Source organism: Rhamphochromis sp. 'chilingali', assembly GCF_963969265.1.
Source record: "Rhamphochromis sp. 'chilingali' genome assembly, chromosome: 7".
Lineage (NCBI taxonomy): Eukaryota > Metazoa > Chordata > Actinopteri > Cichliformes > Cichlidae > Rhamphochromis > Rhamphochromis sp. 'chilingali'.
In genome coordinates this window covers 21,164,154-21,307,206 of record NC_137934.1, presented here as the reverse complement: position 1 = coordinate 21,307,206, position 143,053 = coordinate 21,164,154, and the positions used below count along the sequence as shown (strand labels likewise).

General features: G+C 40.8%; 10 protein-coding genes and 1 pseudogene across 12 annotated transcripts; 6 read left to right on the top strand and 5 right to left on the bottom strand.

Annotated features, from left to right (window-relative positions):
* Window positions 1-751: 751 nt before the first annotated feature.
* Window positions 752-27,585, bottom strand: dyrk2 (dual-specificity tyrosine-(Y)-phosphorylation regulated kinase 2; the record flags this gene model as incomplete). Its single annotated transcript, XM_080888037.1, is given in 8 exon segments — window positions 752-3,932; window positions 4,536-4,626; window positions 4,711-5,100; window positions 5,685-5,848; window positions 5,962-6,304; window positions 11,398-11,501; window positions 27,490-27,555; window positions 27,558-27,585. Coding segments are annotated over 8 exon segments (1,821 nt in total). The 3' UTR covers window positions 752-3,297.
* A 7,743-nt stretch (window positions 27,586-35,328) lies between these two features.
* On the top strand, window positions 35,329-45,263 carry LOC308399657 (F-box only protein 15-like). Of its 2 annotated transcripts, none has more exons than XM_080887018.1 (10): window positions 35,329-35,727; window positions 35,818-35,880; window positions 38,300-38,404; window positions 38,819-39,040; window positions 39,239-39,415; window positions 41,770-41,893; window positions 42,950-43,032; window positions 43,212-43,357; window positions 43,821-43,939; window positions 44,782-45,263. In XM_080887018.1, exons 1-10 carry the CDS (start codon window positions 35,525-35,527, stop codon window positions 45,052-45,054), a joined length of 1,515 nt encoding a protein of 504 aa, XP_080743144.1. In that variant the 5' UTR covers window positions 35,329-35,524; the 3' UTR covers window positions 45,055-45,263. The 2 variants fall into 2 exon arrangements, with proteins under 2 accessions (XP_080743144.1, XP_080743143.1); XM_080887017.1 differs by having other exon boundaries at window positions 35,815-35,880.
* A 4,476-nt stretch (window positions 45,264-49,739) lies between these two features.
* On the bottom strand, window positions 49,740-56,835 carry LOC308400082 (putative E3 ubiquitin-protein ligase TRIML1). Its single transcript, XM_080887584.1, has 4 exons — window positions 56,700-56,835; window positions 53,947-54,199; window positions 53,059-53,341; window positions 49,740-52,930 (listed from the first exon to the last, which is right to left on the bottom strand). Exons 3-4 carry the CDS (start codon window positions 53,330-53,332, stop codon window positions 51,867-51,869), a joined length of 1,338 nt encoding a protein of 445 aa, XP_080743710.1. The 5' UTR covers window positions 53,333-53,341; window positions 53,947-54,199; window positions 56,700-56,835; the 3' UTR covers window positions 49,740-51,866.
* Window positions 56,836-59,331: 2,496 nt separating this feature from the next.
* tspan9b (tetraspanin 9b) lies at window positions 59,332-73,532 on the top strand. Its single transcript, XM_080887847.1, has 8 exons — window positions 59,332-59,489; window positions 69,067-69,129; window positions 69,661-69,780; window positions 70,132-70,206; window positions 70,284-70,379; window positions 72,003-72,140; window positions 72,300-72,383; window positions 72,784-73,532. Exons 1-8 carry the CDS (start codon window positions 59,433-59,435, stop codon window positions 72,856-72,858), a joined length of 708 nt encoding a protein of 235 aa, XP_080743973.1. The 5' UTR covers window positions 59,332-59,432; the 3' UTR covers window positions 72,859-73,532.
* A 9,138-nt stretch (window positions 73,533-82,670) lies between these two features.
* On the top strand, window positions 82,671-91,351 carry LOC308399881 (uncharacterized protein). Its single transcript, XM_080887289.1, has 9 exons — window positions 82,671-82,760; window positions 85,919-85,981; window positions 87,528-87,653; window positions 88,682-88,756; window positions 88,981-89,076; window positions 89,276-89,376; window positions 89,788-89,863; window positions 90,289-90,372; window positions 91,095-91,351. The coding sequence occupies exons 1-9, from the start codon at window positions 82,701-82,703 to the stop codon at window positions 91,215-91,217; spliced, it is 804 nt and encodes a 267-aa protein (XP_080743415.1). The 5' UTR covers window positions 82,671-82,700; the 3' UTR covers window positions 91,218-91,351.
* Window positions 91,352-99,324: 7,973 nt separating this feature from the next.
* On the bottom strand, window positions 99,325-117,104 carry LOC308399858 (NACHT, LRR and PYD domains-containing protein 12-like; annotated as a pseudogene). Its single transcript, XR_013974808.1, has 11 exons — window positions 117,100-117,104; window positions 116,569-116,740; window positions 115,918-116,037; window positions 108,792-110,633; window positions 105,236-105,409; window positions 103,326-103,502; window positions 102,860-103,033; window positions 102,568-102,741; window positions 102,181-102,354; window positions 100,328-100,511; window positions 99,325-99,372 (listed from the first exon to the last, which is right to left on the bottom strand). The product of XR_013974808.1 is annotated as an NACHT, LRR and PYD domains-containing protein 12-like (transcript).
* A 3,217-nt stretch (window positions 117,105-120,321) lies between these two features.
* On the bottom strand, window positions 120,322-125,546 carry LOC308399265 (tetraspanin-8-like). The gene is made up of 10 exons (XM_080886421.1): window positions 125,212-125,546; window positions 124,839-124,907; window positions 124,638-124,754; window positions 123,044-123,118; window positions 122,726-122,821; window positions 122,224-122,334; window positions 122,107-122,142; window positions 121,933-122,016; window positions 121,443-121,570; window positions 120,322-120,708 (listed from the first exon to the last, which is right to left on the bottom strand). Exons 1-9 carry the CDS (start codon window positions 125,269-125,271, stop codon window positions 121,448-121,450), a joined length of 771 nt encoding a protein of 256 aa, XP_080742547.1. The 5' UTR covers window positions 125,272-125,546; the 3' UTR covers window positions 120,322-120,708; window positions 121,443-121,447.
* A 5,957-nt stretch (window positions 125,547-131,503) lies between these two features.
* On the top strand, window positions 131,504-132,086 carry LOC308399092 (histone H2B 1/2). The gene has a single exon (XM_080886074.1). The coding sequence runs from the start codon at window positions 131,540-131,542 to the stop codon at window positions 131,912-131,914; it is 375 nt and encodes a 124-aa protein (XP_080742200.1). The 5' UTR covers window positions 131,504-131,539; the 3' UTR covers window positions 131,915-132,086.
* Window positions 132,087-132,720: 634 nt separating this feature from the next.
* Window positions 132,721-133,203, top strand: LOC308400126 (histone H4). Its single transcript, XM_080887626.1, has one exon. The coding sequence runs from the start codon at window positions 132,811-132,813 to the stop codon at window positions 133,120-133,122; it is 312 nt and encodes a 103-aa protein (XP_080743752.1). The 5' UTR covers window positions 132,721-132,810; the 3' UTR covers window positions 133,123-133,203.
* Window positions 133,204-140,498: 7,295 nt separating this feature from the next.
* LOC308400017 (histone H3.2) lies at window positions 140,499-140,979 on the bottom strand. Its single transcript, XM_080887480.1, has one exon. The coding sequence runs from the start codon at window positions 140,950-140,952 to the stop codon at window positions 140,542-140,544; it is 411 nt and encodes a 136-aa protein (XP_080743606.1). The 5' UTR covers window positions 140,953-140,979; the 3' UTR covers window positions 140,499-140,541.
* A 269-nt stretch (window positions 140,980-141,248) lies between these two features.
* Window positions 141,249-141,941, top strand: LOC308399605 (histone H2A-like). Its single transcript, XM_080886971.1, has one exon. It carries the CDS (start codon window positions 141,296-141,298, stop codon window positions 141,680-141,682), a length of 387 nt encoding a protein of 128 aa, XP_080743097.1. The 5' UTR covers window positions 141,249-141,295; the 3' UTR covers window positions 141,683-141,941.
* Window positions 141,942-143,053: the final 1,112 nt, after the last annotated feature.

Genomic DNA, 143,053 nt, shown 5'->3' with positions numbered 1-143,053 from the left:
ACACCTGTGGATGTCGGTACAGGTTAGCTTAAAGCTACTTTGGCTGGTAAGTTGGCATGTTCTGTAATGCAGCAGATAGCAATAACAGGGAAACCATTCACAGGTGGATACAGGTACTGAAATATGGTGGCACTAATTTAGTATTACTACATCGTTTTTTGATTCATTCACAACTCCGGGCCCCATATGGTCTTACCTATGGCAGGAAGTTTGCCATTTATAGTGGGTCAGGACTCAGAGTGACTATACAGAAAGCTATAAATCTGACTTGCTTACAGTCAAAAGTATTAAGAATCAAGAGTAAAACCTCTAAAATGTATCCAGGGCTTGGGATTTGAGCAAAACAGCGGTTTCCTAGATCAAAATGAAAGCCGGACTGATTTTTCACAAGAACACCTCCACAGGGTCAAATGTGGGCGTTTTGGTGTTTGTGTCCACTGTTTGAGCTTTCTGCTGCACTATTGTTTGCTCTGTAAACTGTGCTAAACATGTGTTTGAGTCTCCACTGACCACAAAACCATTGTATCAGATCAGTGAAGACAAGCTGGGGTTTAGAGGTCAAAGGTCACACGGGTTCACAAGGTATCTTTGGGCTTTACTGAAACAAACCAGGAACTGATCAGCATCCAGACTCTAAGCCATTAAATCTCACCATGCTGGTGTGAGTGGCACCAAAGGATACTGACGGACTTCCTGGGAGGTTTTGTTGTTCATTTTTGTTATTGATGCTATGACATCACCTCTTTAAGAATGTGTGTGTGTGTGTGTGTGTGTGTGAGTGAGAGAGAGAGAGAGAGAGAGAGAGAGAGAGACATGGCAATGAGATACTGAAGGCACACAGTTATGACTCTCTGCACTTCATCTCACTGAATTAAAAAAATAAAATAAAACTCAACCAATCAAGTCCTCAGAAAAAAAAACAAACCAACATCAGAGAGGATCCCCCCCTTTATCCTCCTCTTCCTCCTCCAGAAGGGGGACAAAGCTTCCCCTGAGATGGGTGGAGCAGGTAGTGTCTGTTTTTTTTTTTGTTTGTTTGTTTGTTTTTAAACAAGAGTTCCTTCTGAGCATCATCGTCCACTTCCTGCGTGCTACATTACATCACCAGGCTGATGGTGCACACAGCCAACTGTGGGCCAGCTTTTCTCCTAGTCGTCATCTTCCTAAGTTTTAGAGTGCGTTCAGATACAGCTCTGTGTGTGTGTGTGTGTGTGTGTGTGTGTGTGTGTGTGTGTGTGTGTGTGTGTGTGTGTGTGTGTGTGTGTAAAAGTATGCAGGGTTGAGGGAACAAGCTTTAGAAAAAACCCAAACAAACAAAAAGACCCTTTATACTGCGCACGCGCATACACGCACAAGTACATACATCCAGCTCACACACATTCAAGTATACAGTATAAACTGCACGTAATACATAGATTAGATTAATAAATATTAACGTGTCGCAAATAAATAAAAATCATCTCCCGTCCCATTATAAATTTTTCAATAATTAACTCTGATCCGTGTATCAGCAAATGTACTTCTTTTTGGATCTATATAATCAATAATCATTAAATTAATCTGTAATTTTACTGCGTCATTCAGGGCCAGATGCAGTGGCTCACTATGCTTAGGTCCCATTGGTATTCACCTTTAATCGCTCACTGACTGCCGCAAGTTTAAAAAAAAAAAAAAAAAGAAAAGAAAAAAAAGAAAAGGCTGAACTTTAGATGTTATTGCTCGATCCATTCTGACGTAGATGCTCCTTAACTATTCTTTGTTACTTTTTTAAAAGGGTATTCACTACATATCATGCTCCAAATGGCTCTAAAGGCTGTGGTTTAAAACAACCTCGCCATACTTTGAGAAAAACCAAATGGAGGAGCTTAGTAAACCTATGGTACTTTGAAAATCAAAGTTGCTTACACTCATTTTGTTGCACATGAGGATTTGTGTACAAGTTAATTTTAGATAAACTTTTTTTTCTGGGCTCAGGTGATACGTCTACCGCGTAACGGTCAACAATCATCTTTTATTTTCTCTATACAATGACAAATTATTATTAAATACTATTTAAAATGGCTATTTAAGAAAATTCTTCACTGTCCCCTTTGGTTTACAACATTAAATGTATTTTTTTTTAATCCATGCTCTTTGCTGTGAGGTTTATAATGTTACTATTAAACCAGCTCCTCTCCCTCAAACCCCATTTCGTGCCCTCAGTGCTCAGTTTTGATTCATTACAAAAGGAAAAAACTGGTACTTGTTTACTTCAAACATTCTTCTTTTCAGGCATTATTTTATCCCCATCAAAAAACAAAGTGTAGATATTAAAAATCTTTTTCATTCTGTCTGTGCTTCGTAAGGCTGGGCAGTGAAGAGCTAACGAGCTATGGCTAAAAACCGGCTAAGGCTAGCCGCCAGACTGCCAAAAAAGGCAAACGTGGAGCCAGCTATAGCTAGCTGACAGATTTAAAATTTGTTAAGCTAACTGCTAGCCAGTCAAAAGGTAAATAGCTAGCAAAGGGACAGCTAAGAAACATGTAGCTGTCCAACAACAAACAGTGCCAGCTAGCAGTTAGCCAGCTGACAGGCACTATGCTAGCACGGTAAAAAAAAGGCTAGCTACACTGTAAAACAAAAGCTAACTAACAAAGTTAGCTACCTAGCAGAGAGTGGGTTCTGCTGGGCTTTTAACAAACACCACCAATCTACCCCTAACTAAAACCCAACAAACTTTTTTTTCCACTCTGACATAAAACAAAGACTAGAAAGCTAATCACTGCACAACTATACCTTTAGAATTAAAAGGATATATCAAACTTAACTGTCAGTTAACCTCATAAACCTCCTTCATAAGGCCCTACACTGTGTTTGGATATAACCTTGTAAGACTGAAGCTGTTAAATTGATTAATCAAACCAGCTAAAAAGATTCTGTACTAAAAACGCTTTAAAAACAGCCTTGTTCCCCCGTCAGCACCATGTTGTTGATGTGTTTGTGAGTTTGGAGCTACAGAGCGGTATAGTGAGTTCTGATTGTCTGAGTGGCGCTGCAGTCGGGTCCAAACAATGTGCGGTTACTTCGTGTCTCACTGCTCAAAATGTAAAACTGAGGATTTGAGGCATTCCTGAACGCAAGCAAGTTCATCTAACTGGGTTTTGTGCGGCGGAGTAGCCAATCCGCACATTTCCATGCCGTGTTTATTCTGAATGCACCCCAACAACGCTGAAAAACCAAACGTTTGTCAAACTGGACGAAACCATTTTATTCGGCTGGTTTGCCATCCTCCCTGCAGCGAGTGGGGTGCATTCACTCTCAGCTGACCAGTTTGGGCAGCACTGTCCTCGGCTGGATGTTTCCGTTGGCGTCCGTGATAGCTGCTAAGTTAGTCCTGGTTTTTGAGGAGGATGACGTGGTGGGGAGCTTTGAGATGGAGGTGATGGCGCCATCAGTAGTGGTTGTGCCACGTTTGGACGATGAGGTCTTTTCTCCAGCCGTGGTTCCTGACGGAGGCTTTGGAAGCCGCCTCCTCAGCCACGGGTGCCGAAGCGCATGACTGGGCGTGATCCTGAGTGCCGGGTCCCACTCTAGACACTGTTTGAGGAAGTCGATGAAGTGCACGTCATCGCAGCCCTTCAGCGCCGTGCTCCAGTCCTTACTGCCCGGGGGGCCGCGCATTTTTCCCCGCCGCGAGCGCCCGCTGTTCAGCACTGTGGTGCCATCGGGTAGCGTGGTCACGGTGCAGTACCGTGGGTAGCCTTTTGATGACACAAAGTTTTTCGCTCTCTTGGAGCCGTCAAGGAGCTTCTGAGTGGGCATTCCCAGGAGTTCGATGATGCAGGCAAGCTGGTCAGCTTCATCTTCGCCCGGCAGCAGGGGGTAACCAGTGAGCAGTTCGGCAAGGATACAGCCCAGAGACCACATGTCGATGGGCATCCCATACCTGGAGCCTGGAAGAGAAGAAAGAGGGTCACCATCAAATCCAGCCTGTGTCATTATTGGCTAGTCGGTCAAACAAAAAGTAAAGCAGTCACATTCAGGAAGTCCAAAGACCGTTTCCTGCGATGAACTGCTTTCAAGAGTTTCCTGAAACATCAGAATGCAAGTAATAATAACTATATCTATTATTAAATTGCAAAGATAACTTGATGCACATTAATTTTAAAGGGAAACGTTCGTTGTTGGTTTTTTTTGTTTTTTTAAGTCGCTGGTTGGTTCTCATTTAAAGTCAGAATAACAAGCTTTTATTCTGTACATTATCTTAAAAGTGAAAAAAAAAAAAACCTCTGCTGTCAGAGCTCAAAAGCGATGACTAGTTTGGTTAAAAACCTTTTTTTAAAAATTTAATACGTAATTTTATATATATTTTATTACTATTTATTTAAAATGTTTAAATCAGTTTCCCTAAATTCAGTCTTCTTCTATATTTTTAATATTATTTTTTATTTAATGGCTTTTATTCCTTTATTGAGTAACTTATAACGTGCCAGTTTATTTTGTCTTCCATATGCGAAAGGAAACGCTGCTCTCAGTTTTCTCAGTGTTTTTCTTACCCAGAATAACCTCCGGTGCTCTGTAGAACCTGGACTGGATGTAGGTGTAAACCCTCTGATGTTCATAACAGCTGGAACCAAAGTCTATGACCTGAGGAGAGAAAGAGAAGCAGTTTGAAAGGGTCTGTGAAGTGAAGAAAGGGGATTTTCCTCTGATTTGTTTACAGCAGCTGACCTTGATGCCGCTGCGTCCCTGCTGCTTCAGTAAAATGTTCTCGGGCTTGAGATCGCAGTGGATGATGCGATTCTTGTGCAGTGCATCCAGACACTGTAGGATGGAGTGGGCAAACTTCCTGACCAGCGGGAGGCTGAAGCCCTGAAACTTGTTCTTCTTGATGAGCTCGTACAGGTTCATGCTGAGGAGCTCGAAGGTCATGCAGATGTGGTTTCGGAAGGTGAAGTTCTCCAGCATGTGAATGACGTTCATGCTCGAATCCTTGTCCTGCTTCTTCAGGTGCTCCAGGATGCGGATCTCCTCCGCTGCCTGCCGGTGGAAGCGCTTCTCGTTGCGGACCATTTTCAGAGCCACATGTGTCTGAGTCTTGTGGTCAAAGGCCTTCACCACCTGCAGGAGGAAAAGGAAGAGCATGACGCCGTCATTAATCTTAGATTAGATATTCTTGATGTCAAAAAACAAAAAAACAAACAAAAAAAAACCCAAAAAAACCCCCCAAAAAAACCCCACCAACTAAAGTCTCGGAATAGAGGAGTATGCAAAGATATTTTTAATATTCATAGTTTTCCTGGTTCTATTCTACAACTGTTATTTCTCTATTAAAAAATTCATCTTAAAATTAAACATGAAGACTCATAACCTGATAACTAAAAGCTCCTTTTGTTGTGGCATTCCTTTATAAAGCAAACAAAGCTCAGCTGCTAAGCTGTGTAATAACCATCTCTACTGTCTTTGCTACAAACTACAACATCATCTGGAATCTTCTGCAGGCATTAAGGTTAAAAATTATTACCACAAAGACGCTAAAACTTGTCATCACTCTTAAAAAGTCAGGAACTAAACATAACCGCAAACAAAATTTAATAAAAAGTCAACAAAAATAATCTTAAAGAAAAAAAAAAAAAAGAAAAAAAAATTCAGAGACTAAAAAAAAACAAACAGGAAATTAGGGGGGGGGGGGTCAGCAGTCATACCTGTCCAAAGCTGCCCTTGCCGATGACCTTCAAGACTTCATAGCGATATGCGATGTGGTCATGTGGTACATGGATGTAAGACCCCTGATCATCGTCATAGCCCCCGTTGTTGGCTCCACCGAGGACCCCCTGCCTCTTCTTGGCATTCTGGCCAACAAAATACACTGAGGAGGAAGCAGATGATTGATCAGTTATTGGTGGTTCTCTCCTGTCAATACACCCGACCTCTAATCAATCAGAACGACCATCTGCAGGCGGAGTGGTTAGGGACACTCACCCTCGGGATAGCTGAACATCTCGTGTTGCTCGAATGACGAAATTTTGGACATGAACTGCTTCATGGCCTGCTCCGGGGTCATGGGGTTGACCTTCGGCTTGCTGTCCGTCGACTTGTTGGAGGCTGCGCTGCTCTGGCGGTGGTGGTGGGCAGGCTCTGACGTCGAGGTCTGCCGGTCTGGCAGCGGCAAGCCAGGTCGGGACGAGCTGATTGGAGCCAGCCCATTGGGCTGGGAGGTCAGCACCGGGCGTTTGTTGGTGTTCTCCTCATAGAGCTGAGTGACATGGCCCTGCGACTGCGATGACAGCTGGACGGCGTCCGACATCGCAACTTTAGAGCCTCCCTGACCGAAAACAGAGGGAAATATTGGCTAAAAATAAGAGAGAGTCCTCTGCAAGTTGAGCCGAGGAAACCGAGGTTTATTTAAAAACAGTAACTAGCAGGTGGCCACTTTATGACCACTTATGTCGTCTTTGGTTTAAGTTTAGATTCTGGGACTTTATTTTTCTCCTTTTAATTATTCATTTTCTGATGCGTGTCATCCAAATATGGACCTGGACGTGCGCTCTCAGAGAAACGTGGATAATTAACACCCAGAAATGAGTGAATTAGACAAAAACTATTCCCGGAAAGATGAACTTAAAAATTATCCCCCTCTGATTAACAGGCGCCTCCGTCTCCGTCTCATTGTCTCCCTTTGTCTCCTGCTCACTGAGTCACTCCCCGTTGCTGTGGTGACCAGCACACCTGGGTCCTTTCAGATAACAGAGGTGCTTTCTCACACTCACACACACACACACACACACGGCAGAGCGGCTTGGTTCAAAGACCTGGTCCTTAACACAAAAACACAGTAAGTGTGTGTTCTCGTGACCCGGCAGCTGAGGACACGGTGGCACAAACATGAGGATGAAAATCAGGAGATGAAACACTCACACAAACAGGTTTGTGTGTGTGTCTCAGCAGCTACAGTGACATATAAGATGACATGTGGCTCTGCTGACTCCTCCCTTACCTGACTACACCTCGACTCAGTCAGCCAAATGTTGCTTCTTTCCTTCAAGGATTTCCATTATTCATTAATCTGCAGATTATTTATTTTTATTATTAAACATACATAAAAAAGCTAGGTGTAATATTTCCATGTTTTTAAATGGTTTTATATAAGAGGGCTGGGAAATGAGTTCTTTCAGGTGAAAGGTTAGCCACTGGACACCCATCTTGAATTGTGTCCAGGTACATATTCAGGCAGTTATTTTGAAGAATAATCAACATTTCTGTTCATTTCAATCGTTACTGAGAAATAAAAACTGCCGGTACAGAATTATCAGTCAACTGTGATTAAAGAATTTGCCCCAATATAAGATTTTATTTCTTCCAGGGTTCACTTGTCGTTAGGTTGCCCTCATTAATATAATGCAATAAAATTCTTAATGTTTTTATATGCTGAGCTCTAATTTTATTTATTTTTTCTTTTGTGTACCATATTTTTCAGACCATAAGGCACACTGTATTTAAGGCACACTAATGCAGGTAAATTACTTGAGGCTGGAAGATCAGTTTCTGACAATTAATATTTGCTCCTTGATTAAACATGTGACTTTTTCCAAGTGATAAGAAGCCTCCGATTTGCCGTCCTGGACATCAATGTTAATGTCTGGTAAGAGATTCCACTGACGTGCCACAGGAAACGTCATTATCGTGTACAAAAGTGGCGATAAAATAAACAGAGCAAATAAATGATGCATTATTTCTTTTATAGCATTAGTCTTGTGTGTGCGTGTGTCTGCTCTTCACACCAGCCTATAAACCATTTAGCTGTTTAAAGCATCCTGGCACAGGAGGCTATTATTAGCCATGTGGCTGCAGCAGGCTGGTGCACAGAAGTGCTGCTTCTTGGCGCTAACAGTATGCTAACACGCCAACACCGACAGATGACTTCACCAGCTTATTTCTCCCAACGATGAGCCAAGATGAACGGGACAAAACCCTGAGCTGCAGAATCTGAATCAAACTCAAAAAATCACGACCTGCACGAAGCTGCTGACCACAAAGGTCTGAGCAGAACATCTGCCGCTAATCTGTTCATCACTTTTTCTGTTATTCACCTGCTGATGACTATCAGAATAAAACCATGTACCTGAGGCACACTAGCAGACTTAATGTTTATAATTAAACTGGATCAGATTCACATTCTTCTTGGTAACAGCTTCACAGTTACGGTATTTATTTTAAAGTAGGCATTGGTGTAGGGCTGGGCGATATGGCCTAAAATTCATATTGCGATATAATTTGAAGCACGTGCGGTAACGATATATATCACGATATATTATTTTCTTCTGTATAACATATTTTCCACACTATAAGGCACACTTAAAATCCTTTAATTTCCTCAAAAATCGAGAGTGTGCCTTATGTATGAATGTTGGTTGTGCTTACTGATCTCGAACTGATTTTGGCGTGCAGAAATCTGTTAAAAAATGTTTTAGTACAACTTTGGTAAGCCGCACTGCTTGATGGATTGTCAGAGCATTACGGCTGCCGTAGTGAGGAGCTTCGCAGAGCAATCTGGGTCCAAAACTCCGTCCACTTCAGGTCCCAAAGCCAAACGAACACTAAGAGTTAAAAACGGTCTAAATTCTTTCATCTTTAATTAAATCATCAACGTTGCTGCTTTATCGGGTGTAACAATTAAGTTTTACATCCATGAAAACAGAATTTATTAAATTTAACGGAGTTAGAAGTTAACAGGAAGTTAGCTCGCTAGTTTCCACCTAAACATCTCATACCATGTTCTGACTGAGAGATTTTTGAAACTAATTAAAACGTACAGCTCTGCTACCACTTCCGACATAAATGAAGACAGAAAACTAAACAGCAGTGGCGTTTGCAGGGTTACTGAAGTTGGACTACCTGGTATATAATGTTGTGCTACGTGATTGCTAGCGACACAGCTATGTTAGCATAACATTAGCACAGTGAAGCTGGAGGATGAACGCTAACTTTTTTCCCCCACTCAATAAAAGTTAACGTGACAGATTCTGGTGGTCAGGGACAAATGCAATCGCATAGCAGAATGCTATACACGGGCCAAACTTCAGTCAGGAGAACAACTGAGATTATTCATCCACAATACGAGGTTAGTTATTAATATACTGCAACAACGCGGGAATAGAACAGCTGCCAGAGAATTCAACATTAATGAATCAATGTTACGGAAGTGGAGGAAGCGCAGTTTTTGGCTTTCCCCATATTTCAAAAGTGCTTCATCTCTTTACTATGACTGTCGCCCGCCATAATTTGCAGATGATAATGGTTTTAGCCGCGGTGTCACTACCCGATCCGTACCGGAAACCCGATCGGTACCCCGCATGCGCAAATCTTACGTCACTTCCTCTCTTTGCCAACATTGCGACATTCAATATATTTGAATGATACTGTTATCGCCCAGTTAGTTCCTAGCATTTCTCAACAGCTCTGCCTCCTTTTCGACTGCCCGGGACATTTAAACAATGGATAATCCGTATACAAAGAAATTCATGCTTTTCTCCTCAACAGAGAGCGTTCCCCGATTGAGCAACAGCGCCGTAAAATAAGAAGAATGGCGCCTAATTACAGAGTTAATAATGCAGACTTTGTAATATCTCACGTGTAGATTCATCAGCCAGATGAAGTGTTTACTGACAATTGACAGTGATAGCGGAAATCATCATCACTATTCCAACAATCCTCTCCTCACAGACAAGCATAAACACACTCGACTATCACTAAATCAGATTTAACACACGTTTGTAATGACGATAATTCAGTTTATAATAGGGTTTATTCGCTCGGTCAGCAGGTGGCGGTATCCTCGTACACTGGGGAGTAAACTGCCATTAAACGAACAGAAGAAGAAGAAAACATCTGCACATGCGCGGTACGGATCGGGTAGACCCGATTTGTACGGTCAGACTTTACACATGCGCAGTAAGGATCGGAGAGTCCTGATCCGTAACTTTCTTTTTATTTTTCGTTTTTGTCTACATTGTACTGAAATGCTTCATTATTGCAAACATTTTAAGATATACTTGTTATTCTTAACATCTTAACAGATACTCTGACTCATAACTATCGTAAAACGCTACGACCGGAAGTAGAAACCTTTCGCGCATGCGGGGTACCGATCGGGTTTCTGGTACGGATTGGGTGGTGACACGCTGCGATGCTTTCGACCAAAACAGGCACAGCTTGATGACATCATCAACATGCGCGATAGAGATTTTGACTATAACGCTCTATCGTTAGCCAAATTTATATCGTTTCTATCGTATATCGTTTATGTCGCCCACCCCTACATTGGTGTAGTTCATCCACTTCCTTTAATCTCCTGATTGGCAGCCTCCCACAAACAGAAGATCTGAACAGCAGGAGGAGAGTGGAGCTTCTATTCAGCTCAGCAGACTGCTCAATTTTAATTTTCATGTGTATTGTAAGGTAAAGAACCCCAATGGTCAGGTGACTGCCTGTGAGCAAGCACTCTGTGATTGTGGAAAGGAAGAACTCCCTATTAACAGGAAGACACTGTTGGAGGGGAAGCCATCAACCCCGATTTGTTGAGAGCGGAAAGAGAATAGGGAAGAAAAAAAAAAAAGAAAAAAAAAAAAAGGAGAACCACACAGTAAAAGAGGATATAAACTAGTCTGAGGTACTCAAATGACCTTATTAGTGACATTCCCTATTCGTGACATCACACAGAGCCAAGAGCAGATAAACAAATATAAAATAATTGCCCTTTAGGGATAAATAATGACTTTCTGATTCTGATAGAGCGATCTGAATGACTTCTGCATGCTACCATCGTTGTTCAAAACCTTGTTAGGCAGCTTTTTTTCAACTTTTTCTATCATCATTATTATCCTGCCCTTGCTCTGTGGTTCATCCTCTGTGCTGATAGACTACCGAGTCTCACCTGCGTTCACATAAAGCCAATTAGGGCGGCGCATGGCTTGCTCTCTCCCCTCGCTCCCTGACAGCCTGCTGCGTGCAGGGTTCATAGTCTTTTTCTTCTTCCGTTTGTTTTACCAGGCGGCTCTTTGAAAGCTTTTGTATAATAAGGGCTTCCTAGAACTGCAGCAACACTGTCACCTCAAACATTAAAAGTAGGTAAAGCATAATTGGCCTAGTTGGAAGAAAAATTTTGTATTTTGGTAAAAGAAAACACAGTTTGAGTACTAATTTCATCAAAGCACATTTACACAGTTTGTGAATTTTGGTTAAACCTAAATGAGCAAACTACTCACAGTTCATCTAAGTTTTAAAGATTCTGAGATCAAGAGGAAGAAGTCCAGATACTTAGGCATGATATCCGCTTTATGCTCTTCACATGTGTTATTTTGAACACAACAATGACAAAGAAGTGAAAATAATAAATGATAAAGCAGTGTGCAGCCATACCGTCAAATGATGGTGGTTACTGTTGCGAAGTGGGGGCAGGGCGGCAGGCGACGTGGCCTGAGAGCCGTTGTGACCGGGAGAGTAGACCGGCTCGCCCGTTTTGCCTGAAAGAGTGAGAAAAGATGATTATATGACAGCTTTGTTATTGTCATGTGTGTTTTAATGCCTTTTACATCATAAAGACCAATGCCTGTGTTTCAACTAGTCCTGCTTGGACAACAAACAAACAAACAAAAAAAAAAAAAAAAAAAAGAAAAGAAAAGAAAAAGAAAAGAAAATGCTGAAAAAAAAAAGTTTCTTAATTTGAGTGTTTTAGCCTCAGGAGGAAGCCAAGATGGATTTTTTTTAAGTCATAGATGGGAAACCTGACGAGTTACACAACCTTTATTGGGCAGTATCACGAAAATGAAGACTAAAACTGTGGTTTTAAGAGGTTTTAGACCAACTCAGCACTGTGCTGTCTACGAAGATAAAATGAGCTGAATTCACACCATGGTGGAGGAATGGGAAGAATGGAAAAACCTCCAGTTATTCCAGCAGCACAGGAGCTACAGTTATTAACTAAATATCTTGAAACAATATCTGTGAACATTCTACAGACGCAGCTTCACATATGTGAAGATCTGCTGATTTTTATGCAGTTTTTGCAAGAAAAGTTAATCTGTAACTTTTCTTGCAAAAAACTGTCATAAAAATATCACCATTTACTTACTTATTTTTAAATCTGAATTAGCTTAGTATATCATTTTCAATTTTTACCTACTTAGACATGCTGATAAAACTGATAAAACTCAAACAGCTTAATGCCCCAGTTCTCAATTTTAAAGAAAGTTATCTGCATTTGATAAGAGCTGTACGAATAAACTTAACTCTTAATCTTCTTTTTTATTTCCTGGAACAAGAGAAATCTGACTCCACAGCTTTTTTCTGTGATGCTGTAGTCTTTGACCTTGTGTACATTTCCTGTTTGTATTGTACCATCTAATCACTGCACCAAAAACCCTTTTCACGCTGCCACAAGGTAACAAAGATGATGTTCTTCTGGTTTTTGCAGTTGAATTGCTGCGAGTAAACTGCTTCTAACATTTATTTTTATTTAATTGTTATCCAATTAGCTAATCACACAGCAGCACCCCAAAGCACTCAGACATGGTCAAGATGACCTGCTGAACTTCAATCAGGAAAGCAGTATTTACTCAAATAACCACTCGTTACAACCAAGGTATACAGAAGAGCATCTCTGAATGCAAAACACGTTGAAACTCGCAGCAGATGAGCTGCGGCAGCAGACCAGCAGATCTTTCGCATCCATTTCTTTAGATCCTGGGATGATTTGTTGCTTTTTGAGATCTTTTAGGTTACTTCACTTTATCATACAGGTTCTATTTAAGCAATTTAATAATTCAACAGATCTGGCAGAAATCAGACAATAAAAGTTAATTTATGACTTAGAGGGGGTAATTACTTTTTCACATGAGATGAGTTAGCTTTGGATATGTTTTTTTTTCTTAATGAATGAAATAATCATTTAAAAACTGCATTTTGTATAGCGATCGAAAATGTGGCGTCATTTCCAGGGTAAAACCGCAAAGGATTGTGGGTACAAGTGGCTAATTTTGCTGCCACTCGTACTTACAATGCAACGTGCGAAAGTCACGTGGTCTGTCGATCTCTATTTACCCGGGTTATTTTTGTCCAAGATTAATTTGGTACCTGAAACATGTAAAGGTGACGAATGTGTAAAAACTTTGTGTTGACACATACACAAACATACACATGTGCCAAAAATAAACCTGTGGGAAACACTGCAGTCTGTACAGTACCATGTAAATACAGCATAAGAAAGCTTGAAGTGGCTGAAAGCTTAGCTACCAGTCCGCATGTAAACAGCTCATTGACCGTCCTGCTAAATGCCTTCAAATAGCTCTGGACTGGACTGACCCAAAGCAATCCTGTTCATTCTGGAGTCAGTCCTATAGAGTCTAAGGAGGATGAAGGTTTTAATTTAGCCTCGTAATCTCCAACACAGTGCCTACCTCTCTGCCTCTCCCTCTGCAGCTTCACCTTCTTTAATAGCAACATGACGACAGCAACACGATGCACGGGTCAGAGGTCACAGTGTCTTCTTAACTGAAGAGCCAAAAGTTTAAACAGCCGCTGGGTGATAAAGCATGTTGGACTTTAAACAAGACACTTATCAGCTTTTGCCGCTGTCAATGGTTCACGGCCCGACTCAGAGTGACGACGTGAAAAAGGAGAAGCAGGAAATCAAAACTCAGCAACCAGCAGAGTCTGTTAACTTAAGAACTGCCTCTGAGGGAGCAAAGCAGTCACTTTCACATCACTTTTAAAGGGGAACCAGTGATATAAACAAGAGCAGGCCAAACATTACCACATACTGATTGCACAGGGTTAATACGCAGATTTCAAACAGCTCTGACCTGAACCCCCGAAAACGGTGACAGGACTCCAAGGAGTTTAAAGGGAAAAGGTGTCTGACAACAGTCAAAGTTTTCATGTCTTCTCTGCCACTTTGGGTCGTTCACGGGAAACGTAACTAACAAATGAAAACATAAAGCAACAAAGAGAAGTTCAGTGGCTGACTCTTCTCGCCTCCACACAGCCAATCAGGACTTTACGCTGTGAGCTTCAGATTGTGTTTCAGGAGGTTATAGACACAAATGCCTGCAGCACAGATGGACGTGGTACAGGATACTTCCATGTGCTACCTGGGAAATATCACATGTAGAGGCTCAACTTTCTCAGGATAAAATATTTTTAAAGCCTCATTCTGAAGTAAAATCAGCATTTATCAAATTTCACAAGTAAAGTTGGTTTCAACAAAAACAGCCCAAACTCTGTTTTAGATGGCTGATCAGTAAGCTAACCCACCCATTATGTTGAGTCGTGCCTGTGAGCTTATTTCTGTAATAATTCAATCATCGGTGAATCAGAAAGCTCCAGATCATTAAAATATTTTCCGAACAGCTGGAAATGAAAATCAGAATCTTCCGCTGGCTCGTCATGGAAACAATAAATGGATAAACAAAGAGGACCCTTGCAGGCCACCGTCCGGTGACTTTCTGTGTCGGTGCAAGTTGAAGCAGGCAGATGGACCGTACTGCTGCTCTCCGCCTCTAATCCAAACTTAATCCCGCTAATGAGGATGACATGGAGGGTGAGGCAAAACCACATCGGCAAGCCCACAAGGCATGACGCAGGACGCCGAACAACTGCATGATGAAGTCGGAGACTGTGGACTAATTTTTGTTAGTCCAAAACTAAAACTTTTATGTCACACTGGGATTTTAAAAAGCCGCCATTTTTGCCTATTTGATTACATTTTATTGGAAAAAACTTTTAATCAGTTAGCCAGAAACACTGTAGTCAGATCAGGGCTCTAGACTAACTTTTTGCCACAGTTGCACTTTTTGCCAACTTTTTTTTTTTTTTCCCCCCCCTTTCTTAGGTGCACCAGCACAAAAGTTAGGTGCAAACAAATTTTTCATCCGCATCGCTTAACACCGCAGCTTTACACATTCCTTTTTTTTTTTTTTTTTTTTTTAAATTGCTGTCCATACAGAGAATATTGATTTCTAAATGATTAATAATCTTGTCAACTAGGGCTGCCACAAATTATTATTTTGATAGTTGATTAGTCACCAATTATTTTTGCACTTAGTCGACTAATCAGATCATGCATCCATTGGACATAAAACGTACAGCTTATTGCACCAGCATGCATCTGCTCTTATATAACTATCATTAGTTTACAGCTTTAAGTGTTTAAGGTATGTGCTAACTAAAAATAAAGACAAGATGATGGTTTATTAAATTTTAATGACAACTGCAGATTGTTTCGGTGGAGTTTAATAAACTCAGCCGTCTGCTCCTTGCTATCTAAAATATAACTGGACAATGGGAAAGAGCTGGATGAAGAAATCACTGAGAAGGTGTGGTATGAAACATGGAAAGAACATAAGAATACAACTCAATCATTAAAGTGGAGAGAATTCATCTGGAAAAATCAAATTTGCTACTTTATTACACCTAAGATTAAAAATAAACAAACCAATACACAACAAATGGCCTGTATTTATATAGCGCTTTACTAGTCCCTAAGGACCCCAAAGCGCTTTACATATCCAGTCATCCACCCATTCACAAACACATTCACACACTGGTGATGGCAAGCTACATTGTAGCCACAGCCACCCTGGGGCGTACTGACAGAGGCGAGGCTGCCGGACACTGGCGCCACCGGGCCCTCTGACCACCACCAGTAGGCAACGGGTCAAGTGTCTTGCCCAAGGACACAACGACCGAGACTGTCCAAGCCGGGGCTCGAACCGGCAACCTTCCGATTACAAGGCGAACTCCCAACTCTTGAGCCACGATCGCCCCCAACAACAGTGTTGGAGGCTGTGTGGATGGGATGAACCAGACCATACACACATTTTCTGGAAATGCAGAAACATTCACACTTCCTGGGTCAAAATTCACTCAGCTCTCTGTGATATATTAGTTACATAATTCCCAGAACTTGCCTTGTTTTGTATCTAGGATACTTGGAAGGTACTGTAGATGTAAAGGATCGTTACTTGGCTAAGATTCTCCTTTCAACAGCAAAGAAGGCCATCACCAAAAACTGGCTTAAGACAGAGACACCAGGAAAGAAGCAGTGGAGGACATTATGGAGATGGAGAACTTTACATATAAACTGAAACTGACGGAAGAACGCTTTTTGAAGGACTGGGGGAAATGGCTAACGTACAACAACAACAACAAAAAAAAAAAAAGCTGAATGAAGATGGACATACAAAAAAGAGAATTTGAAATGAATGATTGAAATGTTTGACACCGCAGGTAGGGTTGCACGATTTTGCATAAAATGAGAATCACGATTTTTTGGCTTAGAATTGAGATCAGGATTCTCTCACGATTTTCTTTTCCAGTATAAATATTTATTGCACTTATTAACTGCACATCAACTTCATAACAGTTGAGACTGAACATAAAAACAATAAATAAACATTAAAAACAACAAATGTCTCACGTTTTTCTGTTGCTGCAAAATGTTGTACTGCTTGAAATCCCGTCTCCACCGTTGCTCGACACTGCGTGTATAGAGCAGGTAGTGCAACAAAATAATAGAAAAATAGTTGCTGGACGGCACTGTGTAGCGTTTGTCTAGGGTGTTGATCATTTTCCTAAATCCCTCGTTTTGCACAGTGTTGATGGGAGCCATATCTTTGGTCAGGTGATAAGTGATAGCCTCCGTAATTTCTTTGTGCCTGTGAAAGTTCGACCTGTATAGGGAAGCGCTGTATAAGGTTCCTGTTATTGATGTTTTGGTGGTTGACCGGGACGGATTTTCTCCTGTCACTTTCTCGTCATCCCTGACGTGCTCTCCGTTGTTTTTTCCCTGCTAATTTTAGCATCACACCACAGCTTCTGTATCACGTGGTATAAGGCTCCGCCCTTGTCATTTGTTGAGCAGGAAGAGTGAGCGCTTGTTTTCATGCAGATTACGTCCCGGATCAAAATGCGGTACAATCGTCGTCGTCTTTTTTTTTTCTTTTTTTTTCTTTTTAAATCGTCGTAATTTGGAAATGAGATCGCACATAAGTATGAATCGAGATCGCGATTTTCTAACAATTAATCATGCAGCCCTAACCGCAGGCATGTTTCCTTTTTTTTTCCAATTATCATTTTTGATAAGATAGTTTGTTCCTTCCCCCCCCCCTCAAGTCTGTTGTCTGCTTGACGTTTATTCTGCTGTGTAAAAACTATAACTTTAATCTCAGCCAAACCGATTTACTCAGGAACAAATAAAATACTGAAAAAAGCCAAACAATAACATTTTTAAGTTATCTAAGTGACTTGTATATCATGTTTAACCTGAGTAGCGAAAGACGGCGGTGGGTTTGAAAACGATTTGCTGGGAGTCTGGTGTTCTCACCAGAGTGAGCCTTGAACCCCGGCTAGCCATCGAGCTGGTGGGTAACAGACGTTTTGAAAATATGCGGTGTCTTGATAAACTGAGCAGATATTTCAAGTTTACACAGCTACATCCTTGCCTCAAAATATGTTACACATTTATTTTGTGACCCAGAGAGAATAATAACAGTAATATTAAAACTAACTAGCAGCCGCCATAGTTGAAAATTGAGCAGGGCCGCACTATGAATTCTGGGATAGGCTGGGCCACGAAGTATACACCCGACCCATCCTTCAAATCTGGGGAAATCAAGGGCACATTTGTGGGCCGCATTTGTCAGTCTTCGAATTTGGACCGTCTTCGTCGTGTCGCTGTAACGTAATCGGCCTACAAATGTGGGCACAGAAGGATGCGGTTCCTGAATTTGGACACAGCTACGATACCGGACACTGCTTCTTCTTCTGGGTTTAACGGCAGCTGGCATCCTTGTACATGCAGTGCTGCCATCTTCTGTTTCAGTCCGTTACTATACTCTTAAATCCTACTACTTATTCCTGTGTCTTTTGGGATCTTACAAAGCTTCAAACGACGCGTCGACTATTAGTATTCTATGATTTTGATAGTCGACGTAATCGTGACTAGTCGACTAATCGAGGCAGCCCTATTGTCAACACAAAGTTCTCCTGACTACAGTAGCTGTAATGCTCCAACAATCCATCAAGCGGTGCGGCTTCGTAGCTTACCAAAGTCATACTAAAACATTTTGACAGATTTTTGAGCGCCATGTACTATATAAAATCAGTTTGTGGTCAGTAAGCACAACCAAAATTCATACATAAAGCGCACTTTTGAGGAAATAAAAATATTTTAAGTGCGCCTTATAGTCCGAAAAATACAGTGCTGAAAAAGTTATTGTGCTTAAAGTGCTTCAGTGAGCTGAAATTTAAACTTCAAATATCTCAAGATATATAAAATAAACAGATAGTCCAAGTAAGATATTCAGTTCGAAGCTTTTGAGGCACTTTTAATTTTGACTATCTCTGATTGGTTTAGACCACGATATGGGCATAATGTGTGTCTGTTGTTGGCCACACAGAGACTTGCTGAGACTTTTCAATGATCAGAACATAGCATAAGCATAGCAAACAAAAGATCTCCGGTTCGATTATTGGTTACCCGTCATGAGTAAAACCCAATTAGCTTGCAGAAGTGTCCACAGTCTGAAAAAGTTCCAGTAAATGAACGAAGCTGCTGTTTGAAGCCAAAGATGCTAATAAACATGACATCCTCTCTGTTTGAGTCACAACAGCATTTGAGTAATGGCAAACATGCATGACGGTAGGTAACGTTACACTAAAAATACTTGAGGAATGCACCTTACTGTGGAGACAGAGGCGTCTGTCCCCGAAGCATCTCAAACTTTAACAACCTGTTCTGACTGACAGACCAGGCCCTATGGCAGACACAGCCAACCTGAAGAAATACATGCCAGGGCTACCCACGGCCTCCTGCTACAAGCAATTTGAACAAGCTCAAGGCATAATCACAAAATGTCATTTTCGGGAGCATTTCAAGTTGATATACATCAATACAACCATTATAGCCCAAATTTTAATAATATGTCTGCATTAAGTCCATAGTAATTACATAAATTGCAAAAAAGTGCAATAAACTCCAAAAAAAAAAAAATTTAAAATCTTTTTTTTTTTTTTTTTTTAAACATACATTTCTAGTTAGAGAAATTTAAGGGGCTTATCCCTCAAAACTGTAAATAGGGCTGCTCAATTAATCGAATTTTAATCACGATTACGATCTGGACTTTCAACGATCATTAAAAATGACTGAGCCGATTATTAGCCCCTCCCTCATTTATCCGTGACACCTTAAAGGCCAGTCCGTGAAAATATTGTCGGGCATAAACCGGTCCTTGGCGCAAAAAAGGTTGGAGACCGCTGATTAAGAGGAGCCGAGGAAGATCTGAAAGCTAAGCAGAAACTATTTGGAGAGGAGAGTGACTGCCGTTGGTTGAAAAGAGAGGTAAAAAAAACTTCAGTGGTGTTGCACACTATTTTATATTATTTTTTAAAGTCATTGTTAACCCTTTAAAGCCGGTCAGAGCAGCACGCTCCGTTTTGTGTAACTATTTTTAAATCCCTGTAGAACCTGAACCGTGTAAGCTAACGCAATAATTTGTTTTGCATATGAAACCGGAGGAGTTGTACTTACATCTTATGCCATCAGCTTGTCCTCGGTCACGGTTTCGTTCCACATATAGCTTTGCAAAAATTGCATAAAAAGCGCTTGCAGGAACAAAAACATAATATTCCAGAAACACGCTTTGCCGATCCGATCAGCTGTTCGTAACACTTCCCACAGTGAAACAGACGTCAGTGTGAACTATTGCATGTCCGCCATTTCCTGGCCGAAACCGGAAGTGACGTCATTTTCACGGAAATGTAGTTTTTACTTGTAGGCCTTAAAAGCCTATACTGGTCATGTTTGACTTTTCTGAATAGTTTCTGGGATGCTTAGAACTCGAATTGCACTGCTGGAAATAGTTTATTTTGATGCACCTGCTGTTTTCTTTGCAAATTTGCATCATAGGATTGTTTTTTCGTTTTTCCTGCAGTATATAAAAATTGGTGTATCTCCAAAATAAAACTATGAAGACACTCAAAATAAATTTCCTGTTGTAAACTATTTTTTGCAACTTTTTTGTATTTAAAGTTTTGAGGGATAAACCTCTTAAATTTCTCCAAGTAGAAATATATGTAAAACAACCAAAAACTATTTTCAATTTTTTTGTAGTTTATTGCACTTTTTTGCAATTAATGTAGTTACTATGGACTTAATGCATACATATTATTAAAATATGGGCTATAACAGTGGCATAGCAAATTGAAATGCTCCCAAAAATGGCACTACAACATGTAAAAAAAACAATATAAGCTCTGGCGGACTTGGTTCTATAGTAGGTCTTAAAGGGTTAAATAAATATCGTCAAATAACCGCGATCTCAATTTCAGTGAAAATAATCGTGATTATCATTTTTGCCATAATCGAGCAGCCTTAACTGTAAATACAAAAAAGTTGCACAAAATAGTTTCCCACCACAGGAAATTTATTTTAAGTGTCTTCATAGTTTTATTTTTGAAATACACCAATTTTTATATACTGCAGGAAAAATGAAAATAAATATTACAATGCAAATTTGCAAAAAAACAGCATATGCATCAAAATAAACTATTTCCAGCAGTGCAATTTGAGCTCTAAGCATCCCAGAAATGACAAAGAAAGTCATAAAGTCAAACATAACTTTTAAAAACACCAGTATAGGCTTATGAGGCCCTGATGGTAAAATAAAAATACATTTCCGCGAAAGTGACATCACTTTCGGTTTCGGGCCAGGTAATGGCGGATAGGCGATAGTTCGGGCTGACGTCTGTTCCAACGTAGGAAGTGTTACGAACAGCTGATCGGATTGGCAAAGCGTGTTTCTGGAATATTATGATTTTGTTGTTGCAAGCGCTTTTTATGCAGTTTTTGCAAAGCTATGTGTGGAAGGGAACCGTGACCAAGGACAAGCTGATGGCATAAGGTGTAAGTACAACTCCTCCGGTTTCATATGCAAAAAAAATTATTGCGTTAGCTTACGTGGTTGCAGTTCTACAGGGATTTAAAAATAGTTACACAAAACGGAGCGTGCCCGCTCCGACCGGTTTTAAAGGGTTAAAGTCCTTGCTTCAGTCAGAAAAATAAAATTATCAGCCAATAAAAGCATTAAAAGCAGAGGTTAAATCTCCAGAGCAGCTCAGGCTCTAACTCAGACCATCCAGTGTCCTGCTGGGCTCTCAGCCCTTCATCAACTCTGCAGGGGCTCCTGCAACACGTACTGATAGTGTAACAGGGATCTGTACTGAAGGCGCACACAGCCTGCCTCGCTGCGAGCCCGACAAATGCATGCTACCGGAGTGGAAAAGCAGCGCTCTGAATGCAAACTCAACACCGAGCTGGAAATGCCAGAGAGCCGGCAGGCATGCTCGGCATGCTGCTCAACCGGTCGAGTGGGAAAGTCAGCGCTGTGACGCTCAGCAATGTCACAAGCCAGCAGAGGTGCTGGAGATATAAAAGATGTGGGTAAAAAAAAAAACTACGAAGCTCCCAAAGTCACAGCATGCTGTCCCTCACAGGGTCCTGTAGATGACTCACTGACATTTAGTTGAACTTCTACACTATTCCCTACTTCTAACACTGTAAAAATAGTGAGTGAAGTATCATAAAAAAAAAATTTTTTAAAACAGACGCCCATGGCTGGGTGTTAATGACACCCAAATTTAGCAGCACATACAGCTGTGGAGTCAAAGTCCCTCAGTTTTGAAGCTGCCGATTGGCTGTTAGGACTCTGGTTGGGCAATCCACTAATGTAGAGGTGTCAAACATGCAGCCCGGGGACCAAAAGTGCTCAGCCAAATGGTCCAACAGAACCTGGGTGGCTTTACAAAGTGTAAAAATTGCAGTAAAGCCATTAATTACTTGTATGTTTTTATCAACACATGCTGCTGTTCCTTTGGTGGTGTGCTAACATTACTATGCAGGAGGGTAAACAAACTGTTTCAGTCATGAAGATGTAAACTGACTTGTACTGCTGCTGTTCAGTCACACATGTGAAGACTTTTCAAACTGTAATTCATCCAAACTCTACTTTTAAAGAGCAGCGGTTAAACCAAGAGCTGGACTAAAGCATCAACCTATCGCCTCAGGAGGCAGATATGTGCTGGGTATTCATGTTTCTGTTTAATTATGGAAATCGGATGCCGTCATCATACTTATTCAGGATGCCTCGCCTTTTTAACTTTTCACTTCCCTTTCAGCAGCATCTTTTTATTTTAAAGCCACAAATTCTGCCACATTTTCACTGTTTGGACTTTGAAACCTGATTTCTGGGTAAAATCACCAAGAAAATTAATATCAGAAAATTCACAATTTCACCTATTTTTGCCCTTTAGAAGTCAAAACTAGTCACTTTATGGCACAGACACTCAGATACATGAAGATAAAGACAGGGAAACTGGGAAAACTCGTGTTAAGAAACAAGAATTAAGCAGTAGTGCATTCAAATGGAAAACAAGAACAAATCAGCCCGATGACATCCAAACCTTTCCATTTCAGAATCACTGTTAATTAGCAGCAGCTGGTAAAAACCCACATTAACGAGGTTTGTCGATCTATCTGCGAGAGTGATGATCAGCACTACTTGTAAACAAGCAGCTGTGATGTTTTCAAAGACAGAAACTCTCTGAATGTGGGTATTCTGATAACCAGGCACCATCTGCTTTGACACAGATAACCGAGACAGTTGCAAACTCCGCCCTCCTCTCAAAAGCACCTTTTAAAACCCCGTGTGCTGCTGCAGCAGAGCCAGTTTAACAGCCATTTGTCAGCACGCAGCGTCAACATTACGACATCCACCCCATGTTTGTTGGTGTACAGTGAGAAACTGGGACACAGATCTGGAAACAGTGCATGAACTGGCACAAACTGCCAGCACACAGCAGGAAACAGACTCTGATTCAAGCAGCTAATGAACTGATTATAAAGCAGGTGGTTAGACGAGGATGAGGGATGAGCAGGGAAAGCTTGCTACAAGTCTGACAGTTTAAATGACAAAAACAGGACTGATCACAGAGTAATTATACTCTGTATCAGTCACTGTTTAAACTTCATTACTGACAGCACATCGCTGGCTTTGAGCAAATGACAGCAATAATATCAGAGCTATGTTACATCTGGCTGCCTGCCTCTGTTTACATCACTGTAACTGAATACAGCAATGTGCAATCAAACTCAACTGCAATGTCTTAGTTCCTAAAGATAGCATAATACATTGCAAAGCATATACTTCATGCTACTACACATAACACCCTTACATTATCCACAAGACAAGCTTCAAATAAATTTGGCACAACTGCCTGACATACACCTTGCTGTATATATAAGGCCTAAAAAGGTTAAATTACCTGTTATTTATTTCATGAAGCATGTGATATTTCTTTTAAATATGTTTATTGTAGAATTAGAGTGAAGATGAGTTAACACTAGGGCTGGGCCATATTATACCGTTCACGGTAATACCGGTATAATGTTAGGCAACGATAGGAAAATGAAATATCGCGATAGAATGGGAGTAAAACGCGCATGCGCAGTGCCTTTGTTTTCATACGCACATGGCCGATTGTTGAGTGAAACAGATGAACCAGAATTGGTTTGTAAAAATGGTGCAACTTCAGTGATGTGGAACTGGTTTGGTGTTTGTCCGTCAGATACACAACAAAGCGCATTTTTTTGCAGAACATGCAAGCAGCCGTCGTTATTGTCGTATTTGTCGGACTAAGATGCTCTTAAATCTGGGAGTAATCTGGGTCCTAAACTCCGTATGCTTCAGGTCAAACAACACTGCAGCATCACTTAGAGTTAAAAACTGTCTAAATTCTTTCATCTTTAATAAAACGATCAGCATTGCTGCTTTACCAGGTGTAACTATAAAGTTTAACTTCCAGGCATCCATGAAAACAAAAGTTATTACATTTAACGGAGTTAGAAGTTAGCAGGAAGCTAGCGGAAGTTAGCTCGCTAGTTTCGCTAGTTACCTAAGCATGATATAGCATGTTCTGACTGAGAGATTTCTGAAAAAAATCAAACGTACAGCTCTGCTATCACTTCCAACATAAATGAAGACAGGAAACTAAACAGCAGTGACGTTTGTAGGGTTACTGAAGTTGGGCTAGCTGGTATATAATGATGTGCTACGTGATCGCTAGCGACACAGCTATGTTAGCATAACATAAAGAGTGAAGCTGGAGGACGAACACTAACACTTTTCCACTTATAAAAGTTAACGTGAAGGTTCTTCATGGTTAGAGACAAATGCAATCGCATGGCAGGATGCTGTAAACGGACCAAACTTCAGTCAGGAGAACAACTGAGATAATCCATCCACAATACGAGGTTAGTCATTAATATACTGCAACAACATGGGAATAGAGCAGCTGCCAGAGAATTCAACATTAATGAATCAATGGTACAGAAGTGGAGGAAGCAAGAAGAATGAGTTTAATAAAGTTTGATTTATCTGACTGCTTTGTTTCGCTTAATGTGCCTTATAATCCCGTGCACCTTATGGTCCGAAAAATGCGTACTGCACACTGCAGTTTAATGTTGCAAAGCACCTCTTTTTAACTTCAGTGGATATTATACATGGTTCTGCTCAGGATATGTCAGCCCATTTCTACTGGAAATGCCTTTTGGTTAAACTTTCAGCAAGGAATTTGCATTTGCACTGTTACATTTTTATAAAGCTTTAATGTACATAAAAACCAGCTTCTTGTTTAAGTGAAAATAAATGGAAGGTTGTCTTTTTGCGCTAGTAATGTTGTGGAGTTGTATTTTGTCTCGCATCAATTATATCGTCGGTTATATCGTTATCGCAAATTTTCAAATATATATCGTGATAAATATTTTTGGCCATATCGCCCTGCTCTAGTTAACACAGTTTGAAATAAACTTGTGAAAAACAACTTAACAGTAACAATAGTTGGGTTGTTACTGTGTATATATAGCCTGTTTCAGTTTAAGCGTTGTTTTCAATAAATTGCATCCTGAAAAAAATGTTTTGTCTCACTCCCATTTCTTCTTGTTGAAGCTCTACTTGAAACCTTGTTAAGATCCAACAATGCAAAATACAAATCCCACCCAAGTGATCTTAAACTTTTGTCTGGGACTGTAGTTTGTGTATGTGATTCTACTCTTAAACAAGGGTTGTTTGAGACTGGTGTGACTGTTACTAATGCTCAAAAAATCCCACAAGGATTTTTTTGTTTTGTGCTACCAGTACGATAAAGAGTAAAAATAGTATGGTCCACAGTACACGACAGTAAACAACACAGTCAAAATAAAATTGCCACAGGTGACCGGTAAGGGCCTTATACTATGAGAGACTGCAGAAATTGTTCGATTTACAACACTGACAAAAAAAAAAAAAAAACACGAAAAGTAAAAATGAAGTTAAAGGTGTAATTTTTACTTTAAAGGTAAACCTCCATTTACATTTTGTGTCGCACTTTTCAGCGTTTTAGCAGCTGGATGAAATTTGTACACAAGTCAATTCATTTCCACTGAAACTGTGACTGCAGCAATCACAAGTTTTTTGCACACTAGTCGGGGTCTTTTACCCTAGCAACAGGTGAGTTGCCAGGGGACCTACGTGACTGACTTTAGCGATCACTTTTCCAACGATTGCCATAAAAATCCACAAATTGCTCACAAAAATGATATTCATTTTCCACCTCACAACTGGGGTGATCGGGGACTTACTTGATCCCTTCCCTTAGTTATCACACATCTAGAATGGTGGATAAGTTAAGTCACATGGTTAGTGGTCAAGAGTCTCCAAAACCTCAATAAGCAAAACATAAAGCCTGTTTTCCAAAACCCAGTAACCCTGGTTATCACCTTGTCAACCAAGCTAGTTGCTGAATAGTTCCCTAGGTAACCCCTCCTGTGGCTACCATTAGCTTTTACATCCATGTGTGTATATTTAAGGCCCATTTTCACTAGCCAAGATTAGACTACCATTTTATATCACAGTGTGAATTGGTACCTCGCTAACCAGGCTAGCTAACAACTTCCTAGCTCAAATATAAACACATTTTCCATGAGCAAAAGTTAGAACTCCATTTAATATCATGATGCTAGCAAGCGCTAACATCAGCTAACAACTCATTAATATTTTTAAATGCCTTTTCAGCACCCTATTTAACAAGAAAGTAAATTGTACATATTATACATTTGCTCCAAAATAGGGTCACGTCCTTAAACAAACAAACAAACAAAAAAACAAACAAACAAAAAAACAGCAACAAAGGTTTAAAGTAGTAGAGTATTAAAGTAGCTAACCAAGCTAACAATTTCCCAAGTCTGCCCCACATCCGGTTTCAAGAAAACATCTAAATGGGCCAAAGCTGTGGCTTCAAAACAGCAGACCAAAAACCAGCGGCTGTCTATATCCAACATGTCCAAAAGTCTATGAATACACCAGCCAAAAATAGCATCAGTGTAAATAAAGGAGTTTATGGCTAATAAAGCTTCAAAATAACCACTATGGCCAACCTTCAGGCTTCAAAACAACAGTCCACGCAGAAATGGATGGCTACGCCCTTTAATCTGTTTATACCATAAGTAATTTCTGCTGTGACTTCCTCACACTAACAGCATTAATGCAATGCTAATATACCAATCAGGCTCATCACGCAAAATGAAACTGCCTCCAACCATCAAAGTATTTATTGACATTAAGTGTATGATAAAAAAAAAATAAAAATAAAACCAAGCACAATCGTCAAACCTCTGGAGAGCGAATTAATCTCGTATTAATGGTTCAAACACAGACGCCAGGAGTGTATGAAGAGCTTCCATGCTAGCACAAAGCCACTGAATCCTTATATGAATATAAAGGCAGAATATCAGCTGTAACGCTCAGCGTGAGGCTGTCAAGCTCCTTAAGATTTTAGGAAGTGATAGGAGGGGGAAACCATACCTTTAATGTGGAGCAAACCAACTGACCTCTGACCGAAGATTTATTTCTGTCCGTGGAGCCGGAGGCCAAGAATTACCCGGCAACGGAAAACACGCAAAACACACAGAAACCAGCAAAGCTAACATCACACACAGGGCACCAGGAGAGCCAGGACACCGAGGAGTAGCACGGTGACAAAGGCAGCTTGACGGAGAGCAGAAGGAATAACCGAGCAAGGAGAGACTGTGGGAAAAGCTACTGCTGCTGTCACTTCTCATCTGTTTGCTAAAAATTAACCTGACGGACAGAGCTGATTTTCCTTCCTTCACTTCTCCCGCTGTCAGCCCAGCTAGCTCCCAGCTTTTATGCTTAATTTAAAGAGCAGAGACCGAAAAAGGCGAGCCTGGAGGGCTGCTCGTACTGGAGCCACTTAGCTAGCACAGCCCCCAGCCCTCCCCGCTCTGCTCCTCCGTGTCTCACTCACTACCTGCCGTTAAAGACAGCCAGAGAAACACTGGGGCATCTCCTCAACCGTGGCCCGGCTCAGGTGCCTTCTGTCGGATACAAAGGGTATGCTCACCCGTCGGAAGGACCGAGGTTACGGGCTTCTTGGTTAACATGGCGGCCGCTCCTCTCCTCTGGACTCAACTGTGCAGAACACCTCCTCTTCCTCCATTAGCCACCCCTCCTCTTCCTCCATTAGCCACCCCTCCTCTTCCTCCATTAGCCACCCCTCCTCTTCCTCTACCTACTCCTCCCACTTCTCCTCCTCTCGCTCCTTCAGACCCCGAGACAATTAGAGACGCATTAGTGCTTCCATCGCCTCATTTAAATATAAACAAACAAAAACAAATAATAAATTAATTTTGTTATTTATAATAGTTTACTGTTAAATCACCGATATATGTTACAGTAGTAGTAGCAATAAATGATGATGATGATAATAATAATAATAATAATAATAATAATAATAATAATAATAATAATAATAGTAATAATAACGGATTATATTAGATTTTCAAATGATAAATAGTACATTGGTGATGATGAATATTAAACACAGTAATTAATCATGTAAAAAACAAATAAAAATGTAAAAAGATAATGTAAAGAATAAAGAAATATATAAGAAATATAAAATGTGAAATAATATGAGATAATATTGAATATTTCTTCATTATATTCATTTTAAAACATTAATCTAATCTAATCTAATCTATTTTAATTTAATTTAACCTCCTAAACCACCCGAACTCTTCCACGGCATGCATTTTTAATTTACCTAATTTAGCTAATTTTTGTTTCTAAGAAAAATGAGAGCCACATATTAGGATATTCATTTAAAATTTCGATAGAACAGTAGTAGTATAATGTCCTCGTAAGCAATGTTCCCTCTAAGCTGCGTGGGTGAGCAATTGCGCACTGCTGACATGGTCTCTGCACAGAAAATCTGCGTTGGGCGCAAAAAATTAAAATTAATACTTTAACAATTCTGTTTTGCAGTGTTAGTCAGTAAGTGACTGGCTGCTCCCGTATGGGATTAGAACGATGCCACCTTATCCCATAGTCCAGCCAATTCACATTCATATATAGGCAGCTAATCAACGTCGTTGACAGGCTATGACAGCGTCCTTATGTGCCGACACTGTTTTAGCTAGCAAAGCAGCATGGCTGATGTGGAGTGAAGCCACGTGGCTTCTGATGATGACAAGCCTAATGACAATGTGTACAACCAATGGAGATGTGAGCAGGACAGACCGAACAATTGACGGAAAAGTGTGGACTTTATACCAGTTTTTAAATTGTGTTGATAGGCCACATAAAACCAGAGTTATGATAAAAATATTTGCAATGTTTGGTTTTCTTCCTGAATACTATCGTTGTTTATATTTACTGCAGGAGAAACAAACGGCCTTTTATAAGTAAAACGCTCGAAAGCACTCTTCGCCTGTGAGCAAAAACAACGCCCAAAACCCCCACCCTTTCCTATTGGTCGAAAAATGTACCATGTTGACCAATCAAAAAATGATATGGCAACATGGCATTTAGATGTTTAGGAAGGGGGGATGTTTTAGGAGTGACAGCGGTGTTTTGAGATGTGAGACATTTGCGACGTTTAGCGCAAATCCTGTGTAGTTAGTGTGTAGTGTAGCCACTGTTTTGTTGTGTGTGTCAGAACAATGAGGCGGCTGCTGAATGTTACAGGTGTTACAGGAGTGATACATCTCCTGTTGTCAGGCCTGCAGGTATCAGACTGTTCTCCTTCATCTCATAGTGGAGAGAAATTATTTTTGGGAGTTGCACAAATAATTTGTGTGGCATCAAATTTGATGCAGAACAGCTGATTGTTCTGTAAATAGTTTGAAATGTTTGTTTAAAAAAACGCCTTGGCTGCATTTTTAGGTAAACAGCTGCAAAAAACTTTGTTGTTTGCATAACTCAGTTACTTTTTTTGAAGAAGTAACTATATAATTAATTGCCCAACATTGGTCATTGTTTACTGTATTTTGCAGACAGAGAGTTACAGGACTCTCTCCCAGACCACAGACTCATACTCATAATACGAGGCAGAGCTTTTTTACTTCCAATAGTGTTAACATACTGCACAGGTCATGAACAACATTTATTTTAAATTTTCATTGTAAGTGGGCTAAAGCAGTTAATTAAAAGTAGTCTAACATAAATGTAAATGCTGTAATTTGATTATTCTAATAAACCATGTAACTTGGATGGATTTGATGCTGGCGTGACCACAGTGCACACATCTGCTGTTGCTCACAGTGGTCCACGGGATCGTTCAGGGAGTTTGTGTGTTCGCTCAGACACATGAAAAATTAGAGGGAACATTGCTCATAAGTGGATATCAGGCCCTTGTAGAGCAAAGTTGAGTATTTTGGTCTAAGTAACCCAAAATGTGATGTCCACATATGCAGTGTAGGGACTAACGCGTTACAGTAACTACGTTATTACTGTGGTAACGAGCACGGTAACTAGTTATTATGCCAAAATCAGGAACGCGTTAATCATTACTGGGATTTATATAGGGTCGTTATTCGTTACTTCTTGCGGTGGCTATCGCAGAGATTCCACAGAGGCCAGCAGGTGGATGAGGGAAAGGGGAGGTAGGAGGAGCAGAGACCCGAGGTGGCCGCAGGTCCGAGTGTCAGGTGAACTGAACTTCAGGTAAGAAGTTATGACCTGCAGTCTATCTGGGTCAGATATGAACCAAGTTGAGGTGGAGTTTATTTTCGTTATGCTGACTTTTTCGTACTAGCTAGCATGATGGAGTTTCTATACAGCTGGGTGGGTGCTATGATGTTACTGATGTTGAACTGCTGGTCATGATAGCGGTTTGGATATGTGGTGAGAGGGAAACATGAAGATGAAACCAGGAGATGTCCTTACTGAATCATCAGAGCTGAACAGGTGATGGAGAAACAGGTTTACCTTTTAGGTAACATGAATGAGTTGAAGGGAAGTTATGAACTGTTTCTGAGAGACAAATAACCCCAGGATCATTTTTTAGGTAGCTGACAGCTGGTAACTGTGCAGGTGCGGATCTAGCAAAGTTTTGCCAGGGGGGCATGTAGGGCATTAACAGGGAGAGGGGGGCACAAAGAAGTACTTTTCTTTCTTATTCTCATTTAAAATGTCTAGCTTTTAAAAAATAATTATCTGAATCTTACAACAAATGATTCATAGATTGATGCATATATACCATCAAAACAGTGTACATCACTGTCACAACAGTGTTTGTTTTCATTCAAAGGCTTTACGATTATTCCTGTAATGGTGGGCCGGTCTCTAGTCAAAACGCCCGGGACGATTTTTTGTCCCAGTCCAGCCATGTATGCAGCTCATCTGCAGTCTGGTGTTACCTACATCTTCCTATTCGGAGGGCAGAATTTCCGAGTTCTGAGTACAATCGAAAGCACCACGACTACAGTTTTCGTGTTGGATGTAAAAAGCGTACATGACGCTGTGACGTAGGCTAGAATCATGGCGGCGGTCAACGACGGTCTAGGCGTGGGATTTCTCTCATGGAAATATGGACATTATTTTTTCCTTTCTATTGGTAGGTGGCACAGTGCACTTGTGGCAAGTAAGCAAGCTAGAAGACTGGCAATCTTGCTGGGTATCCAATTACGGAAGCAACACATTAACAAGAGAATTCTGAGTAAAACCAAAGTTACTTTCCCTAGTAACTAGTTACTTTGAAAGTAGCGAGTAACTTGAAGTAACTGAGTTACTTTTGACAGAAGTAACTAGTAATGTAATTAAGTTACTAATTTAAAGTAACTTACCCAACACTGCACATATTTGGACGCCAGGTCCTAGGAGGTTAGCATAATACAAAATATGCACTGTTATGACTGTTATTTCGTCTTCTCATCATCATTATTATCATTAAAAAAAATATATAAACATTTATACTTTATGTATTATTTATATTTTAAAAAAGAAACAACTTGTGTCCATAACTATGTTTTGTTTGTTTGTTCATGTTTTTAATTGGTGTTTTTAGTATTATTTTTCATAAACACAATAAAAAAAATCTAAAGTCCTGGGAGTTTGAGGGTTTGGTGCAGTATCTTAGCTGTTACGAGGCCTGTGCTCTTCTGGACAGAGACCTCTGATCCTATTTGGACTTTACCTTCCACATCTGCTCCAGTTGTTCCTTCTGCCCCTGGTACTTTCTCTCTCTCTCTCCGTGGCAACAATTTTTTTTCAGTGTATTATGAATACACGGAAGTGTATATGTATAAGTGTAATGTTCTCCTATTTGAAGTTGTGTATAATCCATATTATTGGTAGGTATAGCATATGAGATATATTGTTTATCATGGTATGCTACTTTCACTTTAAATGAGTGATCACTGTCTATGTTACACCTGCACAGTGAGCAGCAGTCTGCTACAGGTCTGTCATAAAAGACAGTGACAGAAATGCGCAATGTTACTCATGTAAACAGAACATTAGAAACAAATCTAAAAATAATCTTGGTCAGATTATGAGATAGTGGGCACAACCTTGTGCACAGCCACCATGTCTTTTACACAGAAGAAGAGAGACAGCCAGACTGAAAGATACTCTTTGTGGTCATCTTTTTTTTTTTTCATTTGGTTGTGCCTTTTTGGAGTCATTGTGTAGCTTGAGTCTATGCAACCAGTTTGTATCTATTCATGTACATTGATGTGCAGCTTTAATCAGAGGTTAAAAATAGATCAGTGAAAAAGAACAAGAACATCCTCGAAAGAGTGTCCTTTATCCTTAAGATGCAGATGGACTGCTGAGTCTTGTCCTGTGGACCCATAGTCAGTAGCATAAACTCAGCCACTTATAACATTGCTAAACACCTTGCTACCATCCTTGCTCCTCTCGTGGGGAAAACCCCACACCACATCAAGAACTCCACCGACTTCACCGACAAGGTCCAGAAACTTACCCTGGATCCAGATGAAACCATGGTGTCCTTTGATGTAGTCTCTCTCTTCACTTGCATACCCACCACGGAGGCTGTGGAGACTGTCAGAAAACGACTACAAGAAGACAGCTCCTTGGAGGACAGGACCAACTTCACACCCGATCAGATTTGCACACTGTTAGACCTCTGCCTCACCACTACATATTTCAAGTACAACGAAGGCTTTTACAGACAAAAACATGGCTGTGCCATGGGCTCCCCCGTGTCACCTATTGTAGCCAACCTTTACATGGAAGAAGTGGAAAGGAAGGCTCTTGGCTCTTTCAAAGGAAGAGTACCCAGCCACTGGTACAGATATGTAGACGACACCTGGGTCCTTCACTGCGCACATTAACTCTGTGGATAAAAACATCAAGTTCACCAGGGAAGACACAAAGGACGACTGTTTGCCTTTCCTGGACTGCGCTGTGCACATTGAAGAGAATGGCAACCTCAACATCGAAGTTTACCGGAAGCCCACACACACGGACCAGTACCTCCTCTTTGACTCCCATCACCCTCTGGAACACAAACTTGGAGTAATTAGGACCCTACACCACCGGGCAGAACATGTTCCCTCTAAGCCTGAAGGAAAAAAGAAGGAACACACACATGTAAAGGAAGCACTCAAAACGTGCGGCTATCCTAAATGGGCGTTCTTAAAGTCAGCAAAGAGGCACAGAAAAGAAGATCAGACACCAGCGAGGGAGGATAAGAAAGACAGACGCAACAACATTGTCATCCCCTATGTAGCCGGTGTATCAGAGAAACTCAGGAGAGTTTTCTCCAAGCACGACATTTCAGACCCAGCAACACACAGACAAAAACTGGTTCACCCGAAAGACAAAACGCCAAAACACAAACTTAACAATGTGGTGTATGCTGTACAGTGCAGTGAGGAATGCCCAGACCTCTACATTGGAGAGACCAAACAGCCACTTCACAAGCGCATGGCACAACACAGAAGAGCCACCTCCACAGGACAAGACTCAGCAGTCCATCTGCATCTAAAGGATAAAGGACACTCTTTCGAGGATGCCAATGTTCACATTTTGGACAGAGAGGACAGATGGTTTGAAAGAGGAGTGAAAGAAGCCATCTATGTCCACTGTGAGCGACCATCTTTGAACAGAGGCGGGGGTTTACGACACCAACTCTCTGCCATCTATAATCCAGTTTTGAGATCCCTTCCCAGATGCCTTAACGCCCACTCACATCCTGGGCCATCTGATCTCAGGAATTCGCATGATAAGGTGGGGCCAGGTTTCACAATGAACTCACCCGAAACTCTGGCTGATTGGGACCCACACCCAGTTTCACACCTTGGCTCAGGCGATTAGAGGATCATCAGGGGGTCCTTTTGTCCCTCTGTGGGGGGTTACTCCCACTAGGTTTATATCTGGGACTCTCCATCATTTGACCTTAGAACTGAAGAAGCTTCTCGGATGAGAGGTGAAACGTCTTCAAGCAACTTAAAGAAGTCCAGACGCTTTTCTTTGCAAGCTCCTTTGACAACAAGAACAGTGAACATTAATAAATGTGATGCCCATGTACTCACCAAGTAATTCTGACCAACTTGTTTTTCTTTGCTGTAAGTCCCAGAAAGCTGTCAGTGATGCTGAGGAGAGCGACGCTCTTCATCAGCCGCAGTCTTCCATATGAGGACATCATCACTTTACAGGCTGTGTGTGTTTATGAAGCTGCTTGGAGACCAAAAACATGTTTATGTGACCGACAAAGAGAGGTTTGTTGCTGCTGCTCCTGGGCAGTGTTGTGTAGATAATAAAGTTTGTTCAGTCACTACGTGAGTGTGTGTGTGCATGTGTGATCTCAGGTTTCATGGCTTTTACTTAAATTACACAGTGTAGCATGCTTGTGTAACACACAGACACACACACAATAGGTCAATTCAGCAGACTGGGACCACACCCAGAATATTCTCAACACCGACTTTACTAATTTTAACCAAGTCTTGCTAATCAGGTCATGATCCCAGACTACAGCTCATTCACCAAAAACAGCCTCCTACAGCAGAGCAGTATCAGTTACCATCAATGAACTGAGCAAAGATGTATCAGAGTGAACTTCCAGAAGAATCGTTTTAAAACACGTTTTTGAAGGAAAGTCAACACTGCTCAACATTAAAAATGGAATTGAATTTGGATCATTCAAAAATAACTGTCCAAATAAGTGCCCGTATTTGTTTCAAGATGGCTGTTGATTCATTGCGTCCAGGTGAAGTGGTTTGATCAGATTGAAATGGATCTCCTGATTATCTGCTATACACTTCTAAAATAAATTAAATATGAATCCCTGAGTAATTTGACAAGATTTGCAATAACACAATAGAACTTGTACGGCTTTCTTGAGAATAGAGAATAGAGGTACTTGATTTATTTATTTTGTTTCACACGTGGTACAGCAGTAAAGAGAAATAAGAGAAAGAGTATTAAAAAGCATATCAGGGTGTCAAACTCCAGTCCTCGAGTGCCAGCGTCCTGAAACCTTTCCATCTGTCCCTGTTGCGACACACCTGAATAAAATTAGTAGGTCATTAGGAAGACTACAGAACTTGACTGCATGTTGAGGTGACATGCACTCCCTAATCCTACTCAAGTAAATTTAAATAAATGTAAGTGTTTGCAACAATGTACTTACAAATTACTTTTATTACTCCATGTTCATTCACTGATGAGCTGCTGTAACATGAATCAAATGGCTGAATTGTCACCTCAGCATGCAGTCAAGTTCAAAAGTCTTGCTAATGATTTACTAAATTTATTCAGGTGTGTTGCAGCAGGACCACATGTAAAGGTTTCAGGACACCGGCCCTTGGAGACTGGAGTTTGACACCGGTGGCATAGATATACAGGGACCCAAGTGAAGGATGCCATTGTTAGGGGTAGAACAAACTATTCTTATGGCTGTTAGAGCCACCTCTGTTGGGATAAAACATGTGCACAGGTAATGGTAAATGATTAAAAACGGTAGAATAATGCTAAATATTTAAGAAATGCTGCATGAATCTGTGGAGCTGCTTAGCCAACGCGTGGCTGCCATCTAGTGGTAAGGCTCTTATTGTGAAGGTGAGAGCTGTCCGGAAGCCACGGCCTCATTGTGAACGCGGCCAACAGCTTCAAACGGATCCATCATGGCGGAGAAAGAGAGTGAAATTTCCCGCAGCTTTCCCCAGACTCAGAACAAGTGGAACCAGCCAGTTCTGGAGAGACTGCAGCAGGGTCGCGGAAGAGGACGGCCAGGTCCCAGGCGACCGAGCAGAAGACAGACCGGCGGCCGTAGGTGGCCGACTTCAGAGTCCCCAAACCAGAGGCAGTGTGGCGGGAACGAGCCCCGGTAAATACCCCCCCGTTAAGTTAATGTATTACTGAATTAAAATTTTGATTAAAAATGATTATGATTATTTTTCTCGTCATTTTTAAGTAGATGTCGAGAAGCACCGACAGACAACAAAAAAGCAGAATTTCCCAAAGTGAACTTGGTGGAAAGGTAAGCTAACCAGTGTTGGACAAGTTATTTTGAAAAAGTAGTTATATTTACTTTCATTTCACCTTTAGAAACTATTTATCTTGTCTTGTTTGGTATCGTTCTTTTCAGGACAAACGCACATATCTGAATTTACAGTTAGTTTTTCATTTTGACATACTGTATTAACACAATTTGGTCCAGTCAGACTAACACACAAAATCAGAATAGAGAAAATTTATTTTTACTGTAACAACCACAAACATGTTTTAAGAGTCAATAAGATGCCACAGAAATTATTTGAGTCACTCCAAAAAATAATTTCTGTCCACTATAAGATAGAGGAGCACTTGACAGCAGGTGGTGTATCATTCGTACTGTTTCCCACCTTGAGCCAGCGTTTACACCAGGGGTGGGCGATAAACAAACAAGAGAGACAGGACTTGCGTCAGAAAAGCCGATCAGCTGATCATTGATCAGTTTCATGATTGAAGTAGAAACAGGAGAGGGAGGGGAGAGAATGAGAGAAGACGAAGCAGCATAAAGACACAGAATAACTCCAGCTTTGTCTTTTTTCATTCTAGCTGAAGTCCGGGACAAACTGTATTCCTTTACTCAATATGAAACGCGTAATATTTTCTCTGAATACGAGACAATTCCATTTTTTACGGGACAGTTGGAAACTCTACTAACTAACCTTATGAATAAAATAAAGTTCGCACAACGAAAATAAACTCCACCTAAACTTGTTTTATATCTGACCCAGATAGTCTGCAGTCATAACTTCTTACCTGAAATTCAGTTCACCTGACACTGGGACCGGCGGGCGCCTCGGGTCTCTCCTCCTCCTGCCTCCCCTTTCCCTCATCCACCTGCTGGCCTCTGTGGAAGCTCCGCCATAGCCACCACCAAACAACTGAGTTATTTTTACACATCGACCAGCATCTGGCCAATCCACCACCTTTCAGTGTTTATACTGTTACAAAAAAAATAAAAAATCATCGGCCCATAAAAACGAAAAATCACCATCGGCCTGATGGCCAGTCCAGCTATGGTCGTGTCATCAGTTAACCCTTCGCGTGCCAGCTGTGGCACGTGTGCCTAGGGTTGCCGACCCCTGGTTTACACTGTAATCTGTCTTGGTGGCTTTTTGGCAGCAACAGTGACGTTCAACAGTCACCTCATTGTTCTGACACACAAAACAAAATGATTGTCTTCACAACCCACTAACTACACACTCCGAAGATGCTAAGTGTCACAAATCTCTCACATCTCAAAACACACTCTCTCGCTTTCTTTGTCTTTTCCTTTTTTTTTTTTTTTTTTTTGGTTGCAAGATTTCTTGCAAGCGCTTTTTTTAGAAAACAGTTTTTCCCTTTTCTTCAGTAGACATAACCATAATATTCAGGAAAAAACATCACAAATATTTTATTTTAATCATAACTCTTTTTTTTTTTTTTTTTTTTTCCCAACACAATTTAAAAACTGGAATGTTGTTTAAAGTCCCCACTTTTAACACAAAAAGACACTCAGGGTTGTCTTGGGTTGACATAGCATCTTGTTGCTATGTCATCTTAAACTGGTCATGTGATTGGTTTGCCATGACTACTTTATTCCTCCTCAGCCAATCAGCAGCACTTGTGTGCTGCCAGGAAGCTGTCTTCAGCTCCTAGTTAGCTGAAGACAGCTTCAATAGTCTGTGTGTTGAAAAATAGTAACTCGTCTGCATCACATTTTCTTGTTAGTAACAGTAACTTCATTATAAGTTACTGTGGCGACCGTGGCTCAGGGGGTTGGGAAGCGTATCTGTAACCGGAAGGTCGCCGGTTCGATCCCTGGGCTCTCTGTCCTGGTCGTTGTGTCCTTGGGCAAGACACTTTACCCTACCGCCTACTGGTGTTGGCCAGAGGGGCCGATGGCGCGAAATGGCAGCCTCGCTTCTGTCAGTCTGCCCCAGGGCAGCTGTGGCTACAACCGTAGCTGCCTCCACCAGTGTATGAATGCGAGAGTGAATGAATAGTGGCATTGTAAAGCGCTTTGGGTGCCTTGAAAAGCGCTATATCAATCCAATCCATTATTATTATTATTATTATTATTGTTATTATTATAACAATAGAAATAGTAATTAGTTAAATTACTAGTTTCTGAAAAAAGTAACGCTGTTAGTAACGCCGCTACTGTTAATGCCGTTATTCCTATCACTGAAGTTAACATTGACTCTAATGGCAATAATGGAATCAATACTGTAGATATTTGGATCAATCTGCCCACTCCCAGGCCGCACAAAGCCCAGGATAACATAACTGAGGATATTTGGACTGTGAATCATGCAAAATCATGCACAGTAGGGCTCCTTTAAAAGGTACAGGTAAATTTTTGCGACCGGCACAAAAATCCTAAATTTCTGTGGCCTCACCGTGTTTTCTGCTCATCTTTTCTCCAGGATGCCGTCTGAGATTCTGCACAAGATTCTGTCGTACCTGGACGTGTCCTCGCTGTTCTGCATCAGCCACGTCAGCAAGCTCTTCTACCAGCTCACCAATGACGAGTAAGACGAGGCACACCTGCACAGCCTTGCATCAGATGGGCTCAGCAGTATATCCTGAATTTTACGCGCCCGGATTTCCAGCAGTGCCTGCATCTCAGTTTAGTTTTCATTAAATGTGGACTGTGTTAAATATGCAGGGCTCTATGAAGCAGCTGAAAGTGCTTAATACTTTTTAAAAATGTAAATGCAACAAACAGACCTGTGATTGTTTTCTGTCCTAAAAAATTGGGAGGACGTTTTAAATTCACAACATCAAAACCTGCCGAGCTGCAACATGAACACAGCCTAGAAACACTTGGAGTAATACACCCTTGCAGCCAGCAGGTGGAAGGATTCATCTACCCACCAGGTGGTGAGATTAGAAGCTCCTGCACAAACAGCAGAAACATGCAAAAGAAACATTTTTCTCTCCAGCGTCTTGTGGTACAGGATCTACATGTCAGAGTTTGGGTGGAAGCCAAAAGCGGCGGGCAACGTGGCGGTGAAGATGGAGCCAGCGGAGGATCGATCGACGAGCTGCTGGAAGTGGATGTACTTCAGGATGATAACTGGGCGAGAGATGAACAAGTGGAGAGGAGAGCTGAGAGACATCGGCCCATTCACCGGCCTGCCCCAGCAGACTGAGTGGGTGCTCAGGTACAAGCCGCTACCTCTTCAGGTTATTCCAAAAGTGTTTGTTTCTTTATTTCAGGCTCGATTAGTCGGTTTCATGAGTTTGTGACCCATAACTGGATAAATGGTTGTTTAAGTCACTAAAATGGTTCCTGGTTGAACTCCGGGGCGGCCCGTGTTTCCTGTATGTGTAATAAAGATTTATTCACTGGATTTTTGCAGGAACCTGAATGTGAGCTGGGAGCTGATGCTGCACACTCACTGGGGTCAGGTGGTCGTGCTGGAGCAGACCCGAGGGCACTACTTCGAGTCCTCCATGATTGTCCACTGGAGCGGAGGCCGCCTTCCATCCTACCAAGACATCAACAGCATCCAGCTCTACGGAGTCAGGAAGGAGAAGTAAGACGGCCACAGAGCTGTATCTCTGTGTTATTCTCTATATTTAAGAATAATAATAAGACAAAACTGGAACCCAGGGCCGCTTTATACAAAAAGTCAAAGGTGTCAGTGAGCAGGCAGCATTCAAGAGCACTGAAGGCTGTCTCTGAAAGACTGCAGTCTGAGGGTTGAATAGTAAGTTTTTATCTGTGGAAGGTAGAATCTGAGATGGGATGTAAGAGAAGATCAGATAAATCCTGGGAGGCAAGAGCATGGAGGGATTTATAGGTGAGGAGAAGGATTTTAACCCTTTAAGACCTACCATAGAACCAAGTCCGCCAGAGCTTATATTATATTTTTACATGCTGTGGAGCCATTTCTGGGAGCATTTCAAGTTGCTATACATCAATACAACCATTATAGCCCAATTTTTAATAATATGTATGCATTAAGTCCATAGTAACTACATAAATTGCAAAAAAAGTGCAATAAACTACAAAAAATGTGAAAATTGTTGTTTTGTTTTTTTTAAACACATTTTCTACTCTAAATTTAAGAGGTTTATCCCTCAAAATTTTAAATACAAAAAAGTTGCAAAAAATAGTTTACAACAGGAAACTTATTTTGAGTGCTTTCATAGTTTTATTTTTGAGATACACCAATTTTTATATACTGCAGAAAAAACAAAAACCAATCCTATAATGCAAATTTGCAGAGAAAACAGCATGTGCATAAAAATAAAATATTTAAAGCAGTGCAATTCGAGTTCTAAGCATCCTAGAAACTATTCAGAAAAGCATAAAGTCAAACATGACTTTTAAAAACACCAGTAAAGGCTTATAAGGCCTACAAGTAAAAAACTACATTTTCCACGAAAATGACGTCACTTCCGGTTTCGGGGAGGTAATGGCGGACATGCGATAGTTCGCACTGACGTCTATTTCAATGGAGGAAGTGTTCTGAACAGCTAATCGGATCAGCAAAGCCCGTTTCTGGAATATTATGTTTTTGTTCCTGCAAGCGCTTTTTATGCAATTTTTGCAAAGCTTTATGTGGAAGGAAACCATGGCCTAGCACAAGCTGATGGCATAAGATGTAAGTACAACTCATCTGGTTTCATATGCAAAAAAAATTATTGCGCTAGCTTACACGGTTCCGGTTCTACCGGGATTTAAAAATTGTTACGCAAAACGGAGCGTGCCTGCTCTGACCGGCTTTAAAGGGTTAAAGGAAATTTGGGAGTTTAATGACAGTAGGGCTGCCACAAACGATTATTGTGATAGTCAACTAATCAGATCATGCATCCATTGGACTTAAAACGTACAGCTCATTGCACCAGCATGCATCTGCTGTTATAACTATCATTAGCTTACAGCTTTAGGTGTTTAAGGTATGTGCTAACTTTAAAAAAAAGACAATATGATCGTTTATTAAACTTTTAATGAATTTTGCAGATTGTCTCGGTAGAGTTTTAAAGTCAGCCGTCTGCTTCTTGCCCCCTCAAATATAACAGGACACCGGAGTAAATTCGCTACCATCTCACACTTCTGTTTAATCTGTGTTCTGTTTGATTCAGCTATGTGAAAACTATAACTTTATTCTCACCAGACCAATTTACTCAGGAACAAATAAAACACTGAAAAAAAAGCCATACAATAACATTTTTGTGACTTGTATATCATGTTTAACCTGAGTAGTGAAAGACCGCGGGGGGTTTGAAAACGATGTGCCGGGAGTCCACTGTTCTCGTCAGCGAAGGCATGTAAGACCTCAAAGCAAAGTCCTGAGCTAAGTGCAGCATGTGGAGGGCTTTGATAGGCAGAGCACTCCAGGCTGGAGGTGATGAAGGTGTGATTGAGGGTTTCGTGCCTGAGAGGACGAGCAGAGTCTGGAGATGCTCTGTAGTTGCTAGCAGGAAGTTCTAGACATGAATTTAATGAGGTTCAGACAAACAGGGTTGTGGACCTCTGGTGATGGTTAGATGGAGTATCCACCCATATTAAGGAGCAGATCGACCATGTTCCAGAGTAACGACGCACCATCATTGACCTTTAAAACTGCAACAGTGAGCTGACGTCGTCAACTGATCACAAAAAGTGAAAACTGATACTAAACACCTTCATGGAAAGAATGCTCTGTTAATGTTAAATGCTTTTACTTTTATTTAACTGACTTCATTTTATTTTTATTGTGTGTGTGTGTGTGTGTGTGTGTGTGTGTGTGTGTGTGTGTGTGTGTGTGTAAAAATATCTGGTAGTATGAAGCCCTCACTCTGGGCCTTTAATACTTTTATGTCATTTATCAAATTCATTCATCCTTTTGAATTCTGTCAGTAATTAAATTTGATGGTCAGGTGTGCTCTCCTCCTCCTCCAGGCTGGCCTGGCGCTCTCTGATTTTAAACCTGGATATGAGGACCCATCCGTATGAGCTCACTGGCAAAGACGGACAGATCAGGCTTGCGTGTCTGTCGCCGGGAGTCGTCATCGGCTTCTGGAGGGTAAATATTTAACAAAACTCTTTAAAGGAACCAAAACGTTTCTGTGGCTCTGGAGTTTTAAATGCAGGTGTTGTAAGTTTAGATGCACATTTTATAATCTGTTTAACATCTCATGTTTATCTGCTGATTATTAAATTACTTTTAAATCAAGGTGGGAATTTAACGTGTCAATTGCAATTAATTTGAAGAAAGGCGTTTTCCAGTTAGGTCCTTTCGAGACGTCAGTCTTTATTCAGTGGCTGATGAGCTGCAACACATCTCAGCTGTGGCTTATGAGGCAGACCTGAAACACAGGAGAAAAAGCTCTCACATGGGGAGAGCCTCTAGAGGTCAGCGACCCTAACAGTCACATAGTAACAAATAGGAGAACTGCACTGAGCTCTGCGAATGTGAACAGTCTAGTTTGTCTAAGTTGACAGTAATTGGCTGAGAGAAGGACCGTAAATGAGAATGGAGGTATTGTGAGTCCAATGGGGTTTTGTTGGTTGTTTGTTTTTGGTTTTTTTTCCACTGAAATGGTCGATGATCACACCGTTTTAACCTAATGTACAAAATAAAGTTGGCTAAGGTTACTCGGAGTTCAAAGGTGAAGCTGGTCAAATACCCTTTTGTTTCTGCGTTTTTTCTTTTTCTTTTTTTTCTTTTTTTTTTTTTTTTTATTAAGAAGAAAAACTGCACTTTATGTTGAAATTTTTATTATTTAAAGACAATACCATTTTGAAAATGTACTTAAAGTATTTAAAATAAGTCTGCTTAATTTTGGCTAGGGATGTTATATTTTTTTCTGTTTTGCATTGAAATGCAGTTTTTCTTATGTGATGAAATGTGATTGTTCAAGATTAATTACTTAATTATAAAGAGTCCCACCCCTAGTTTTAATTCCTGAGTGAATTTCTGTGCGTTTTTAAATGCAGTTTTTCCTGTTAGTGTTCCTAAAATAACAGAACATCTTTAAGTAGTTCTTCTGCAGTGAAGCCTCTAATTCTGTAACGTTAACTTGTATGTTTTTATTAGAATAAAATGAATTATAAAAGTAAAAGAAGATTCTGTGTGTAGGGTCGGGGCAACATAGCCTTCATCATGATCAACCTGCACTTCCACAAGCTGGTGGAGAAGATTCTGCTGGGATCTCCAGTCTGGTAAATTTAAGGAAGTGGTCCTGCTTTAAAACAGAGGCCAGCATCAGTAGCCTGGCTTTCCTGTGATGCCAAATAATATTAACAATAAATGGGCCGGATTTGTACGTCTGTCATCAGTTTAAGAGAAACTTTGTTTAATATTCAGTTTTGTGTTAATGCTCATTTGTCCCTTCCTGCAGCCCATATTCCGAACCTTTGGACCCGCCCCCCGTGGACGACCGTGACCCTAAATTTGGTCTCCACGGCTACACTCTGCACTTCGTCCTGCACAATACCAGGACCCAGATCATGTCGGGACACTTTTGCCAGCTCTCCTGCAGCACAAGTAATCACGGAGTAATGAGATTACATTCCCTGTTAAGCAGGGAGTCTTTCACAAAAGAGCAGATGTAACTTTTTGTTTGTTTGTTTGTTTTTTTTAATTTAAAACGAGCCAAGAAACTGCACTTTAGACTCTGATCTTAGGATTTACACTCATTTCTGTTTCCTTACATTTGTGCTGCGTTGAGTTATACATTGACTTGTTCTTATAATGTCAGGTAAAGACTAGGGGTGGGCGCCATGTTGTCTGTCGAGGGTTGTTGTTGTTGTTTTTTTTTTTTTTTTTTTTTTTTTTTTTTAAACAGCTGTTTTTCCACCGTATGTAACGACATCGGTAACTTCCATCCTGTCACATGGAGCGCGGATGGTCACACTTGGTGGATTCACATTATGGAAACTCTACAATCAACAAACTGAGGAGTAAGTGAAAAATTTTAAATCACCAACACTCTCTGGCCTGTGGGCAGTTCAACAGGGACTTGCTGAAATGAAGGTCATCAGCAGGACTAATGTGTCCCAGCACCGATCACTGTCTGGAAGCATCCGTGTGCCCTGGAAGTGGGAGAAGCTGGAAGGCTCGGTAGAGGTACAGCCGTCTGACACACATGATTCAGAGATTTATAGTGCTGTGCAGAGGTCTCAAGCTACCTCTCAACAAGGTGACATAGGATTTTGAAATGCCAGTGTGTATTTTTTATTTATTTATTTTTTAAGGCTTTATCTTCCATTTGTCCAGTTTGCTCTTTATTTTATTTATTTATTTATTTTTTTAGAGACTCACTGCAAATCATGCTGAAAGACATTTTTTTGGCTAACAGCTCTCTGGGAATCACCTTGGTGCAAAAATACAGTTTTATGTCAGTTTGTGTTGTGTGTTTGGCTAAAATGGTTTCCTTGCTGAGTTGGATGTAGACACAATACAGCTTCATCCTGTGAGCTTGAATGATTCACAGGTCGGTGTGAATTGCCCTAACAACGGAAAAACCTTATAACGCCAAATTACAAAGAAATGAGGGTTGGCTCAAGACTTCTGCACAGTACAGACAAAGAAACCAAATGTTTGAACTCGTGCAGACGTGTTTTACACATGTGATGTCTGAGTTTAAGCTGCAGTTAAAGTGTGGTGTTGCGTGTGTTAACGTCGTTGTGTAAGATAAGATAAGAACCTTTATTAGTCCCACACGTGGGAAATTTGTTTTGTCACAGCAGGAAGTGGACAGTGCAAAAGTTATGAGGCAAAAATTAGAATACAATAAGAATAAATACAGTACACAGCTGTACAGAATAGAATAAAATAAAATACTATATACAGTAGAATAAAATAAAATAAATATACAATAAGATAAAAATAGAATACAAATACAAATGTGTGATGTTAGTGTGAATAACTTGGCGCGCCGTGACGTCTCGCTCTGACTCTGTCTTCAGAACTGCTGCGTCATGACGTTGACCCTGCTGGACGAGTTCCAGAAACCCTTCTGGTGCGTCAGCACCCCGGTTACCATCTCCGTGGTGAAGAAGTCGCAGTCGTTGGGCTACAGCGGCACCAACTTCCTGATGGTGTACCGCAGCTCTGAGGGGCAGGTGAAGATGAAACTGGTCCGGCTGAAAGAGCAGCAGCAGTTCTTCCTCGTCGGCCTCACGCTCTACGTCTCCATCCTCAAAGTCAACGCTCACTTCAGCACCAAGTACAAAAGCTGAACTGGTCCAGTTTCACATGTTTGTCTGTTTTGAATTAAAAGATAAAAGTTTTTTATTTTAATTTCAGAGAAGAGATTCTGGTGTTAATTTTATTCATTGAGACTGTGTGAGTGCTTTTGTTCTGGCCTATGGTTTGACGCACAGTCATGTGACAGGATCTCATGTGTAGAATAAACTGCACATTTATTTCATTGGAATTGTGTTTTTGAGAAGCACTTTGCAGATTAAATATAATTTACATTAAAACCTTCTGTTGTTTGTCCCTTTATTTTATCCTAAATGACTGAAACTGGGAATTATGGATCCCAGTCAGTGGGAGAAAAGCATGGGGGGGGGGGGGGAACTCTGGACTGAGGACAGGTCGAGTTCAGCCAGATAATCCAGAGGTCATGTCTGAATCAGTCCAGCTCATCTTCCTTTTGCTTCAGACTTCTTTAAGAGCAATAGACTCAAAGGTTTAGCCAGTAAAGCCAGTCAGATGGATGTATGAGTGTAAATGTGTGAAGAACTCGCTAAAGATCCATACAAAAAGCTGGAGCTTCAGATGTGACATGCTCTCTGACCTCCACATCTTCATCATTGACTGATTCTCATTGAAGGCTTCTCTCATCTTTGGGGAAGCGCAGTCAATCTGATCTTTATTTCCTCCCTCAGAGGTCAAAGGGTTGGTGTCAGCTGCATTTAAAGAACTACAAAAGGCTCTTTCTGGTTTCACGGTCAGGCATGAGGCTTTCTATGCTTTAGCGTCAGCAGGTGCTCCTATCACATCTTCCTGCTTCCTCAGTTTAATGATCTTAGGAGGCAGAATGGAGTGTGCAGACAAACCCTCAGACTGAGGTCTGCAGTTCAAATAATTTGATGAAGCATGGCGTCTGTACGCCTCAGCAGCCCATCTGTGCAGCAGAGTTAACAACAGAAGGCTGACGAATTATTAATATTTTTAGTTTGATTCGCTCTTCAGTTCCTGATCTTACATGAGAGAAGAAAACTGAAGGAATAAGAGCGTACAACACAACTGCAGCAACTTAAAAGTCAAAATTGACTTTAAAAGAAAATTCAACAAAATAAGAAAAGGGGTTTCCAGTTACATGTTTGGATAAATTTCCTGCAGACGTCTGAATTGAACTTTAGTCACACAACTCGCACATGCTGTTACTGGACAAAAGGTGGCGCTGTTCTTAAACCACAGCTCAGCTGGGTTTTTAAACTGTCACACAATCCATGTAGATGTGTAAGAATAGAAAACTGGCTGTGTCAATTTAACAAGTTCAGAGTGTGAAACTTACAGTTTTCTATTTTCTCATTTTTAATGTAAATGCTTTTATTTTCGCAAAACTCAAGTTTTTATTTAATTAAAATATTTTTTTGCATCTCGTTTTGGTTAATGATAACTAGCCTGGTGTTAAACAACAAGCTGGGCTTAAACAATGAATACAGGACAGGAAGTGACTCATATGCATCATTAAATTATTTTTTGGTGAGCAACACTCGATGGTGTTAAATGGAGACCGCTTCGTTTTTGTTGGCAGACGTGAACTTAAAACATCGAAGCAGAAGTTGTAAAAACTCTTTGTGGACAGAGAGAGATGGAGGAGCTGTGAGACTTCACTTATAAACAAACGCTGCTCCAGAGCCCGTTTGTGTACACGAGAGAAAATAATGTACTAAAGCCGAGCTCTGTTTCACTGGCTGCTCAAAATACAGTTTCAGAGACAAGGTTTACCCGCCAAATAAACAAAAATCTCCCTGCATCACTCGATGCTCGTGCTGCAGTCTGCAGCTTGTTTTTCAGAGAGAAACAAAGCTGGAAGAGGCTAAAAAGTAAAAATGTTTCTGAGCTATCACGTGTAATTTAGAGAGTAGCTCTTTATGCAGGGGAAAGTTTAGAAGAATGATTTGTCACATCCACACAGACTCTGTGCAGGTCCAGCGAACTGCAGCACTCTTCATGGCTGTTTTCTCTCACAGGTGATGTGTTTGTTCAAGATGATGAGATATAGATACAACTCATCCAGAAAGTGTTTACAGAGCTTCAGTTTTTCTACATTTTGTTGTATTTAAACCGTATTTTTTATGTTTTATTTTTAATAAAAAGGACGCTCACGCAGACTTTTTTCCGTGTTGTCATTTTGGAGTATTGTCTGGAAAATATTGAGGTGAAATACGGCAAAATGTGGAACAACTGAAGCGCTGTGAGTAGTAGTGAAGGGAAACAGCCATGAAGAGTGCTGCAGTTTGTTAGACCTGATTTCTGTCCCATCACTGAAGTCTGCAGAGTTTTCAGACCTAACACAGAGCAGAGCACACACATGGTCAGTCTTAACGTTCAGCTGTTGTTTTAATGCAACATGAAGTCATTAAAAACATTCAGTGTTTGTTCATTTATGTTTACAACCTCTACTTTTTCAACCTTTTGTAAATACTTGAATCAGGACAAGTGAACTCTGTGTGTTTTCTGGGACTGAGTAGATTTTTAAAGTGACCTTTGAGTGACTCAAAAGTATCTGTAGGATTATTTTGTGTCTGTGTTACAGCCCTAGCAAGGCCTCCTCCTGAAGGTGCCTGTGTGGGCGTGTCCTACAATCTCTTCTGCCTGAGGTGCCACCTTTCTCTTTTACACAGCTGACTCACATCAGTAATTAAAGGTATTTAAGCCCAGGGAAAGGTGAGCTCTGGGCCAGAGTGCCATGTTAGTGGTTGCAGCTGGTGAGCTGTGTTTTTGCTGTTTACTGCTAGTGAGCTGCGTTTGGTGATTGTTTAGTCCTGCCAGTGTTTGGTGACTAAACTCTTTTTTTTTTTGACTTACTCTTCAGTTTATTGACCAATGCCTGAGTTTTGTTTTGTTTCTTTAAATGGTGATAGCGGCTTGACCGTCTCTTTTAGTTAGTATTTGATAGAAACTTTAATAAAACTCTTTAACCAGTTTGCCTCTGTCTCCTTTTTCTGACCCGGCCACTTTTTGTTACTTCCCCTTCATCGCCTGGACCCTTTTAGGGGAACGTAACATCTGCACTAAATCATTGTGTGTGTTTATTAATAAGCTTAAAAAGTTTGGTGTTGTCTTCTATCTAAGGGCTGCGTGATTCCTTCTTGACAAACAGAAATGTGAAAAACCTTCAGCTTTTATAGGCTCGAATAAAAACTTTAGATTTAAAATCAGCTTTAAAATCATCTCAGCTCTTTTTGAGAAATTTTCATCGGTGTCGTCCTGCTTCAGAACTACTAGAACGTCTTCAGCTCATCACGTGTCATTTCCTTCAGAGTGTTTGAAAGAAATAGTTTGTAATTTAATTTTCACATTAGTTAAAGTTTACAAGAAAATCCCAAAAGGTTGATTCTGTCCATATGGATGTAGCACAAGTCCATTAATCAAAGACTACTGATCAATGGCTATGAGTACCATTCACACAGTTGGGGAATGGCTGCAATCGCTTCATTGTAAGGTGGCGAAAGATGTACCAGAAGTCATGGCAGAGCCTCCGCCATGTTTAACACATGGCTGCAGACACTCACTGTTGGACCTCCCTCCTGGCCTCCTCCATACATACTGACAATAATGTGAGTCAAAAATTTCAAATATGTTTTCATGACTCCATCAGACCTACTGCCACTGATTTTCAGTCCAGTTCATATATAATTCAGCGAACCTCAGGTCAGAGTGAAGCGGCTTAAACAAACAAAAAATTCTTCTAAAATGGTCCAGTGTAAGGACTGGAAAGGCAGCTAATGTCTGACAAAAGAAGCTTTGAAAGACCTTCAAAAAGCTGAAGAACTACTGCTCGAAACCACTTTAAGGAATCAGTAGAAAGTCTGGCTCCTCGGACACAAATTATCAAGAGATGAGGGGTGGCTCAAGACTTTTGCACAGCACTGAATACCAAAAATGTGAGTCATCTGCTCAACAGTTGAAGCTTGACTCAAACTGGGTCATGCAGCAGGTGAACAACCCCAAGCACAGCAGCTGATCTCCAACAGAATGACTGAAATGCTGCAGGACCCTCGAGCAATGCTGTGAACAAGAGGTCCAAAATTCCTTCACAGTGATGTGAGACGAGTCACAAAGGGAAACAATTTCTGCAGGTAGTTACTGCTACAGCTACTGAATCATTGACTGTGGACTCAGTTTTCCACAGCACTGCAGAGTCCTGTAAGAACAGATTTAATCAAAAATGCAAACGCAGCCCTGCTGAATGACTAAAAGGATTGAAGTCTGCAGTTTGAAACACAAACCAGAGACTTGAATGTCAGTTTGGAGATAAAGTCTCAGATAATTGTGTTAAACTTTCTAATGAGCTTCACTTCAGCTCACACAGGGCTGGTGGGCCAGTAATGGCCGACGTCAAGGACTGCAGGGTGTTTTCATGAAAACGTGTCAGTAAGTCATGGCGGTTAACTGCAATACACAAGACCCAACAGTACTGCTCCGGCATCTAATGATGAAACCACGCTGTATCCTCTGGTTGGTGTTTTCTGATTTTAGTGCTACTCAGTTTACTGAAACATTACATCAGGAAGTGCAGCACAGAGGCTCGTTAGCACAGCTGGTTCCTGTTGATTGAATCATCTATTGCTCCAGCTCAAAGCAGGTAGTTTTTGTTATTACTGTACAGTTTTATGTGTCCTGGTGATTAAGTTATTTTGTAATCAGCTGCCCATCGTGTCTTTATTACTTTAGGAAGTTTGCATACAGGTAACATATCAACGCAGTCACTGAAATGAAAATGAAATACAAAGGGACTCAAATACGAAGGGAAACTGCAGCAAATTTTTTTTTTTTTTTGGGGGGGGGGGGGTGCTGCTAATGTGGGACATAAAAAAAGACTGATGACATTATCCATCTTTATTAAAGTAAAATTCAGTGTGGATCTTTTCTAGTAAACAGTAAAGATGGCTTTCTTGAAGAAGAAGAAAAAAAAATGTTTGAAAACAAATCATTTACACCAGGTGTGTCAAAAATAAGGCCCGGGGGCCAGATTAAACTTTTACTGGTCACAGCTTTTCCTACTGATAAAGACCTCACCCACTGCCATTTGTACTCCAAATGAAATGACAGAACACTGCTGTTGTTGATTTTTTTTTAGCATTTATCAGAGAAAAATCTGTATTTAAAAAATTAAAAATCAGAATTTTAACAAAATCTTCACTTTTGAAATTATAGGAGAGTCTGGACAATGAGCTGCCAGATCTTCTGTAAATTTACAAATTTATTTATTCCATCTTAAATCAGCAAACTTTTTAAAATTTTATGTTTGACCATCTCTGATTTGAACAAAAAAATATTATCATCCAAAGTTTTACCGTATATAATGACCACAGAGAAACTTCAGAAACCTTTTTGTCATCCATCAACCCACTTTCATGTGATTTCAGAATGATTTTGTTAAAAATGTGTGTCTTTTTTTAGACCACTGTCGTTCAGATTTTAGGATTTTTTTCTGTTGCTCCTGTCGAGCAGAAGATGGAATGACCCAACAGCAATATTTCTTTATCATGCAGAAAAACTGAGGTGTACAGTTAAAACGGCACTTCTTTGCCTTATATTAAGATGTGTTGGTGTAACTGTGTAGTTACACTGACAGAAAGGTCAGTTTCACTGGTCTGATTCACTTAACATCAAAGTAGCTTATGACAAAAGGAGTCTGACATCCCTGCTCAAACACAGAAAGAAAAATGAAAGTAAGCACTAAGTGAGTGGTGGCATTGCACAGTGGACTAGGAAAAATGTCTCTATGAAACACCATCAGAATAAGCATGAGGAACAAGAAGGTGACACTGAAGAAAAATGTTATGGATGAACTGGACAGTCATGATATTTCCTGTAATAATGTATTTAAACTAGTGTAGTGCCATTTTAAAGGTTTCTATATTCTTTGATACTATCAGTGGGAAAATTGAAACCATGTCTACTCCATTTTGCAAAAAGAGGGCATTAGAAAGTATGAGATCGCGGATGGTGAAAGACGCGCATTTGTGAGACCACAGAGTCTAAATGTAGAAAAACCACAACTGCATTTAAATGAGTTTTTCTCCTGCTAGCTGCATGCAAAGTTAGAATGGTTGCCGTCGCAGTTTGGATCCCCCCACTCGACATGCAAGTAAAACATGATCTGCTGGAGGGAGGAGATGTTTGAAAAATGACTGTCTGTGTGTTAAATAAGACCCTGAAGGCTGAAAACCAGTCTCTCTCTGATTGTGCGGGAAGGTTTTTCTTCTCTAGAGTTTAGACCAAACCCTGAACTTTTAGAGTGAAATATGACACCGAACCTCATGTGCAGTGGTCACCGGCATGGTCTTAAATAAGCTCAGGCCAAAGTTACCTGTTCAACCATGTAACTGAATGCCGAGAATAAATCTGTCAGGGAACACTGTACTGAGCGTAAAACTGTGGCCCTTCTGTGACACCTTCCACAAGATCACAACTAACAACACACAAATCTAAGTTTGAAGGCTGTAAAACTGATGATAAAATAAACAATTCAAACAGCCCCATATGACACCATCTGTTTAACGACTGGAGACCCAATCCTGATGCTGCTGTGTGACATGGGGTCGGTGAAGGGTTGATTACATTTTTGTGCTATTCAGAGGGCCACACTGGACCCTCTGAATACTACAAACTATATTAACCCCTGAACACTCCCATCGGGTTAACAGTGAACCACTCAAATGTTGGCTGAGGGTTTGGTGTGATAAGTCTGTCACAGTCATCTGGACCTTTTGTTTTCAGATGTCCACTTAGGGGTGATAAATAAATAAAGGTGGAGAAGCTGACGACTCTATGACGAGTCTCACGCAGTTGTAAGGATGATTGATCAGATCTGACAGTTGCCGTAGACAGGACAGATGATGAGCGGAGTGGAGTTTTGGCCACCATGAAGAGTCCCGGGGCTGAAGAAAGGGCGGAGTTTCTCTTTGAAGGAGCAGTCAGTGTAGCAATGAATGAGTTGTGCGGATTCAGCATTATAAAAAGAGACCGAATGATTCTCATAATCCACAAACACTCCCACTTTCTTTGGCTGAGAGTCCACACTGAGATGGACACGTGAGGCTTTGTACTCTCCTGCCCTTAAACATATTATCCAGAAGCCGTTCTTGGGGCTCACATACATTGATCCCTTCCTATTTATTGACTCTTTAACGACACCTAAATCCCAGGAGGTTTTCTCCTTAACCTGAACTTCATAGTAAAAGCTTTCTGAAGAGAAGCTCTGATTTCCCACAACATTAATAGCACGGTCAAATCTTTCTGGGTTGTTTGGGAGAGTTTGTGTTATGTCACCACAGCGAACTTGTTTCCCGTCCTCAGACAGGATGAGGTTGGGATGTGCTGTGTCTGGATCCAGTGTCACATCCACTGCAAACTGCCGGAGCCTGTTCAGCTCAGTCACAGCGAGAAACATCTCCATGTCTTTGCTGAGTTTTTCCTTCAGCTGAGTCACAGTTTCTTTGTAAGATGGCTGGGGGAACCTGGCTTCTGTCAGCATCTCATTTGTGAACGAGAAGCTTGGCAGGAAGTCACGTTGGTCTTTGGTAAGCTGCTCCACCTCTGCGCTCCTCTTGGTCAGCTCAGAGATTTCCTGCTCTAGCTGCTGGATTAATCCTTCAGCCTGTTTCTGTGTCATTTTCTGCTTTTCATCGATCTCTCCAATGATTTTATCCAGACTGCTCTGGACAGAGGCCACCAGCGCTTCAAACGCCCTCCTGCTGTCTGAGGTCTGTCGCTCTGCAGACTTCCTGCTGAGCTCTGCTGTGCGTCTGACTTCACAGATCTTCATCTGCTTCTCCTTGATCCTCAGATCAATTTGGGCTTTCATCTCCCTCAGTTTGGCCCTCCTTGTCTCATCATCACGTGGGAGCGCTGCAGAGATCTTGTGGTCTAAAACAAGCCAAAACAGGAAAAGCTGTAAACAACTTTTTTATTGAGGATTTTTCTCGAGCTGTATTAAATGCAATCATTCATGCAACTAATGTGAACCTTTATTTTTCAGCTCTTCATATTTTTACCTTCATTTGACTGGTTTGACAAATCCTGAACCAGATCATTTCTGTTTATCTTCCTTAAGATCTTCATGGTTTTTTGCACAGCTCCTGGACAGCGGTATTTTTGCACCATCAGATCGATCGTATCCAACCTGTCCGCTCCTTCCAGTCGGGCCTCTGGGATGGCTGGAAAACCGTTTTCCATATCCCCCTCCTTCAGGAACCACTTAAAGTTCTTGAACTGTTCAGCTGTCAGATGCTCAAGAGTGCGCCAAAGAGCTTCTTTAGTAGACGTCATTGTGGCTTCCTGATAAACCAAAAAGCAGAAATAGATGGGATGTTTGTGTTATTCTTGTATGAATATGAGCATTACGCTGCTGTGATAAAAGCTTCTTCTTGTGAATTTGTCTGCTCGCATACTTTAAATAAATATTAGAGCAATATTAAAGTGCAGTTAAGACCTAAAATGATTCAGTTTGCTTTGATTATGTCCTAAGTTTAGCTTTTGCAGTGTTGATAGCCTTCTGGATTCTTAACAAACGCAGCAGTGACACCAGATCACCGGATGCAAACTCAGTGTTTTTAGTCCTTTTCTCGTTTTAGGGGCAGTCACTGTGCTGCTGTGTGTGTTTTTGTTCACTCCACACGAGTGAACATTTACATCCATGCATGGACTAATTTGATTGAAATTTCCACTAAATGTAGGAAAAATTGCTGTATAAATCAGGTAAATGAGCAAAAGTTTGGGTGTTTTCTTCTAAAGAAAAGAAGACAATCATCTGTGTCGGGCTCTGTGAGACGAGTCCTGACATGCTGAGTCTCAGAGAATCCAGATTATGTTACAGTTCCTTACATTTTTCTTTAATGCTCCACTGAAATGAATCATTACATTAAATATTTAAGTCTTCTTACCACTTCCAACGTGCCCAGAGAAAGTCACCACAGCTTGCTTTCCTTCCCTGCTTCTTACACGTCACATTCACAGCCTGAAAAATGTCAGTATGACATCACTCCGGACCGTCCTATGAGCTGCGCTTCATTTAAACGGTAACTCAGGTTGTTACACCCCACGTGTAAGATGTGTACGGGCAGACCAGACTGCACTATAAGAGTGCAGGAACAGGAAGGACAGCATGTGAGCACATGGGGAACCAGCAGATATTTCCTAAAAATAAGAAAACACTCAGTGAGAAGACAAAGAATGAAACATTTAATATTTCATTAAAGAATAAAGCTTAAAATGACCCCCAGTTCTTTTGACAACGTATATAATCTCCAGCCAAACTTTGAAGAATAGTTAGACGGACCTTCAGCAAAAGGGAGAAGGTCAGGGTGGATAGAGGGTTCAGAAGACCATTGCTGAATAAATGATGGGAAAAACAAAACTGGCAGAGAAAAACCAGCAACGACTCAGAGACTCGAGAAGGCAAAGAAGTGGAGAGCTGATCCAGAGCGGTTCAAGGATTTTTCAAACACCCCAGTTTTATTTTAAATGCTCACATTATTTTCTTTACACACAGAAACACATCGCACATGTCCCGTGAATCTCTCCAGTTCCTTCAGATTCAATGGCCTTCTGGTACGGACCTTGGTCTTCAGTTCACCTCACACATTTTCAGTGGGAGTGAGGGCTTTGTGGAGGTCAGCCAGTAACGTTCACAGTATTCCCACCAGCGTGGTTCAATGTTGGGACGCTCTACTTCGGGTTGTACTTCTCTCGCTTTTCTCTTTAAAAACAACATAAGCTGCGTCTCTGTGACCATAGAGCTCCAGTTTGAGCTCATCTGAGTAACGTACTCACTTCTAGCATGAATAATCTGTCTCCAGGTTGTCCTTAGCACACTTTAGTCTCTTCTGCAAAAGTGGAGTTTTTCTTGGTCTGCGACCTCACAGTTAATTCCTGTGCAGAGTCTGAGTGATTGTTTTCATTAGCTAACTCCTTCACGAGTGTCTGGGCAGTTACTCTGAAGTCTTTAGATGTCTCTCACTTGTTTTCTTTCCAGGGTCTTTAAATTTTTTTTGCATCCTACATCTGCCAGGCTTGTTCTGTACTGTGTGGCTCTCTTTGAATGACACTTCTCACTCCAGTTCCTGACACTTGGATATCAATCTCCTCCTGTATGAGCATCTATTCTTTTAATTCAAGTCTAAACTGACGTCTTTTGTTTTAGCATTGATGCCTTCTTAGTAACAGCTCAAACCCTCGTGTAATTTTTTTTATTTTAAAAGAATCCTCAGCAGGGGTGGATCTAGAGAAATTTTCTTAGGGTGGCAAAATCAAAGCCTTTTTTTCCCCAAACACATATGTAGGTGTTTACTTATAGTTAAAATGATTCAAATGCAGTAAGTATACACGTTTTTTCTAAAAATATAGTCTAATTCAATTATTTTCTGTAGCCCACATAATTAAACACTTTAGTTACATAAAAAATGTGAGTTTTGATTTTATGTACTGTGTAGCCTGTATGATAAATAAATATGTAGACCAATAAGTATAAAATCCAGAAAGCTACACAACATGGGGCGGTTCATTTACAAACACAAGTTCAACTTCAGTTTCACTGTTTTTTGTTAGAAAAAAAATCAAATTGTTACATACTTAAATTACACAAAATGTCAGAAATCTGCACTGTCACGAACAAAAATTTACACTTAATTTTTCATGATTTGTTGGATTAACCCACTGAGGTCCAAAATATAACTGGCCATTGTTGAGGCGACTTGATTTTACATTTGTATTTCACCCTCAAATTGTTTTCATTTTATTTTTTCCCCTTGCCTTATTTGGTTTCATTCTTTGCAGCTCAACCTCACGACTTATCACACCAAATTTAGTTGTTTTTTCATTGAAATACTTAGTATTACTGATCTGAAATCACACAGGAAATTTAAAATCCTGGTAGTATTTTTCTACTGTAAAAAAAAAAAAACCCAGACATGTTGAGTCAGTTATTATTTTTATAACTTGAAATGCAAATATAAATTGTACATTTTGAAAACTTATGCACACATTTTGTAAAAATATACAACTATTTATCTAAAAATGTGTGCTTTTGTGACATTCCCTCAGGGGACATTCGTTAGTCCCCTCACTGACACACAAAACAAAACAACGACTACACGACAGACTAACTATACTAACTTCACACTAAACGTCACAAATCTCCCACATCTAAAAACTGTCTCTCTCTCACTCGCTCACTCTGGCTCTCTCCTTTACTGTCACTCCCAAAACTCTCCCCTCCCTCTTCCGAAACAACCAAATCCTACATGACTTTAAAAAAAATTTGGTCGACATGGTACATTTTTCCACCGATAGGAAAGAAGTGCCTTTTTTTTCTTTTCTTTACCGTTTTCGAGCCGTCTTTAGAAAACGCTTTAAATAAACACACACACACACACACACACACACACACACACAAAACCGTGTTTAGAAAAAAAGCATGGCTTATATATATTTAACATAACTTCATAACTCCATAACTTTAATTACTGGCCTGTAATTAAAATTTAAAAACCGGTGTATACTTTGAAGTCCGAACTTTCACTATGAGCTGAAAAACCGAGTCAACGTGGCTGCAGCTTGTTGCTGCGTCAGCTTACATCAGTCATGTGATTTGGAGGTGCAGCGTGTCCGTGGACCACAGAGGGTTAATAACACTCACCTTCATTCCATTTCCAGAGTGTAACATCCAACCACCTGTGCGAACTCTGAAATCCCCATGGTGTTGTTCAGAATGTGCTCTGGCACAATCATAAGCATTGCTTACTACTGGAAAAAAAGAAGAAGAAAAAAAAACGGTCTGCGCGATGGGCTGAACCATTTGTTAATGGTGGAGGGGGGTTACACTATGCAATATATTCAGTTTTAGCATTTATATTCACTGTTAACTGTAACTACGCTCAAAGTGTTAATGCTATCTTATTTTAATAAACAACACTGTTATATGCAAAACTAGGGTGGCACTTGGGATGGTAAGAGATCATTTTGGGGTGGCACTTACCCCATGCCACCCTTCTAGATCAGCCCCTGATACTCAGAACCTTCAGAAACAATGACCAGACACAGGTGTGAGGGTATCTGTGAGCTCACAGACAGTGAAGGGGAAGCTGGAGTTACACAGGTGTGCACTCACTCTGCTGTATTTTCATACAGCTGCCGTTAGATGGCGACTTAAAAGCACATTTTACTGACAGAACTTCTCAACAACTATGTTTAGTTTTTATTTAATTCATTCATACTCTATAAGATTAAAATAGGCTAATGATTCACTACACATTGAATGCCCTTCTTCTAAAGGAATCAGCTGGTTTGATAAAAACTTTAAATATGTTTCGACTGTTGGTGTTTTCATTCTAACACCAACAGTATATACAAATATATGCAAAGTATCTGTTTGCATATATTGAGGAAATTCTTTATTTTTGTGGGGGTTTTTTTCAGTATGTATAGTTATAGTAGTTTATATTATAGTAATATAAAGTGAAAGTGATTGTAGTTAGTTAATTTTTACACTGTCTGCTGGAAATTAATACTAGTCTGAGAGGCCATTAGTTTATCGTTTTCTTCCATTTTCCACTGCTTCCTTTAGGGGATGATCCGCGGGTCACTACCGCGGATCATCTGCCTCCATCTCACCCTGTTGCCAGAATCTTACCCTCTGCATGAACCTCTTCTGGGGTCTTCCTTTTTTCCTCCTGCCTGACAGCTTCATCCTCATCATCCTTTGCCAAGTATATCTACTATCCCTCTTCAACACATGTTCAAACCATGTCAGCCTCACCTCTCTAACTGCTGAAACAGTGACCATGAGGCGGTTTTATCCCAAGTCTCCATTTTTTTGTTTTCATTCTACTTTTAACTTAACCTGATGTTTGGTAAAAGCCCAAACAGGTGCTGAAAATTAAAGGTGAGCTGGGAATGATTTGGACTTTTTAAATTACACTAAAAGGTTAAAATAGTTGTGATGATAATATGTGTAATAATCTACTGACACATAAGGTGGCTGATTCTGAGATGAGTGAGAAAATAAGTTGTACCTCTGTGTGTGGGTGTTAGGTCAAAACCAGAGGGAAAGACTCACTAGGGTAGAACAGAAAATCCAACAGTGACTGGAGAAATCCTGGAGGGGTAATCGGGTACAAGGAGGCAGGTGCACTGATTGGGAAACTGGGAACAGGTGAGGAGTGAAAGCCTGGGGAATAGAGTGTACCTGGGAGAGGCCTGAGTGAGTGAGTGAATAAATGACAGAACGGAAACAGAAGGTAATGTGAATGATTAATCTGCCATCTGCTGGTTTACACTGAGGTGTAATTTGCAGCTCGCTGCTTTGTTCTCATTTATTGTCAGATGTGTGATAGAGGAACCAGGAGGAACACTATGCACAAATTCGGGCACACAAACAAATGAAACAAGAACCTGAAATAAGTTTACTTTTCAGTGTGGTGGCCTGGTGTCTTCAACTATGTATAAAAGAACCGGGGTCTAAATTGTGGTTTGGTGATCTGATTTTACCCTGAAACCAGGCTCCGCTGATGGGGAAATGACTTTGTGAGGGTTCAGGAGTTTATGTTTGAGTGAAAATGTACCAAGCAGCCTCTAAGCTTGGTAAAATGTGGAAACTCCAGAGAAGCTAGGTTGTCGCTTTCCTTACCCACCCACCTAAAAAGAAAAAAAAAGTCCTGCAGCTGGAATCAGAAACACCCACTGTATTATCCCTGCAACTGAAAGCCACCTAATCAGGATTTTCTGGCTTTTGTTACAGGTTATTTAAGACTAAAGAACCTTCTCATGCTTAAACTAATCCCATTAATCTTGCTGGAATTTTGGCTTAGTGGCTTCTTCTTGGGTAAAGTCAGATTTATATTGCTGGTTTTGCTGATGTCGGGCAGAAGATCATTCAGATCATCGGATGCTGCTTTACAAGTATAAAACTGATACAGATGGATGTGAATGTTTGAACACATCTATCCATACAACAGCAGTTGACTTATCAGAAGTCAGAACTTACAGATGAAGTGAAACAGTTTGTTTATCCTCCTTTATCCTAGTTGTTGAAGTATCATTCAGATTCTCGTCTCAGCCGAGCAGTGAGTTTAAACATGAGCTCTTTCCATATGTTGATCTTAATTTTATCTGATTATAGTAAACTGGTGGGGGAAAAAACGAGGGAATCCTGCAGGGAAAATGAAAATATAAAAAAAAAAAAAAAAAAAAGAGGAAAAGAGAGAGGAGATGTGGAAGCAGGAGGAGGAGGGTGCAGTGAGGGACACACCCTGAATGGGTGGAAACAGTAGAGCAGGCTCGTGTGTTTACTGATCTGACAGACTGTGTGTTCACTGTGCAGGAAGCTCGAGTCCTCTGAAGCAGGCGGTCGACGTGAATCGAGGGAAAAACCATGGCTGTTAACAAGTGTATCAAATACCTTCTCTTCTTCTTCAACCTTCTGTTTTGGGTGAGTATTTAAGACAACTTGAGTTCTTACAGTTTATTCACAGGTGATGGATTGGGCAGGTGTTTGCAGGTGGCGTCTGAGTTTTTGAGGCTGTTCAACAGATTTCAACTGAGTCTGATTTAAAAGTTTGCAAACCTGCCGGTTTTATTTGATTTGTGTTTGAAGCATTCAGTTTGTTTAATTTGGGCCTCGTCCCTAAATCAGTTTGACAACTGGCACAGTAGGTGTGGCATGCTGGTTTAGGAAGCTGTGATGCAACTTTCAATACTAAAGTTATTATTTATCTATTTATTTATTTCCAATATATTTCTACTTTTTCTAACTTGATTAAGATTTTTCTTAAATTTGGTCTCTTTAACCCCCAGTCTTTCCCTTTTCTGCATTCTTTGTGTGTCCTGACCTCCCTCTGTCTTTCCATCAATTGAGTAAAACTGGTTGTATCAGATTTTTCTGGCTTCACAAACAGGTATTTGTTCAGTTTCTGGGCATGGCTGTCCCCTCCGCCCCTGAGTTGAGCAATTCAGCATGATGGCGCTCCCTGGATGTTTTTGTTTTTTTGTTTGTTTTTAAACATCGCTGTTTGTAGGTCTTTGGAGGTTCACTGAAGTCTTTCTAAAAAGCACTGTTTGCATATTTTCTAAGCAATGTTTGCTCCATCCCACAGATTCTGTGCTGCTAGGAGCCCAACATGTAGCTTGACTGAGTAATTTTTGTTGTTGCTCAACACCAACCTGGTGGTGGCAGGAAACATACATTATCTCTTTTTTTTGTAGGCGGAACAATGGAAGGCCTTTATCAGCTTTGGAGCTGAAGTATTTGAGTTGCCGCTCCCACTAAAAACTTTAAAGACTTTAAGAGCACGTATTTGTGCAAGGCAAGAGTTTGTTTTCCCCGTCAGAGCCAAAACTACAAACGCTGGTGTGCTGGAAACGTAAATCTTAGTCTGACTTCACATGTAATTGTGAAGTTTTTCCCCAACAAGCGAATTGTGCTGTTAGTCAATGAGAACAGCACAAATAACCATAATTTTTCAACCATGACGTGATCAAGATTTACAAAACAGACTTTTTCTTCAGCATCACCATGCAGATAAACCCAGCAGTAAACTGTTCACAGAAGTCTGGTCAAAAACTCAGGTTTCCTATAAACGTTTTCAGGCCTCGAAGTCTTTTTGAAACCACAGCTGTCACCACCTGGTGGCCTTCAGAGAGAATCCAGATCTAAAAAACTTCTTCAGTGACTTCAATGGCTAAGCCATGTTTTTATTTTTTAAACTGGTCTTTGTTTGACAATGAAAGCCAAGGCTGTTGACAATTTAATTTTATCGTCAGTTTGAAGATCAGGCAGATTAAACTGTGTGAAATAAATGACTGCAAGTCTTATTGTCTTCTGAGTCACTTCAGGTGTGTCAGCAGACCGTAGTTTCAGTGAAATCTGTGGGTTTTTAGATTATGGTGTAAGATGATGAACACTGCTCATAAAGCTGGCTTCATATGCTGTACATGATCTGCACTTGTATCCGTCTGGCCAGCCCGTTCTCACTCCCGGGGCGTACCATACCGAGGTTTTGTTGCGTCCCGCGGTGTTCCTGAGGAACGCAAAGGTTATCTTCCGCGTTCTTATGGTACGCGTCGGGTTGTGGGTGAAATCCAGTGGAAGGACAGTCCCGTGGTAATACACGTTCCAGCCCTATTCTTAACCTTAACCAGCACAGAAATGACATAAAATTGTGTTTTCCAAAGCGTTTTTAAGAAAATGAACGAACATGTGTAGATTGAGTCCAAGCGGTTCTTGTGTTTTCTCATTTTTACAATCTCTTCATTTAGGAACGTGTTGGGTATCCGAAAGCGTAAAATGTTGGCGATTTGTCACCTAGCGTAAAATATTACGCGTAAGGAGTAAGAACGTGTTGGTCTGGCCGAGTGGCCCAGTTATGAAGTCATTTCTGTCGTTACAGCCTGACGAGTCGGATACGTCATTGTCTTTGGAGCACAGCCAGTCAGAACAAGCAGAAGCATGTTATCATGTTCATCTCGTGTGTGTGTGTGTGTGTGTTTGCTCGCAGGTTTAAACGTTATTCGGTCATAAACTCATGCATGTAGCTTCTGGCATTTTGTAATCCTCATCAAGCAGTGCGTCCTGTTTGAAAGGTTTCCTCCTGCAGCCTGCTGTGGTTATTTTCAGGTCTTCTCTCAGATTCCCAGAACTGAAGTCAAATCGATCCCAACTTAATTACAGCCACTCAGCGGACGTGATGTGTTTACCTAATGATGGTGGCGAGGGTTGAGCGGGCCTCTTATTTTCTGTGGAGCTCGTTTAATGCTGGTTTTCATATTGTGCTCTGCTGAGAAACATCAAAGAAAGATCCTCTTTCACCACCTATCTGCTCAAACACGACTCCGCCTTGTCCTTCAAGGAACTTTTAAGGTCTTTCTGTACAGCACTCAGCCACAGAAACCACTGCAGACCAGCCCTCAGGAAGCATTACTGCAGCACTCAGCACCGACCAGAGGCACAGAGCCGAGTGGCATTAGTGTTGAGCTTTATCAATGTTTTATGTATTTTTCATAACAAAGAGGACGCTTGTATACATTATTATTAAAGCAGCTGTCAGTAAACCTGCTGCTAGAACTGAATATTTCAAAGGAAATCTAATAAGCCAGCCGTGGATAATGGTGAAGTGAGGCACAGATATGGTACCACAAAATGGGTGACCACTCTCCTTTGGGTTTTTTTTTTTTTCCATCTTATAGATTGAATAAGGTAAAAAAAATGATTAGATGATGATGAGATTTAGAACATCCTGAATGACCACAGAGACGAACTAGAGGAAGATCCAAATGCAAAACGGCCACACAGCTGGCTCTCCCCTGGGTTCTGTGTTTGTGAGGCCTGTTTTGTGTCCTTCCTCTATTATCCTTGCCACCAATCCAGCTGATTCTCTGTGAGCACTTTCTGAATTTAATTTAATTGAGTTCAGAGACAACATTTGTACAAATCAGTCCAAGTGTCACCTTTTGTTGGGATGTTTGAACAAGTAAAAAAGAGGAACTGTACTGTGTCATTTTAAAATGTTGCTTCCTTGTTTATGTGAAGAGCTTCATTATTTCCTGAATAATAATAATAATAATAAAAAAACTTAAATAACTGGAAGTTTGGGTGGGTTACCATCGGATATGACTTGACAGTCCACTTAAAGCAGTGTCTCGGAGACCTCACTGAGGGAGGCGTTTACAGTTTCGGTGGTCACATGGCATTGCAAAGCTCTGTGGTTACTAGTAGCCACACTGCAGTGTGTGTGTGTGTGTGTGTGTGTGTGTTGTGAAATGACGATGAGTCTCCAACTGTGAATCAGTGCTAAGGAATTAACCACCCTCATTCCTTGCTTTTGGGAACATGCCCAATCATGACGTACTCACTGGTTTTACTCCTGATTTAACCTTCTAAATTCTTTTAGTCGGAGTCGATTAAATACCAAACGATTACTGTAGACTAAATCTAAAGTGTAGAAGTCTGTAATGTTTTTACTGATGAGTTGCTCCACATGGTTTATTCTTCTTGTCTTTGACATTGAGAAATGTGTTCACATGTCTCTCTTCTCTTCCTCCCACGCGTTGACATTTTGTCATGCTTTTATGAGAAACAACTTCTGATTTGCGGACTTCCAAATTCCTCTCACCTTTCTGCGTAACATAATTACTCTAGGTGGATCTTGTTTGTCTAGAATATGTTTGACTCGTTTTTCTTCAGTGACAAAAATGTCAGTACATAGATCCAGCACGTATCAATTTGATATGATACCGACGTTTGTATTTGTTTTTTCTATAATATTCAGCACTAATAGTCTGAGGTCAAGATTAACCTGTGTGCATGCGCCCTGTCACTGGGATCTCTAATCTTAATCTTTGTTGGGTTTTTCCCGTTGTGGTGGAGTAATGGTAAATAATTAACAGGCAACGTTACCCTTGAAAGGCACTTAAAGGTTAAGTTGTGCATGTCGTGAAATTACTCATAAAAAGGACAAAACTGTGTGACGACAACAACACGTGAACAGACTTCAGTGGTTTCCCATTACATTAACAGAGCTAAGAGGGCCCCACGTGTCTGCCTCTGTGGGTTGTGGTTAAAAAGGTTTTAAATCAGAATCTGAGTACTTTATTAATCCCTGAGGAAATCGTGTGGTAAATGTGAGAAAGAATAAGTTGGGATGAATTCCTGACGTAGTTTATAGTTCATATAGGCTTCGGCCTTTATTTCCGCTGCTCCCTGGGGCGGGTTCGTCTCTGATAGCATGTTGCTCTGCAGGTTTTCTCCTAACAGAAAGTCTCTCTGCGTGTATGTGCTGTGATGATCCCCTGCAACCGTCGCCAACGCCTCCCAAAGAAAACAATGACTTTGTTTGGGTGTGTTGTTCCACTGATAAAGCAGGTGAAACACTCCTGTGCTGCACGCCCACTCACCTGACAAAGGACGGTTCCCAGTTATCGGTACTGATTTGCACACACTCTCCTGGAAGTTGTGAGACCCAGAACCAAATGTCTGACTCTGCAGGTGGGACACGTCTGTGTTTTTGGCCTCTATTCGTTCTTTACTACATGAGGGCAGATGTCTCAACAGCAAATGTAGAGTCCAAAAACTGAGTTTTGTTATGTTTCACCTCGGGCAGTATCGCCATCAGCAGGGTTTTGTTTGTTGTTAAACCAGACTGAACGTCACTTTGCTGTCATCTGCCCAAAAGATGTCTACGACTTGTTTGTGTGTGATATCGAGGACGATTGAAAGCACGGGAAATGACACAGAGCGTGTTTTTTTTTTTTTTTTTTTTTTTTTTTTTTTTTTTTTTTTTTTGGGGGGGGGGGGGGGGGGGGTTTGAGGAGCTCCGACTTGTTTTAATTCTGCATATGTTATGAGTTTGTCATTTTTGTTAATCTCATAATGATCTGTACAGCTTTCCTCTGTGCACTTGGTCAAGACTTCTCCCGTCACAGATTTTCAAACAAAATGATTTTAAAAGGGGAAAGCAGCAGCCCAAATATGACAAAACTGTAAACCTTCTCAAGCTTTCACTGCTTCTAATCACCAGTTTTACTTTTTAAGTGAATTAAATGACTTTGTGTGTCAATATGTAGGGGTTACAGCTAAAATGCTTTATGAGTGGGAATATGAGAATATTTTAAATGCTCAAACACTTTTCAGTATAGAAAATGTTTGTGCAGAAAAGGTTTCCCCATAAAGAACTTGAAGTGTGTGTCCTTCCTGCCGTTATGACCTTTTAATGACTTTGTTCTTAGAAATGAGCACGTCCCTCCGACTTCATCTGAAAGTCCATCTTTTGTCTTTTAAATCTAATTGTAGCCACAAGGAGAAAACAACCTCAATGTGTTTTTCAGTGTACAAAATGTACTATAGGAAACAGACGATCTAGGAAGTCAATGCTATGCTGCTGCTTAACATTCCTGTGATTGACTAGGAACCTGACCCTGCTGTATATCTGTGACCTTTTTAATCACGGAAATCTACTTTCCCCCAGCTGGGCATGTTTTCTTTTTTTTTTCTTTTTTTTCTTTTTTTTTTTTTTTCTTAAATGACATCAGAAACAGCAGTATGCGACATTACGTGATGGCAGAGCTTCAGTTCATCCTTTGTCATTTTTTTTTTTTTTTTTTAATAAATAGGACAGGGGGAATGAATGAGAGAGAGAGAGGGGGAGAGAAAGAAAGAAAACCAAAGAGGGGAAGAGACGGTGAGAAGGGGGGGGAAGAGAGAGGAAAAAAAAAAGAACTCCTGGGTCACCTGTATGGAGAAAAAAAAAAAAACAAACAAAAAAAACAAACAGAGGAGACAGCAAACAACAAAGAGCAACATAATAATAGAGAAAACAAAGCACCATCACAATAAACTAGCTAGTCATAGATATCAATATTTACTAAATAATAAACGATATTGTGCAGCACGTAAGATAGACAGCGCACAGTGTGCTTTGAGGCAGCAGCCAAGAAAGCTTTAGTCCGTGTCTGTGAATACCCATGTGTGCATACCTGTGTGGATCAGCATGCTTGCATTCCAAAGGTTTCTCCATGTAATGATCTGCTAGGGAGTGTGGGGGGGCCACAGCCCCGTCCTCCAGGGTGTGAAGCGGGTATGGAGGAGATCAAAACTCCAGACATCCAGAGGCCCCCAGAACACAAGAGACCAAGGAAGACCAACAGAGGGGCAGCCGCGCCACTGTCCCAGTAAGAGCTGAGGAGAGTCCCAGATGAGGGCTCGCCCAGCAGCCGCGGAGCAGAAGTCAGGGGGAGTTGCAGTGACGCGCCCGTGAGCTCCGCCGGCCCCCAGCTGCGCCTGAGTGACCGAGCCCTAGGCCGAGAGGCCGGGGGCACCCCACCTCCAAAGGGGCCCGAGCGAGCCCCAGGCCCCAGGCCCCGACAAGCGGCCGCCAAGGAGTGAGCCGGTGTGTACCCGGACGCCCACCCCCAGACACAAAGAACCACCAACACACCGACACCTGAGGGAGTCCGCCACCGGCAGGGGAAGTGGTGGTGGGTGGAGATAGGCCTCCAAACCTTGGAGGGCCTGAGGTGTCCCCAGAGAGGTGGCGTCTGATACCCAACCTGACATATAGACACAGACATACAGGCACACACAGACACAAACATCCATTCCCACCCTCATGCTCTCATATGCACTCACTCCACACTCAACCAACGTGGAGACAGACATAAAGAGACGCTGTACACACAATCACACTCCCCAAGCGTACTCTACAAACCGGGTCTAGGTACCCTTGCCCCTGGAGGGGGGAATTGCACCCAGACCCAGGTGGTGTTACCCTTTTCCCTGCGGTGGGGAGAGGCAGACCACCCCGACTCCGCAGCAGCAGGGAGGCCCCACACCCCAGACCGCAGTCGGACGGCCAACTCCTCCTACTAGCCCTCCCGCTCCAGCAGACCGCAGAGAATGGGGGTGGGAGAAGACTCCAAACCTCCCTCCACCCGCTCATTGTAGTGTTGATGCATATGTGTTCTAAGGTGCAATTAAAACCCAGGAGGGCATGGAGCTACCTGCCAAGGAGCAGCAGGTAAGCGCATAGTCCCTCCTGCTAACCCTCAATGACTAAGTGTATTTAAAATTGAGAGGTGGGCAACGACGTCAGGGGTGAGGTATACACCCTGATGGTGATTTGGACTCCGTGATTGTGCCCACCCCCAAGATCCTATATGTATGTGTAATGAGAGTGTGAATAATGTGAATGTCTAAGTTGTGGGATAAAATTGAGGCAGAGGCAGCCAGAAGGGGACAGGGGGGGGGGGGGGGGTAGCCTCCTCTGCACCCTGGTGACATACCCCCACTCCAAGGCCCTGCATGTGTGGGTGGTTGTGGAGGAGCGGGAAGAGGGAGGCAGCTGGAGATGGGGAGGGAAGGAAGGGAGGGGCAGGTAACCCCTCCCTGGGGCCAGCTCCCCCGCTGACCCCAGTAGGCACTCCCACCCTCCGCGACCCGCCAGGGAAGGGGGGCCCAGGCCCATCAGACCGGGGCCCAGTGCAGTAGCGCCCCCCGGCTCCACAGAGCCCTGGACAGTCCACCCAACCCCACCACAGAGAAAACTGCACCCACCCCACCAACCACACATCTTCCAGACTACATAAGACGGTAAACGCCCAGGCTGAGATCTTCCTCCACCTCTCCTGTATCTCCCCCTCCTGCAGAGAGTTCCTGAAGAGAAGAAAGCTCCTGCAAGATGTGACCATCCCCCCCACCAGTTGAAGAGCCCCCCAGGCGGCTCGACGCACCGGCGGCACCCTGCTCCAGGGCCGGGCCCCCATGCACCCACCCGCCCACAACCCCGGCAACACACCAACCAGGACCCAAGCCCCCGAGGCCCGGCCCGGGCCCCAGCCCAGAGACGGAGCGCCCCCAGAACCTCACGCCCATCCCGGACCCACCCAGGGGCAGCCAGGTTGCCAGGTCAGTAACCCACGTCCGTCAGCACAGACCCTCCCCTAGCCCCGCTGCACGCAGCCGCGAGGAAACAGTCACCTGAGAGCCAACAGAGCCCTCAACCGGACGTGACCGCTACCCCGGGTTGAGCCCCCCAAGGAAGATGCCTCCGGGGAACCCCCCGACGCCCTAAGCCTGTCCCTACCCCCTCACCAATCACAACAGTGAAGGCGGGACCAAACTATGACCCCCCACCCCCACTAGGTGATGGAGCTGATAAAAGGGGCCCAGAGCAATTGATCTAATGTGGTGGCAGAGGCTGTGTCAAGACTAATGTAATCTGGGCATGTTTTCGAAGAACTGACCCAGAACACGTGCACAGGGAAAGAGCTGACTGTAACTTTAAATCACTAATTGTGACCTTTTTAAAGTTAACCAGGGTTTTACTTTTAGAGATATTTGAGTAATGTTTGTTCCAGCCGCCTAAATCCTAGACACAGTCCACACAGATCAGTACCAGGGAGATAACACTACTAGCTGTTATCTCAGGTGCAGTTTGAGGTGTTGCATCCTGAAAAAAAAAAATACACACACACACACACACACACACACACACACACACACACACACACACACACACACACACACACACCTTTTGTTGGAGTGTAAAAGGGTTTTTTCATTCCTTTTTGCTCAGTCCCATCTCCCTGTTCTTCAGTTAGAAATATGTGGTTGGCGGCGAACGTTATCAAACTAACCAGACAGATGTGGCTTAATTTGGTTCACAGCTGTGACAATCTCTGCTTACTTATGCACATGTGATCAGGACCTCACATAAAAAACTCTGGAAACATGAGAAGTGTCAGATTTATTTATTTATTTGGGGGGGCGGCAGCTCAAAGTAAGCTGGATGTGACAAAGGAGCTTATGGTAACTGGTAGATGTTTTGGTAACCCTAGTCAAACCATTTATTGATTTTTATTTATTTGGACTCTGTCCCTCTATTCCTTCTGTAAGTGTTCTCTTATGATTTTTATCAAATGTATTTTAAATGTATTAATCTTATTCTAATCAGTATGATTGATGAAAATAAAGGACAATGTTGTAATTTTTACTTTAACATGATTAGGCAGTGCTGTGTCATGTCTAAATGTGATGCTGCTGCATAGCTTTGACTCTCATTACTGGAGGACATTGATAATGGCAGAATCAGAAAATCAAAATTAAAACATTAAAAGGTAGATATAAAAAAAAAAATAATTTTTTTTTCGTCATTTGCACCAAAATAAGCAATTTCAGCAACACTACACAAACAATCTTGTATTTACAAGAAAGTCACCTTTGAGTAGATGTGTCCATTTTATTCCTGCTGGTAATTGTCTGCCCCATGTTAAATATTATCATGTGTATATACCTGGAAATATTGCCATGCATTACAAATTCTGAAAACTTTTCTTTCCCCTGACTTGGATGTTAAAGGTAAGCTTTAGAGCTTTTTCCTCCAGGGAGGATTGAAGTGCTTGTTAAATGTCACAATATCTATTTTGTTATTGCGCTGCTGCAGAGTTTCACCACCAGATGTCGCCAGATTCTGTAAAATTGGCTCATTCGGTTAATCTCCATCTTCTTCTCCCTCCAGCTGAGCGGTTGCCTCATCCTAGCCGTCTCCATCTACCTGAGAGTCAGCAAGGGTGGAAACCAGGTGAGCCAGTGATGGACTTTAAAGAGACTGCAGTATTGCATAGATGAGCACAGAAGTGCATGTTCTAAGGCTTTGTGCAGGCGATGGTGTAGTATAGTGGTGTGACAGTGGGTCTCTTCAATGGATTCCAGATGATGTGTGGACCTCTCATACAAGAATAAGTCTTTACTGTGTTTATATCATCTGTGGTAACACTCAAAAGGTGACTTTGTTTCATTCTTCAGGGAGAATATGTGGTAAATAAAACTTACTGTGATTCCAGCTTTGCCTTCAGAGCTTTATGTATCGCATCAGAGCTACTCTCATGGTCAGCAACCAGGACCAGTCATCTGAAACGTGCACTCACTTCACATTGCCTTTATCCTTGTGTATTTTTCCATCTGTCACTCAGACATTCATCACATTTTCTCTGATCACACGTAAACTATTCCATAAAGACAAACTTCAACATCCTCTCTAACACATAGGTGCTTTTAAAACTTTAGATCAACCTTTGACTTTGCCTTTGACTTCCACCTCATCTGTCCACAGATCACCGATCAGTACTTCCCTGCAGTCAACCTGATGATTGCCATCGGCACGATCATCATGGTTCTCGGCTTCCTGGGCTGCTGTGGAGCCTACAGAGAGAGCCGCTGCATGTTGCTGCTGGTGAGCATCACATTTTGATTATTTTGGGAATGTTTTTGGAGGGAGGCGAAGCAAAACACATTACTTAGTTAATGAAACCTACACTGAGGGATTGTACCGACACACATACCTGATGTTCAGTAACTGAAACTTTTGCCAACTGCTGGTGGGTTTCTATCTATGTTGAAGTTATTTCAGCTAAGTTGTAAGATTAAAAAACTGAAATATGTTGGTTTGTTACTATGACACAAATGTTTTTGTCGATTAAAAAGATGTGTGAACTTTAGGTGGACAGAACACACATTTTGCTTAACTTTTCGCCTCAGCAAGTCTTACAAAAATTGTTGATCTATATCATGTGTGTTCCCTCAGTTCTTCATCTTCCTTCTCATCATCTTCATCCTCCTGGTGGCAGCAGGCATCGCAGGAGCTGTGAGCCAGAATAAGGTAAAAATAGCGACTATGTGACTACTTAATTTTATTTTTGATGAGGCTCAAACGTCAAGTTGCGTTTCTGTTTGCAGATGGAAGACTGGGTGAACAAGCAGTTGAAAGATATGTTGCCACTTGCAAAACAACCTGACACGGTGAAAAGTGACCTGAAGAATCTGCAGAAAGATGTAACTAACACACACAGTTTTTCTTCAGTAATACAGAAAGACTTTCCTAGACGCAGTCAATCAGATACACGAGTTAACCTAAATCTTGAAACACACTTGTGGTATTTGAATGTGCTGGTATTATACAGGGTATCTCATTGTATTTACATTTCCTGAAGCCCAACATGTAACTCAAAAATGAATAACCAGTTGCCTGCTGCTCACACATGACCAGGGGGAATAAACTAAAATGCTGGGACATCAAATTTAAGATGAACTGCGCCTGAATACAGATCTACACGTCATGAGATTGACTGTGCATACTGCACACATCCACCAGAGGGCACTGTGCATTCAACTGCCTGCAAGTCTGTCAGTGGTATGATGCAATGTAAATACATGGTGACAAATGTCAGTTTCCCAACCCTGAGGCATCTCTATGAGGTCTTGAATATCCCACGGAGCACTATTCAAGTGATCATTCAGAAATGGAAGGAGTATGGCACAACTGTAAACCTACCAAGACAAGGCCGTCCACCTAAACTCACAGGCCGAACAAGGAGAGCGCTGATCAGAAATGCAGCCAAGAGGCCCATGGTGACTCTGGATGAGCTGCAGAGATCTACAGCTCAGATGGGGGAATCTGTCCATAGGACAACTATTAGTCGTGCACTGCACAAAGTTGGCCTTTATGGAAGAGTGGCAAGAAGAAAGCCATTGTTAACAGAAAACCATAAGAAGTCCTGTTTGCAGTTTACCACAAGCCATGTGGGGACACGGCAAACATGTGGAAGAAGGTGCTCTGGTCAGATGAGACCAAAATGGAACTTTGTGGCCAAAATGCAAAATGCTGTGTGTGGCGGAAAACTAACACTGCACATCACTCTGAACACACCATCCCCACTGTCAAATATGGTGGTGGCAGCATCATGCTCTGGGGGTGCTTCTCTTCAGCAGGGACAGGGAAGCTGGTCAGAGTTGATGGGAAGATGGATGGAGCCAAAAAAAGGGCAATCTTGGGAGAAAACCTCTTGGAGTCTGCAAAAGACTTGAGACTGACCCTAAACATAAAGCCAGGGCAACAATGGAATGGTTTAAAACAAAACATATCCATGTGTTAGAATGGCCCAGTCAAAGTCCAGATCTAAATCCAATCGAGAATCTGTGGCAAGATCTGAAAACTGCTGTTCACAAACGCTGTCCATCTAATCTGACTGAGCTGGAGCTGTTTTACAAAGAATAATGGGCAAAGATTTCAGTCTCTACATGTGCAAAGCTGGTAGAGACATACCCTAAAAGACTGGCAGCTGTAATTGCAGCAAAAGGTGGTTCTACAAAGTATTGACTCAGGGGGCTGAATAATTACGCACACCCCACTTTTCAGTTATTTATTTGTAAAAAATGTTTGGACTCATGTATGATTTTTGTTCCACTTCTCACGTGTACACCACTTTGTGTTGGTCTTTCACGTGGAATTCCAATAAAATTGATTCTTGTTTGTGGCTGTAATGTGACAAAATGTGGAAAAGATCAAGGGGGCCAAATACTTTTGGAAAGCCTCTGTATTGTGACAGGCTGAACAGCAATAAGGGCTTTACTAGAACTATTACACTAGTTCCAATCCTATTTGTATTTTCTTCCCAGCTCAAGTGTTGTGGTCTTGTGAACGGAAAGACAGACTGGTCTCCAGATCCATTCCCAGAATCCTGTCGCTGCAACGTCACCAACAGTCCCACCCCTGTCCCCGGTGCTGAGTGTGGCTCAGAAGGTTACTACAGCACGGTAAGGCTGTGACTGCTGAACACTGGATTGAGCATCCCAGCAGGAATCTGATTTCACTTTATATCTGAACAAGAAATCCACACTCTTACTTTACTCTCATCGCTGAGACACAGTTAAATGAACCATAATAACCCACGCTGCTCTGCTCTCACCCTGCAGCCCTGCTCCACCCGAATCGTCAACCTGATGAAGGAGAATATGGTGATAGTGCTGGGAATTGCCTTCGGCATCGCCGTCCTGCTGGTGAGCTGACACATACAGTCACCACATCACTTCAGGGGACATTTGAGTTCACTCGATAAAAAGTCATACTCTAATTTTTAAGTTTTTTTTTTTCTCTTGATAGAAAAATTGTAGAACATGCAAAAAGCAGATTAATTAATTAATTGGCATTAAGTCAATTTTATTTATATAGCGCCAAATCACAAAAACAGTTGCCTGGGGGTGCCTGATTCCTCTTGTAGAACCAGGTTTAGGGAGCGCCAGCTGTCTGCTGCGACCAGCTGGGGGTGAGGGGGAAGGGGATGGGGCAAAAGACCCGCCATGTGGAAGAAGACCCAAAGATTAACAATTACCATTTTTATATTTTCTTTTGTCTTATTTTATTAAAGTTTTAATAATGAGTCATTTGTTGTTCCTGCAGATTTTCGGCTTGGCTTTCTCCATGGCTCTCTACTGTCAGATCAGCAAGAAGGACGGACAAACCACCAACGCCTGAGGCACCATCATCTCTGCCCAAATGTAACCACAATATATCCTCTGCTAATCTAACTCATCCTGTGCTTTCACTGTGAAGAAGCGCACTGAGATTAAAGCCTCTTATACACTAGTATGGAGTCCCAATGGTTACCAAAAAATACACTCTATATAATCTGTATTTTGTGTAAAAGGCATTATGTTACCTGAAATGATAAAATAGTTTGTGTCTGAGAAGCGGGCAGCTTTAGAAATTACCCAGTAAATGCAAAGTAAATAACTGTAATATAATTAACTGGTGTTGATTTAGAATTTCCCAAACCTTTAACTGTTATGAGTATGTTGGTTATGATTTGATTGTGTATTTGACGATGCCAATTTAAGCCAAAAATATTTAGTCAATAGCCAAGTTGGTGCACAAAATAAAAATTAGTTTCTCATGTTCTCTTAAAAGTGACTTTTTGCTTGTTTGTCACGTTTCCTTTTTTTTTTTTTTTTAACTTTTGAAAATGTCAATCTGGTTTATATGGTTTATTTTATTTTTTTTAAGGTAAGTGTATAGTCTGGATTTTTCATTTTAGTTTTTGTCTGTTTTTTTATAATCATATTTCTGGTTGTAACTGGCTTCCATATTATTTATATTCTTTTGTGTGTGGTTTTTTTTTTTTTTTTTTTTTTTTTTTTTTTTTTTGAAAATTATTGCAAAGACAATCCTCAGGAAGTTGAAATTGTTCTAACATACCTCTCAGTAAATCTCGCACTCAATCATGGTTATTATTGATATAAAAGTTGTTTCTTCTTTCTCCTGTTAAAAAACTTTCACTGGGTAATAAGGCATGGTGGGATTTAGGTTTGGGTTTTTTTTAGTTTTTTTTGTTTTTTTGCGCGGGGGGTGTCTTGTTTGTTTTTATATCAAATGTCAAGCTTCTCAAGTGTTCCAACATTTGCTTAATTTGCTTCATTTATTTTGTAGTCCATTTTAGGAAAGACGTTTAAAAAAAACAAAACAAAAATAAATTCAGCCAACTAAATAAAACTTTCACGTATCCCGTAATTATTAAGAAAAACTGAATCCCGAGAATTTACAAGTTTTTGTTTTGTTTTCCCATGGAAGCATGAACGTCAAAAAAAAAATGTGATTGATTTTTTTTTTTTTTTAAACCAAAGATTAATGTCCTCAGGCCTGAGGATGCTCAGTGTTTGCCTGGATGAATCTGCTTTGTTCCTGATGCTGTTTAAAGTGGTTTTAATCACTATATCACCTGTCAAACACAATTTAAAATAAATAACAATTTAAACAAATCAAGAAGGGAAATTCAGATTGAAGATAAATGTTCTTCTCATGGGCCATATACAATCTAACCAAAGGTAAGTTTGTTTGTTTTTTGTTTTATTTTTTATTTTTGTCACGAGTTTGAGTTTTATGGTAGTACCAGCTGATTTGCTTTAATTGTATTCAAGAAATGCAGAACATTTTACTGTGACAGGAAGTGGCCTGTTTCCGCACACTGCTCACATTTCCTTCCTTCACTTCCTTCTCATTATAATTGCAAGGAACAGAAACCTTCCTAATGTGTTTTTACTTTTACTCACTCTAATCAACTATCAGATGGGGAGATCAAAGTGAGTTAATGATGGACTTGATCTGAGAAAGAAAATTCTAATATATTAAACCATTTTTATTAATATCATTATGGAGTTGTCACATTTTTGTGTTTATAAACACAATTTATAAAAAATGTAACAATAGAAATGACATTTAGAATTCCAAGTGGATATCACACAGATTCTGGTTACTCCCAATAATTCTGAAATCGGATAAAGAAAAATCTACCTTTGTACATGGACAGAAACAGGACTTTTAAACCCAAAATAAATTAAGTTGTGGAATGCATTTCCAAAGCTTGATGCCTTAACTATTTACCCAATAAAGACAAAATCTGACAACCTTCCCTGTGAGTTCTGACACCTCAGTATATAGAAACATTTGTTTATTTAGCTGCATGTTCCATGCGAAATGATGTGATAGCTCTGTTTAGCTTAGCAATTCAGTTATACTTGTATAGTGGCAAATCACAACAGCAGTCGCTTCAATGTGCTGTGTTGTAAGTTAAAGACTAGGAATGGGAATCGACGAGAACCGTTCCTAGTAGTCAAATTCCTTGGAATCGTTAGTCTGTTTGCCTATCGGTACTGCTTATTGGTTCTTGTACTTGCGCTGCTATCAGCTGATTTCAGTTATCGAGGGAGGAAAATATCAGGATAGTTTATAGCTGTAGCTCAGGTGGCAGAGCAGGTCAGCCACTAATCAGAAGGTCGGTGGTTCAATCCCAGGCTACCTCCTGGCTGCATGCCAATTATCCTTGGGCAAGATACTAACCCCGTGTTTGCCTACTGGTGGTGGTCAGAGGGCCCGGTGGCGCCAGTGTCCGGCAGCCTCGCCTCTGTCAGTGCGCCCCAGGGCAGCTTTGGCTACAACGTAGCTTGCCATCGCCAGTGTGTGAATGGGTGAATGATTGAATGTAGTGTGAAGCGCTTTGGGGTCCTTAGGGACTAGAAAAGCGCTATACAAATGCAGGTCATTTACCATAGCATGGATGTGGACCTTACTTTTATTTTTATTGCACAAAAGGACAAGAGCATAATGTTGAACTGCAAACTGCATCCAATGACAGAAACAACGGCATTATTCTGCTAACTAACACTTTCAACTATTTTTCTCCCTGGAGTAATTAAATAGCGTAGTGCATTACTTTTAATAAATGTGTTCTGTGTAATATCTGTAACCGGAAGGTCGCCGGTTCGATCCCTGGGCTCTCTGTCCTGGTCGTTGTGTCCTTGGGCAAGACACTTTACCCTACCGCCTACTGGTGTTGGCCAGAGGGGCCGATGGCGCGATATGACAGCCTCGCTTCTGTCAGTCTGCCCCAGGGCAGCTGTGGCTACAACTGTAGCTGCCTCCACCAGTGTGTGAATGTGAGAGTGAATGAATAGTGGTATTGTGAAGCGCTTTGGGTGCCTTGAAAAGCGCTATATAAATCCAATCCATTATTATTATTATTATTATTATTACATTACTTTTTTGAGTAATGACCCAACACTGAGGAAATGCATCCAAATGACAATGACAATGTGCAATGACAATAAAGTTGAATTCTAATTCTAATTCTAATCCTAATTTGCACAAATGTAATGTTTGATATGCTGCTTAGTAATGGTGGTAACGCTCAAAGCGGAGCGGGCAAGAACCCAATGAGAATCAATAAGAGAACTGATAAGGAATCGAATCCTTAAGTGATATCGGTAAAAAGGTATCAGAGTCGTTAAATTCATCTAAATTCCCATCCCTAGTAAAGTAATAACAATAATACATAGAAAATCCCGACAAATATATGATGCCCTGTGAGCAAGTGTTTTTTGAGAATTAAAGTACCATCAAGAAGAAACTTCCAGCAGAACTAGGCACCTTAAATAACTTAACTCGTACCTCGGGAAGGATGGGGTTTGTGGGTGCCTTTTTAGGTGATGAAGTTTAAAGTTAAATATTGGATTAACTTCATACAGCATTTGGTTACTGTTTAAATTACGGAACTTACTTTTCAGGCAGATCTTCAGTAGGATTATGTTAACATAACTTAAAGATAACGAGTTAAAATTTTGTTTTCATGTTACTTCAGCTCATTACTGTTTTCTGGAGACCTGTGAAGGTTTTACTTTAACTTAACTGTAGAGAGCAGAGGTGATGCTCGAGTCTGTTGGAAGCTCTGGACACATCACATATAGCAGAGCTGGACACACTGGCTTTATGCTAGCTAATTTAACTAATGTTAACCTTCAAAATATATGATGCTAGTGGACCATTTAACGCTCATGCACCTCCTGAAGCTCCATTGTTCCACTGAAGGAAAAAGCACCCCAGATTAGTGATGTGCAAATCATGAAAAGTTAAGTGATTCTCAATACTCGAGAATCACTTTACTGACTCGTGAATCATGTTTCACACCCCAACTGACTCACTGACTCATCCCTGTTGCTGACTAATTTTATTAGTAGAAATATATCTAGCTTACCATTAAAATTGTGGGGAAAAAACAACAGCCAGTTTCTTAACAAAAACATTTCTGCTCTGAACTGGAAGAAAAAACCCTCCTTTCCTGAGCTAAATCGTAGCATAAACAAATAACTCACTTACTCACTCACTCACTCCTAGGGTTGCCAACCGTCCCTTAAAAAACGGAATCGTCCCGTATTTAGAAACAAAAGTACACGTCCCGTATTGAGCTAATAAGGGACGCACTTTGTCCCATAATACAGTGAGAATCAAAAGTAGTCTATAACTTTTAATGGAATTAACGCTTTGTTTGAAAACATAATTCCCAGCCCCTCTCCTGCTTTGTGACCAATGAGCTGACAGCACACTTATGACAATTCGAGTATGACAATTCAGATTACCGCTCATCTCATTGGTCGAGGAAAGGTCGCTTGCGGAGAAAATACCGGAAGACAAAAGATGACCACAACAAGAAGCATGGCCAACAGGGAAACAAACGCCGACACTGCGGTGCAAGTCTCGGATGACAGTACACCTAATGCTGGGCAGACACGGTGCGATTTTTTCAGTCGCGCGATTCAGCTCCTGCTCAAACTGCACGATTGACTCACAGGGGTTAGAAGTTCGCAGGTCACGATGCAGGGTCTCATTCCAAAACACCCGATGCTCTGATGCGACCTGAGTGCTCACACTGTGCCTCCATAAAATGAAGGTTATAACAGAAAATCTGTCGCTCGCTCTCTCTGTCTTTCACTCACACAGACACACCACCACCATCAACTTTGCTAAATTGCTAATGAAAAACATTGATCAGGCAGCTGTGATTGAGCAGCAGTGTACATCCAACTATTTTCACGGTTGTTGTGGTCGTGATAATTTTGTGATGCCACATCGAAAAGGCTCGGATGAGCTTTCCAAAGTTCTACAAGTTGTGCCTCCATCGCTTGTGTCCAGATCACGCCATCTTTTTCACCGACGTTTACGTGTTTGCGCGTGAGCAGTGTGAGCGCCTGTGGTGACACCCTCACGAGCGATTGATGATCGGGAGCTGGTCGTGAGGTGTTAATCACTTCTCGTTACCCCACGTATACTACACGACGCACGATGAAGGCCAAAATCGGTCCGATCACTCAAAAATCGGCTCAAAATGGGCCTAAAACCACACAGTGTAAGCCCAGCATTAGAGCAGCAATGTTTGTTCCCCTCAGAGAAAGGGAAGAATGGGAAAAGGAAAACACCTGGCTGGAAAAAGTTAATATGGGCATGTGCAGTGAATAATCAGAATCAGAATCAGAATCAGAATACTTTATTGATCCCTGGCGGAAATTATTTTTTGTTACAGTGCTCCATTTTAAACCAACATTAAGACAAGACAGACAATACGCTAACTAAGAATAGTACAATATATACATATATATACATACATACATACATAAGTCACTTATAAATAAATATTTGGAAAAGAAACATGTGTAGTTGTAGCAGCAAACAGTGTGTTAAGTGGATGCGTTGTACAGGGAGATGGCCACAGGCAGGAATGATTTCCTGTGTCGTTCAGTGGTGCTTTTCGGTAATCTCAGTCTCTCACTGAACGAGCTCCTGTGACTGACCAACATGTCATGGAGTGGGTGGGAGGTGTTATCCAACATTGTCTTTATCTTGGACAGCATCCGCCTCTCCGACACCACCTTGAGGGAGTCCAGCTCCATCCCCACAACATTGCTGGCCTTACGGATCAGTTTATTAAGTCTGTTGGCATCTGCGACCCTCAGCCTGCTCCCCCAGCATGCAACAGCATAGAGGATCGCACTGGCCACAACAGACTCATAGAAAATCCTCAGCATTTTCTGGCAGATGTTGAAGGACCTCAGTCGCCTCAAAAAATAGAGACGACTCTGGCCCTTCCTGTAAAGTGCTGTGGTGTTTTTAGCCCAGTCCAGTTTATTGTCAATGTGAACTCCAAGGTATTTATAGTCCTCCACAATGTCAATGTCACAATATCAGCGCTATGTGGCCAGAAGTGTGATAATATAACTTATTTTGTGTAATAAACAACTGCAAGGATAGATGATTACAACAAATTGATGACTAATACATAAAAGTAATACATAGATGAATAATGATGATGAGTTAAGATGCGTAATCATGGGAACAAGCGGGTTTACAAACAGGAGCAGCTGATTAGCATTAGAAAAGCTGAAATAATACCTTAGCTGAAGCCAATTGTACTAAATGCACTAAATGTGCACTGTTACAAGAATGTTTTTCTTTCTATTGTTTTCTATTATTTTAAGTTAAGCAGGACAGAGTTCTTTTAAAGAAAGATTTACTTATATTCTCAAAAGTTAAGCATGACAGGCTTCTGTTTAAGAAAGAGACCTGTTTTACTGTGTTAATGTTGTCATTTTGAGCTAAAAATAAATGGCTAAATGATCATTTGTTTCACATGTGTTCATATCACAAAGAATAGAATATGCATCTACTTAAATCAACTTCAAGTCAAATGGTTAAAAAAATAATTTCACACACAAAAAAAGAGCTAGAAAATTCACCACACTGGGAAGGATGAAGACAACTGGGTCGCCCGGCCCTGGCCACGAGGTGTCCCTTATTTATTTTTCAGGGAGTTGGCAACCCTACTCACTCCCTTCTGTGATGAATCGTAGCATAAACGAATCACTCAGGACTCACTCAACGTCAGTCCTGGCTCACAGCTCCTTCTTCTTCTTGGTTGGCAACCAATGTTAAGGCGCATTACTGCCCCCTGGCTCACAGCTCAGTGGACATTTAAAAATATATATATATTTGACACATTTGAGGAAAATACAAATAAAAATAAATAAAAATAAATAAAATAAATGTTCCCTTTAGAAATCTTTTTTTTTTGCTTTTTTTTACTCTATAAAAATAGTTGTTTTTCTTTTTCAATCACTCATCTTAGCAGTAGGATATACATGAAAAGAGAAATAAATTAAGTTTGAGTGAAAATGTACATTTTTTGCACTCTCTGGGCAACTTCCTCAGTGACTCAAATGACTCAAAAGAACCCGATTCACTTTGGTGAGTGACTCATTGAAACTCAATTCAGTAAAAAGAATCAAATTTACCACCATTACCCCAGATCATTATGGCGCCCCCGTGCAGGATGGTGCGTAGAAAACATCTCACGTTGGATCTGCTTGTCTTGCCATGTTGGAAACCATCAGGACCATCAAGGTTGCATTTTTTCTCATCAGAGAATAAAACTTTCTTCCACCTTTCAATGTCCCATGTTTGGTGCTTTCTTGCAAAGTCCAAACGGTCAGTTCTGTGGTGTTCAAGGAGACAAGGCCTTTGGCGTTTTTTGTTTTTGAAGCCCTTCAGTCTCAGATGCCATCTGATGTTAAGGGGCTGCAGTCAGCACCAGTAACAACCTTAATTTGGGTCAAGGATTGCCCAGAGTCTTGACAGACAGCCAACTGGATCCTCCGACTCAGTGCTGTGGAAACTTTTTTGTCTTCCACTTGACTCTTATATTCCATAACCCATTAAAAAAAATTCCAAATGACTGTCTTACTGCTTTCCACCTCAGATGCGATGGCATGCTGCCAGAGACCCTGCTTATGCAGTTCAACAACCCGACCACGTTCAAAAAGGGAACTTAATTTTGTTTTTGCCATCAGAACATCATAACAGTGTGACTATCAGACAGAAAATGAAAATGAATCCATATTTTTGCACAGATTTGTCGAAATGGAAAATCTGTAATTGATGTTATATAAAAATGCTATCATTAGTCTCATTATATATGAGCTTATTAATCAAGGCTAAACCATTTAGATCTGTATCTATAAATTACATAATAATAAGGCATAATGCTTTATAAATGAAGTATTCACCATTATCTCACTAATGCTTAATACAGTGCGGTTATGTGTATGTTTCAGTGTATAACTACCATCGGGTTAGATATTTAGCGAGGGATTGCAGATGAAAAGAAATAACAGTGTTTATTAATCTACACTGTGCCTGTTAAAAATAAACAAATAAAAATCAAAATATGTAATGTAATATAACAAAGTAAGGAATTTTTTTTAAATATTCATTTTATACTTTACACTTTCAATCTGAGTACTTCGGGTGTTTAAATTGACAGTGAAGTTTTTATCTATTTCTTGACATCCATAATTAAAGAAAATAAGATAGCTGACTACCAAACACAAATGACAGGACAAGCAACACCACTGTTCTTAGTGAGTCAAAGCCAAACTGTGTGATGGCGTGAAATTTGGAAACTAAACCTGGCCCCTCCCCTTCTGCATAAAATTTAAATTCCTCAGAAAGAAAACCACCTGCGTTCAGCAAAAACAATCAGGAAGATGTTGCAGAAACAGCTTGGAACAGTCAGAATAACAAAGCAGCCAAGCCTTATGGTATTAATTGCTCATAGAACAAGAGTTACGTCTGGTATCTCACAGCCGCAATGGATGTTTACACTGCACACGTCATTACCACTGTTTTGGCTAATGTGGCTGATTCCAGAGATATTTTTATATTTCTGCCCAAATCTGTAAATGTCTGCTGGGAAACAACCAGGGACACTGTTTATGACTGTTTCTCTAACACACATAAGTTTGGCCATAAACACACTCTGCTGGTCCATCCCCTGCAGCTATTTTTAACCTAAAGTCAACACAGCACCCAGTTTAATGACTCTGCTGGATTCCAGTCTATTTTACTCCCGTCCTGGTACAGCACTTACTACAAAATAACACTGATATGAAATTGAAATATTATTTTGATAAGTCCAAGCAAATAACTTGATCACAAATATACAAATCAAACTGAAGCCAAATTAACATCTTATTGTAGCTGACTTTGTGCATCAAGATCATGGAATCCAGTTTTCCATAGCAAAACTGCATCAATCACAGCTAGAAGATGTTCCTGGTATCAAAACATAGGTAAAAATAATGGAAAATGTCCAATTTAACTTCGGCTAAAACATCCTTCCAAAAAAATCCTGGAAGCAGTGGTCTAAATCAGTTCAAAAAGATAATCACTTTTGGAGGTCGTATGTGCAATGGCCCATAACAGTATTTCTTAAAGACACACACAAACTGATCCACTAATATAACAACCTTCTGGTGTGTGCTGAGAGTTTGTTATGTGTGAACACATAATGACAATAAAGGATACTTCTTCTTCTTCTTCTTCTTCTGGGTAACGATAATTGCAAGAAATTTAAGTTTGCAGCTCACCTCTCCAGGTAGAACGATGATTTATGCTCAGTTGAGATGCTTTTGGCCCATCACATGCTGTTCTGAACAGTGCTGAAAGGACAGAAGGAAAAGGTGAAGGAAGGAGTTGTGGAGCAGGATTGTTGGGTCTGCAGTTGCCATGCAACAATGAAGTTGGGCTGTTGCTGCTGTGTTTGTTTATGGTGTAAAAATAAACACGTTTTCACATTAGAAATGCTATTTGTCTTCCCTGTGTCCTTTCATCACACTTGTTACTTATTTTCCTCCCTTTCCTCCTGTCACTTTCACTTTCTTTTTCATACTTCTTTGTCATTTACCTTCCTGTTTTCTTACTGACATTCATATCTCTATTTCAATCACCCTCCACGCTTAATTAGTTGTTATTGTTACCTGGAATAACCTCTCCTCTCCTCTTCTCCCCTTCTCTCTTTTCCTCTCAGCCAATCTTCCAAACTTGGTCATGTTATTCGTTCTGCCGCCAAACACGGAGCTTTAAACAACATCCATCACACAGGAGTGGGCTCTGGACTTTACTCTGTTTCTATTTTAACTGGACTCGCTCAGACAGCAGCCATGGCTCGCTGCAGGAGCTACTTGCGAGGACTTGCTATCTGTGTTACTGTGTTGCTACTGGTAAGCACACTGCTAATTGTTAACTGCATGTTTGTGTGGGCTGTCGGAGGTGATTGGATCTTTAAAAAATGAAAATTTTAAAAAGGTAATCTTAAAAAATTCTAATGGTCTAAAATCTTAATCTACTATTTTTGAAATACACAGTGTGTCATTCAGGTGTTGATTACATGTGCTAATTAATGAATTTCAATGTAACTACAGTCTTGTAAACAGAAGGTGAAAAGCAGAAACAGTATGTTTGTTTTTAACTTTTTTTCTTTTACTTATAATTTTGTAGACATGTAATTATTTTGCGTTGAGCACGTACAAAATTTAGTTTCATTCTGGGTTCAAATACATATTTGTGATAATTGTGGTAATAACTAGCAACTGCTTTCTGGTAGCAGGTGCAAGATTATATTTGTCTAATTTTTGGCAACTATTATATGTTGCGTTTAAATCCAATCAATCTTTATTTATAAAGCACTTTAAAATACCCAGCACAGGACCAAAGTGCTGTACATTAAATATGTTAAGAACAATAAAATAAAACAAAACAATAAAAATAAAACACATAATACATAAAAACTTAAAGCAGCCCTATATTTAAAACGAGAGAAAACAGCATAGAATCAACTTTTTTTCTTGTTTTTTTGGGTGAAGTATTTGTTTTCATGTATTCTTAATACTTATCTAAACATTAAAATATTTTAGGTGGTGTGTTATGTTGCCAAAATCTTGCACTGTGTGGTACTCAAAAAGATTTTCTTTTATTTAAAGTAAACATTTAGTCTTGATTTAATCTTTTTACTAATAAATCTCTCTTCACTACACTAAAACACTAAAATAATGTGGAGGTCTTTTAGCAACAATTTTAGAACCTTCACTTTTTAAGTTCATAAGAGGAAGGAAGGAGGCAGGGGACTAGGGAGTGTCATAACCACGGTCTAGGACGAAACAACAAAGATCCATGAGTACATCAGGAAGATGGCCTCACAACTGATAGTGTGCTTAGTGAATACCTCAGGCAGCAGAAACCAGAGAAAGGAGAGGAGCAAGAAGAGGAACCATCATGGGAGGACAAGCCCCTGCATGGTACAGTGGGGCAAAAAAGTATTTAGTCAGCCACCAATTGTGCAAGTTCCCCCACCTAAAATGATGACAGAGGTCAGTAATTTGCACCAGAGGTACACTTCAACTGTGAGAGACAGAATGTGAAAAAAAAATCCATGAATCCACATGGCAGGATTTGTAAAGAATTTATTCGTAAATCAGGGTGGAAAATAAGTATTTGGTCAATAACAAAAATACAACTCAATACTTTGTAACATAACCTTTGTTGGCAATAACAGAGGTCAAACGTTTACTATAGGTCTTTACCAGGTTTGCACACACAGTAGCTGGTATTTTGGCCCATTCCTCCATGCAGATCTTCTCGAGAGCAGTGATGTTTTGGGGCTGTCGCCGAGCAACACGGACTTTCAACTCCCGCCACAGATTTTCTATGGGGTTGAGGTCTGGAGACTGGCTAGGCCACTCCAGGACTTTCAAATGCTTCTTACGGAGCCACTCCTTTGTTGCCCGGGCGGTGTGTTTTGGATCTTTGTCATGTTGGAAGACCCAGCCTCGTTTCATCTTCAAAGTTCTCACTGATGGAAGGAGGTTTTGGCTCAAAATCTCACGATACATGGCCCCATTCATTCTGTCCTTAACACGGATCAGTCGTCCTGTCCCCTTGGCAGAAAAACAGCCCCATAGCATGATGTTTCCACCCCCATGCTTCACAGTAGGTATGGTGTTCTTGGGATGCAACTCAGTATTCTTCTTCCTCCAAACACGACGAGTTGAGTTTATACCAAAAAGTTCTACTTTGGTTTCATCTGACCACATGACATTCTCCCAATCCTCTGCTGTATCATCCATGTGCTCTCTGGCAAACTTCAGACGGGCCTGGACATGCACTGGCTTCAGCAGCGGAACACGTCTGGCACTGCGGGATTTGAGTCCCTGCCGTTGTAGTGTGTTACTGATGGTGACCTTTGTTACTTTGGTCCCAGCTCTCTGCAGGTCATTCACCAGGTCCCCCCGTGTGGTTCTGGGATCTTTGCTCACCGTTCTCATGATCATTTTGACCCCACGGGATGAGATCTTGCGTGGAGCCCCAGATCGAGGGAGATTATCAGTGGTCCTGTATGTCTTACATTTTCTGATGATTGCTCCCACAGTTGATTTTTTCACACCAAGCTGCTTGCCTATTGTAGATTTACTCTTCCCAGTCTGGTGCAGGTCTACAATACTTTTCCTGGTGTCCTTCGAAAGCTCTTTGGTCTTGGCCATGGCGGAGTTTGGAGTCTGACTGTTTGAGGCTGTGGACAGGTGTCTTTTATACAGATGATGAGTTCAAACAGGTGCCATTCATACAGGTAACGCGTGGGGGACAGAAAAGCTTCTTACAGAAGACGTTACAGGTCTGTGAGAGCCAGAGATTTTCCTTGTTTGAGGTGACCAAATACTTATTTTCCACCCTGATTTACGAATAAATTCTTTACAAATCCTACCATGTGGATTCATGGATTTTTTTTTTCACATTCTGTCTCTCACAGTTGAAGTGTACCTCTGGTGCAAATTACTGACCTCTGTCATCATTTTAGGTGGGGGAACTTGCACAATTGGTGGCTGACTAAATACTTTTTTGCCCCACTGTATACATTTTGCATCTCTGTGGTTGTGAATGCTGGGGCTCAAACTCAGGAGCTTACTTGGTGCTCCACTAAGTTTAAGCAACATCTAGAAATAATAGAAATAAATGTGTGAGTGTTTTTATTGTTTTTTTCTGTTCATTTAAACTGCGTAAGACAAGTTGCAGAGAGAATATTCACTAAGTAAGCCAACAGAGGCTGGGAATGTGGAAGTCAAAGAATGAGACAACCATGAGTGTTTAAGGTGTAGTTGGACTGTTTTGGAAAGTTTCAACTTGCTGACTGTGAGACAGATTACATTTGTGATATAAAGCTGTCAGAGTTCCCAGTCTCTCTGGGGAAGAGAAGGCATTTCACAGGAATGTTTCTGCTGTTAAAGACTTCCTGATCTGTGAAACCAACCAACAGCCACTTTTGTGTAAACCAGTTTGAGTCATTGCCTTTTACTATTTTTATTCTTTATTCATTTTTATTATGCAGGTGTCTGGGTTTGTGATGATTGGTGCTGCTTTTTCCCCCATTGATGATATACCTGTTGCAGAGGTAAAATGGGATTTTTTTTCACCACACTTTTTTATACAAGAATCAACTATGTAGTGAAACAGCTCTAATTTCACATTATATTTCCTCAGACTCATAGTTGACATTTTATAACACAACTTCTACTTTCTTGTAAGATTCTGGTGCATACATTATCCACAATGCAACTGTGAGCCTGCCACTTGTAATGTAGCTTGGACTCTAGCACTGATAGGAAGAAGATAGATAGATAGATAGATAGATAGATAGATAGATAGATAGATAGATAGATAGATAGATAGATAGATAGATAGATAGATAGATAGATAGATAGATAGATAGATAGATAGATAGATAGATAGATAGATAGATAGATAGATAGATAGATAGATAGATAGATAGATAGATAGATAGATAGATAGATACATACTAATCAACGTGTATGATTTCCAAAGTTCTTTCTATTTTTTGCTAAAAACAGACTATGGTTAAATAAAGGCATATTTGAATATATATAATAATTATAATAATATAATTGTGTATTGCTGTGCTGTTATTAGTTACTGCATTTAGTAGTTATTTTATACATTTTCATTTTTACATATTTTATCTTTTATATTATTGCTAAATAGTACCCATCCCCCGTCATTTGGTTATAGTTTGCTTCCAAGTAGCCAGACCTTCTTGAAGTCTTTAGAGTGGTCTTTAATATAGTTTCCCAGGATTTCTGAGGGTCTTTCAAAGTTTTCTTTGGACACTGGCTGCTTTATCCTCACTTTCATTCCAGCCAGTATACTTGACAATTTTAGAGGATTGATTTCTTTTTTTAGCCACAGAAAACCAACTTAAGAATAATTCAAGCACAAAAAGGCACCTAACTCGAACAATGAATCAGTGTTATGTGACAATCAACTTCACCAATAAATTAATTTTCAGTAGCATCTTCAAGCACTTCATTACCGGAAGTGTGTCACAAACATGTCACTTTTTCCTATTTCTTTTGTTGAATCTATAAAAATGCCAAAGATGGCACAGTTTTACAGACATAAAATGATATTTTTGCACCAACAAGGTGATTCCCAGAGAGCTAGCAGCTGAAAACTTGGCATATCTCAACATGGTGTGCTATGTGTCCTTAAAATATCTGAGGAACCTGGACAAGGAGTGGGCAAAAGAAGTGCCAGGCCTAAAGACTAACAACAGCAGATGAGTGGTATCTCAAAGTCATGTCCTAAATAGGAAAAGGACTTGCAAGGATCTGGCACATAATCTAAAAGATGCATCTGGACCTTCTGCTCCACACTGCATCACAAGTGTGTGATTGTGTGTGAATGGGTGAATGACTCTATGTCGTGTAAAACACTTTGGGGTCCTTAGCGACTAAGTAAAGCGCTATACAAATGCAGGCTATACCATTTACCATTTCTGCTGATCCTGTTCATTGCCTCATTAGAAATGGTCTCAGATACTGTTCTGCATATTCAATAGTTGTTATTATAAATATTTGTTATTTATTCCTTTTGTTTAGGTTAAATAAAATATATTTGTTATCTGACGTTCTCTCTTTCAGTTGTTTGACCAGCTGTCCATTAGTAATGGCTTACTGGTCCTGCAGGTGTTTGGTCCACTCACAATGGTTTTGTCTGTTCTGGGCATATCTGCTGCCTCTTTGGACTACAAATCTTTGCTGTTGGTGGTGAGTAACACAAATTCATACATGTGTTTGTTAAAATAAGATAAGATGAGATAAGATAAGATAAAATAAAATAAACTTTATTAGTCCCACGCATGGAAAATTAGTTTTGTTAAAGCAGTAAAGCAGATAAGATAACATAAAATAAATTTGTACATTTTTTCTATGTACAAAGTTGCATAGAAAAAAATAGAGAACAAACACTGGAATAAGATATCCATAAGATACTGTACACAATAAAATAGAATAAAATAAAATACTATATGCAATCGAATAAAATAGAATACAAATGCTATATACAATTGAGTATAATACAACGATGCCAGAAAAAGAGTAATGCACTTAGTGTTGTTGCTATTGCACATGTGTGGATGTGTGTGTTTGGTCAGTTGAAGTCTTTGTTGTGGAGTCTGACAACAGTGGTGAGGAAAGACCTGCAAAATCTCTCCGTCCCACACCGTGGGTGACGCAGCCTGCCACTGAAGGAGCTGCTCAGTGCTGTCAGAGTCTCCTGCATGGGGTGAGAGATGTTGTCCAACAGGGATGACAGCTTAGCCACCATTCTCCTGTCACTCTCCACCTCCACTGGGTCCAGAGCGCATCCTAGAACAGAGCTGGCCCTTCTGATCAGCCTGTTCAGTCTCTTCCTGTCCCCAGCAGAGATGTTGCCGCCCCAGCAGACCACACCATAAAAGATAGCTGAGGCCACCACAGAGTCATAGAAGGTCTTCAGGAGTGGGCTCTTCACTCCACAAGTTCAAATGTAGCATCTTTGTGAGGATCCTAGCTGATACAAGTATTCCCAACCCCTAATCCCTAATTGCATATATACGAAAACATAATTTTAACCCAAATTCTAAAGCTAAGTTTGAAGCTGCTGTCCCTAAATGAGGCTGACCCCCAAATGCCCGTGTTCCAAAAATGTCCTCACTACAAAGGTTATTGGTCCAAAGTGGTCCCCCAAAACATACACATACAAGTACAAACACACACACTAGAGTAGTGGCATTAACCTGTAATCTTTTTTCCAGTTTTCTGCTCTGACATTTGTGGAGTTTGTGGCACTAATGATCGTTGCCTCACCCCTGGTTCAGGTTCAAGCTCAGGTAACTACCTGTTCGTTTCACTTACTGTATTTTTAGACAGTCCTTGCTTTCTTGTCACCAGTGCCCCCTGGAGGTATGCAATGACTATGAAATATGAAACCGTTATTTTTGGGCTGTAAACTGACTAAATAAGTAATAAAGTAATACAGATGAAAGTTAATTACTCTTAAAACTCTGCTTGTGTTTGTGTATCACTCTTCAAACGTTTATATTATTTACTGTAGATGGACTTTGCCGTGGATGAATTGTTTCTCAATGTGACACCCCTACACAAAGCAGCAGCTGACATCCAGAAAGAATTAAATAAGCTTCAGACGTCGGTAAGTGAAACAAAGAAAAAAAATAAGGATAAAGAAATGAAAAAGTGATATAACTTTTTAGTTTTTCCTGTTGTCCTGTTGTCATAGCAACAACTATGACCTAATTTTATAGACATATATGACCTGAATGAGTAATTCAACACCAAGACTAATGATAACCTTGAGCTTTAACTGATGATAATATTTGTGTGTTTTCAAGGACTCCTGTTGTGGTTTGAGGAAATTTGAAGACTGGGATAATCAGCTTCCTTTTTCCTGTATCTGCACACCTCCTACAACCACCTATACCAGTGAATCAAGGTATGTTAAGACTGGATTTTAGATAGATTAGCTGAATATTGAATTGTAGAGTCATTTTTTATCTAATTTTTTAAAATAATTTCTATTTCATACGTTTAGAAAATGTGTAATTTGCTTGAGTTTTTAGCTGTTTTTCAGAATAAGGTAGGGTACACCCTACAATATAGGGTCACAACAACAGAGGCGACTGTTGTTGTGATTTGCCACTGTATAAATAAAATTGAAATGAACTGAATATTTAAGTTTAATACATTTTTAAATTATTTAGCTGTCGATCAACGTCCCTACCCTTACCTATGGTAAAGAGCTGTGGGTAGTGACCACTCCCCCTGCGGCCCGGCCCCAGCGGAAGAAGATGGATGGATGGGTTGTCTTGGCTCTTAAATTTTGGATTTCTGTTTTTGCCCACAGATCTCAGCCTGGTAATTCCAGCTCATATGAGCCTTGTGTGATGGTGGGAAGTAACCAGCAGTTTGTGCACTCCAAGGTAAATATTTGCTTCAGGGTTTTGTTCTTCTTCTATCATTAATTTTCACACAGTTCTACTATTTCCTCAGCATCTTTCTTTCTACAATTCTCCAGTGTTTTCTCCCTTTCTCTGGTTATTTTTTCTTTTTTCTTGCTCTCCTTTACTAGTTTTCCTGATTATCCTTTTTTCTTATGTTTTGTTCTATTTTACTATTTTCTATTACACTTTTAAATTTACATTTTCCATCTTCCCACTGTACATCTTCGATCCAGTGGCAGTCTGGTTTAGTCTTTCTATTCTTTAGTTCAGTTAATCTTTTATAATGTTGTTTAGTTATAAAGACAAACAGAAGCAAATAAACGCAAAGGGAAATTTGACTTATGTACGCCAAAAACAGACGTTTTTTTAATCATGTTGATTCTTCACCTTTATATTTTTGGCAGCCCTGTGGTCCCATCCTAAAGAGCTACCTGAGTTTCCCAGTCAAGCTCAGAATAGGAATCATTTCAGCTTTCGCCACCATTGCAGTAAGAAAAAAAACACTCAGCTTTTTTTTTTATCTTACTTTAAAACCAAGATCCATATCTTTTTTTTAATATATAAAGAGTTGAAAAGAGAACAAACTCCAGCTGCTTGAAGAAATTAACAAATGCATGAATGCAAAAATTCTAAAATCTAAAAGTTATGATTGTAGATATGTTTGCATGATTGAGGAAGAGGCTATATGGTTGTTCTATACCCATATAAACGTGGTTTATATGGGTATAAAAGGATTAGAGGAGAAATTTAAGTTCATAGAAGTTCCCAAGACATGAATTTTAATTTCTGGAAATGTCTAGTTTATATATGTGCTTGTCTAGAATTTCTGGAAGAGTTTCTCTGATAGTGTCCATCCATTCTAAAACACTGGAAGTTTCAAGAAAAGCTTTTACTCTATGATTTCATTGCAAAATTGATTGTTTGGAAACAGATTGACCCTAATGGTCCACCTGTGCAATCGCCTTGCAATCAAAATCGTTTGCTCAGATTCAGGGTGTTACACAGAAATTTGATTTCAGTCTCAAACAGCCAAAAGTGCAACAAGAAAAAGTCACCAGGCAACCACTGATTTTTCCCTTTTGCAAGGCAATTGCAGTGCAATTTTTACTGTGATGAATAATGATGTATAAAATATTATACACAGTGTGTGTGTGTGTGTGTGTGTGTGTGTGTGTGTGTGTGTGTGTGTGTGTGTGTGTGTGTGTTGCAGATAACAGCCATTGCTCTGTGTCTTGCTTTGGGTCTGGAGAAATACTGGAAGAAGCCTCCAGTTGAAACTACAGTCGACGACTACGACAGAGTGAAATACCAACCTAAACCTTCCCTCACCTGACCTCTGACCCCCTTTCACCCAAAATTAAGACAACGATACTAATGCGCTTCCACTCTCTGGGCTTCTGGTGCTGATGAGATGGTCCAGAATGAACACATGGTGCTTTATGGAGCTGTTGCCTGAAAATGCTAATTTGGTGTATATGGTGTAAAACATTTCCTTCTTGAAATGTTCATCTTGTGTTTAATGGAAGGGGATCAAAACAATAGATACTTAAACTTTTCATTGTAGCAAAATACCTTCATGTATTCAGTAGCAGAAGCAAATTTCTAACAGCAGCATCCTGATGGCATCAGCTTTAACCACTACAGCTGCTTCCCATATCAACATGGAAATTTCTGTTACTGTTTAAACATGCTTCTGGTATCTAGTTAGCACAAAGCAGGTGCCATCATTAATCATTAATCTTTAGCAGCTAACTTGTGTTTTTGCAGAATGACAGTCTTTTATGGGCATAATCATTGTTTTTTGGAGGAAAATCTAAAGGATGTTAGTCTGTTTTAGACATTTTTTAAAAATAAATTGGCAATCGCTCTATTTGCAAAAACTAAAATAGGAAGTCTGGGTTTTTGGGTCTAGAATCAGTTATAAATAATTATTTTAGTCTTTTAACTCCATTCAGAGGACTGCTTTAGGACTGTTTTGCAAATGCCTCTGGACAAATTGCCACCATTTTCAGAACAATCACAGTAACAGAGGGTGTAACGGCTCTCCTGGATCTGCTCCATATTAATTCTGATTGGTTGTAAAACTACATTTTTTGGGGTAGGCAAATGTTATTACAGGAGCATATTTAAACAGTGGCTTATTTGTCTTGTCTCACAACTATTTAACGGAACTTGTGACCAGTTGTGATGGCATGCCACACATGGTAAGCTCCACACCTCATCACCCGTTGATTCACTTTAGTTTAATTTACAGTCACTACTTTAAAATATTCTATTTATTGTTCAATATCGTTTCTTTATTAAATATATTCATTTTTCCATCACACCTTCCAATGTTTATATGGCGTGCACACATATTAACCTTGCAAGGTCAAAGTTCTGTTTTATGTTATATTAATACATCTTTCTTTGTTTGAGTTACCTGGGGGTTGGTGTCTCCTCCTGTCTGGCAAAAGGTGTGGCAAAGGGCTGGGAGACCTGAAGTACTGCTGACAGCCTAATTGGATTGCACCACATGCTTCATTGCCTGGGGGGTGTTTCATGTTTGTTTAAATGTTTTGTATTAGTTGGTTATATGGCAGCCATCTTGTTTTCCCCCGTGTGTGTCATTTGGTTTAGCTAAACCAGTATTTAAGTCCCCCTGTGTGTCATTTCAGCAGGTCAGTTTACCATATGTTTGTTTGAGGTTTTGTTAATTATTATCTTGAGTTTAGTCTGTTGAGTTGACCTCTTTTATTGGTCTGCCTGTTTAAGTTTTGGCTTTGTTAAATATATTTTCATATTTTTGGGTCAATAAAACTAGTGATGGGCAGATGAAGCCCCATGAAGCACTGAAGCTTTTCATCCAATTGGTTCACCCCAACACGAAGCTTCATGAAGCTTCATTTGCTCTAGCAGGACACCTACTGGACGTAAAAATAATAGCTGGCATGAATTTGAAGAGTGTGGCATTTTGCACACAGCCTGTAAATGTCAACAACAAAAGGAGTGTGTAAAACATGTATATTGTAGTGATGGCAGTATACTGTGTATATTTATAGTGGCAGTATGGAAAATGATTATTTGGAAATGCTTGAAATGGAAATGATCATTTACTGTGAGGTGAGGTGTGGTTGGGGTGTGGACAGTGGTTGTGCTTTTGTAACGTTGAGGTATGGACAGCTACACACTGAGGCTTTGAGCCTCAGTCCTGCCTGTTCACATTTTATTCTGTAAAAACTAAATTTTCACTGCTTTTATGACCTTTTTAGTGGGGAGAACATAGCTAGGATTTAATGATTTAACAAATCTTTTGAATCCTTTGTCCTCCACAATGCTAAATGGCTGTGAGTCCTCAATCACCATGCTGACCAGGTCTTCATCTATTTGAGATTGTTCTCCTGAGGAAAGACAATAAAGATAAAGCACAAATATAAATAGCACACACGTAACTTATAACAGTTGTATAATATTGTTATATCATTTAGTAACATTACTGCATGCTATATTATCATTGCATTTGATGGCTCACCTCGGTGTCCCCCTTATTCTCATGCAAAGCTCTGTAGTGCCTAAGCATGGATGAGGTGTTGCTGTTATATCCCAGCTCCCTGGCACATAGCAAACACTTCACCTTGTACAAAAGTCAAGACAGCTCAACATAAATTGTATTGCACCATCAGTATCATGAAAATACATCTTCTGTAGAAATTTACATACCTTGTTGGGAGGAATAAAATCAAAATGTTCCCACACAGGGGAGGACATCCTCCTCTTCTTAGCTGGCTCCATTCTCTCCTGACTTTCCTCACTCTCATAAACCTCCATACGGTCTCCAAACTCTCACTAACCGCAACTCTCCATCAAACACCCACATTTTGAATGAAGTCTGAGGGGTTTATATCGCTGTCATATCTCGCGGCAAAGTTCGAACCACTTCATGAACCAGTCACGTGGTACAGCCGGGCAGCGAGGCTTCGGACGTCATCATTTTCAGCTCCTCCCATAAATGAAGCAAGCCTCAATACGCGCTTCGCGGAAACGCCCCCTCCATTACTCGACACACGCTCCGAAGCCTCGATACAGAACGTCCCATCACTAAATAAAACCCGTTTTTTGAATTAAAACCACCGGTGTCCTTTATGCTTTACTGCTTGGTCCCTGACACCAGTGTTGGTCAAGTTACTTGAAAAAAGTAATCAGTAACTAATTACTGATTACTTCCCCCCAAAAGTAATCCCGTTACTTTACTGATTACTTATTTTCAAAAGTAATTAATTACTTAGTTACTTTTTAAAAACACGATTTACAACCTGAATAGGTAATAAAGTGATAGATCTTTCAGCCCAATTCTACTTTTTCTACATAATCCATCATACAAAATGTAATCAAATGGAAAAGTCTCCTTTTTTTAACTTGTGAATTTCCCATTACGTCGTAGCGCACTCGGTGCTTGCTTGGAAGTTTAGGGTTTTTTTCGCTATAAAAAGAAGTTTTCTTCCCACTCACAACGGACACTAATGTTTTTGTCACTTTTTACGGAATCAAACTCAAAGTAAGGTCAGTACTTCCACGCTTTAAACGCTGCATGCTCATACTCTCTCCCGTACTCGATATATTATCCATTGTTGATCTGCACACAGCTGTTGTCACGAACGTCGCACTCGCTTACGTCATTGTCATGAGACATTATCGCAAAAAAATCACGGTTTTAGTAACGCAGTAATGCAGTGTTCCTACAGGAAAGTAACGGTAATCTAATTACCGTTTTTGCGAGAGTAATCCCTTACTTTACTCGTTACTTTAAAACAGTAACGGGTTACTGCCCATCTCTGCTTGTGACACATTAATAAGTCTCTAACAGACTATAATATTTTTGCTGTCATTTAACGGTATGCGCTAGGTGTAAGTTTCTTTTCTCTGTATTTCAGCATGTTTGAAAACTTTCTCCACTTGTGGTATTTATGTGATGTTTGCAAAATCAGTGCCAGTAACACAATCAGCTGTACTGAAAGACTACTGGGGCACAAACATACCTCTAAATAAGGAGGCAGATGCTAAAAACAGCTTTTATTTTCAATATTTGAAGAGTGATTATTATTATTATTATTATTATTTCCAGTATACAGGAGTTCTCTCCTACTCGCCTGATAGCCTGCATCATCTGTGTTTGTTTGGCATTTCAAGCTGCAACCTGAAGATGGCAGCGATGGACATTTTGCAGCAAGTCAATGTGTGGGTGGTGTGCTTTGTAAAATTAAATTCTTAAATCTGAACTTGTTTCTAATCATCTTCAGTGACTAAAACCCTCAAGGAAAAAAGTTTGAAAGTAAAATGTTAATTCCACATGGAAACATTTCTTTATAAAGAACATTACCACAAACAGACATTTACTATTTTATCCAACTGGAAGCCTCTCCTTTTATATACAGGGCTCAAAGAAAATGGGAACACTTTTTAATCAGAGTTCAGCATTGAGCCAATTAAACTGGTTGGTTAGGTAGTAGAAGTTTTTTTTTTTTTAAATCTGTTTAAGCTGCTTTGGTGCAATAGAGAGACAACAGTGAGACAACCACCAGAACAGGAATGGTTTTACAGGCGGAGGCCAATGAGTCTTTTTTCCTCCTCATCTTTTCTGACTGCTTTTTGTTTTTACTAGTTTTGCATTTGGTTAGGCTCAATGTCACTGCTGGGGTTATGAGATGATACCTGGAGTTTATATAAGTAGTCCAACTCCTCCAGGATGGCATATCAACAATACTTGCCATTGCCAGAAGGTTTGCTGTGTCTCAGCACAGTCTCAAGAGCTTAGAGGAGATTCCAGGTGACAGGCAGTTAGTCTAGGAATGTCATGGATCGCTGTGTGGCAGGCAGGATGAGGACCCAATCGCAAAACTCACACACACGGGGATGAACTCAAAAAACACAGCTTTATTGCTGGCCACGAGAAACAATACAAAATAAACTAAACTGGGAAAACTAAAGCACAAGGAGAGAGAAACAGGGAAATCCACACAGCATGAGGGAGAACGCGACGCCGAACAGAGGGAGATGCAGACAGAAATACACAGAGGGTTAACGAGGAAAGTGGGAACACACGGGGAACACAGGTGACACTGATAATCATAACGAGACAGGGCGGGGTGAACTGAACATGACATGTACAGGCACAGAGGTTCAGACAGGAGGAGAGAGAGCACGGGGAAAACACAGACATAACGGGCTGGGGAAACATGAAACAACCACAAAGGGAGACGAGGGCTCATAAATACATAGAGGGCACACAGGGGGAAGAGAGAGCACGGGGAGAACTTAGACATAATGGGCAGGGGAAACATGGAATAAAACATAAGGAGAGACGAGGGCTCACAGATACACAGAGGGGCACACAGGGGGTAAAAGCCATGAAGGGAAAACACTTAGGGAACAACACAACAGGGCAACTCAGAAAACATGGCCTAAGCAAGGAACAAAATACAAAAATACAAGGAACTAAGAATACTGGGCCCACATGGCCCAGGACCATGACAAGGAAAGCTGGATAGGGTTGTAGAAGGCCCTTAGACCATCAGCAGGATGGTATCTACTCCTTTGTGCAAGGAAGAATGGTATGAGCACTACAAGAGCAAGAATATGACTTCAAAATCAGATACAAACTTCATAACAAGCAGTGTAGACTGGGCACAGTGCTCACTCTGGAGCCCAAGTAGCATTTGAGATAGAATACCAGATTTGAAAGGTCCAACACTGGCCACCCAGCGGTCATAGGAGTCATATCCATGGAGCCACACACAGACACCCTACAGACTAGGCAACAGGACTCTACTGTTAGGTATCAGGATGGACCTATTTTTAGATTCTACTCTCATGTAGTAGGTCCCGAGTTCCCCCTGGTGCACATCAATGCCTGGCCTTGTGGCAGCCTGTAAAAGACAGTTACAGTTCATGGCGGATGAAGGAATTGATATCACTGACTAGGGATGGGTATCGTGTAGGTTTTATCTGACACCGGTGCCAAACCGGTATTTTTGAAATGGTGCCGGTGCTTAAACGGTGCTCGAACCGGTGCTCGAACCAGTGCTTAAAGAATGGAGAACACAAACTTTGTCCAAAAGCCTCTCATGTTTAGCTGGGTTTTTTTTAAAAAGATAACAATGTTAGCCTTTCCTGCAAATATAGGGCATGTATGGTATCGTTCTTGGCTGGAAGCAGTGCTTAAACAATGGAAAAAACACAAACTTTGTCCAAAAACCTCTCATGTTTAGCTGTTTCCCCGTTTTCTTTGGTCATTTTAGCCTTTTTTGGCCAGGGTGAGGGGAGTATCTGGCATCAAACAAGAAGACAGCCACATGTAACTACAACGGTGTTTGCTAGTTCACCTTACATGCATTAATTTAATAATGTGGTTAGCCTACTCAACGTAAATTACACACGGACAACATTAAGCTACTCGCCCAGAAAAGAACGGCTGCTGCTGCCATCATCATTCATCATCATTTCTGCTAAACTGGCAGGGCTAGGGGCCAGGACTCTCCTCTTCGGGTTCTCGGGGGATGTTGCTAACTCCGGGTCCGATAACAGGCACCACACCCACAGTAGATGTGTTGGTGTGAGGTCTCGCAGCAAGCTATCAAATACGGTGCATTTCTCGGCTTTTAACAAAACGCTATACGTCGCCAGGTTCGTCATCAGATTCGAGGTGTTACCTCCTTTGCACAGTATCACAGTATCACCTTAAAGCACTTGTTGCAGGCTGCTGAGTTTGCATCTTTTGCTCTGAAGTACAGCCAGACTTTTGACTGCTTCGCCTTGGGCATTTTTACTTTGTAGCTCTGCTCTAAAAGAACATATGTACCTGGGCTCGCCTACTATCCTTGCAAAGGTAAAATGATTGGCTAGAATCCAAAGTGTATGACATCTCAGCAAAAAATGCCATAATGGCACGGGATACCAGTACCCATCCCTACCACTGACTGCTCCCTCACCTGACCTACATCCAATAGAACTCCTCTGGGACGTTATGTTTCGATCCATCCGATGGCACCAGGCTGCACCTCAGTCTGTCAAGGAGCTCAGTGATTCCCTGGTCCAGCTTGGGAGAAAATCCTTACAGCACTATACATCATCTGACTAGAAGCATGCCCTGACATTATCAGGCATCATTTTGTTGCATCACTTTGATTTCAGGGGTCTTTTTGAAATTCAGCCCACTGACGGTTGATCTTCATACATCCTTTTGTTCTTAAGACATTACCCAGTCAACACCAGTGCAGATACCCTGGATGATTTTTTTTCCCATTGAAATCATTGATTTGTTGTTTTTTTTAAACAAAGTATATAGAACCAGCTTTCCAAAGAAATTGAAGACTGAAAGTACAAAACAAACCTCTCTGCATTGAATCATACTTGTTATCAATCTCTGGCTCTCTTCCTTTCTTTTATCCTGTCTTCCTCCTCTCGCCCTAACCAGTTGAGGCAGATGGAAGCCCCACCCTGAGACTGGTTCTTCTGGAGGCTTCTTCCTGTTATAAGAAAGTGTTTCCTTCCCACTGTTGCCAAAATGCTTGCTCACAGGGGATCATATGGTTATTGGGTCTTTCTCCGTATGTATTATTGTAGGGTCTACGTTACAATATAAAGCACCTTGAGGCGACTGTTGTTGTAGTTCGGCACTGTATAAATCAAATAAAATTGAATTAAATTGAATTATTAACATCTTTATGTTCCATCAGGTAATGACAATAAAGAATATAATGCAAGCAGGAGCTACTGAAGGGGTAGCTTCCGCCACCATGGACGAAAATGATTGTGTCAGAATGCCATTTAAGCTGTCCATTAGTGAAGACATATAATACAATAAACTCTTAATTGTTTTAAAATCTATCTGCCTATGTTAAAATAACCAACACATTGTTGTGGTTTGAAGTGTTGTAGTATCATGATAGATTTATTTATAGCACAGAACATAAAGCAAAAGCTGAATAACATTTAAAATGAAGTTAAACTGAAAGTACTTATTTGAAAAAAAAAAACTAAATAAAAAGAATGATATCTAACTATATGAGTATATACTTACACCAGTATTTACATTGTCCTTCATTAAAAGCATCAGTATTCATATTTTTTCATTTATACTTATATTTGTAAAATTGATCATTGGTTGTTATAATAGTACTACTACTACTACTACTACTACTACTACTACTAATAATAATAATAATAATAATAACTGTGTCCCTTTCCCCCTTAATAATAACTGTGTCCCTTTCCCCCTTGATGCGTTTTTTCTTCAGTGCAGCTGTTAGAAGAATACACTTAGCATACTCTTAGAAGAGTTCACGCTCCAGCACTAACAGTCATCTAGACTTCTTCTCTTTGGATGAAGCTTAACTCTCCATTTCACCTCCCAGTAACGCACACGTTGCTGCTGCTTCAGTCTCTCGGGATGATCAGGACACAGCTCATCCACTCACATACACTGTCACCATTGCCAAGATCATCATTCCCAGCTGTAAATCAGAGAAGAACCGGAGATTAATATTTTGTTTACGGAAACTCAGTTTATTCGCTTTGTTGATGAAGCACCTCCAGTAAAACATGCAGCAGAGGAGCAAATGTGCGGTGTAACCGCTGTCCTCTCAGCTCTCATGTTAAGATGTTGGAGTGAATATATTGAACTTCACACAGAATTTCTACATCAAGTTTGTTTCACTCAAATTCACAGTGGAAATGAACCGATGAGAATCTTTAATACTTCATTGCACTTTAATGATGAGATTCTTGCTGTTTAAATGAAACAAAGAGTTTCTGTGCATTAATGAACATCTCATCAGCTAATAAATAAACATGCAGGCTCTCACTGAATATATCTAGATGAAGCCACTGACGGGGAAAAAAATGCAAATGCAACTCTGAACTTCAAAAGAACTTCTGCTCTGTATGAAGACTAGATGCAGATACTAGATTATTAAATGTAACAGTGGTTCTCTGAACAACAGTCCGCAGATTTATGCTCCCACACTCTGATGAATGAGAACCTGTTTCTTTAAATCTTATAAGACTGTCAGCTACAATCCAAGTTTATATCCTTAGACTTGAACACAAAAACAGCAATCATCTTTACAACAACTCAAACACATGCTCACAACAAAAGCTACAGTAGGCTGCAAAACCGGCAGAGGGAGATATTTAATGTCAAGCCATCATCATCATCATTTTTATTTATAAAGAACCTTAAAACAAACATAGCTGATGCTAAGTGCTATAGATTGGAACTAAATAATAACATTTACACAAGATATAAATGAAAGCCAAATAAAGGAAAAAAGTAAAATAATTAATTAGTTAGTTAATAACTCATTTAATTCAAAGCCAACACTTGGATGATAGAGATTTACAAGAAAATTTTGATTATATATGTGTTGACCTTTCATAATAACTGTGTTTAGTACAATACCAATCAACCTTTACTAACCTTGGGGTATCCAGTTTATAGTGTAGACTCCTCACAAGTTTAGAGAGTTGCTTAACGTCTGAATCCTGCAGGTTGTTGTCACTCAGGTTCAGGATTCTTAGATGTGAAGGACTGGACCTCAGAGCAGAAACCAGTGCAGCACAGCTGATCACTGACAAATTGCAGCTCCTCAGACTGGATAAACAATAAAACATCTACATATAATCAGTGATAAATTATATCAAATGTGTTCAGGTTACTTCCCCAATTTTTGTCAGTATGTAAACTGTACTGCACGTGGGAAAAGCTACTGAATAAAGTCTACTCCAACATTAAACAAGGATACAGCACCATAACAACACCCCACCTGTGCTAGTTGGACCAAATATCCTTGTTTATGTTACCAGCCTGCCTACCAGAAGGAGTACACCACATCTATACTCTGCTATATCTAGTACTGCACAGACACCATCACCACGGCATCTGGGTGTATGCCAACCAAAGGTTTGGAAGGCAAGTGCAGTTAGGACCCTGTTGAGGAACAGAAACACTGCCTTCAAGTCTGGTCATGTGGAACTGTACAGTTCAGCCAGAGTAAATCTAAAAAAGGGCATCAGACAGGCCAGGCTGGATTATAATAATAAAATTGAGGACTACCTCCACAGCAACAACTTGAGTCGGCTGTGGCTGACTTATTAACTACAAACCCAGACCCAATGCTGTTGATAGTGACGCTGTGCTTCGGGTTGTTGTCACTCAAGTTCAGAACATGAACCACTTCTTTTGAGAAACTGGCCAAAAGTTATATCATCCAAGGACTTCCACCCATATTCGACAACACCAGTTTGCATGCAGGGATAAGAGATCAACAGACGATGCCATAGCCACAGCTCTAAACAGGACCCTGACCCATCTGGAATACAAGGATATTTATGCCAGGCTTCTTTTCATCAACGTCAGCTTGGCATTCAACAAAATCATCCTTAAGAGACTGATAACAAAACTTATCAACGTTAGCCTCCCACACTTCATTTGCCTCTGCATTAGTGGCTTTCTCAGAAACTCACCCACATAGAGTCACAGTAGGGTCTCACCTCTCCCCAACACTCAGCCTCAACGTCAACTTAAAACAGGGATGTGTGCTAAGTCCCCTACTGTATACGCTACACCCATGATTGCACTCGCACCCACCGAAACAACTCTATCAGTTGTATGTTGTTAGGGTTGTATGTCCACTTCTCAAACTTGTGCAATCAATAATCAAGCACACACACATATCTACATATGTTAATATGTACATATTAACCTCCTAGGACCTGGCGTCCACATATGTGGACATCACATTTTGGGTTATTTAGACCAAAATACTCAATTTTGCTTTACAAGGGCCTGATATCCACTTACGAGGACATTATACTGCTACTGTTCTATCGAAATTTAAAACGAATATCCTCATATGTGGTGCTCATTTTTCTTAGAAACAAAAGAGAAATCAGAAATCAAAGAGAGAAATCAAAAATGCATGCCATGGAAGATTTCAGGTCTTAGGAGGTTAAATATGTACATATTTAATCATGCTTATACTGTATTTATTTATTAGAAACTCTTATTTTCTATTTCTATATTGTTATGAATAGATTGCTTTCTTTGCTTTCCTTGTTTTTCTTTGCATTGAATAGAACAGCATATAATATCAGTGTGTTTTTTGCATAATGACAATATAAAAAAAGATTCTAACGATTCTGATTTAGCTAAACATTATTTGTCCTTATTAAATGAGCAATCCCTAATTTCTGATTTTCTTTGTATCTGTGTGTATCCATAATGTAATTATGTATTAGAGAATTACAGAAAGTGAACCGACCTCAGAGTCTCCAGTCTACAAAGAGGAATCTCCAAAAAACCACAGAGATGCTTCACGCCTGAATCCTGCAGCTTATTTACACCCAAGTCCAGATATTTCAGATTGGAGGGGTTGGCCCTTAAAGCAGAGACCAGAGTAGCACAGCTGATCTCTGACAAACTGCAGCACCACAGACTGAACAAAGAAAAAAAATGTGGATAAAATCAGATACAATTCAGCCACATATGGACAGTTTTTAAATTTGCACATAAACCATACTTTCCCTCATCAGTAAGAATTTCTTATTCATTAATCATTATCATTTTCCTCAGTTTTGAAGGAGGAAATTAACTATACTATACACATAAATTATAAGATTTTGTGATAGCAGACAGTAAGCAAACTGACATCAGAGTCTCCAATCTACATAGAGGAATCTCCAGAAAACCACACAGCTGCTTCACTCCTGAATCCTGAATCGCGTTTCCACCCAAGTCCAGATGTTTCAGGTGGGAGGGATTGGATTTAAGAGCAGAAACCAGAGAAGCACAGCCAATCTCTGAAAAACTGCAGAGCTCCAATCTAAATAGAGAATAAAACATGCAGATAACATACAGTATATTTTGGTCATTTATACATGGAACTCATGGAAGTCTATCAAATTTAGGTTTATCAGTAGTCACAGAATAGGTTAACTGACCTCAGAATGTCCAGTCTACAGTTTGAACTCTCCAGAAAACCATATAGTTGTTTCACGCCTAAATCCTGCAGGTCATTAAAGGCCAGGTCCAATCTTTTCAAATGGGAGGGGTTAGACTTCAGAGCTGAGACCAGAGCAACAGTGCTTTTCGGTGACAAACCGCTGAGCTCCAATCTAAGTAACGAATAAAACAATAATAAACAAATTAGATGTGGAAAGGTTGGTAATTTGAAGTTCAGGGAATCTTCTGTATACGGATGTGACTGTTTAGCAGGCATATGAAACATTTATTTAATTTAATAACTAACAGTGGCTATTCATTTTAATATCTGTGCCCAACACTAGTCTTTAGTGACCACAGAGCAATTTATATTCCAATAAAACGTTGATTTTTAAATGGATGCTACACAATGGAAATGAATTAATAATGAAATTTATAATAGTAACAGAGAGTAAATGACCTAACCTCAGAGACTCCAGTCTACAGTGTGGACTTTCCAGAAAACAACACAGCTGTTTCAGTCCTGAATCATCCAGGTTGTTGTTGTAGCTCAGGTCCAGATCTTTCAGATGGTAGGGGTTTGATTTCAGAGCAGAGAATAGAGCAACATGGCTGATTGCTGACAAACTGCAGCTCTCCAAACTGAATCGGGAATAAAACACGTTATTATAATATTTTTACCTTCTCTCAATCAAACAAGTACTTAGTATCTGTCTTTCTTTCACTTTCACTTTTATACTCATGTTTGGTCAGAGCGTGAAAAGGTGTTTGGCCCCTTCCTATTTTATTTTTTTAATTGCATATTTGTCATACTTTAAATATAAAGTGATTTTAAATTATCTCTTTAGTTTTAATATTACACTGACCTATTATTCAAACAATATTATGCACACCAACCTAGTCCTTTGTGAAAAAAATAATAGACATGGGTTTCATAGAGAATTGTGAAGCTTTCTGTGGAAAAACCGGTCTTGTGGGGAAAGCTGGCATTCATCCTACTTTAGATATAAATGACATCATTTCTATCACATCATTTCATCATTTGGTCAAATTAATAACAAAGTGATCATCCTGATTTGGTACCAGGAAAGAGAGTTGCAGTCTCACACACCTCTCTGAAGTTTCCCTCTTTATTTTATCCCCACAGAGACTGTGTCTGCTCTCAGATCATCATCAAACAAACCAAAAATGAGCATATTAAAAAATAATAATATAACACCCTAAACTGCTTCAAAAACTAAAACAATTAAATGTGGACTATTAAACATTAGATCTCTCTAAGTTACTGTGAGTAAATGATTTAATAATTGTTCAACATATTGATTTTTTCTGCCTTACAGAAACCTGGTTATGGTATGATGAAAATTTAGTTTGTATAAATCAGTATACTGAGTTCAACTAACTTTCAGAATCCTCAAATTTAGTCCAGTTCAATTAGATTTTATTTATACAGAGCCAAACCACAAAAACAGTCACCTCAAGGCAATTTATATTCTAAGGTAGACCCTAGAATAAAAAAGCACAGGTTGAGGAGGAGTGGCTGCAATTTTTCAATCCAGATTATTTATCAACCATGTTTATGAAGCCAGTTTTAGTTCTTATCTATTCCCCTCCTGGTGCATACTCATACATACAGAATACCTTTCAAAATATATTTTGGTTGGTCTGTCAATTTACTTTCTGGCCTTTATTTTGCACTCTAAAATTTGAGTTAATGATTAAACATGTATATCTTTAAAACTATTGACTGAGTTGAATATTTAACTGGTCTTAGCATAAAAATTAATTTCAGAAATTTGTGATGGATACATTTAAAAAACATTTGAGTATTAAATTAAAAAAATGTAAAATAAATTCCAGCACCCCAGCAAATAAAATCACAAAACAAAATATCATTGTTTTAAGTTTTGAGTACTGTGTCTGTCAGGTTTCCTCTTTCCTTTTGATAGTCCTTGTCTCTTGTGTATAACGTTCGGTTTGCTTCCCTTTCCTCTTATGTCTAATTTGTTCCACCATGTTTCCCAGCTGTCTCCACTCCCTAATCTTCCCCTTGTATATATACTTTCTCAGTCTCTGAGTATGGAGGTCTGTATGGGAGCTGTTAGTGCAGAACACCACATGAAGAAACTAAAGGCAAGACAACCTGACACATGGCATTGCATCAGGTAATGTAGAGTGTAGGATTTAACCTATTAAACTATGTGCACAATCTGGTGCCGAAATTCGAGTCCTGGATACCCAAAACCAACATACCGTAAAGGAACTGGAAAAAGATGGGTCACTCCATCTGACAGCTCTAGAGTCAGGTTATAAGGGGAAAGCTTTACAGTTCAATTTATTGAAATATCTTCAGAAATAGTAATCAGCGAACTAACCTCAGAGTCTCCAGTCTGCAGTTTGGACTCTCCAGAGCAGCAAAAAGGTTTTTTGATTCTAAACCCTGCAGGTTGTTTCCATTCAGGTTCAGCTCTGTCAGGTGGGAGGGGTTGGACATGAGAGCTGAGGCCACGATTGCATAGTGAGTCTCTGACAGTTTACAGCCAGAAAGTCTGTGATGACACATATTACAGAACAAGTTATTATAAAGAACTAGTGTTTTGTGTGGCATGTTCCAAAGTAAGATGTTATTGAACAAAAGAAAAAGAGCACAATGGTGCAAACTGAATCCAGACAGAGACAAATTAATATCAGCTCTTTCCACACATCTGCAGACAGAATGCTTACACAAACCTAGTGAAGTATACGATGTGCAGCCAGAGGCGGAGTTCAAGTAGTACCAATAAAATCGGAATAACACCTCTGAGCGCAAATTGGATCACATCTTGGAGAAGCTCACTGCGTTCGTGAGTTCTCAGAATCGGCTCTTTGAGCACAAGAATGACGAGACCACGGAACGTAAGTTTGATAACATCATGGAGAAGCTCACGGCTCTCCAACGGGAGATTGAGAGACCAGTGTTGGACTGTTAGAACAGCTTTGAAATTCATATGAGTTGTTCGCACTAAAGAAAAAAAAACACCATCACTTCATGCGGATACCCCTTTGGCGCCAGCTGCGGTCTCAAGGCTGGAGCTGAACAAAAACACCCTGATAACGACTGTGTTTAGACTGTTCTTCACATTCTATGCAAGGCCACCTGGGTTGGCTGGAAGTAGGGCTGGGCGATATGACCCAAAATTCATATCTCGATATTTTTTAGCTGGATGGCGATATAAGATGTATATCTCGATATTTTTTTAAAGCCATAAAGTAAGAACAAAAAGAGAATTCTTAGTCAAAGCGGTGTCCCAGATGTCACACAGGCACTTTTATTAACATACAGCATAGATGTACATGAAAAAATTACTCAAAAATAAATTATGAGCATTTATTAAATAATAATGCTCCATAAATAAAATAAAACAATGTTGTTTTTATGCATAACAAAGAGCTCACAATTGTGCAGTCAAAATGTAAACTAAAAGACGCTGAGCATAATAACAAAGCCAGATTTCTCAGCTGCTCTGTTCCCAACATCTCCTGCGTGACTGACAGCCTGGAGTTTGAAATCCGCTTTGTAACCATGTCTCTGAATAGGTGCCATTTACACACACAATATGGTAATATTACGTTGAAGCACAGTACGTATCACTCCCCGAGGTTCCTCTGTAGCCGTAATGCTCCGACAATCCATCAAGTGGTGCAGCTCCGTAGCTTACCAAAGTTGTACTAAAACATTTTTTGACAGATTTCTGCACACCTTGTACCACTTCAAATCGGTTTGCGGTCATCAAGCACAACCAGAATTCATACATAAGGCACGCTGTCAACTTTTGAGAGAATGAAAGGATTTTAGGAGGGGCTGCACGGCGTTAGCGTGGTTAGCTCGTTAACACGTTAACGCCGTCCAGCCCCACCGACGGGGCGATGCGCAGTAACTCGTTAAAGGAGATTTGCCGTGTCCATCTTGTCGCTGCCTGTAGGTGAAGCAATGGGGGAGGAGGGGGAGTTGTGTTCAGTGAAGGAGAGAGGCGAGGCGGAGTAACGTTGCATAGAGACAAAAGTGGATGAAAGAGAGGCAAACTTGTGGCTCCACAAGTATAATTATAACGTAACATAGACTATATCGATATAAAGGATTTTGTCACATCTTATATCTCGTATAAAAATATATCGATATTTTTAAAAAACTCGATATATCGCCCAGCCCTAGCTGGAAGACTGTTTACTTAGCCTGGCAGGGCGAAGGACACTGTCTCAGCTGAACTCTGGACACACACACACACACACACATATATATATATACACATACAGATGTACAGTACACTCACCCCCCTCCCGCTCCAAACGCCTTCGACACTTATTCCCCTCCGATGCTGACAGTGGATCAAAGAGAACAGCGCATAGGCTGCAGGCCCGGATGTACTGTCTACATTGGCTGTCTCTCACCCTTTACCCACCCCTGTTGCTTGTCATGTGTTTCTTTGGTGTATTAAGAGTTTTTTCATGCTATGTGGAGAGGTGTTTTTTTCTGTTCTCAAACTGATCTCCCTATTGCAGCTCAGTCTGGGGGAGTTATTTTTTTCTCCTTATCTTTCCTCATGTTGTGCTTTTTCCATGTTATACCCCTCTGACCTGTCTTCCCCATGTGATGTTTGTGTAATGTATGTATGGTTGGAAGGGTAAGATGACGCTGCCACAGCTGGCAGCCTTAACCCAATTTCCCTCAGGATGAATAAAGTATGATCAATCAATCCATCCATCCATCCATTCGCTTCCGCTTATCCTTTTTCAGAGTCGCGGGGGGCGCTGGAGCCTATCCCAGCTGTCATAGGGCAAGAGGCAGGGTACACCCTGGACAGGTCGCCAGTCTGTCGCAGGGCCAACACACAGGGACAGAAGGGACAGACAACCATTCGCACTCACATTCATTCGCACATTCACACCTAGTGACAATTTGGATTATCCAATTAACCTATCCCCACAAGCTGCATGTCTTTGGACAGTGGGAGGAAGCCGGAGTACCCAGAGGGAACCCACGCAAACACGGGGAGAACATGCAAACTCCACACAGAAAGACCCCGGCCTGGTGTTGGAATTGAACTCAGGACCTTCTTGCTGTGCGGCAACAATGCTAACCACCGTGCCACCGTGCTGCGTCAATCAATCAATCAATCAATATTGATGAGCAGTTAGGCTTGTAGCACTGTAACCTCAATTTCTAGGTACAATCAATATGCCTATTTTAAGTCTCTTTGCACAAGATTTCATCTTTGTTTTTTGTTTTTGATGCTATGCTTAAACATTAACAACAAAAACACAGACATTAAATAAAGTTGTTAACTGTGTCCTCATTAGGATCGAGCAGGGGTAGGGAACTCCAGGCCTCGAGTGCCGGTGTCCTGCAGGTTTTAGATGTGTCCTTGATCCAACACAGCTGATTTAAATGGCTAAATTAGCTCCTCAACATGCCTTGCAGTTCTCCAGAGGCCTGGTAATGAACTAATCATTTGATTCAGGTGTGGTGACCCAAGGTGAGATCTAAAACCTGCAGGACACCGGCTCTCGAGGACTAATGTTCCCTACCCCTGGGATAGAGATTTGTGTTAACATGTGTAACATGAAACAATAATTCTCCTCAGTCTCTCTCAGACCTGAAGATTTTAGTGCAATTTCACATTTAGTCTATTTACTGTGGTCGTAATTAGTTAAAGTTTGTAAGCAAACAGTAATGCGTCGTTACAATGCATTGTTACAGTAATTCTTACTTAAAAAACAAACAACATTTTCAGAGCAGCTCAACAGCATCTGTGAAAATCTAACCAGTGTATTGTTTGCAATAGAAAAAATGGAATTATAAGAAAGAACAATGTGAGCATTATAGTAAGAACTTTTGAACACCTTAGCTACAAATTTACATTGATTTACAATGTTAATCAGATATTTACTCACTGAGCCTTTCTACAGTTCCTCACAGCAGGAATCAGTCTCCTTCGTCCCTCATCCGATGTGTTATACTTCTTCAGGACAAACTCATCCAAAACCTCTGACATCTGCAGCATGTAGGCCAGAGCTGAGCAGTGGATCTCAGAGAGCTCCTTCTCTGATCCGTTTTTGCACTTCAGAAACTCCAAGATCTCCTGATGTACCGTGAGTTCATTCATTTCCATCAGACAATGGAAGATGTTGATGCATCTGTCAGGAGAGGTATTCTCATTGGTTATCTTGCAAAGGTTGCTGATGATTCGCTGTATAATTTCTGGAGTGCTCTCTGTCTCGCCTAGCAGACCTTGTAAGAGTCTCTGGTTGGACTCCAGAGAGAGACCATAAAGGAATCGGACCAACAGGTCCAGGTGTCCATTTTTAATTTGGAGGGATTTCTGCATGACTCTGCTCAGAAAGACATCTAAAGACGAGATGTCACCACAATAAACATGTTCACCATTCCCTAGAAAATGCTTCAGCACTTCTGTTTTTCTGTTAGTATGACAGTGAAACATGTAGACTGCAGCCAAAAACTCCTGAATACTCAGATGAACAAAGCAATAGACTGATTTCTGGAATATCACACAGTCTCGTTTGAAGATCTCTGTACAAACTCCTGAGTACACTGAGGCCTCTGTGACATCCAGACCACACTGCTCCAGGTCTTCTTGGTAGAACATTATGTTTCCTTTCTCAAGATTTTCAAAGGCCAGCCTCCCCAGCTTCAGAAGAACTTCACTGTCAGCCTCTGTCAGCTCTTGTGGACTCGTCTCATATCCCTCATGGTACTTGTGCTGTCTCTTTGTCTGAACGAGCAAGAAGTGTGAGTACATGTCAGTCAGTGTCTTGGGCAGCTCTCCTCTCTGCTCTGTAGTCAACATGTGCTCTAGGACTGTAGCAGTGATCCAGCAGAAGACTGGGATTCTACACATGACGTGAAGGCTCCTGGATGTCTTCATGTGGGAAATGAATTTGCTGGACACCTCTTCATCACTGAATCTCCTCCTGAAGTACTCCTCCTTCTGGGCGTCAGTGAAGCCTCGTACTTCTGTCACCCTGTCAACACATATCGGAGGGATCTGATTGGCTGCTGCAGGTCGGGAAGTTATCCAGATGAGAGCTGAGGGAAGCAGATTCCCTTTGATGAGGTTTGTCAGCAGTTCACTGACTGATGACTTCTGTGTGACATCAGACACAAGCTTCCCTTTAGTGAAATCCAATGAAAGTCTGCTTTCATCCAGGCCATCAAAGATGAACAAAGGTTTGCAGACAGTGAGCTGCTCTGCTGTGACCTTCTGTAATGTTGGATGGAAAACATGGAGCAGGTCCAGAAGACTGTACCGGTCATCTCTGATCAGGTTTAGCTCCCTGAATGAAAGCAGAATCACCACACTGACACGTTGGTTCTCCAAACCTTCTGCCCAGTCCAGAGTGAACTTCTGCACTGAGAAAGTTTTTCCAATGCCGGCAATGCCATTCGTCAGAACCACTCTGATGCATCTCTGTTGGTCAGGCAAGGCTTTAAAAATGTCATGACAGCTGACTGGAGTGTCATGGAGGGCCTTGTTCATGGAAACTGTCTCCAGCTGCCACACCTCATGTTGGGTATGAACCTCTTCACTCTGTCCTTCTGTGATGTAGAGCTCAGTGAAGATCCTGTTAAATAGGGTTCCACTTCCTGTTTCTTCAGTCAAACATTTACATCTCCTCTCCAGATTAGCCTTATGTTTGTCTAACAACTTCTGCAGCAGACGACTATCTGCTAAAAGAATGAAAATCAATGAACATAAAGCAAAATATATATTATAACTGGATGTTATAGAAAAATGGACGGGGGGAGACAGGGAAAAGGAAGTTTCTTCTCAACCAGACCAAGGGGGAGGGCTACGCCTCAGATTTTTGGACCAAACCAGTCCCTCTAGGCTGGTTGGTGTAGTTGAATGCTGAATGACTTTGCAGGCCTAACGGATAAAGTCTATTGGTTTTCCTTACCATTTATGGATTTGGACCATTTCAGCTGTGCATTTGTGAGTGAGCTTTATGCAATGCACTAGAAGAAGACAAGCCACTATAGTTGCTGATGCACTTGAATTGTTGTTCTTTTTTTTAGAATTCAATTTGTTAAGAATAAAGGCCCTTTGGGTATATTTTGTGCTTTGTCCTTTGCTCATTTGGCAAGACACCAGATTTTATTTTAGCTTTTAATACCTGAACAACACAAGAAGTCCAGCTTTCAGAAATGAAATAATCAGACAGAGCTTACTTTCATAGTTTCTCTGAATGCTTGAAGAGCCTTCTAATGAAGCAGACTGGTGCAAGGTGATGGACTGTCTGCATCCACAGCTGGTAGAGACCAGATCCTTTTTAAAATCCTGATAGGAAGTACAGCAGGACATCTGCTCCTCCACACTGTGAAAACCACGGAACAATTATTCTGATCAAAACAAAGCACAGTAAAGCCAGAAGTGCTAAAATTTGATACTAGCACTGACAAATATATATCACGGTCATGATCAGTCTGTAGTTCGCTGTTGGAGCCAATCACAAAGCATGGAAAGGCTGCAGAGACTAATTTAATTGAGAGGGGAAAAATGCAAGCTTTCAAGAACAAGCCTGGAGCCTTATTTAAGACCCAGAATGGATATGAGTATAGTTGGATGTGCTACATGGAAATGTGGTTAAACTCACACTTCCTGGAACATAAAATTTCTAGCACATAGAGTAGGACACACCTACACACACCAGAGATGAAGGAAACCATCAGACTGAAGAAGAACTCCTGTTGGGCTTCGGGAGCATGGAGTGTCTGACCCATTGCTAAGGGCCATTCGAAACTGAATTTTCCCCTTGTCGAGTTTTCTCCCAGTACTCTGGCTTCCTCTAACAGTCCAAAGACATGCAGTTAGTGGAGTTAGGTTAATTGGTGATTGTAAATTGCTCATAGTAGTCTGTCTCTTTGTGTTAGCTTTGCGATTAGACTGGAAACCTTCCCAGGGTGTACCCCACCTCTCACCCACGACAGCTGGGATAGGCTCCAGCTTTCCCATGGCCCTGAATGGGACAAGTGGAAGTGAATGGAAGGGTTTAATGGCCCATCTTAAGTTTGTCATTGAGCATCTCAATGATTCCAAGAAGGCTCAAGTAAAAGTCCTGTTTCAGGTGAAACCAAAATCAAGGTCTTTGGTGTCAACATGACCAACCATGTTTGGTATAAGAGAAATGTTGAGTAGGACCCAAAGAACGGCATCCCCACAGAGGCAGAAACAATATGCATTGGGGCTGTGTTTCTGCTATGTGTACAAGACAGCTTCAAAAGCAGTGTTGGATAAGTTACTTTAAAATAGTAACTTAGTTACATTACTAGTTACTTCTCTCGAAAGTAACTCAGTTACTTCAAGTTACTCGTTACTTTCAAAGTAACTAGTTACTAGGGAAAGTAACTTTGGTTTTACTCAGAATTCTCTTGTTAATGTGTTTCTTCCATAACGTTGCCAGTCTTCTAGCTTGCTTACTTGCCACAAGTGCACTGTGCCACCTACCAATAGAAAGGAAAAGATAATGTGCACATTTCCATGAGAGAAATCCCACACCTGGACCGTCATTGACTGCTGCCATGATTCTAGCCTACGTCACAGCGTCATGTGCGCCTTTTACATCCAACACAAAAACTGCAGTCGTGGTGCTTTCGATTGTAGTCAGAACTCGGAAATTCTGCCTTCTGAATAGGAAGATGTAGGTAACACCAGACTGCAGATGAGCTGCATACATGGCTGGACTGGGACAGAAAATCGTCCCGGGCATTTTGACTAGAGACCGGCCCACCATTATAGGAAAAATCATAAAGCCTTTGAATGAAAATAAACACTGTTGTGACAGTGATGTTCACTGTTTTGATGGTATATATGCATCAATCTATCAATCATTTGTTGTAAGATTCAGATAATTATTTTTTAAAAGCTAGATATTTTAAATGAGAATAAGAAAGAAAAGTATTTCTTTGTGCCCCCCTCTCCCTGTTAATGCCCTACCTGGCCCCCCTGGCAAAACTTTGCTAGACCCGCCCCTGCACAGTCACCAGCTGTCAGCTACCTAAAAAATGATCCTGGGGTTATTTGTCTCTCAGAAACAGTTCATAACTTCCCTTCAACTCATTCATGTTACCTAAAAGGTAAACCTGTTTCTCCATCACAGCTCTGATGATTCAGTAAGGACATCTCCTGGTTTCATCTTCATGTTTCCCTCTCACCAGATAACCAAACCATATCATGACCAGCAGCTTTTTTGCAGCTGTGGCTCCAGAAAACATCAGCTGATACTAGAAATTAATATTAAATAAATTTTAACAACAGCTGATCAAGCTTAAACGTGCTGCTGTTGTTTAGCGCGACATACGCTGGTTTCCTCTTTTGGCGCAAAGTGGGCGATAAACAAACAAGAGAGCCGATCAGCTGATCATTGATCAGTTTCATGATTGAAGTAGAAACGGGAGAGGGAGGGGGGAGAATGAAAGAAGAAGAGGCAGCTGTGCAGCAAAGACAGAATAACTCCAGCTTTGTGCCTTTTTCATTGTAGCTGAATTACGGGACAAACTGTTCCTTTTCACCTCAATACGAAATGCGTAATATTTTCTCTGAATACCAGACAGGACGGTTGGCAACTCTAATAACTTATGAACAAAATAAAGTTCAACATCATTAACTTCATAGCACCCACCCAGCTGTATAGAAACTCCGTCATACTAGCTAGTACGCAGTACGGAAAAAGTCAGAATAACGAAAATAAACTCCACCTAAACTTGGTTTATATCTGACCCAGAGAGACTGCAGGTCATAACTTCTTACCTGAAGTTCAGTTCACACTTGGACCGGCGGCCGCCTCGGGTCTCTGCTCCTTCTGTGTCCCCTTTCCTTCATCCACCTGCTGGCCTCCACCACTTGCTAATGTTACTGAATCTGTGGAAGCTCCGCGATAGCCATCACACGAAGTAACGACCCTATCTAAATCCCAGTAACGACTAACGCGTTCCTGATTTTGGCATAATAACTAGTTACCGTGCTCGTTGCCACAATAATAACGTAGTTACTGTAACGCGTTACTTAATAACGCGTTAGTCCCAACACTGTTCAAAAGTGGCCAATGGGTGGGGCCATGTAGTGCAAAATCTTAGACAAGGACTTCCTTCCTTCAACCAGAACACTGAGGATGGGTCATGGTTGGGACTTCCATCATGACAGTGACTCAAAGCATACCTCCATGTCAACAAAGAAGTAACTAAAGAAGCACATTAAAACTCGAAACTCAAGTCTTGGTTTGAAACAAGTTTGCTCAACCAGTCTACATGTATTTTGTGCACTTTTTCGAAGGTATCAACTTCTTGGTTTGTCCACTGAAGGATCCTTCAGGAGAATGGAGTATATGGCCCATTACTATGGGCTCTGCAGTGTCTACATGTTGCCTATAGCAAGAGCTTGGTTTGCATTTCTGGGAATAAGTCAAATATTCTAATTTGTGAAGACTTAAAGTTTACTGTATTTTACTATACTGTACATACTATATTCACTATTTAGGATACAAAGTCTACTAAAAACAAAGGTTTATAATTATGTATTGCTTAATTTGTGTTTTTGTGCAGTTGTTTGTTTTGCTTTGTTTTGTTTTAACCATCATGCCTCTAAAGAGACTAAAGATTTGAAATCTTTATCATCCAAAATCTGATCTTTATGTCAGGAAATCCTGCTTACTTATATTTAACTGTGCATGTATACAGATACATTAAAATAGAAGAACTCCTTGATGTGTTTATCAGTGAGCTTTTCACATCAGATACCCACATAGCAAAATTGGTATGGCCCGGATCTGGCCCACACGATGTGCTTACACATGGCCCACATACCGCAAAGAATGACGGCCCTTTGTGGGCCCAGATCTGGTTTGCCAGAGGTGGCCCACACATGGGCCAGCACAAGGCCAGTTGCAGACACACTGGTGGTCCTGTGCTGGCCCAGAACAGTTTCAGGTCTGGCCCCAGCTGTCAGCCTAATGTGTACCTTAATTAAGCCTTGTAATAACAACATGTGCATAATAGTGCAAACGTAACATGACAAAACTCTGTTCAGACAGTGAACATACTGATTCTTATAAAACATTTTTCAACTCTCCCAGATTACTCAAAGTGCTCTATACAACATGCCACATTCACCCAACCACACACTTTCTCTTAACTGAGTGCTTCCTAACTACATTCATACACATTCACACTCACGACATGCAGACTGGAGAAGCCAGGGATCGAACCACTAAGCCACCTGAGCTACAGCCACCCACTGGCAAAGATGAGTAAACCCTCACTAGGTTTTGGATAAAGCGTACAGTCACAAAGCTGTCAAACATGGCATTTGGGTCTTCTAAACAAACAAACATGGCATTTGGGTCTTCTAACTAAAATAGGAAAATAGGAACATAAATAGTGCATCATTGCTAGACATGGCCCACATTTGGTTGACATACACCCTGCCATAACACCAGTCAGTCAGAAGTGCCGGCTTGATGCCGGATCCCGGCCAGAGCTGTTTTCTATGGGCCTGGGCCAAATTAACCAAACCAAAATCCGGCCAGATATGGCATGCCATCGCATAGACAGGAGCATCATTGCCAGACCTGGCCCACATCTGGTTGACATACACCCTGCCATAACAACCGTCAGCCAGAAGTGCCAGCTTGATGCCGGATCCTGGCCAGAGCTGTTTTCTATGGGCCTGGGCCACATAAACCAAACCATAATCGGGCCAGATATGGCATGCCATCGCATAGACAGTGCCATCTATGCCAGGCCTGGCCCATATCTGGATGACATACGTCTTATCATACCAGAAGTCAGCCAGCAGTGCTGGCTTAATACCAGATCCGGGCCAGACCTGCTTGCTGTGGGTAAGTTTTTTTTCGTGTGGGGAAATACACAGATTTTCAACATCCTCACAGAAGATTTGCATTGTTAGAGTTGAGTGAAGGTGGTCTAAGAGTTACTGTAAAACAACAGTGGTTCTCTTATCATGAATTGTCTTCAGCTTCATTTACAGAATAAACACTGCCTTACTTTGTGTTTGAGAGTCCAGGTTCTTTACTGAAGATTGGGTTTTCATCTTTAGACTGGTTAGTCTTCAAAGACACACAGCTGGATCTTGAAAGCTCTGCACTGTGTCTGCGTTGCTGACTGCTGGAAACACAAACAGAAAAAATCATACATTTGTCTTGTGCATGTTCCTGTTGTTTGGTACTGAGCTTCTTCTCCCTCAGGGTTGGGTTTATGAGGCTAAAACATGTGATGTCTTCAGTAAATGTTTAATCTTTTCCTCTTCAATCCTAATCCTAAACTCTGATCATGACTGTGTAAGGACTGAGAAACAGTGAGAGTGTAGTGCTGAGAGAATAGTATTACACTCTGATTATTACCGTCCCCTGTGTAGTCTTTCTGATCAGACCCAAATCTTTGAAGCAGCAGCAGAAAGAATTTCCACTGAGCAGCCTTTATATCATATAAAATCTGACGTTAATGCATGTTTTTATGTTATCCTGCTCACTTCTCCCACCGTACTTATGTGCTTGCTTGTGTATAGTTACAATGAAACAGAAGCACTCCTTCACTCCTTTGTCAGTAAGTTTATGTTGTGCTTTTTAATCCAAATAATAGTATCTCCTGCCAAATGATTCATCTTCCCCTTAGTTTACAGAAGAATCAGTGTCCTACTTTATGTCTGAGGGTCCAGGTTCCTTCAGTTCACTCATCGTTAGTCTGAGAAAGAAAGCAGCGAAACAAAGAATGAGCACAGAACAATTATCATAATAAACATGTTTGTCACACCCAATACTGGTAGCACAAGAATTACACACGCAGGCACACACAGTAAGTCAATATTTTCCTTTGGGCAGACAATCAAACAAACATTTTTGCTGACTTTCTTAAGTTTTATTCCAACTTGAGAACAGTCAGAAACTCAAAAAAACGTTTTTGATTATTCTGACAGAACATGCAGTCGCAGTTACACTCACCTTGCTTTATTTCTCCTGCTCTGTCAACTGATCTCACTTTTAGTTTCGTTCTCAGCTGAACGGAGCAGCCACTCCCCTCTACATTTAATCACCTGACTACATAACAGGTGTGCGATGCAAAGATTAGCTTCTGTTCTTGCACTTTGGCATGAGGCCTTGGTCTGCATTACTGTGGCTTCTTACCCTCTTCATCAAGTATGTAAACAAAGGCACAGACACAGGCCCTTACCTCATTTGTGCAGTTCTAAAATTGTGATTGAACCATTTTGCTTTTCTACTTGTGCTGTGTCTTTGTCTTCTTTCTTATTGTTATTTATTTCTTCTATTTTCTCCCATTTTCTTTTTCATTTGTGTCTTTTCTTCTGCCTGGCATCACTGACATTGCTATATTCCACATGTACTGTGAATAATAGTAAAATAATAAAAATAGAAATCAATAAATTGGTAAAAACAAAACAACAAAACAAGACAAGCAAAAGGAGCCTATAAAGAGTTTCTATAGCGTTTGATGGAAAAGCAAATGTTTGAGACAACATTACAGTGAGATCATAATTTTGATTGCAAAGGCTGGCGGGCAAGATAAAAAAAAATGAACATCTACACACTGCCAGCCATCAGACACCCTGCTGGGATAATAAGCTGGCCAAAGGAGGCGATAGAAGCCACATTAAGACAAGGGAGCTCCTGACCATATGTGATGAGACAAGTCCAGCACCTAGAGACTGTACACTTAGCGGGAGGAAGGAAGCTGAGAACTTGTGAGTACACAGAACCACTATCCAGGATGAAACAACAAAGATCCATGAGTACATCAGGAGGATTGCCACAACTGATCATGTGCTTAGTAAATTAATGAGAAATCAGAGAAAGAAGAGGAGAAAGGAGAAGAACCACCATGGAAGGACAGGCCCCAGCACGCATGCACCCCTGTTAGATAAAGAAAGTGGCAGATATCAGAAAAATCCTAGTTGTTGGACAAAGCTGGATGGAAAGACAGCAAAAAAGGCATTAATCATAGCAGCAGAGGAACAAGCTCCATAAAGGCTGGGGTCTACCAAACCAGCCAAGACCCCAGGTGCAGGCTGTGTAAAGTAGTGATGTGTCTTTGAAGTGAACGACGCAAGCCGGCTCCATGGGTTGTTTTTTTTTTTTTTTCCTTTCTCTCACCCTCTCTCTCTCACACTTTTTTCCGCTTCACTCCGCACGCGAGCCTTGTGGTTTTCGCTGGGCAGAGGGGGGAGGGGCGGTAGTTACACTCCAGGAACAGAGTGGGAGGGAAAGAGAGAGAAAGAGAGAGAGGGACAACAACTTCACATTAGAAAGGTGTAGTAATCATCCACAACTATTTTCGGTTGTGGATGATAAAGGATTCAGAAAGTTTATTCATGCAGGTCCATATGACAGAGAATGTGCATCTTCTTTTTGTTTTCATATTTTAATTTATATTTAATTGTGTTGTGGTTTGCAGTGTTTTGTGTTGTTTCACTTTTAAAAGGAAAAAGCTGAAAATTTAAATAGTTAAAAGTTGAAACGTAAATAGTTGGTTTTTGTATTATATGATTTATTTATTACATTTTATGTGGAATGAATGAATAAAAGTATATTTACGGTGGCCCCTAGAGACAAAGCACGTACAACTCCAAAACACGTACAAACTCCAAAACACGTAAAAACTCCATAGCACGTACAAACTCCAAAGCAAACTCCAACAGAAGTGCTCCAGGATGCTAGGGGCAGTGTTGAGCTTTTTTTACTTAGAGGCTGCACAAGCCAGGAAGTACCAATGACTGGATTTGGTGTGTGGTAGTAACAGGTAAATGAAAACTTTTTCAAATTATTTGAATATATATAAATGCTTATGTATAAATACACAAACAATACACATATGCTTTCAGTTGTGTAATTTAAGTGATCTAGGTAGCTCTTTTGCTACCTGATTAGCAGTTTTGGAAGTTCAGTTAATGCTAGAAATGTGTTTTGGAGATTGTACGTGCTTTGTCTGTAGGGGCCACCGTATATATTTATACATAAACATATGTAAACAAAACCAAGTTTTTTTTACATCAGTAATTCCTTTTGTGCATAATTTTCTATTGTTGTTAATAATAAATTAATTAAAGCAACAAAATAACCTGAAGAGCCGGTTGGGAGCCGAAAGAGCCGGCTCTTTTTAGTGAGCCGAGCCAAAAGAGCCGGTTCTCTATAAAGAGCCGGAGATCCCATCGCTAGTGTAAAGACGCCTCTGAGACAATCCAGCACATAACAGCAGGGTGCAAGATGCCAGCAGACAGGGCATACATGGAACGCCATAACCAAAGTCCCAAGGTCAAAATTGGAGATGCCCCCTACAGTGGTTGAGAATGACCGACCTAAGATCCTGTGGGGCTTCCAGATACAGACAGACAAATCAATTGGACATAGTACTGGTGGACAAGCGGAGGAAGATAGCCGTATTGACAGACGTAGCTATACCGACTGACAGCAACATCAGGAAGAAGGAAGATAAGAAGCTTGATAAGTACAGAGGGATCAAGGAGATGTGTAGGGTAAAGGCAACAGTGGTCCCCATGGTATTCAGAGCACTCAAACCCTTAAGCTCCTATGATCAGGGCCACTTTCCTCTCCTTGTGGGCTCCATAATCTCCCACTATGGTGATCATCATAGTGACGGCGTAGAAGATGAAGAGTTTGATGGTGCAGCCCTCCAGCAGCAGACTGATGAAGGAAGTGTCATGAAGAGTTTACTTGGCTTTGTCAAAGAGCATGTTTGTCTTTTAGATACATCACTTTGGGATTTTTTATATTTATTTACACTAAGCAATACCTGCAGCTCTAAAGAACCGACTCCAAAGCTTAATACTGAGCTCAAGTATGAGAGATCATGATTGTTATTGGCCTTATAAAAGTTTCTTGATTATGGTGGAAATGAGTTTGAGGCAGCTGTTGATGTGAGCCATGTTTGCAGCTGGAAAATATAGTAAAAATAACAGCACTGCTCCCAGAGTGCAGAGGAGTTTTATTTCTCTGGGGAGAAGGATTTCCAGTAAACCAAAGAGAGGGGCACGTGTTGGTTGGATTTGAAAACTTCTGTGAATGTAGGGCCAGTCTGAATATGACCTCCTACGATCAAATCCAGATGTGGAAGGAGAGTGAATTTACTGGAACACTGTAAGCACATTTTACTTTTTAAAATAACACATTTACACATATAATTAAGTACAGTGATGTAGGTTATGTCATTTTTATGCTACTTATTTTCATGGAAAATGTCTGGTGTTCACATTAATTACATCTTCCATATCAATAGTACTGGTAATGGGTTTTGACTGTCTGTACAATTATGCATACAACCTGCTGCAGTTGTTTTTTGTTTGATTTGTGTTGGAAAAAGTTCCTTTACAGCAGTGAAACAGAAAAAAATTTCAGACCGACACGGTTTCTTTTTTCCCCTTTTAATCCTGTAACATGGTTAGATTTACAGTTTTAATCAGAAGAAAACACGACACATAGAGACGTCAAAAATGCAAAGATATACAAAAATATTTCCCTTATAAACATTTTTACAAGCAGCTGCATCATCACAGCACTCAGGTTTCAAACTGCAAGCTTGGAAGATTCTGTCCTACTAACAAACTTCACATGAGGTCGCAAAAGAATGTGGCTTTTCTTTTAAATACATTTAATTTTACCATGACAAATCGAATCAGTAACATTAACACTGCCTTCCACAAACACAGCAGGTTACACGAGTCCAGCTGTGAGTGGTCTCAGGGATCTCAAGATGGCTGATAGCTGGTGGAAGCTGCCAGCTCTGTTCAGAGATGGAATGCAGGAAATTCTGTGAAAGAGATTTTAATTTAGAGATTAAAGACTGTTTTTACAGTAATGGTAGTTAAGGTGAAGACTTTAGAGCCAAAAGTAGGTGAATTTTCTTCAGCAAAGAGTGAAGAAGCTGGAAACTAAAAGGGTGAAATTGTACAAATTTCATTTTGAATTTAAAAACTTTTTTTTAACACAAACACAGAAAAGTCCACGTGAAAAGAATTATTTCTATGCATCAAAGCAATTTTGGCAGATAAGAAATTAAGAAATAAAACTGCCATTTTGGGTGATATTATGCTCAATTCCCTCCTGAAATGTTGGGATGGTGTTATTCAGACTAGTGGGCTGGAGAAAGCAGTTAAGCTATTGAGATGGATTTCTTATGACTGACTTTTTGGCCCAATATTTACGATAATAAGTTTAGTATATGGGTCTCAAAAGGTTTAACTACTTATTATTCTCTTACCCATGAGGGGGCATTCTTGAGCTTTGAGACATTAAGACAAAAATATGGACTAGGTCAAGACCATTTTTACAGGTATTTACAAGTCAGGCATTACTTTGATGAAAACATTAAAATTATAATAGAAAACAGTGAATTGGGCTTTGTGGAGCACTGTTGTTATCAAAAAATTAAAAATTAAAAACAAAACAAAAATTTTTCATGCTGCTTGAAAAATATTTCACTTTGAAATTCAAGAAGAAAAAAAAAACAGGACTGTATGAAAGAAAAAAAACAATGCATCGTACTTTGGCTAGTATGCCGGGGTGTTGTGCAGCTCCTCGTATTTTGGTGGCATCATGGAGACCACGATGGTGTGTCTGTTTGGGTAATACAGCTGGTGAATCATGATGGAGGACAGAATCATGCCAAGCAGCTGTCGGGGAACACAGGAAGCTGAGTTAAACATCTGCAGGTTGTGAAATGTTGATTCTGATTCTGTATTCATAATGAACTAATATTATAATGAACTTAGACTCAAACTGCTATGTATTTACGTACAAGATGATTTTTCACAAATTTAGATTTTAGTACTAGTTTACTTTTTGTTCCACTACAGATGCTGTAATTCTTCAACATTTGATGGAGAAGATGGAGAATTCAAACTTTGTAGAAAAAATATATTACATGTATACTATGACTTTCTCATTGTCACATAAATAATAGCAGGGACTAAATGCAGAGAATGCAGATGTGACATTTATGCTACCGAATCCTTGAATAATTGATAATACTCACAGCTAGAACAGCCAGAGTGAAGCTGACCACAAGCATGATGTTGTAATGAAACTGAATGTGGTCCATGATGGTGGGAAAGCAGGTCTGAAAATAGAAGGAAAAATAAAAACTGTCAAGTTCTGATATAAACTGAGGAATGATTTAAGCTTTTCAAAAGGGTGCTGGGTCGCTCACCTTAGTGTAGACGGACATTCTCTGCAGCATGAAAGTCTGGAAAATTTACAGAAATAAAGACGTTACAAACTGTGACACACCGTGACCAGTGAAGCAAGTGGGTGCATCGATACTCACGTTGTTTTCGACAGTCTGACACTTGCCCTCCTTCTCCTCCTCCTGGCTGCATACACAGGAGTCGGGGATGTTCTCCCAGTCTTTGTAGCTGAACAGACCACAGCAGTGAAACTACAAACACCAGCAGGAGAAGAAAGAAAGAGGAGAGTTACTCATCTTCAGGAGGATCATCAGCTGGAAATAAACGTTAAAAAGTGTGTGAATTTTTTTTTTAGAAAAAAGTGATCAAATTACTTGTGGACAGTTTGCCTGCTCTTATTCTGAAAGCTCACTTGCTGCCAACTATCAACTGTATATAAATAATGGCACAGTGTATTATGTCATGTTTCAAAGGTCATCTGATGTTATTTTACATCATCACCAGTTTGCAAGTGCTAAATCTTTTATGCCCTGATTGAGTGCATCTTTTTTCCATGAATGTAACTTGTATTTAGCAACAACAAAAGAAAAACTCATTTTAAAAAGATTAAGAGATTGCAGCGAGCAAGTTAGAATAGCTCACCTTCTCCTGAATGACCTCAGCCATGTTCCTCACATCCTCTGAAGATTTGTCCAGAGGCACAAACCTCCTGAAAGTCTGCTCCACGATGCCTTTGAGCTGCAAAAATCAAATATTTTTATAGCATGTATTACATTTATATTTTAAAAATTAAAGCATTTTAATGGTTATGAAAGATAATATGGGTAAGGTAAAGTAATGAAAAAGTAATTGTATTTATATGTGTTGATTATTTTAAAAAAAAAAGCATGATTTAAAAAGTTTTTCCAGTTAAATCAAATAAATCTCTTCACATGACTTCGTCCAGCATCCTGCCTTTACCTGAGGATGAATGATGGCAGCAGGGATTCCAATTATGAGCATCACCAAGCATCCAATGACCATAAACACCAGGAACTGCAGAGGAAAATTCATTCATTTTCTTAAACACTTGCATTATCAAATCATGACTATTACATTTGTCACAGATGGTCTTCATTAAGAAATACAAACAGCCCATAATGGAATGAGACTAACAACCCATATGGAAAAGATATATATAAATCTTATAAAGTTTGTATCTGTCTTGTGTGAAACTTGTATGAAAAGCATACAAGAGTGAAAACAGATATAAGATCCCTAGAAAAATTATATAAATGAAACTTGTATGTTTTGGATACTTACTAAAACAATATATGAAAGTGGCTACTTTCATGGGTAAATCATATAAGCCTTATATGATTCATTATATGAAGTAGGCCACATCTTATGCAAGTCTTTTATAAGTTTTTTCCATTTCTTTTCAATGTGGGAAGATAAGAGAAAGCAAAACTAAACACAGCAAACAAGATGGGAGACCACCAAAATAAAACCGTTCTCTGCTGCCTGTTGGAGCGGGGGGCCTAGGAGGAGGAGTTGGCTGTCCGATTGGGGTCTGGAATGTGGGGCCTCCCTGCTGCTGCCGAGTCGGGTCGGTCTGCTTCTCTCCACCCCAGGGAAAAGGGAAACACTACCTGGGTCTGGGTGCAGTTTCCCCCTCCAGGGGCAAGGGTATCTAGACCTGGGGCTTAGAGTACGCTTGGGGAGTGTGATTGTGTGTACAATGTCTCTTTGTGTCTGTCTCCACGTTGGGTGAGTGATGAGTAATTGCATATGAGAGCATGAGGGTGGGAATGGATGTCTGTATCTGTGTGTGCCTGTATGTCTGTGTCTACATGTCAGGTTGGGTATCAGACGCCACCTCTCTAGGGACATCTCAGGCCCTCCAAGGTATGGAGGCCTATCTCCCCCACCACTTCCCCTGCCAGTGGCAGACGCCCTCAGACATCAGTGCATTGGTTGTTCTTTGTATCCGGGCATGGGCGTCCAGGTACACACCGGCTCACTCCTTGGTGGCTGCTTGTCGGGGCCTGGAGCCTGGGTCTCGCTCGGGCCACTTCGGGGGTGGGGTGCCCTCAGCCTCTCGACCTGGGGCTCAGTCACTCTGGCACAGCTGGCTGCTGGCGGAGCTCACGGGCATGTCACTGCAACCCCCCCTGGCTTCTGCTCCACGGCTGCTGAGTGGCCCTTCATCTGGGGCTCTCATCAGCTCTTTCTGGGACAGTGGCGCGGCTGCCCCTCTGTTGGTCTTCCTTGGTCTCTTGTGTTCTGAGGGCCTCTGGATGTCTGGAGTTTTGATCTCCTCCATACCTGCTTCATGCCCTGGAGGACGGGGCTGTGGCTCCCCACACCCTCTAGCAGATCATTACATGAAGGAACCTTTTAATACAAGCGCGTTCATGCTCACAGCTGTACACACGGGTGCTCACACACACAAACTACACCCTTTTTGGCTCCTACCTCAAAGCAGAGCACCATACTGTAATGCAAAGATAATAAAAATGAGAAAAACCCAAAACATCCCCAAAACTTAAAACCAATGACAGTCTGAACTCACCATGATCAGGGCCACTTTGCTCTCCTTGTGGGCTCCGTAGGCTCCCAGCAAGGCGATCATCATGGCGATGCAGCCCACCACGTAGAGGATGAAGAGTTGGGTGGAGCGACCCTCCAGCTGTGGACAAAAGTGTCACGAAAGGTTAGTGGGCTTTGTCTGTTTGTTCCCACATGTTACATTTATGTTTGAATGTGTCCTCACGTTATATCCTCGAACGTCCATGAAGAACTGATACCACAGAGCGAGGGCGATGGCTACTCCACCAGCAAGCTGAACAAACAGAAACAGTCTGGTTAGAGCTGCTGGATCCTTTAAACACAACCAGGATATGAAATGACTGCACAGCCACACACGTGGACGAGCACAACAACAAACTCTGAAAGTAAGAACAAACGTGTTGAGTTGATGTCGGTTTATTTTACTCTTCTAAGCTTCGGTTTCATTTAATTGTAAAAAAGGAGGCAAATGTGGTTGTTTTTGACTGCTGCGTCTGCCTGCTGACTGGTTGATGTCTTTAAGGAGATTCTGGATTAAAGTCTGCGATTATCATTTCCTAAATAATCTCTTTACTCACCATGAAGAATATGTTGAAGACAGTGAAGATGTGTTTGAGGCAGATGTTGATCTGAGCCATGTTTGCAGCTGGAAAAGTCCAAAGCCCAAAGTCCAGATGAGCTCCGACTGCAGCGAAGTGAAGTGAAGTGAGAGGAGAGCAGCTGAGTGAGCTGCTTTGAAGGGTTTCAGGGCTTTGCTGGGCGGGACGTCCGATATGTTAGAGGTGGAAACTTGTGTGGAATGCTTGTTTAACAAGGGGAGGTTCAAAGCAGGGTCTTCCTCCTTCCAGTAAATCCAGCGGAAATAGTTGTTGCTGTGAGCAGGGACGGAAGCTGTTCACAGACTGGCTGGAGTGGAGGAGAGGGCGGTGTTATGCCCCGTTTAAAACAATCCAGATGTGGAGACATGACTCATTTTACTTTTATGAGAATCTGTCGTCAGCAGGAGGAGAGATAACTTACCGAAAGTCAGTTTATTCCTCTACAGCTCAAAGTAATTTTTACTGCATCTGCACACAATGTACTCAGAGTTTTCTTTTAATAAATGAGATATGTTTATAAGGGTACTGCACTTAAGCACAAAGATTTGTATATAACTTTTTATGTTGTATCATATCTGCAGTGGTTTCAAATGTAAAGCAGTATGAGTACTGCACTCAAATACAGATTACATCGTCTTTAACTTCCCTCCTTATTACTTTTATAGTTGCATCTTATTAAATAATACTTTTTGTTTTATGAAGTAGGTTTTGTAGTTTTTTGTGTCTTTGTAGTTTTTTGTGCATATCACACTTGATTTTTTTTTTTATTGATTCCTAATCATTTTTCATTGTGGAATAATTCGACCCACAAAGACTTTGAGCGTCCACAGAGCACTTTTAGTCCTCCGAGTGTGAACGAGCTGTCAGACAGAGCAAAGCAATGCAAACACTACCCTGAGTCCCACGTCACTGTTTTGGAATCTGCAGCTGTGAAAAAAACAGAAACTTGTGAGATGAAAAAATGATCACTGAATGTAAAATTTGGAATTGATGCCTACAACATGTTGCAGCGGTTGATTTGATTTGTGTTGGATTTTGTAGTTTGTGCCATCATGCAGTTGTTTTTAAATCCTTTCTGTCTTCTCATTTTATTTCTAAAGTTGTAAAGTTTCATGTTACCCTTTTGCGACCCTTTCCTGTTCAGCAGTCAGCACTAGAGCAGGGCGAAATGACCAAAAATATTTATCACGATATACATTTGAAAATTTGTGATAACGATATAACTGACGATATAAGTGACACTAGACAAAATACTTTACAACTCCACAACTTTATTTGTGCAAAAAAAAAAATCAACGTATTTTCACTTAAACAAGCAGCTTTTTTTATGTGCATTAAAATTATATAAAAAGTTAACAGTGCAAATGCAAAATCCTTGCTGACAGTTTAACCAAAAGGAATTTCCAGTGGAAATTGGCTGACATATCCTCAGCATAACCATGTATAATATCCACAAAACTTAGAAAGAGGTTATACACACACAATACCGTAATATTATGTTGATGCACAGTACGTATCACTCCGCGAGGCTCCTGCCTACGATGTCCGTAATGCTCTGACAATCCATCAAGCGGTGCGGATTCGTCTTAGCAAAGTTGTACTAAAACATTTGACAAATTTTCGAGCGCCGTGTACATAAAATCGTTTCGAGGTCAGTAAACACAACCAGAATTCATACATAAGGCACACGGGATTATAAGGGGCACTGTCGATTTTCAGAAAAATCAAAGGATTGATTTTAAGTGCGCCGTATTTTCCAAAAAACAAGGTAATAACGACGGGCCGCTAGCATGTGCTACCAAAAATAGTGCTTTGTTGTGTATCTGACGGACGAAAGCTAAACCAGTTCCACACCACTGAAGTTGCAGGATTTTTACAAACCAATTCTGGTTCATCCGTTTCATTTAACGATCCGCTTTCGCCCTTCTCATTCTCCACCATGCTTTTTCCGCCATGTGCGTATGAAAACAAAGGTACGCATGCGCGTTTTACTCATATTCTATCGTGATATTTCATTTTTTTATCGTTGCCCGACATTATACCGGTATTACCATGAACTGTATGATATGGCCCAGCCCTAGTCAGCACATTTAAAAACTGCAGTTGAGCCTAAAGTGCTGTTTTTCCTTTTCAGGACAAAGATATGTAGGAAGCTAAAGAGCAGCAGAGAAATGCCAGGAAAGAGAAATTGAGGGAAGGAGGGACAACTTTCCTTGGAAGTAGACATGTGGGAGGTACGAGATTAAGTTACTGTGACGCAGCTCAGAGGAACAACAATGAAGGCTTTGTGGGGTTTAAAGGAGAAACGTTATTTGCAGGACAGGAAGAATTCATGAAACTGTTTAGTCGTCTTGTGTTAATCTAATAAAATAATAATTACAAATATATTATTATTATAATATTCCACGATGAGCTGGAAGTGGTATTACTGCAAAGTGGGATTATTTAGTTTTAATTTGGGACAAATACATAAAGTCTCATGCTTTATACTGGATTGAACAAATATGATGAGTTGCACCAGAAAAACAAAATTAACAGTCTCACTTATAAATAATCCTGTTGTTTTCAGATGTTACTCTAATTTAAACTTAAAATAATCCTGTTGACTATTTTCATATTTGTTTAACTTTTGAGACCTGAGTAGTTTCTCTCACATCATCAAATTTTTTAAATAAGTATCTGCGATTTGCCGAAAGAGTTATATATTGATTACTTTTCTGTCCGTCCACCGATTTTAAGAAACCTTGTCCTCGCCGGTCAACTCACCATTCTCTTTCTCTCTCCTCTCTGTCATGTGTGTCTATCTGTTCTGGTTTTGGTGCAGAAGCAGGACTGTGTGAAGGCAAGGCAAGGCAAGTTTATTTATATAGCACAATTCAACAACAAGGTGATTCAAAGTGTGAGGTTTCCCATCTTCTGCCTTCACACGCCTGGATTAATCACGCACCTTTTCCTGATGCCCTCGTTGTGGCCTCTCCGTAAGGGAGCGGCAGCTCTTGAGTACTTGCTGGATTGTTGTCCTACTAAGTTAGTGCGACCCAAGTACAAGCCAAGCCTTGAGCTTGTGTTCCCACTTACCTGTGAGAGAGATACTTACAGTTGTACGTTCCTCTTCTGAAGTCTTGCAGTCATTTTCACATAATTTCAGTCTTCTCATTTTATTTCTAAAGTTGTGCCTTACCATTTTGTAACCCTTCTTGTACAGTAGTTCATACAGCATTTTAGAGTTGACCCTAAAGTGCCGTTTCTCCTTTTTAGAGTGAAGAGATCTAGGAAGATGTGGAAGCTGAAAAGCTGCTGAGAAATAAGCAGTATTCCATTTAAAACGATGCTCAGTTGGTGCTAAGGAGCCCAGTGTGCCAAGAATACATATCCTGCACACAATTATCAGCAGCAGCGTGAACCACTGATAAAAGGCAGGATGGATCTTTTCCTGTTGTTTATGTCAGATTCTGACTACAACATCTGAATGTGGGGGCAGAACTCATTTTCTACTGGAGTTCGCCTCTGCATCATGTTTAAACACTCCACACAGGATGCTCTGCAGACTGTGACAAAGCACAGCTGTTGCTGAATATAAAAGGCCCCTGTGGTTCACTTTTTATTGCCTGTAGTTTACAGTATAATGACTAATACTATAATAATTAAGTAATTGTGACTCTGACAGTGAAGAAAGTGAACCTGGCATGTTTGATGGAGATTTAGCGCAGCTGTTCAATTCAGAAACAGAGGATGAGGACTTCGATGGGTTTGATTGATGACGATTACCGGTAAAATAAATGTGAATACCAAATTCAGTTTTGCTCCCGCTCCATTTTTAAATACGCAGACTTGTATGCTTGTGTCTGTTGTTGTTGTAAGGCGGACGTAGTAGAGGACACCATGAGAACATTAAAGGGGGAAGTGTGGGCGTAGATTATATATAAAACCCACACCCTATAATCAGGTGCGCCTTATGTGTGTGTTAAATACAGTAATGGCACACATAACTGAGACTGCGCATTTTAGTACCGTGCGTGAAAATACGGTATCTGGAAGATTTTGCCTCTGAGGAAGATTTTATCTTTGATTGGATCTTTGATTATGGAAATCCTATAAAAACTGAGAGAAGTACTCAAAATGACTAAATAAGTAATGCAATCTTAATGACTTTTATAAGGTACAAGGGGAACAACAAGTGAATGTCAGTAATTCAACCATGAAGGTCACTGGCAAATTTGTTCACTCGAAGATAAACTTCTACTCTTCATGTGTAACTTCACACTTGGTTGGTTGACTACCCTCTCGGTAGAATCACAGCTGTCTCTGATCGCTGAGGTGAGAGGGCTAGTGTTCACTGCTTTGATCTCAGAGGACGACTTTCTCTCTTACCCTTCGTGTCGTCAAGACACACTAAGCAATCTTCTAATTGCAGCAATTCAAGAGCCTGCTGAAGATTATTGTTTGCTGAATACATACCAGCAATCATGTGATAGGTTTAGTTATTAATAGGAGCTGACTTATGATGCATTACTAGGAGTAGCATTCCAAGTTAGCACAGTGTCCACTCTGCAGCTGGACTGAATTTCTACAATTCCTATTCTGGGTCTGATCCATAAAATCCTGCTGGAAAAGACAGACTGATATCTGAAATGTATACCTTATGCTGAGTACAGCATAGGGTATACAGGTGTGCTCTCCTTTGATTTGATTCAAGCCCTTGACAAAAGTGGAAAGGAAAAACTAATTTTTAAAAGTCAGAAACCTCTGGTAGATCCAGGTTCCCGGAAGGGGCAGCTGCAGCTGGAGTTGTTGGTTTTTAAATTTACTGGCAACGAAGTTTAAAGCTGAATTTGACTGTATAGTTACTTCTTCATAGCTGTTCCTTTATTAAAGAAAAGAAAACATAGGGGTGGATATGAGGGAATATTCCTGCAGATTTCCCATGTGTGGGACTAATAAAGGTTATCTTAAGTTAGATGTGTTTCTGATTATTAGGTAGAGAGTATAATTTACTCACTGCACAAAGTGATGTCAGAGAGACATCTTATATAAGTCATTTTTGCATGTTGAATTTTGGTCCACTAAAGTGGTTGTTTTGTAAGGCTAGGCGACGTTGTGTTTTTTTTAACGTGTAATGAATGTCTGGCGTTATCTTCCTCTCATTGTAGCAGAGGCTCTCAAACTGGTGTTCCCAATCCACAGATTGGGTATAAGCAAAAAACCTATGGTGGCACCTAGATACATGTGCATCATCCGGGGTTGAGTTAATTAGCGCAATGGACAAATATTTAAGTCCATCTACTTCATCGAGTAATGCAAAAGCCAAACTAGCTAAAGTATCACAATAATTAATTTGTATTTGGCTTTATCGAGAATGACAATGGCAGACCAAAGTGTGTTTGTGTCTTCAAGAAGTAAAAAAATAAAATAAATGAAGCCAGCAAAGCTAAAGCAGCATCTCATCACAAAGCACCCTGAGTTTTATCAGAGTTAGGATTATAAGAGGCCCTTTAACACACTCTGTTAGGGAGTTTTTATTGTTTTATTTGCTTATGGTTCAAAAGTTATGTTACACATATTTCACCAGACACAGTTTTCTGTAGAAACAGGAAGCTGACCCTGTGACACTGGGATTTACCGCAAGAGACCAGCACAGAAATGCATATCCGCAGAAGTTGACTTGCATTATATTATTCTTAGAAATTGACTTGCAACACACATACTTTGTGACACACACACACAGCTTACACACACAGACAGCATCAGGACCTGCGTAACAGGAAATGTGATTATATTTGCATATTGACAATGTAACCTATAAAAATAAACGAATACTGCAGTTCGGTGTGATTTGCTCTGAGCTTTTCACCCGTGCAGCACGTTAACCTACACAAGTGTCTCAGTGTTGATTATTCACCTGACTGTTTGTTAACTGAATATCACCGACACACTCACTTCCTCTTACAAAGCTCAATAAAACAGGATACTTGTAAAAATGAACCCTGAAGGGTTTTAAGCCCTGAGAATTTCAGGACAATATATCCTGTAACTTTGACGTTATGAGGGGAAACATTGCATCCGTAAAATGCCATAAAATAGTAAAAACTAAGGTGATGTTCTCTAATTCATATGTAAATAATGAGATTCGTGGAAGATTTCAAGTGCTTTTTTTCACTGTTGACTGTGTGCCTTTGTGTAAACCTGAGCAACAGCTCGGCCAATGACAGGCGAGGAACAGCACAGCCTTATTTGCATACAGCGGAAATAAAAGAGCCACTCTCAGCTGACGAGCACATTCTCCGCTGTGAGGAAGTGAAGTAAGAAAATGCCTGAACCCGCCAAGTCAGCGCCCAAAAAGGGCTCCAAGAAAGCCGTGACCAAGACCGCCGGCAAGGGCGGCAAGAAGAAGAGAAAGACCAGGAAGGAGAGCTACGCCATCTACGTGTACAAGGTGCTCAAGCAGGTCCACCCCGACACCGGCATCTCGTCTAAGGCCATGAGCATCATGAATTCGTTCGTCAATGACATCTTCGAGCGTATCGCCGCTGAAGCCTCCCGCCTGGCCCACTACAACAAGCGCTCCACCATCACCTCCAGGGAGATCCAGACCGCAGTTCGCCTGCTTCTCCCCGGTGAGCTGGCCAAGCACGCAGTGTCTGAGGGCACAAAGGCCGTCACCAAGTACACGAGCTCCAAGTAAACTGCATCTTTACTTAATCCCGAACAACGGCTCTTTTCAGAGCCACACATCTCTTCTAAAGCGTACATGTCCTGACTTTATTTAATTTGTAGCTGTCATGATGGTGAAACATAAATTACAGCTTGTGTTACTCTTGTATGCTTTGAATAAAAAAAGAAGAGAGAAATTTCAAGGACTTAATAATGGACCACCTGACCAGAACAGTCCTAACGCCATCACTATATCATTTAGCATTATTACTATTTGGTTGGTTTTGTTTTTGTTTTTTTGTTTTTTTTTTTTTTTGGGGGGGGTCATGTTTTGTGGTCCCTTGTCTGCGAAAAGCACTGAATAAATACACTTGTGGGTTTCTCAGAAATAATGACATGTGAACAAGAGCTTATTGAGCTCATCCTGGTGAGGCAAATGTTTGGCTTCAAATCACAATTCTGATCGTAAAATCCTGGACAGGATTACAAATACAATAAATAAACGCGATTCGTTTCAGTTTCACATTTCAAACTACAGTGACATCCTCCGTGTGTGTGATCTATACATGTGTTAATCGTTTTGATGTAGTTCAACACTTATGCTAGACTCTGGGTGAAACGTTAAGAGGGTGTGTGGTTTTTGTTACAAATACGGACACTTGGGTTTAGTTTGAAATAAAAATGTGAACTCCACTCAGACATTGTGTGTGATTTGGTGTGAGTCTCCCTTCGGTTAGACTTAATTTGTCATTTAACAAAAGACCACATTTCCACATTTAGAAAATAGAAGAGTGGGCGGAGCCGCTGAGCTTCGAGTCGCCGTCACACCGTCTGTTTTCTCTTACGTCCGCCGAGCACACATAATAACACGGCTCCGTGGAGTTTAACTTCATTCGACTTTGCTCGTTCAGAGAAGAAATTATAACCATGAGTGGAAGAGGCAAAGGTGGCAAAGGACTCGGGAAAGGAGGCGCCAAGCGTCACCGTAAGGTGCTCCGTGATAACATCCAGGGTATCACCAAACCCGCGATCCGTCGTCTGGCTCGCCGTGGCGGAGTGAAGCGTATCTCCGGTCTGATCTACGAGGAGACCCGCGGAGTGCTGAAGGTGTTTTTGGAGAACGTCATCCGTGATGCTGTTACCTACACGGAGCACGCTAAGAGGAAGACTGTGACCGCCATGGATGTGGTGTATGCTCTGAAGAGGCAGGGCCGCACTCTGTACGGCTTTGGCGGTTAAACTCAGTCGCCCTAATCCATCAAACGGCTCTTTTAAGAGCCACACACTTCTCTTTAAGAGCGTTGTTCTGCCATCTTTTTGTTTTTGTCACTTTTTACTGCCTTTTTGTGTTTTGTTTTGCACTCTGAATATCTTATACGCCATTAGGTGATGAGAATTGTCAGGTAGGAAATATTGTACTGCATGATGGTGGACTGCACTGGTGCACCTGAGAGAGATACCCGCCCATGTTGACGTGCGAGCATTAGTGATGGGATTTCTGGCTCTTCGGGTTATTTTGTTGCTTTAATTTATTATTAGCAATAATATAAAACTATGCACAAAAGGAATTACTAACGTAAAAAAGTGGTTCTATTTATTTTTGTATATAAATATATGCGGTGGCTCCTAGAGACAAAACATGTACAAACTCCAAAACAAATTTCTAGTGTTAACTGAACTTCAAAAACAGAGCTACCTAGATCACTTAAATTACACAATTGAAAGCGTGTGTGTATGTGTATATATCTGAGCACAAGATCCATAGAGGCTGGGGTCTATCACACCAGGCAAGACCCCAGGTGCAGGCTGTATAAAGATGTCCCAGAGACAATCCAGCACATAACAGCAGGGTGCAAGATGCTAGCAGGCAAGGCATACATGGAGCGCCATAACCAAGTGGCCGGCATAGTGTACAGGAACATCTGTGCCGAGTATAACCCGGAAGTCCCGAGGTCAAAATGGGAGATGCCCCCAAGGGTGGTGCAGAATGACCGAGCTAAGATCCTGTGGGACTTCCAGATACAGACGGACAAAATGGTGGTGGCTAACCAACCGGACATAGTGGTGGTAGACAAACAGAAGAAGACGGCCGTAGTGATCGATGTAGCGGTTCCGAATGACAGCAATATCAGGAAGAAGGAACACGAGAAGCTGGAGAAATACCAAGGGCTCAGAGAAGAGCTCGAGAGGATGTGGAGGGTGAAGGTAACAGTGGTCCCCGTGGTAATCGGAGCACTAGGTGCGGTGACTCCCAAGCTAGGCGAGTGGCTCCAGCAGATCCCGGGAATAACATCGGAGATCTCTGTCCAGAAGAGCGCAGTCCTGGGAACAGCTGAGATACTGCGCAGGACCCTCAAGCTCCCAGGCCTCTGGTAGAGGACCCGAGCTTGGAGGATAAACCGCCCGCAGGGGCGTGCTGGGTGTTTTATATATGTATATATATATGTATATGCATGTATATTCAATTCAATTCAATTTTATTTATATAGCGCCAAATCACAACATAAGTCGCCTCAAGGCGCTTCATAGATACAGAGGAAAAACCCAACAATCATATGACCCCCTATGAGCAAGCACTTTGGCAACAGTGGGAAGGAAAAACTCCCTTTTAACAGGAAGAAACCTCCGGCAGAACCAGGCTCAGGGAGGGGCGGCCACCTGCTGCGACCGGTTGGGGTGAGAGAAGGAAGACAGGATAAAAGACATGCTGTGGAAGAGAGACAGAGGTTAATAACAGATATGATTCAATGCAGAGAGGTCTGTTAATACATAGTGAGCGAGAAAGGTGACTGGAAAGGAAAAACTCAATGCATCATGGGAATCCCCCGGCAGCCTATGTCTATTGCAGCATAACTAAGGGAGGATTCAGGGTCACCTGGTCCAGCCCTAACTATATGCTTTAGCAAAAAGGAAAGTTTTAAGCCTAATCTTGAAAGTAGAGATAGTGTCTGTCTCCTGAATCCAAACTGGAAGCTGGTTCCACAGAAGAGGGGCCTGAAAACTGAAGGCTCTCCCTCCCATTCTACTTTTAAATACTCTAGGAACAACAAGTAGGCCTGCAGAGCGAGAGCGAAGTGCTCTAATAGGGTGATATGGTACTACAAGGTCATTAAGATAAGATGGGGCCTGATTATTTAAGACCTTGTATGTTAGGAGCAGGATTTTGAATTCAATTCTGGATTTAACAGGAAGCCAATGAAGGGAAGCCAAAACAGGAGAAATATGCTCTCTCTTTCTAGTCCCTGTCAGTACTCTTGCTGCAGCATTTTGGATTAGCTGAAGGCTTTTCAGTGAGTTTTTTGGACATCCTGATAATAATGAATTACAGTAGTCCAGCCTGGAAGTAATAAATGCATGAACTAGTTTTTCAGCGTCACTCTGAGACAGGATATTTCTAATTTTAGAGATGCTGCGCAAATGGAAGAATGCAGTCTTACATATTTGTTTAATATGTGCATTGAAGGACATGTCCTGGTCAAAAATGACTCCAAGGTTCCTCACAGCGTTACTGGAGGCCAAGGTAATGCCATCCAGGGTAAGAATCTGGTTAGATACCATATTTCTAGGCTTTTCAGGGCCAAGTACAATAACCTCAGTTTTATCTGAATTAAGAAGCAGAAAGTTAGCGGCCATCCAGGTCTTTATGTCTTTAAGACATTCCTGCAGTTTAACTAATTGGTGTGCGTTATCTGGCTTCATGGACAGATAGAGCTGGGTGTCATCTGCATAGCAGTGAAAATGTATGCTATGTCTTCTAATGATACTGCCTAAGGGAAGCATGTATAATGTAAACAGAATTGGTCCTAGCACTGAACCCTGTGGAACTCCATAATTAACCTCAGTGTGTGAAGAGGACTCTCCATTTACATGAACAAATTGGAGTCTATTAGATAGATATGATACAAACCACTGCAGTGCAGTACCTGTAATACCTACAGCATGTTCTAATCGCTCTAATAGGATATTATGGTCGACAGTATCGAATGCTGCACTAAGGTCTAGCAGGACAAGCACAGAGATGAGTCCACTGTCAGAGGCCATAAGAAGATCATTTGTAACCTTCACTAAAGCTGTTTCTGTGCTGTGATGAGCTCTGAAACCTGACTGAAACTCTTCAAATAAACCATTCCTCTGCAGATGATCTGTTAGCTGTTTGACAACTACTCTTTCAAGGATTTTTGATATGAAAGGAAGGTTGGAGATTGGCCTATAATTAGCTAAGACTGCTGGGTCTAGAGATGGCTTTTTGAGTAAAGGTTTAACTACAGCTAGCTTGAAGGCCTGTGGTACATAGCCGATCATTAGAGATAGGTTGATTATATTTAAGATCGAAGAATTAATTAATGGCAGGACTTCTTTGAGCAGTTTTGTAGGAATGGGGTCTAAAAGACACGTTGATGGTTTGGAGGAAGTAATTAGTGAAGTTAACTCAGAAAGATCAATTAGAGAAAAAGAGTCTAACTTAACATCAATGGTACTAAGAGTAGCTGTAGATAATATTACATCTGTGGGATGATTACTGGTAATTTTTTCTCTAATGATAAAGATTTTATTTGTGAAGAAGTTCATGAAGTCATTACTAGTTAACGTTAAAGGGATTGTTGGCTCAAAAGAGCTCTGACTTTTTGTCAGCCTGGCTACAGTGCTGAAGAGAAATCTGGGGTTGTTCTTATTTTCTTCAATCAGTGATGAATAGTAAGATGTTCTGGCTTTGCGGAGGGCTTTCTTATAAAGCAGCAAACTATTTCTCCAGGCTAAATGATGATCCTCTAAATTTGTGACACGCCATTTCCTCTCCAGATTACGAGTCATCTGCTTTAGGGTACGTGTTTGAGAATTATACCACGGAGTCAGGTACTTCTGATTAGAGACCTTAGTTTTCACAGGAGCTACAGTATCCAGAGTCGTACGTAGTGAGGAGGTGAAATTATTAACAAGATAATCGACCTCTGTTGGGGTAGTGTTCAGATAGCTGCTCTGCTCTATGTTGGTACAGGGCATTGAAGATGATAACAGTGGGTGGATTATATTCTTAAACTTAGTTACAGCGCTTTCAGAAAGACATCTACTTTGATAAAGTCTACTCTCCACCGCTGTGTAATCAATTATTGTAAATGTAAATGTTATCAGGAAATGATCAGACAGGAGAGGGTTTGCAGGAAACACTGTTAAATGTTCAGTTTCTATGCCATATGTTAAAACAAGATCTAGAGTGTGATTAAAGTGGTGGGTGGGTTCTTTTACATTTTGAGAGAAACCAATTGAGTCTAATAACAGATTAAATGCCATGTTGAGGCTGTCATTTTTAGCATCTACATGGATGTTAAAATCACCCACAATAATTATTTTATCTGAGCTCAGAACTAAATTAGATATAAAGTCTGAGAAATCAGACAGAAACTCTGTGTAAGGCCCAGGTGGACGATAGATGATAACAAGTAAGACTGGTTTCTGAGTTTTACAGCTGGGGTGGACGAGGCTAAGCATCAGGCTTTCAAATGAATTAAAAGTCTGTCTTGGTCTTTCATTAATTGATAGGCTGGTGTGAAAAATTGCTGCCACACCGCCCCCTCGGCCTGTGCTTCGAGATTTCTGGTAGTTAGAATGACTCGGGGGTGTTGATTCATTTAAACTAACATAATCATCCTGCTGCAACCAGGTTTCTGTAAGGTAGAGTAAATCAATTTGTTGATCAATTATTAAGTCATGTACTAACAGAGACTTGGAGGAGAGAGACCTAATATTTAATAATCCACATTTCACTGTTTTACTCTTTGGTTCAGATGTGGATACTTTATTGTTCTTTCTTTGTAATTGTTTATGTTTAAGTTGTTTGTTGCTGGTATTTAGTTTGTTTTTTGTCTGTTTGGGAGCCGACACAGTCTCTATGGAGATGGGGTTTTTTTTTTTTTGGGGGGGGGGGGGGGGTAGCAGGAGGAGAGAAGCTGCAGAGGAGCGTGTAAGACTGCAACTCTGCTTCCTGGTCCCAACTCTGGATAGTCATATTTTGGGGGGTTTAATAAATTTGTCCATATTTCTAGAAATGAGAGCTGCTCCATCCAAAGTGGGATGGATGCCGTCTCTCCTAACAAGACCAGGTTTCCTCCAGAAGGTTTGCCAATTATCTATGAAGCCCACATCGTTTCTGGGACACCACTCAGACAGCCAGCAATTTAAGGAGAACATGCGGCTAAACATGTCACTCCTGGTCTGATTGGGGAGGGGACCAGAGAAAACTACAGAGTCCGACATTGTTTTGGCAAAGTTGCACACCGATTCAATATTGATTTTAGTGACCTCCGATTGGCGTAACCGGGTGTCATTACTGCCGACGTGAATTATGATCTTACTGAATTTACGTAAGATCACATGTATGTATATGTATATATATGTATATATATGTATGTATATGTGTATATATGTATGTGTGTATATATGTATGTATGTATGTATATGTGTATATATGTATGTGTGTATATATGTATGTATGTATGTATGTATGTATGTATGTATATATATATATATATATATATATATATATATATATATACAACAACTGAGATAATTCATCCACAATACGAGGTTAGTCATTCATATACTGCTGCATGGGCTGGGCTGTAGTTACATCATAAGGGTTTAAAAATTGAGCTTTAAAATGATTGGCAGTAATAAAAGCCGAGGAAGGCCAACAGTGATCACTGACTGTTTTTAGGAGCTTTTTGAGATTAAATAGAAGAAAATACATAACATTAAACATGTTAACAACACAAAAGCCATATTGAACACAGACTACTTTAGGCCCGGAAGCAGGATTCGTCACGTCATCACTTAAAGACTGGCTACCTTTCTAATGTGAAGTTGTTGTCCCTTTCTCAGTCTTCTTGGCCTGCATGTTGGGCAGCACACCACCCTGAGCGATCGTCACTCAGCCCAGCAGCTTGTTCAGCTCTTCATCGTTGCGGACGGCCAGCTGCAGGTGGCGGGGGACGATTCTGGCAAGAGCATAGATTTGGTTTTGGCATTGGTGGGGGACGGATGATTCAACCACCGAACACTGCCCTGCTTTTGTCTTTGCTTCTTGATAAAAAGAGGAGAAATATACTTGCCTACATATGCTGTTCTACATGCTTTTAAACCATTTAAAAGTACAATTCATAGTTTTATATGTGAATTATATAATGTCAAATTACTATTAAACAAATGACTAAGAATTGTAGACTTTAGTTTACTTCAGCCATATTCCATCATAGTAAATCAGGTATCATACAAAATAAAATTAGCTTCAAATACAGTGATGACAATAAAAGAATATGACTTTAAGGACTTAACAACATTACTTCAGTTATAATACACCAACATCTCTTATACATTAGCACTAAGGGAACACTGAATGACCTGGTGGTTTTTGTCCATAAAACTACTCATCTAAGATTACCACAAAGTAAAAGATCTCTCAGCAACATTGTGCAACATTTTATGCACACTATTGCCCCTATCAAATAAGTGAGCTGGGATTTTTTTATTCTAAACATGAACTCCTGTTACAGCAACAGACATGGACTACTGGTGCCCCACACAACAACTCAATGTCCACTATGTGAAGGAGCCAAACACATGCCTGCTCCTCTCGTTAACTGAGATAAACTGCTGGCATATTGGTTTTATATACTGTCCAGTCTCTCCTGGTGAACATGGCCTACAGTAGCATTGTTTAATCTCATTTGAGTCATTGTTGATCTCGTTTTTAGTCTTGTGAGAGCACTGAAGCTTCTTTCAGCCTCAGCCGAGGATACTGGGATGACTAAAAGCAGCCTGACAATTGTCACGATAATAAATACTAGTTAATCTATAGCACCAAATCATCAGTCAGTCACCCGTGACCTCGCCTCTTCACCTCAGTCCGAGCTACAACATGGCAGAGCTGCCTCTGTCACCTAATAAATAACAGGGAGACATTCCAAATACATGCAGTCACACATGTGCTTCAAAAACAGTAATGAACCACCAAGTCATCCTCCAATTTCACCTGTGATCTTGTATCACCATTACTCTCTGTTGGTTCTTCTATCACCTGACAAATAGGACATACATGACAATAAGAATAAAATGGGTAGCTGCTTCAGTGTTTCTGTCACTTTGTGTAGATCTTGACTCATCAGTAATGTTTGTAGGGTGAGTGCATTTTTAAAACAGTTTGTGCAAACTGCACTACAAGGTGGAATATTTGCAGAAGCATGACGACCTCATGATATTTTGTCTCAAAAATTAACCCTATGACTATGTCAGTACCATTAGGATGAAATTGTGTCACCAACATTTTAACATTAGACATAAATTTAACAGCCTCTGTACACTAATGTTAACATGTTAGGCTTACTGGCATGTCCATAGTATTTATAAAAAAAAAGAAAAAAAAAGTAAATAAGTAAAGGAGGGAGACATTTAAGGATAGAACAATTCATGCTAAAAATTAATGAAGCATTTTTGTAACTGAAGTCAGTGATTTCCACGTTCATGCTGACTGTAGTTTCTGGTATAGAAAGAGCATGAAGATTAAAGTGTGACTATAATATTGATGTAATAGTAAGAAAGGAGCGAGCTCTTGGTGGGAGGGAGGTGGCTCTGAAAAGAGCCGTTGTTTGTAGGTGAGCGAGTAGCTTAAGCTCTCTCTCCGCGGATGCGGCGAGCCAGCTGGATGTCTTTGGGCATGATGGTGACCCGCTTGGCGTGGATGGCGCACAGGTTTGTGTCCTCGAAGAGACCGACCAGGTAAGCCTCACTGGCCTCTTGCAGAGCCATAACGGCAGAGCTCTGGAAGCGCAGGTCGGTCTTGAAGTCCTGAGCGATCTCGCGGACCAGGCGCTGGAAGGGCAGCTTGCGGATGAGCAGCTCGGTGGATTTCTGGTAACGGCGGATCTCGCGCAGAGCCACGGTACCGGGCCTGTAACGGTGAGGCTTCTTGACGCCTCCGGTGGCCGGGGCGCTCTTACGGGCAGCCTTAGTGGCGAGCTGCTTCCTGGGGGCTTTGCCGCCAGTAGACTTGCGAGCGGTCTGCTTGGTTCTTGCCATTGTTTCTCACTTTTCTTTTCCTGTGTTAAGGGCAGATTTTGTAGCAAACAGAGGAGACTCGCTGCTCTTAAACTGTGTGTGTCTGTGACGCGGTGCCTCCCCGGCTCATGATTGGTGAGGGGCTCCACGTGGTGCTCAGCACCGTTCATAGGAGCACCGCCCCGCCTCGGTGTGTGCTTCTCATTGGAGAAAAGTGCATTGTAATTGCGCGCTGCCGCAAGCCTCTCTGCGATTGGTGCGTGACGAAGCTGCGCGCGCTCTGCGGAAATATAAGCGAGGCTTTGAGCCGATCAGGCCACATTTCTTTTGAGTGTTGATACTACGAAGAGAAGAACCTGTCAAAATGAGTGGACGCGGAAAGACTGGAGGCAAAGCCAGAGCTAAGGCCAAGACTCGCTCATCCCGTGCCGGGCTTCAGTTCCCCGTGGGTCGTGTCCACAGACTGCTGCGCAAAGGCAACTATGCGGAGCGTGTGGGAGCTGGCGCCCCCGTTTACCTGGCAGCTGTGCTCGAGTACCTGACCGCTGAGATCTTGGAGCTGGCTGGCAACGCGGCCCGCGACAACAAGAAGACTCGTATCATCCCACGTCACCTGCAGCTGGCTGTGCGCAACGACGAGGAGCTCAACAAACTCCTGGGGGGAGTCACCATCGCTCAAGGTGGTGTGCTGCCCAACATCCAGGCTGTGCTGCTGCCCAAAAAGACCGAGAAGCCCGCCAAGGCCAAGTAAATGCAAAGCGTTCGGCTTCACCAAAAAACGGCTCTTTTAAGAGCCACACACTCCTATCTGAGCAAACCTCCTTCTTGCTGTTACTGTCTGTAACTGGGATATGTAGATTATGCATCTTGATTTATTTTGAAATGTATGTTCATTCATATCACCTTACATGGTCAGGGACTGAAATCCACCTTCAAAATATACTATCATGAGTGCTTAAGCAGTGTTTGTTTTATTCACAAGAATAGAGGGTCTTAGTATAAAGTCAAAAGCTCTCAGTCTCTCCTGCTGTGTGGTTAAGGCTCATGCCTTGTTCAACCTCATTTACATTAGGGATCAGCTGTTAAGCGCTGCTGCAGGGTGCAGCTGGGCTACCGGCAGACAGACCCTACATCCCCAGTGAGGGAAGGAAACGGGTGATGTCTCCCGAGGACACCTCGGATAAAGTACAAGAGATACAATCAGTGCTTTGTCAGTGTTTACTCAGCAGTCAAGGACAGCAATATTTGCATAGTATTTTTACTGACATGTAGTGCACATATGTTTTGGGCAAAAACATTTTTGAATATTAAAATATGAACATTTGTAACAAAAAATTGACAAATTAGCCAATTCCAATGTAAAACTTTATCTGCCTATTTAAAAAAAGAAGATAATCTTCTCACAAACTGGTGTTTGATTTTGAAACAGGAAAAAAGTGGGGAAACAACTGAAAAGACTAACATTTGAATAAAACCTGAAAGCAAGTAAATACTTTCTATGCTGCCTTATGGTAAACTTTGGTAATATTGATAAAGAACAACACTGGCTGACGATGAAATACAGTCAGCTGGCATGGTGACACTGCCAGTATTAACCTGCAGGGCTGGACTGGGACAGAAAATCGGGCATTTTGACTAGAGACCGGCCCACCAGGTATTAAAGCCATAAAGCCTTTGAATGAAAACAAACGCTGTTGTGACAGTGATGTACACTGTCTTGTTGGTATATGTATGATTTCTATACATTTGACATCAGATAAAAACTTTGGTTGTAAGATTTAGATAATTATTTAATAAAAGCTAAATATTTTAAATGAGAATAAGAAAGAAAAGTATTTCTTTGTGCCCCCCTCTCCCTGTTAATTCCCTACCTGGCCCCCTGGCATAACTTTGCTAGATCCGCACCTGCACAGTTACCAGCTGTCAGCTACCTAAAAAAGGATCCTGGGGTTATTTGTCTCTCAGAAACAGCTCATAACTTCCCTTCAACTCATTCATGTCACCTAAAAGGTAAACCTGTTTCTCCATCACAGCTCTGATGATTCAGTAAGGACATCTCCTGGTTTCATCTTCATGTTTCCCTCTCACCACATATCCAAACCGACATCATGACCAGCTGTAG

Excerpts from the sequence above, each read along its gene's own strand:
- LOC308399265 (XM_080886421.1), bottom strand. The coding sequence starts at position 125,271 with ATGGCTCAGATCAACATCTGCCTCAAACACATCTTCACTGTCTTCAAC. Across the intron at positions 124,908-125,211 it reads TCTTCAACATATTCTTCATG|CTTGCTGGTGGAGTAGCCAT; the intron begins GTGAGTAAAGAG and ends CTGTTTGTTCAG. Across the intron at positions 124,755-124,838 it reads TGGACGTTCGAGGATATAAC|CTGGAGGGTCGCTCCACCCA; the intron begins GTGAGGACACAT and ends TTTTGTCCACAG.
- LOC308400126 (XM_080887626.1), top strand. The coding sequence starts at position 132,811 with ATGAGTGGAAGAGGCAAAGGTGGCAAAGGACTCGGGAAAGGAGGCGCC.
- tspan9b (XM_080887847.1), top strand. The coding sequence starts at position 59,433 with ATGGCTGTTAACAAGTGTATCAAATACCTTCTCTTCTTCTTCAACCTT. Across the intron at positions 69,130-69,660 it reads TCAGCAAGGGTGGAAACCAG|ATCACCGATCAGTACTTCCC; the intron begins GTGAGCCAGTGA and ends ATCTGTCCACAG. Across the intron at positions 70,207-70,283 it reads GAGCTGTGAGCCAGAATAAG|ATGGAAGACTGGGTGAACAA; the intron begins GTAAAAATAGCG and ends TTCTGTTTGCAG.
- LOC308400082 (XM_080887584.1), bottom strand. The coding sequence starts at position 53,332 with ATGACGTCTACTAAAGAAGCTCTTTGGCGCACTCTTGAGCATCTGACA. Across the intron at positions 52,931-53,058 it reads GTCAAACCAGTCAAATGAAG|ACCACAAGATCTCTGCAGCG; the intron begins GTAAAAATATGA and ends GGCTTGTTTTAG.
- LOC308399605 (XM_080886971.1), top strand. The coding sequence starts at position 141,296 with ATGAGTGGACGCGGAAAGACTGGAGGCAAAGCCAGAGCTAAGGCCAAG.
- LOC308399657 (XM_080887017.1), top strand. The coding sequence starts at position 35,525 with ATGGCGGAGAAAGAGAGTGAAATTTCCCGCAGCTTTCCCCAGACTCAG. Across the intron at positions 35,881-38,299 it reads AAAGTGAACTTGGTGGAAAG|GATGCCGTCTGAGATTCTGC; the intron begins GTAAGCTAACCA and ends TCTTTTCTCCAG. Across the intron at positions 39,416-41,769 it reads TACGGAGTCAGGAAGGAGAA|GCTGGCCTGGCGCTCTCTGA; the intron begins GTAAGACGGCCA and ends CTCCTCCTCCAG.
- LOC308399092 (XM_080886074.1), top strand. The coding sequence starts at position 131,540 with ATGCCTGAACCCGCCAAGTCAGCGCCCAAAAAGGGCTCCAAGAAAGCC.
- LOC308400017 (XM_080887480.1), bottom strand. The coding sequence starts at position 140,952 with ATGGCAAGAACCAAGCAGACCGCTCGCAAGTCTACTGGCGGCAAAGCC.
- LOC308399881 (XM_080887289.1), top strand. The coding sequence starts at position 82,701 with ATGGCTCGCTGCAGGAGCTACTTGCGAGGACTTGCTATCTGTGTTACT. Across the intron at positions 85,982-87,527 it reads ATGATATACCTGTTGCAGAG|TTGTTTGACCAGCTGTCCAT; the intron begins GTAAAATGGGAT and ends TCTCTCTTTCAG. Across the intron at positions 90,373-91,094 it reads CAGCTTTCGCCACCATTGCA|ATAACAGCCATTGCTCTGTG; the intron begins GTAAGAAAAAAA and ends TGTGTGTTGCAG.